Here is a 135,589-nt window from a genome sequence, read left to right on the forward strand (position 1 = left end):
AAACGTCTCGTAAAATGAATTATGGACCAATACACGAGTTTACACGTATTAATTCTCCGTGTGGCCTTTGCTTATCAATGTCTATGGCCTTTTTTCTAATGTTTGTCCAGATTTTGTGACGTTTCTTAAAAACGTCAAACTCACAAAAGTCCAGAGTCACACCCAGGAGTGTGCTGATTGGCGTCGCGTTTATATGTGTGCGTGTGAACCGTTTGACTTCCACCCAGAACAGTGCCAGCGACTAGCGGTGCGGAATACCGGATTGAATGAGTGCGAGCGAGAGGGTGCGAGTGAGTGAGTGGGTCGAAGAGGAGAAGAACCGCTATGCGATCGAGCGGTTCTTCCCTTCAGTTCTGTGTTGTCTGTCGAATCGGTCGTGTGTGTTGTCTCTCGTGCGTAGACTCGTTTCGCCTGCCAGTTCCCGTGGATTTCCTCTCAAAACCTCCATCCATAATTGCTGTTGCCCCACAGTATTATTATTATCCGCTTTCCAAATAGTGGATTGTAATCATTGCGCCACGAAACGAGGCGAATTCCGAATATTTTCGGGTGTGATTTGTGTAATCCGTGTAGTCTCGGGTACGGTGTTTTATTTTTCTTCCCCCTGAAACCCCTCCGGAATCATTCCAGAAAGTGACACATCTTTCCATTTTTTATTTGCGTTTGTGGGGAAGAAGACGTCGGGCGGTGACAGACAGAAGAAAATTTTCGGCCGTGCAAATAAAAATATTTACCAGGAGCGAATATCCGTGAATATTATTGTGTGTAAGAAATCGAAATCATCTTGTGGTTGTAACGCAGATTAACCGACGAAAGTGGAAGAAAAAGATAAGTGTTTGTCACACAAAACGGATCGCCACGGAGGAAGAGAAGACGGCCAGTTGTATAGGTAGCGATTGGCTCATCATGGTGTGCCGGGTGGAAGGAATTTGTTTCAAAAAATGTTCAGCTTCATTCTTGTGAATATTCGTTAAGTTATGAATTGCACAGATTTTTGGAAAGTATGTCTAAAAATAGCTGTGTTCAATGACTTTGATCGAACTTGCTCGGGGTTGGTTGTACTAGCTCGTATTTTTTGTCAACAAATAACTGTCAAAGCTACTTCGAGCAACTCCAAGCTGCTTTCTCAATGAACGCTCTTTTTACTCTGTTTACTAATTTACCGGAATTTTACGTGAAAAAAAATTCGCGCACTCAACAATCCGTATCGCTTCGGAATTTTGCTTTTTTTTCTCAATGTTTACGTTTTTGAACGTCAAAAACACGAGCTACTGCGAGCTGGTTGAACTAGCTCGGACTCTAGCTTCCAACCTGTTTCGAGCGACTCGGAGTTGGTTGGACTCGGCTCAATGAACACAAACCCGAGCGACTCGAAGTAGGTTGGAGTGGCTCAATGAACACCAAAAGCTGACTCGCAAGTGGTTGCAACCAAGTTCGAGCAGCTCGTTGAACACAGCTAATGAGTATAACCGTTTTAATCTAAAGTTTCTTTTTGTTACTTACACTCCTTTGCTGGGGCCTTCCTCAACCAAGTGGTTAGAGACCGTGGCTATAAAGCAAAGCCATGCTGAAAGTGCCTGGGTTCGATTTCAGATCGGTCGAGGATCTTTCGTAAAGAAAATTTCCTTGACTTCCCTGGGCATAGAGTATCATCGTCCTTGTCACACGATATACGAATGCAAAAATGGAAACTTTGTCAAAGAAAATTAAAAACTGGAAGTGCTCAAAAGAACACTAAGCTGAGAAGCAGGCTCTTCGAGTTGTTTAATAGAATACCTATAAGTAAACGAAAAAAGAATTTAGTACTATGCCATTACAGTTTGTATCCTTTGATCATTGGCGTAAAAACTGGGAGGCTTGGGGGTCTAAAAAATCTCGAGCCCCCCTACAAAATTATAATTAACAGGCACGACATACATTATGCTTGAGGAAATTATTGATGGTCAGGGTTCCAAGTCCCCTCTAGCATTGAGCCCAAGTTAAGCTAATGCCTTTGACAGATACGCGTATTTTGACCTCAACTGTAAGGCCGTCGCACACTGATGTCGTGTACTAGGCACGACACTAAAGACGACCCGACACTGAATATGGCCTTACGGTTGAGGTCGAAATACGCGTATCTGTTAAAAGATACAAACTCTACTGGAATTAAATGGTATAGTACTAAATTCAGTTTATCATCTACTTATAGGTACAGTACACAGCTCTAAGATTTAATATTACAAATCCGAGTTAAATTTAATTCCATATTGTTTAACAAAGTTTAATGTTTGCGTGATCCAATGCGTACATTGTCCCTCAAACGATTATTTTGCTATCTTCCTTGATAGCCTGACTGAACATGTTTGAACAAAATGCTACAAAAGGGCCGAATTGGACCAAAACCTGTTCCAACTCCGTAACGCCGTGATGTGCTCTAATTTCAGTCACCCTTATGACAGCACTTTATTCTGTTCACATGATTTGAAAAGTACGAAGTGAACGAAATTGGACGCTGTTAAAAGGTTAATTGGAATGGAAACACTCAATGGCGTTGCAGTTCTCACCTATCCTTAAAATAGTATAAGTCCAATTTGTTTCTTAAAAAAATCTTAATTGATGCATATGAAGAAATTCTCAATGGTTTAGACATTTCAGTTTATTCTTAGTCAAAAATCTTTTCATCGTTGCTCTCTTTGCATTATTACGGAAACCTGACTCACTTTTCGTAATATGTTTTCATTCAGAAAAATTGTTGAAGTTGAATCAAGTCAAGTTGAATTTGTGTTTTTTGGCTATTTGTTTCATTCAAAAAAATCTAACGAGAATTTGGAAAGACGAAAATCAAAATAAATACCTCTAGTTGAAGGCTTGAGGTGCGAACTGCATATCAACAAGCCAGGCTGCTGTCAAGCCTAAATTTTCATCAAAATGATCCGAGTATGCCTAAGAGTGAGTGGTCATTACTTCGTCACGCTTATAAAACTTATACATTTTATGTGACACAAAAACAACAAAAACTGTTAAAAGTGTTGAAGGAACGTTCTACTTGGTCATATTGAAGTGAATGTTTTTTTTTTTCAGATATTTATGAAATATATTTTAAACTAAAATACATTCAGAAAGTATCCGATTCAGCTGATTTATTAGACTTATTGCCTGCATCAAACTGTAAAAGCTTTGTTTGAAGCACCGATAGCATCGTCCATCCTCCCTCGTTAGCTTCCGAAGAGTTAACAACAACTGCTACGTCCGTGCATCACGCTATACCTCACATCATTCCGCCATCGTTCCCCGTTCCGCCATCGCCCACCGTCACGCCGTTCCCGAGAGCACCTATCGTTCCACTTACTATTTACTACCAAAACGTCGGCGGAATGCGTACGAAAACTAACGATTTTCACTTACTGACCGCTTCTTGTGATTATGACGTTATCGTGCTGACGGAAACGTGGCTTCGCAGCGATGTGAGGAACACTGAACTGTCGTCTGACTATAACATCTATCGATGCGACCGAAGCAGTATGACTAGTCGTTTCCAAAGAGGAGGGGGAACACTCATCGCTGTCAAGAAGTCTGTTGCTAGCATGGCTGTTCAGCTGGACAGATCTGACTCGTTGGAACAGGTTGCTGTAAAAGTATCCTCGTCGAACAAATCCGTCTATGTTTGTGGAATCTATTTGAGACCCAACAGCGATCCCGGTAAATATGCCGCACATTCCGACTGTGTTGAGCAAATTATCAACAAAACAAGTTTCGGCGATTCTGTAGTGATTGTTGGTGACTATAATCTGCCACATTTACTATGGTCATACGATGACGACGTGAACTCCTACATTCCGACGAATGCCTCGACTGAGCAGGAGCTTTCTTTTGCTGAAAACATGATCGCTACTGGACTACAGCAGATTTGTAACGTGCGTAATTCCAACGGCAGATTGCTCGACTTGGCTTTTGTAAACAGTAGTGAGGTTGAACTACTTGAAGCGCCATCAGCTATTTTACCAACTGACCGTCATCATAAACCGTTTGTGCTACGCCTAGTCACGCGCAGTGCCAGTGAGAATCCAGACGTTGCAGTAGGCCAAGATTTTGATTTTCGACGATGTAACTATGAAGCCGTTATTGATGATCTACATCTGTTGAACTGGGATGAAATCTTCAACGGAGCAAATATCAACGAAGCGGTCGATACTTTCTACACATTGGTATTCGGAATCATTAGCAGACACACTCCGCTCCGCAGAACTAATCCTCAGCGGTCGAACTATCAGCCATGGTGGAATTCGGATCTTCGACACCAAAGAAACGTTCTTCGCAAAGCTCGCCGTCGCTTCTTTCGCCATCGCACTGATGAAAACAAGAGTTTTCTCCGTAATCTTGAATCTGAGTACAACGAATGTGTGTCTTCTTCGTTCCGTGAGTATATTTTTCGTATTCAAGATGAGGTCAAGGCCGATCCTTCCTCTTTTTGGCGATTTTTCAAAAGCAGGAAAGATGCGCAGGCAATCCCATCCGAAATGTCGTACGGCGACTCATTAAGTTACGACATCGAAGGGTCTGTCGAACTTTTCGCCGACTACTTCAAATCCGTTTATAACGTTGAAACTCCACCGGATCCGCATGAGATGCTGAATTCCCTGCCGTCTTTCGACATACATTTACCGTTTCCAACGTTTGCCGTGGCAGAAGTCGTAAGTGCTCTCAACTCTGTCGACCCTTCCAAGGGTCCTGGACCTGATAAACTCCCTCCGGTCTTCATTCAACGTTGCGCTGAGGTACTTGGACCACCTGTTTGCCGGTTGTTCAACCTGTCGTTGTCGGAAGCTGTTTTTCCGGATGCTTGGAAAGTTGCTGCCATAACGCCCATTCACAAAGCCGAAAATATCCATGACGTGAAAAACTATAGACCCATCTCGATTCTCTGTTGTTTAGCTAAGACACTGGAACTCTTAGTTCACAGTAGAATGTACGCTGCGGCTATGCCAGTAATATCGCAATATCAGCACGGCTTCGTGAAGAATCGGTCAACAGCTACTAACCTCATGGTGTACGCTAGTGCTGTGAACTCTAGCTTGGAAAAACGCTGCCAAGTGGATGGTGTTTACGTAGATTTTTCCAAAGCTTTCGATAAGGTACCCCATGAGTTAGCAATGCGTAAACTTGAGCGGCTAGGATTTCCCGACTGGTTGGTCAAGTGGCTACGATCATATCTACGAGACAGAATCGCCTTTGTTAATCTACGATCCACTAAATCAACTAGTTTCGCTACTCCGTCTGGCGTGCCGCAAGGTAGCCACCTCGGTCCTTTGATTTTCATTTTGTTCATCAACGACTTGAGTCATCGACTGAATTCGAAGCACCTTATGTACGCAGACGATTTGAAATTGTACCGTATCATCAGTTCCATGGTCGATTGTGTTGCTCTTCAGGAAGATATCGACGCTGTAGCACGCTGGTGCGTAATGAACGGGATGGAAATGAATGCATTGAAGTGCAAAGTGATAAGCTTCACTAAATCACGATCGCAGTTGAGCTTCAACTACACTGCAAATGGTGTCAGCTTTGAACGTGTAACGTCGATTAAAGACCTGGGAGTGATAATGGACCGTAAGCTGAATTTCGCTGAACACATCTCAAAGACAACAACGAAAGCTTTCGCTATGTTGGGTTTCATTCGCCGTAATGCATCCGAGTTTCAAGATGTGTACGCCCTAAAGACCGTTTACTGCGCAATCGTTCGCAGCCTTCTCGAATATGCTGTTCAAATCTGGGCACCATATCAAGAAACGCATATTTCTCGCATAGAAAGGGTGCAACGTTGTTTTATGCGGTTTGCGTTACGGAGACTACCATGGAACGATCCGCTCAGACTGCCTCCTTACGAGAACCGCTGTGAACTAATTAAGCTTGAGCCTTTGCAAACACGTCGTGTATTTCTCCAAAGAATGTTTGCTTTCGATGTCTTGACGAATCGGATTGATTGCCCTGATCTTCTGCAAGAAGCGAACTTTTTCGTTCCGGCTCGGAGATCCCGCCCACGTTCGTTGTTCTGGACCGCGAGACATCGTACGGTATTTGGACAAAATCACCCGATTGAAAGATGTTTTAATTTGTTAAATGTTGATGTTTTTGACTTTGATGTGAGTAGAAATAAGTTTAAAGCTAGAATAAGAGTATTGCATTAGATTAAGACCAATACAGTCTGTACAGCAATGCTGAAGACGAAGAAATAAATATAAATATATATTTTAAGTGTGCACCGTGAAAATGGTTTCCTGCGAGACAAACAATCAAATAACGGTTAGTGTTCAAATTGAAAGACCAAGATGTTATTAAAGTACCTGTAAAACATACATTTATCTATAGTTTTTGTTCTACGAAAATCTTAAACTAATGCCTATTTATAAAAATTCAACCGTAGTATCATTCCTTTGCGTTTTCTGAACAAATGCCGTGAAATGAGGATTGTCGAATTTCCGACGATTTTTTACAATTTATCTGTGATTCGGATACAAAAATGATGTACTACAATAATGTTCAGAAAAAGTAAAAGAATGATACTACGGTTGAATTTTTATGATTAGACATGAGGTTAAGAATCTCGTAGAACAAAAACTATAGAGAAATGTATGTTTTACAGGTACATTAATGCACAGAAATCAATTTTATTAGGTCAAAATCATCTCCAATCGGCATACAATGTTCTCAAAAGTTGTTAAGTACTAATAATTCGTTCAACTAGAGGTATTTATTTGGATTTCGTCTTTCCAAATTTTCTTAAGAAGTTTTTAATTGTAAAAAATAGCCAAATATCACAAATTCGACTTGAGGCACCTCCTAAACTTCTCCAAATTGGATGAAAATTTGTCTGGTAGTTTGTTTTAGTATTGCAATTAGGAATAGGGGGTGACTGGTTGAATCCCAGACATTTCGATTATTGTGAAATGGTCTAATGTCTACGCTTACCTGTACTGAGGCAAAAAAAACTTAATCATTTCTTTAGGAATAATTATGATTTAGCGCTACAACGATTATTGTTGAAAATTTTAAGTTTTGCTTATGATTTTGGTGAAGAATTTCATTACTAAATTTCATAAGTCAATCGATGAAAATCGGTAATAAACGCATTGAAAATTGCTTAATTGAAATGATTAATCGTTAATAATGTTTGCCTTTGATTTCAGGCGTGTTCAAAAATTGACATGTTTTGATGACATGTGATCTGCTTTCGATTGACTTGTACCCAACATCGAAAGCGGAGCCGTTCTTCTAGTGAAAATTATTTCAAGTAATGATTCTGGAATAGTTCAAAGCTCTCACTTATGAAAGTTATGATCCCATATTCGAAATGGTTAAGCATTCAATGAAACCATAATTTGGCTGTCACGATTTATGGAAAACCCAAGTATATTTGTCTCAGTGTACAAAAAGCGAGGAGGGGGTCAATACCCAGGTTTTATTCACGATGTTCGGACAATCCTAAAAGAAGTGAATGAACTTAACATTAAACTAAATTTACTAAAGTATGGAACATCTAATGATTCGTTCTGAATGTTTGTCAAGAAAAACGCAACACAATCGAGATTTGATTGTAAAATAAAAACTCTTTAGGCTTCTATTCTTTTGCGTTTTAGTTTTTATTAAATTAGGGCATCCAGAATCCATATATGAACTCAGCAATGAATTAAGTTTCACATCAGTTATAAATTTGGAGCACTAAAATCATTAGTTATTGCAACAGGACTTAATCTCGGACTGAACTTGTTAAAATGAAATCACTGATGAATCTAAAAAAAAAACATTCATTTCTATTTCAAACTTAGTAACACGGCCTGAAATCATAAAACAATTTTAAATACTTTTAATATATTCAATTGAAAACATAAGAATCTTAGCTCCTTTATCTGATTTCTTTGTTAATGATATTAATGATATTAATGATATTAATGATATTAATAAATAAATATTATTCGATTTTAATACGGTATTAACGCTGTGTCTTGTGCCATGAAAAAAAGTTATCGAAGCAATCTGGAATCGAACCAAAAATCTTGCGATCAACAGGCCCTAGCTCTAATACCAGGTGTTGCTTAAATGATAGATGAAACTTTCGTGTCGCAATAAGGAAAAATGTATGAATTTAGATAGTCCAGTTTATTGCGTGTTGCTGCGAACTGCGCGTGTTGTAATAAAAAAAATCCGTTGTTTTTAGATAAATTAGAGAATCGAATCAATTAAAAAAATGGACTCAAAACATGCGATGAAATTTAAATGAATTTAAATGAAAATTGAATCTAGAATTGTAACATTTTTGCGTGTCTTAAGGATCAAATAATGTGTCTGTAGTAAATTTGGGATTGCTGAATCTAATGTTGCTCTCAAAAATGATCTCAGCACGTCAGCTACTGTATAATATGAATAATAATAAACGAAAACCCGAATTTAGTATTATAACATTTGATTCCGCTAGCCTAAGGAATTCGGCTGTTATTAGGTTTCGATTTTTACATGTACACGACGAAAGACGTGTCAAAAATTCAAATTGAAATTGAAACTGCGAAAAGAAACCAAGTGCTCCGGTGGGCCATCTAGCGAATAGGGAATCGTGGGTTCCATCTACATATTTTCTTTTCGCAGTTTCAATTTCAATTTGTACATTTGACACTTGTTTCGTCCTGTACATGCAAACTTCAAAACCTTATAATAATATTAACTTCAAAACTTGAAAACCTTATAACAGCTAATTTCCTTAGGCTTAAATTGCCTAGAGCTTGACAATTAATTAACTGTGCAAGTTGATCGATTATTTATTTACAAAAAAAATGCGTTTTCATGATAAGTGTTTTATAATAGTTACCCACGGTTAAATCCATACACAAATTTGTAATCAAACTAGAATTCAGAGCAAGCATTTCAAAAATAATCAAATGAAACTCATTAAATCGATGTTTCCAAAACTTTTTAACTCATTTGGATGCAAACTGAGACTGCACAAGCCCTTCAAACTTTGTATGGAACTTACTATGGAAAAAGCAAGCAATTCATTCAATCGGTAATGGCGTTTACCCATGTGCTTTGAGGGTTAGTGCAAATCTGAAACCGTTAGATACCTTCATCAGCTATAACTTTGCCAAAGACCGTTTTCAAATCAAACGCCTCAGTAATCAGTTGTTGTTTTTTGTATGAATTGAATTCAAAAGTTTATATAATATTTTAATGTGGTGTAAGTTTGGAATCAATAAAATTTGTAAAAGTGGTTGACAAATAATCTACATGGACAAACGTAGATGACATGATTAATAACTGAGTCGTTCGATTTGAAAACAATCTTCGGCATATTTGCAATTGATAAATATATCTAACAGTAAATATCATTCTTTCATTGTGATCCTCAAGAGCAGATTAGCAAATACTATATCATTCGCAATAATTACTTTTTGTTTTCTCATAGTAATTTCAATAAATCTTTGAAGGACATGTGCAAACTCTACTTCATCCGAATGAGCTCAAATTTAGGGTGGACACTCGGAATCTGAACTTGAATCAAATGAGCGATGTGGACTAAAAATGTTATTTTGAATCACCGTAGTGGACATATTGTCAACTCCCAAACGTCCAAGTGTCCCGAAAGTCAAATTCGCAGATCAAACTTTTGACTTGATAGATTTCAAAATGCATTGCTTTTCTATGGAACTCTTTTTGTGCAGAATAAGTGAGGTCTTAAACTATCGCAAAAGACGAATCTGAGATATCAGGGCTCATGAATAACTTGATTGATTGTTACAATTGCACACAATTTAGATAATTGATTTGATTATTTTGTTAGTCAAAGAACCATGTCCACGTGTACATTATATTTTCTTCCACTTCCTTTACTGGAAAGCCAAACTATTTGATCCAAACTTCAAACAACTCAATCTGAAAAAAAAAAACTTTTTCGAATTGTGAAAAACATTTTTCTTCCACCAGGGACACCGTGCGTGCAAATAGGCAGTGATTGTGAATCGAAACAAAAAGCCAAGCTCCTGTTTTTCGCGTGCTTTTCACCGCACTCGTCTCGCATCACGTTTAGTGTTGTGTGTACCGTCGTGCGAAAGCAAACATCGACTAACTAGTAGTATCGGGCCGTAATCCGTCCGTGTGGCTGGCTAGTGGCGATCGCGTGTCGTAAATCCGCGAGTAAAAGTTGAAAGCTTTTTCCAGATTATTTTCCGATATTTTGGAAGGCGAATCGCTGAGGTGAATCGCCAGTCGAACGTCCATCGAAGGAGAGGCACTTGCTTGCCACCGGAGCAGAGGAAGCAGCCAGCGCCAGCGGTGTAACAAATCCCGAATTGCCGTACCAGGCAGTCGGGCGTAGTGCTGGCAGTGGTGCATCGCCGGTTTCCACTTTTTATTTTCGGTAAGCAGCATTGAGATTGAGAAGACGAGTCTCCATCGATGGAGAAAGAGTAAAACGTAAAATAAAAATCCATTATGGATGGTTGAAATTGTGTGGAAAGTGGTGTGAAAGTATATTGTAGGTAGTGATTTTCGTTGTGTTTTTACCTTGCGGATTAAGCCGCGGGGTGTGTGGACGACGAGGAAGATCAGGGGGTGCCACCTAGACAGAAAAGCGACGAGAAGTGCTGTCCTCTCGCCCTGCAGTGTGAGTATTTGACGGAGGGGACAATCGTGCGAAGCGCAGAACATTCTTTGGCATTCCCGCTATAGTGCAGATACTGATCAATAGGGTGTCTCGAATAAATAAAAGTGTCAAAAAGTTACCCTGCCAAATCCTTAAAAGGTTGATTATATTGTCAAAATGCAAAGGCTTGATACATCGAAACGTAATCCAAAAATGTCTAGAGATTGCACGTATCGATTTTATAAAAAAAAATGAATGATTTTTGGTGATTCATCAATGATGTGCTTATGCGTTTGAAAAAGACTAAAATAAAATAAACAAGAACCGTACAACCGCCATAAACAAGAATCAGATTGATTGAAGCAAAAACCTTTCCTATTTCGAATCCTCATAGTATTCTGGACCAAATATAAATAAAGATAATATTTATCGTTCTGGAATCCCTCCCCTTGGTTATGCGACCTTTCCGCGATGGGAGGACACAATCCATTAGCCCTTTAGATGGACATTAAAGGCGTAACCTGTAGTGGTGGTATATCACATTTTGGCATTTTTGCTTAAAGCCGCGTCATAATGTATATGGCATAGACGCACTAATATCTCGGATGTGAGCCAACGGACGTTCCGTTCCGTTGATAGCATTGAAGCCCATTTCAAATAATTAGTCTATTCAAAGTGGACATTAATACTATTTGCGACGATCTGGTCGCCTTTTACTAACCAGAATGATCCATAGCCACTCTTACTATTAGCTAGCTAGATACATCGTTATCATATACGAAGTAGGGAATATTACTCTAAGGAGAATGACTAGTAGATTCACTGAGTAGAAATAAGTGGCGACAAGACAATCTTATTTTATTATGGTTTTACATTACCATAACAAAGAATACCTCTTTTGTACCAATGGTATAAACAATTAATAATTAATAATTCTTATAATTCCAGCTTCATTTTCATAAAATTTACAAGTAGGAAGTAAGCGTTGTGAAGCATTAAATTCCAGGTTTAATACTAGGTAAAATCTTTAAACCGACTATCGCCCGCATTCTTGTTTACGGCGGATTAATTTTGCTGGCGTAAGCGTGAAAAAAAACAATAGAAAGAGCATTAGACCGTAAACAAGAATAGGGGTGATAAAGAGAATCCATACAGAATTATAGTCGATATTCTAACTGAACATTTAATTGAAAGTATCACAATCTGTCAAGTAAATTTATGTTACATTGATTGTTTAAAGTTTTTGGGAAGGTTACTTGAATCAAAATTATAACTCATTCATGATTTTCCTGAAAATTTCATCGAAAACGATCGAACGATTGTGAAGTTACAGAAATTTGAATCCAGTACTGTAAAGATTAATTTTGAATTTCAATTGAAAGTTATTCATTGTTTGACTGTTTAAATGCAAATATAAATTCCATCAGTTTTGTGATATCTGCAATTCGGGACTGTGTCGCACAATACTGGTAACTTTCGAATATCTTGTAGTTGAATTTATGCAGATTACACTACGGAACACGTTTTTGTCTCAAGCACCAAAATTCCACTATTTACTTAATGAGAGGTTTCTGAATCCATCGCCTTTTTCAAAAATATTATAGCACGTCTAGTTTTTGAGATATTGACGGTTGAAAATGCAAAATTTGACTATTTTAGCCAACTTCCATGCACGTTTTCCAGCTTGTATGGCAATTTATTCGATTATTTTTCAATGGACTTCACACAATTATTATCAACAAAGTTCATAATACTTTCGATGCTCAAAAGTCAATTTTTGATGGTTTTGAAATGTATTGTATTTTGCCATATAAGAGAAACAAAAGATTTCGTATGAAGACTGCAAGCATGTTGGAAAAATCGATTTAAATTAATTGTGCAATTTCAACAAAATTATATCTGAAATGAAAATTGAAATCAAATTTTGCATGCTTGGTGGATTAGACCACAAAAAATTGATTATCTACTTCGAAAACCTGGAATTCTCAGGAAAATTACTTTTAGACAGTAATTAATGGTAGAATATGTTCATGTTTATCATGAACATATTCTACCATTAATGGATTTTCGCGTAAACATCCCCCAAAATATGTCGACTGCACCGCTATTAAAACACTCCTTGAGCAGTTCAGTGAGGAACTTTTCGAGTATGAAATTTTATCGACTTCCCAACACATGATTGAGCTTCATGAATAATATTTGATCAGTAATAGATTCACATATCTTCATGCACGATTTTCAAAATTGTTCGAAATTTGAAAAACTGGAAAACTGATCTTGGGAAACTAAACTGGAATTCAAACCACTTTCATTTTAAAATGTTGAAATAATCAATTTATCAATTTCAGGGCTGGAAGCAGGTCTCTTTTTAGAGACTTGGTCTCTATATTTATTCGAGTTTTTAAATAGTCTATATTTTTGATGAAAGGTCTCTGAAGTCTTTATTTTTTAACCAAAATGATCTCTAAAGTCTATTTAGAGTTATGTTTGATCCTTCTACCTTGACGCTTGCTCTTGCGGTGGCCGGCGATGAGGGCTGGATCAAACATGTCGCGCGTCGGTCGAGTGAAAGTGAAAAAGTGGCGTGATCCGTTAGTTATGTTTGATCCTTCTACCTTGACGCTTGCTCCTGCGGGGGCCGGCGATGAGGGCAGGATCAAACATGTCGCGCATCGGTCGAGTAAAGTGAAAAAGTGCCGCGTTCGATCAGTCCTTTTTGATCTTTCGACTTTGACGCTTGCTCCTGGGCAGTGTGTCAAGAAAGCCCGAGCAGTCGTCAGTTGTTTTCCCTGTCGGGTCACGCGCCTATTTTCTCTGAGTGCTTTTATATAACCGAGCAAACGAGTGAAGCTGAAAGTGGATTGTTGCTTCTCAAGGATGACGGATCAATTGGTGAGCTCGTTTCATGCTACTATTTCAAATCTATAAAATATGTATGACTGCACCTTTAATCGTTACAACGGTGAGACTTAAATATGATTTTTCAAAAAACTATGAATGGGTCGTCCCTGTGAGTATCGACATAAACTCTGATTCATAAATTATTTATGTCTAAATTTGTTTTTTTTTAAAACACCTTTTTCCTTTTACCTTTATTTTTGTAATTAAAAAAAACATTGAAAGGTTCGACACTACGAGTGTAGACTTGCGAAAGGTTCACTTTATTCAACAAACTTTGATAGGTGCGTCACCTCAAGTGTCGGCATAATTTTTCTCTACATAAATATTGTTCATATCAAATGAAAATATTATATTTACGCATGTTTATATTTCACAAATAATTATTTATCATGGTCTAATCACTTATCAAAGTGAATCCTTTGACCCAACGATCCTCCCCATTAACAAACATCCTTCCCAGTAACCTTTGTGGAGATGCAGAGGCAAACACGGTCTCCAAATAGCAAAGGTTACACACTAACATTCCTTCCCCCAATCCCACCTGACTGCAAGGACGTGGCCGGCGCCGTTATTGACCCTGTATAAATAGAGGCACTGAATTATGCACATTGAAGAAGATTATGGCCAATCCCAGCCAAACTTCTAGTTGATTCTTTGTGCATTTTCACTGACTTCGGTCAATCACGGAATAGCAACCATTGATATGTGTAGTCAGTCTAAGCTAAGCTAAGCTAAAATGATCTCTAAAGTCTATTTATTTCCATATCTTACTTGCAGTTAATTCTGATGCAAAGTTATGTAGGCTCCAGAAAAAACCTTCAGATACTGTTACGAGACTTTTCAAATAATTCTTTAAACATTTCATCTCAGATTTCTCGTGGAAAAGTTTCAGGTCTTATCCTAGTGGTTTCTCCAGAGATTTCATCTGGAATACTTTCAGGGTCTCCTTCAGGATTTTCTCTAGAAAATTTTCTAGAGTTTTCCCTACCGATTATTCCAGATATTCTGTCAGCGATTTTTCGTTTCTTGTGAAATTTCCCGAGAATTTGTTCCATGCAATTCTTGAGCACTTCAACGTTACTATCTGCAGTAATTTTCTCAGGGATTTCTTTGAAATGTTTGCCAAACACTATCTTAGGACTACCTCCAGATTTTTTTGTACCAATCCTTTAACACATTTTGTAGTTGTGACTCTAGCAGATCTTCTAAAGGTTCCATAAAAAAAAGTTAATTTCAGAGTTGAAAAAAATTGTGCAGGAATTCTAAAAAAAAAAAAAACGAATTTTTACGTCATTCTATCCATGGTAATTCCAAAGAATTTCTCCAAAAAATCCTCGAGGGGTTATTCGAGAAAATCTATTGAGAACTTTTCAAAAAATTCCTCAAATTCTACCCTGTATTTCATCATCGAATTCCTCCAAATTTTTTTTCTAAGAATTCCTCCTGATTTTTTTTGTTCTTTCAAACTTTCTTGAAAAAATCCCATGGAATCCACAAAAGTTTATTTGAGGTTCCATACCAATTCACACGGCAGATTTTTTCTAGAAAATCCTCCTTTTTAAAAGATTCTGCCTGATGTTTTTCAAGGAGTTACTTCAGAAAATGCTGCAGAATACTATTTATTGTTTGATCCGTTTTTTTAGAATCCTCACAATTTACCTAGAAACTCTTCCTCAAAATATCCTCAAGGGTCCATGAGTTTCTTCTAGTAACCCTTATCCATAAAGCGTGACTTAAAAAATACACAAGTTGTATAAGAGTTTACTTTAAAATTTGCTTTAGAAATACCTCGCATTTTTTAAATATTTTCTCAAATGTCTGAAAAATTTCATTCACATTTCTATGGAGAAATGTATGGGAAAATTCTTGGAAGAATACTTGGAAAAATATTGAAGATTCAATTTTTAAGAAATCTCTAGAGACATTTTTGAAGAAATTTCTGGTTGAATTTTCGAAGAAGTTCTTAAGATGAAGTCTTGGATGATATCCCAGAAAAATCGATGGAAGAATCGCCGAATAATATCCTGGAGGACTTAGGCCTTTTTAAAAAATATATGAAAGAATCTTTGAAGATGCATTAGAAAAAAAAGAAATATTCTCAGAGTAATCTCTGGTCTGATTTCATGAGGAACCAAATTCTTATATCCTGGTTCCTGTTAGCTTTCTTTTTTCATTACAGTTTGGTCTGTTTTTGGTTCTGGTATGGTCTCTCTTTTGTGTCTCTTTTAGCGAAAAGGTCTTTAAAGTTCTTGTTTCCAAGACACTCAGTCGCTACAAGCCCTGCAATTTAGAAAATTTGAAAGTGTTTGCGAATGGAATGCACAATTCATTATAAATCAAAAATACAACATTTAAATGTTATACATGTCGGTTGAGAGTTCCGTTCAGTTCATAATGCTGATCAGAGCGCTTACAAATGATATAAAAAATGATAAAGCCTTCTTATCAAATACTATACAGTTAAATAGAACTCATGCTTTGATATTGTCCCATTTCAAAAAAGTTTCAACATGCATTTAAAAAAAGCTGGAAGCTTAAAACATTATTGAATCAAATTTATTTTGTCATTATTTTTATCTATCTGAAATTAGAGTATTGTTTGAACCTGGAATTATTTTGTAAAACATTAGGGAGCTTCATTTCTTTAAACGAGTAGACACCCTGACATTACATTCGTATCAAACTTTGCTCATAGGATCTAGACCAATGTTTGCACGGTATTTGTTTATATAATGTCGGTATTTTTTCACTCATCTGAGCAACACATTGGTAAATACACCAAATATAATTCGTTTTCCAAAAAATCCGTGCAATCTATAGCCATTTTCTGATCGAATTTCCATTTGTAGCTTTTGCTCCTGACACTGTTATCTTTCCTTTAAAGGGTGAGCAATTTAACCTTTTGGGACACCCTACTGATATCAACATTGACAATGGGTGGACGGTAGTCTATCTCGCGTTGTCAACGTACTATCCGGCGGAATCTTCGTGGTCGTCGTCATCACACACATTATTTGCATCGTTGCTGAAATACCTACCAACAGCAAATTGAGAGGAATCCAGCGCGAAGTAGTGTTTACTCATCCAGTCCGTATGTATGCGATACTGTTTTTAATTGACGTTTATCTAAGCTTTTCGTGCGGATGTTTATGGCGAACTTGGCTTGGGAAAGTTTGTAGGTACCATAGCAACAGGGGACCGATGATAGCGTTTTCGGGGATAAAAAGTATGGGGTAAGAATAGAAAGTAATTCATTAAATCGGCAATAGTGTTTTCCTATATGCTCTTGAGTGTTAGCTATACTGTCAGATATTAACGTTCAACGCTCCGTCATCGTAATCATCGTCATCGTCAAAACTTCGAAAGCAGTTTTTCTGTTCAAAACTGAAAATTATTCGATGAAAATGTGTTCACTGTGTTTCGGTTTAGAACGAAAAAACTGCTTTTGAAAATTCAATGATGGTTTCTGCCCCCTTAACTGAGAGCTTTCTTTGCCTAAGCTGCCATTTTTACATTCGTACATCGTGTGGCAGGTACGATGATACTCTATGTCCAGGGAAGTAGAGGAGATTGCCATTACGAAAAGATCCTGGACCGACCGAGAATCGAACCCAGACACTTTCAGCACGGTTTTGCATGGTAGCCGCGGTCTTTACCACTAAACTAAAAAAGGCCCCAACAACTCCCCTATTTTTCCTATTTTGTTCTATAAACCATAGCAAAATATTTGTACAGAAGAGTGTTCCGCAATAGAAAAATGAACCGGAAAAAAACATTAGGACTCAAACAAAATAAACAGCTTTTGCAAAGTCAGCTATTATCAAGCATCATAAGCCGTCAAAACTAGATTAATGGACCAAACATGACTGTATTTTGTATGCGGCAGCGAACACACCCATCTACTGTGCCCACTTGTTCACCATAAAAGCCTTCGTAACCATCACCACTAGGTCAAGTCGGCTTTTTTTTTCAGGACGACCACGTCGACGTGAAGAAATTTTAGTTTTCTACTTCACTCTCTTTTTTACATGGGCCATCATCGCCGTCGTCAGCGTTTTTACCGGGCATATTTTGTGGGCTACCTACTGATTTAGTTGGGATATGACTATAATAGCATGGCTAACAAGCACGTACTAACAGCTACGACCACAACTGTTCTCACGGTGTTCACCAGACTGTTATTGTAAAAAAAAATCAAATTCTCCATCTAAATTACAGATTTAATCTGTACTTATCAGTCGATGTCTGTAACTAAACTGCATGTCTGGGTAAAATTTTAAAAAATCGCAGGCCCGTTCTAGAAATAACATTTAACAAAATCCTTTTAGTTGTAAATATATGCAAATCAACATCGAACCAACTTTCGATGGTTATTTCTTCTAATTTATCTACCGTTAGACTACAACGTGTAAATATCATTGTTTTTATGAATTTATGGAATTACATCATTCAAAACTGACCCCATGTTTTTTTTTTTTTAATTCTGCCCAGACATGTAGCTTAGTCATCTACATTGACTGGCGAGTACAGATTTGATGGAGTTGTTTTTTTTTCTGATAGTAAAAGTGTGGGGCTCACCGTGAAAATAGCTGAAAGAAGAACTCCTTCGTAGCGAAAAAGGATCTAGGGGCAGAGGAAGCGGAACAGTTATTGAGTAAACGTGACACGATATCGTGCAGCACAATTCTACTACCAAGGAGTCAATGCACGCTACCTTGGATCCTTCTTTCCAATCGAATCTGGGTCAATCGGCGGAGGTTTCCTTTCTAAACTCTCTCGTTAGCAGCAGCGCGTGACGGGAGGAGCGTTTAACGGTTTGGACGACCTAAACGCCAACAACGAAGCGTGACAATTTGTCGAACTCATTGCAAGCAATCCGCTCCGCTTCTGGGTGACAGTTTTAATAATACAGCTGTGGTGCTTTCGATTTCGGGGCGCTTGATTTTTGACCGAAAAAGGGAAAAGCTTCCTGCAGTAGCTCCGAAGTGGTGGACCATGTGTTAGGGCGCGGGGTGATCGATGAAGGCAACCGCGGCGGGTTGTGCATGAATGAAGACGAAAAATATAAGAAAGAAAGTGAATTGAGCGAGCCACATGCCGTCGTTCAAGTGATTGAACCACGCGTGCTCGCTGATGACTCATCATCGGTATCATCATCGCCGTCGTTGTCCACATCCACTGGAATACGCTATGGGTGAAGATGAACAATCGATCGCTAGCTGGCGAATGCAAATATACTGTATATTTTTGCACATACACGGGGTTACCAAATGGGCAAAACAATTGAACACTTAAAGGGGTTGAATTTGAATAATTCACATTTTTTTGCACGTGGGTTTGTCTAAACTTATGTAGAATACACATAAAGCACTTATGATGAAACCTGTTTGGTGGTAACAGATTTCTCTCACGCAGTCGTGTCACAACTGGTTGTCAAATTTGCGAATATATGCAACAGTTACACGGTAGATCATTCGTACTACATTTAGGGGTCTATTTCATAAATTGAGCAATCTCACGTGACTCGTCTGTAATCACTGTCGATCAAAGCAAGCATGCCTATTTCAGATGTCACCCGTCGACTACCGACGAAAAACTCCAGTGACTCCAGTCGAGTCATTGTGATCGACTCGACTTATAAAATAGGACCCTTAACATCACAATAATGAGGATAGCAATTCCCGGTATGCCGTGTAATCAAGGTCACGTTCAAAACGCCTTAATTCTGGTAACTCGATCTCCATCTATGTATTGTATGCAATATCACTTCACAGGGTTAGTAGCGAGTCACTTTTGAGTGATTTGGTCATTTTTTATCCTTTTTAGGAAATATTAAAATATTAGATCTCAAGAATTGCACGTTAAACGGCTAATGCATTTCAGCTTAGTGGTTATTAACTTAGAGCTTCCTTAGCCAGTTGACCTTTTTGCATTTGTATATCGTATGGCAAGCACGAAGATACTCATCCATGCCTCGGGAAGTCGAGAGAAATTCCAACCCGAAATGGTCCTCGACAGGTGGGATTCGTACACACGACCCTTATAATGGACTTGCTGAATGTCTGCGCGTATACCGCTACGGCCATATATGCCCCATATGAGCTGAAAATTATCTTGAAAATAACAATTCAATAGATCTGACTTTGGCGTGAAACTGATCGCCCGTTAGAGTGACGATTGTTTGTAGCTATTCAATAATTCGATTTTAAGAATACCATTTAAAACGCCAAATTATAGGCCTATGAAATTTCTAAATAAAAAAAAACTTATTTTTTATGACGTAATCTATTCTAAATAAGGGATCTTACGTATTCTCGGCAGCCTAAGCCGATGCCGTGCTTCTTTTGTAATTTTCTCGGACATCAGCAGACAAATTCCGTGTTTGTCTGTTTACATTTATGCGTCGCTCGATCCTCTAACGATTCACACCAACAGACTTGTCAAAATGCTTTTGGAAACGTTTTAACAACGCTGCGAACATCCCTTGTCAGTGTGACTATTGTCGGCAGACCCACTCTCTTCTGCAACTTTCCCATAAGAACTGCTGGTGAATCTCTTCGGCAGCTCCAAATCAGTCGTATTTTGAGGCGTGTTCATTTGAATTGTTGACATCTCTGGCGATATTGTTTATTCAGTCCCGGAAATCTCGTCAGCGGGAAGCGGACAGAACAAAGAATCATCTGAATGTTTCCATTGATGTGTTTTGATAGAAAAGTATTGTGTAGGGAAGGTGTACCGGTATTCGCCATGTACCAGTTATTCGCCACCCCAGATTTTATACCGTTTTACTTCATATATGGTTGCCAATTGTTTAGTGTTTGCTAAATTGCTTTGAGATGATACGGAAACATTCTTGGAAACCGCAAAATTTTCTCAGAAAATAATAGAAAAAAATCATTTTCCTTAAACTTTTTGCTCCTTTGCACCTATTTTTCGCCACCTGTTCCTGAATTCGCCACCCTCCATAAGAAATCAACGTAAGTGGCGAATTCAGGAACCGAAATTAAAATCGTGGCGAATACTGGTGCAAGTGGTCCAGTATTCGCCACCACCATTTTTAATACAAAAACAAAGTTTCTGATGAGTTTTTATATTTTCCCTGCTGAGCATGGATTGAAAGCTTTCGTTTAATGTCCAGACAGTAACCAAAGGTCTTTTGATTTATAAATAAACAATATTTTTCCTTAGGGTGGCCAAAACTGGTACACTTACCCTATTTAGCGTTTGAAATTTGGTTGCCGATAATAGTCGCATGGAGCTGAAGCCGTAAGTCTCCCTATCTGCTTAAACTTCCAGGCTGTTCCGCTACCATATTATGATGAAAATAAATAGAAGTAAACCTCAATTTTTTAAGAGCACAAATCTAGAGAACCAGACAGCGATTCAAGCTGATCAATTGGTCACCATCGCATCTGCACTTGTATTACGCTCTTGGCGTTTTCCCACTCTGCGCAGTCTGCCAGTGGGAAAACTGCCTTCGCTTTTCTGTCTCCTTCCGTCGTTCATCCTCTTCTTCTCTTCTTGCTTCCTTCTCCTCCTGACTTCCTCCGCACGTCGGAGGTAGTCCCGTAGTAGTAGGTACGGATTGGGGAGACGTCCGCACTGATGGTGCTCCGACTACCGGCTGCTATCGCAGGGGAGATTTTCGTTTCCTATCTTCGACAGGCTGACTCGAGTGCCGAGGCCGATCAAACGATTCCGCTTGGGAGTTGATTTCCGGTTCATTAGCGACCCGACGACTCAATGCCAGGTACTGCTCTCTGCCAGTTTGTCTGAAAAATAGACGTTATCTCCATATTGTTCGCCAGATACTAAAGATCATCACTTTGCTTACCATTCTGTCTGCATTGAAGTCCTGTCCAAAAGCAGCGGCCTCCGTGGTTTTTTCCATGTTGAACCTCGGGTAATCGAAGACAATATGTTCCGGCGTTCTCTCTCTCATTACGCACGAGACTGAACGGAGACAGCGCGTGGCTGAACCGGTGCAAGTACTGTTTGAAGCAAGTGTCAAGTGGAAGTTCACTTCGCCATGCTTCCTTGTTGTCCAGGTAGAAACCTGGAAACCTAGTGCCTCTCTGCTGATAACACTCGATGTCTTCTCCCAGGGTGATGCAAATCGGAATCATCCCGGTGATCACATATGCCTCCGATGATATTGTTCTGTATGCGCTTGCTACTCTCATGGCCATGAGCCGGAACGTGCTGTTGAGCTTGACCCGATTGCGCTTGATTTGCAGTGCTGCACCGCAGGTCGGAACTTCGTATCTCAGTATCGACGATGATACGCTAGCCAGAAAACGCCTCCCACTGATTCTCGGACCATGAGCGTTCGGCATTATCCTTGTAAGTGCGTTGGTCGCCTATGCCGCCTTCTCACACATATAGTCAACGTGGCTGTTGATGTTTAGCCGATCGTCTATCATCACGCCCAGGTGTTTGAGCGACCGCTGTGATGCTATAACATGTCCCCCGGCTGCAATCTCAGTGTGTTGAACCGCTTTGCGATTGCTGACTAGTAGCACCTCCGTTTTGTGGTGGACTATCTTCAGCATAACTCCATTCATCCAGTTCTCGACCGTGCCCATTGCCTCCGTAGCAAGCACTTCCACTTCCTCCAGCGTTTCGCCTATTACTGTTAGGACGACGTCATCAGCAAAGCCGACGATCTCGACACCCATGGGTAACTCCAGTGATAAGACCCCGTTGTATATCACATTTATAGCGTCAGACCCTGAATGGACCCTTGCGAAACTCTCGCGGTTACTTTTAACTCCTTTCGGCCGGCGTCGGTTGCATACTCCAACACCCGAAGTAGCTCTGGAGAATCGGGCACAGATAGTCAGGAACCCGCATTCTATGCAGCGACGTGGCAATGGCCTCTCAACTGGCGCAATTGAATGCGTTATTGACGTCTATCATAACTACGGCGCAGTGAAGATTTCATTTTCGTTTTTGCTTTGATGCCTTCTCTGTCCTCTCCAGGACCGTCCGAATTGAGTCTACCGTCGACTTTCCCTTCCGGAATCCGATTTGCCTTTCTGACAATCCGTGATCGTTCTCCATACATTCAGCCACCCTTTTTAGGATGACCCGTTCCAAGAGTTTGCCCAGTGTATCCACCATACATGCCTGTATGATGTTGGATCATCGGGTGGTGTTCCTGGCTTCGGTAGCAGCACCTGCTTCTGGATCTTCCATATGTCTTTGAAGTGACCTCCGTCTAGGCATTTCTGCATCACGTTTCGGAACATATCCGGGAACGCTAGGATCGCCACTTCAAGTGCCGCATTCGGTATTCCATCCGGTCCACGGCCCTTTTCACCTTCAGTGTTTTCGCCGCTGTTACAAGCTCGTCATTGGAGACCTGACGATCTTCAGCGTTTGCTTCTTCCTCGTCGACATACGGGTGGCCAAGGTGTCAGCTTGTGCGTTGGTAAGTAACCCTCGATAATCACCCTAAGTTTTTCAGCACACGTTTCCACCGGCATTGATGGACCCTTGATTTTCGCCATGAGTGGTCATGGCGTCTAATCAAGTCGGATAAACGTCTCCCCAGGGGTTGGCGTCAGCTGCTCGGCACAGCTCCTTGTAGCACACATACAAGCTCAGCGTTATCTCGCGTTTGAAAGCAGCTCTGGCTGTTTGCAATACGATTTTTTGACTTCTACGTTCCTTGCTCTCTGGTAACGCCTCCTGGCTTTAAGGAAAGCGGCGCGGAGGGCGTTGAGTGACTCATTCCACCAGTACGCGGGACGTCGACCGTTGCGGGGCTCCCGCTTTCGCGGCATCGTTGTATCACATACCCTTGCCATCGCTGTTGTCAGCCCTACCGCATCCCAGTTCAGGGCATCGCTGTCGGTGCGAAGTGCCTCAACGAAGAGATCTTTGATGAAAGCCTTTGTCTTCCACCCGGTCGCCAATTGTGTTCCTCTGCACTGCCGCAGTGTTCCGCTAGCCAATCCTGTAGCGAATCGCCTGGTGATCGCTATGGGTATGGGTGTAGCCTTCGCTTACCCTCCAGTTCATGTTGCCCGCCAGTGATGGGCTACAAAATGTTAGGTTGATAATCGACTCCCGTCCGTCTTTCCGAAATGTGCTGACGGTGCCTTCGTTGCACAATCGTACGTCTAGCTTTGCTCCTCCAGTGGGTTGTAGCCTCTGGTATTGGTTACCCTGCTACCTCACTCCACGGCCCATGCATTGAAGTCACCTCCAATCAGCACTAGTTTGCGACCAACTAGCTCGTCGGTCAACTCCTCCAACATCTGACTAAGTTCTTCGAGCGTCCATCTTGCAAATAAAGGTTCCGTTGATTTTGGCGATCACGAACCCCGCGTTTGAGCTGGCATATGAAACCTGCCCGTCACTCGTATCGCTGCTACGCCTGTGCTATCCGCCACCCAATTGGCGTTATTGAGTGGTACTCGATACGGTTCAGCTATTATCGTAACGTCGCACTTAGTTTCTGTTGTAGAGTGCCACAACAGTTGCTGTTCGGTATCGCAGTGATTCAGGTTGATCTGAATTACATCCGTTACTATTGGGCTGCAATCGCCTTTTGGTACGCACGGCAATTAGAGCTGCCCGTCGAATGGATATTTCCTTCCTCCGATGAGCAGAGCAAACAACCCAAAGTGACCTCTTTCTCCACATTTCCTGCACAGTTCGGTTCTGTCCGGACCTTTACAGCTCCCTGCTGGGTGTCCGAAGTCCATGCACTTGTCCATGCACTTGTCTCTCTCCACCAGTTTGTACACCGTGTCAACTGGTAGCCGAATCGTCGCTGACAGTGTGCCGTTGTACAACTTCCTCAGATGGATTGCCATGGCCTCCTCTCTAAGGCTACATTGCTTACGCAGCTCCTCACTCACCTCGTCCACAATGGTTATCGCGTTCATATATCTGCACTCATCAACTGCTTCCTGAGTAAGAGCTCTTACGTTCGCCTCGTTCGCCAAAGATTTTGTGGCTAGCTCCTGATAGGCCGAGCTCTTGATCGCTGGATCGTCCTTCAACTCAAACAGCATCTCCCCTTTTCTGAGTGCGTCGCATTCTAACCACGTTTTCTTCGAGGTCCCTTATGTTCGGATCGAAAGGGGGGTCAATTATCACGGTCTATACATTTTTTTTTGTATAGACAAGACCACGATAGAGGAGGGGGGGGGGTCTGAAAATACAAAAAAATGACCACGTGGTTTATGGACGATCCCAAACATAGTTTAGAAAAATCGAAAATTTTCACATATATAAACAAAATAGATGGTAAGGTTTCATTTACAAACTAAAAATCGATAACACTGCGTAACAAAAATGACATTTTTGCGTGTCTCAAGGATCAAATCATGTGTCTCGAGTAGATTTGAGGATGCTGAATCTGATGCCATTTTCAGAAATGTTTCAGCACGTCACAATTTTTAGCTACAGGTCGCCAAAGTTGTATAAAACATTGATTTTATTGATGTTTATATGAAATTCAAAGTATAATTTATCATAAATTTTTGTGATCAAATCCACTGAGCATGCTATTTTGCACTAAATCTTTCATTTTGGAATAAATTTGGTTGAAATTGCGCGATTAAATTTAAATTAAACCGATTTTTTCGACACGTTTTCTGTCTCCATATAAAATTCTTCGTTTCTCTTATATGGGAAAATACAACACTTTTTAAACCATCAAAAAATAATTTTTCCGCATCGAAAGTATTATAAAGTTTGCCGATAAGTATTGTTATAAAGATAAAGTTTGAATTCTATGGCAAATTAAGCAAATAAATTGCCATACAAGCTTGCATGCAAGTTGGCTAAAATAGTCATTTTTTGCATTTTCAACAGCCAATATCTCAAAAACTAGACGTGCTATGATATTTCTGGAAACGGCAATGGATTCAATAACCCTTAATTGAGTGAATAGCGGTGTTTTGGTGCTTGAGACAAAAACGTGTTCCGCAGTGTAACAGTACAGACAAACTACGCTCATTTAGCACAGGTTACATTGACATTGGTACTCCATTTATAAAAAAATGTGACACAATGATCAATTTTACCCGAGGATCAAAGGTACTGTGATCTGGAAATCGGAGTGTCAAATAGGTATATAGTTGGCAAACTTTCTGTAGATACTCATGTTAATATTGTGCTGGAGTTCCTGTAAGATTTTGCGATTATTCGTGGAGTAATACGAGAGCAGTTTAACTAACATATAACATGAAGTTTGAAGGTTGGATTTCGGCTTGTATGCTTTTAAATAATTGTAAATTTACAACCTTTGAACATTTCGCAAATCTGTTTTGTTAACTTTTCAAGCATTTTTAAGCAATATGTTCTTCTGCAGAATAGATATAGAAACAGAAACAGAAATAGAAACAATTTTGAGAGATACACAAGTTTGTCGAATAACATTATACAATTATTTTAAAAATTATAAATTAGTGATAATTTACGGTTTTTGTAAAGCTATTAGGGAAAATTAGGGAATGGAAGGCCCAAATTGCTTTTTTCAGAAACTTGGTCCTTTTTATGGATGGTTTCTAGTCTCTGTTTTAATCAATATAGTCTCTAAAATCATTTCATTCTTTTTTATCACCGCAGTACATCTGGTGCAAATTTTTAAAGGCTCCAGAGAAATCTTCAGAAACTGCTACACGATTATTCAACGGGTTCTACAGGAATCTTCTTAGATTCCTCGAGGAAAATTTTCTAGAATTTCGTCTACAATACTTTCTGGGACTTTTCCATTACTATTTTCAAAAGTTCATCTATAGAATCCTCATAAATTAGTCCAGAACTTCCTCGATAGTTGTCTGAAGAGATTCTTAGAGGAATTTATCCAAAAATTGCGCCAGGAAATCCTACGAATCTACCTCCAGTAATTTTCACACGAATTACTCTGTTTTTTTTTTTTTGAGACTATCCCAAGATTTTCTCCTAAATTTTTTCCACTAATTCATCCACCGAATTCTCCAGTAGGTATCTCAGCGAATTTCTACATGGGTTCTTCAAAGAAAGTCCATCAATGTTCTCAATAATTGCAAAAAAAAATCATGATTTGTATTGTGATCCATTGTAACCCCTAATGACAACATTTTTTTAATTTCCTTTTGCCGAAATCACAACATTTAAAACCAACATATTTTGTCCCGGTTTGATAACGGTTAAGGTGTACTTAAAATTTGCTATAGTTTATTGATAAACAGGATTTAAGTATTGTACCTTCTAATTCCGCCCAAATTGCTTAACTCTTTTAACAGATTCGCGTATTTCGACTACCACTTGCAGTCTTCTTCAGTGTCAGTTACTCTCATCCACAAAATAAAAAGGTACAATAGTAGAATCTCCTTTTTTGATTCTCTTCATTGAGTTTCTGCTCAAAAGGTTCGAATACCGTCGATGGGGGTGACAATGGGTCTAGGGGGTGAGATTGGGTCAAAACGGAAAAATATGATATATGAAATATTTCAGCCAATAACGCTGATATTATGAAAATTTGTAATTCATATGTTAGGGAACATATAATTACACGTAATTCATCACAATATACATTTTTAGAAATAGTAGTTTTTGTTTACTACATCGATAAACTTGTATGTTGAAATTAGATAAAATTTACAACATTAGATTTCTCCTGTGCAAAGTATCACGCATGTACTTTAACGTCTATAGTTATATTAGTAGAAAATTTAAAGTTTTTCCACTACACTTCACATGTATTTTCCGGAATCTATTTGATTTTTCCACAAAAATTTATTTCTTTTTCGGCACGGTGTCTAAAACATCAAAATGGGGGTGAGATTGGGTCAAGCAAGAACAATAGTAAATGAAATCACAAGTCCACTTTTTTGACATTTTACGGTGTCGGGTGTTCTCTTTTTTCATTAAGGTGTGTTTATTCTTTCTATATACAGCATCTCTGAAATATCAAACAAGTCTACTTGAGTATTCCGTGCATTGAATAACAATTCAACGCATCCTGACAACTTCTCAAACCAGCAACTGTTTTTCGTGCGCAGCAACATCGTAAAATTTTAGTAAATTAATTTTTTCTTCAATTCAAATTCAAATTCAATATTTCATTAGTGTTTTCATATTATAGAAACATCTCACGGAAGTACAAATGAGTTGGATCGCTGAAATACAGGGGATTATGACGTCAACATCTGCTGAAACGTATTGATCATGGAATGATGCACCGAAGTTTAACTATTTGCGAAGGTTTAAAATAATCACTGTTTCAGTACACCTTTAGGAAACCTTAATAGGCTTTATGGCAATGGGGATGAGACTTTGAAAACAATTTTATGGAAAAAACAAGAAAATTTATGTAAACTTAACGGTAAATGTTGGGTTTACATATTTATTCTCATAGCTCTTCAATTTTTTGGTATAAGCGTTCTTTTAAGTGGGTTTATCATACTTGTGAAACATCTTAGATATCTTTTCGTCTTGTTTGCATCGTATTTCATCAATATTTTTCAGCTGTGAATGGTTTTGAAATCATTTTTTCAAAAACAAGTTGTTTTAATTACAGTGACCCAATGTCACCCCCTCTATGGGGTGAGATTGGGTCATTTTTCATTCACTTGTGGTGCCGCTGTGAATAAATATTTTTCTTTAATTTTTTGAACAGTTGTTAATGTACCATCAAAGTACATACACACCAAATTTGAAGTATATTGGAGTTAAATTGCAATAGTTATTCAATAAATAAATCGTACATATCCCTTTTTGACCCATTGTCACCCCAAACGACGGTACGTAAAATAATGCTTTAGTTTTTCGAATTTTCAATTTGACATGGAGTAGTTTGGGTTACATCTATTGTCAACTGGTACTATTTTTTTGTGTATATGTATATTTTTTGGGTTATATATTTTATGTATTCGTTTGTATATTTGTAGTTTTTAAGTCACTGCTGTATAATACAAATTTTAACAGTCCCTTTTTGCGAAGACCATTTCGCTGATATCACTTTCTGGTGAAGCTAATCAAGTATTCATCCAAAATATGGGCAATTGCTATATTTTATGGATTTTTTTTGCAAATTTGAAAGAAGCTTTAAAATAACTTTATAAAATGAGATGAAAAAACCCGGGTACATACTGCATTTGGTCATTATTATGAGCATTGTAGTCTCTACTCTTTTGCTGCTAGACCGCTACGAGCCCTGACAGCAGGACGTTTGTCTCCATATAAAGTGCGCGAATAGCCGGCGCAAAGGAAACCGGTTTTCCGTGCGGATTTATTGTCTTTATATAGTTAGCCAAGTGCAAGCACAATCAGCCAACCAACCAACAACTTTTGGACAAACCCCAACAACGAAAACTGAACCGACAGTGGGAAATGCGCTATACAGAGTGGCTTCTATCATTCTCGTCTAGAATGGAAGACACGCGATCAAAAAGGGATTTTTGAGTGAAGCGAAATGCTTTTATTGCTACTGGAGCACATTTCAATAGATAAAACCATCGTAAAACTGAAGGATTCATATCGCTCGTCTCGCTTTGAAATGTGAAAACCCGAAAGACTTATTGTTTGCATAAACATTTCACTCCCAGTCGAGCGAGCTGCGAAAAAGATAATGATACTGCTTTCAAACTGGAACACGACCCAATGCTGCAAAGCGAATAGATGAGTGGAGATCGCACTACTGGCTCATTATTGTGCGCGCTGGAAAATGAAATTGAAAACCACGCGTCTGGAGGCCCTCAATCGGAGGCGGAAACGGTATCGAACCGAGCGGGGCACAGTGGGTCGAGGGTGGACAAAACTTCTGAAAGGAAAATGGTCTTGTCTAATCGGTAATTCTTTTTTCGGCGACGCTAACACTTTTGGGATTCAAAATAAAACTTCGAAACATGCTCATTGGATTATGAGTTTTATACAATTTTTGGAGTAAACTATCTTCGTTTTTCGAAGAAAATTGGTATTTGTGGTCCAAAAGTGCTTTTTATGAATTAAGAAAGATCTTAAACGTAATTATATCTTTAAAAAAGATACTCATAAAGTACATAAAGTACATTCAAAAGCTTCGAAATGATGTTTCACAAGTATTGTGTATTTGCAAACCTTTGTGATAGACCAATTTTATCCTGTTTGAATGTGTTAATTAAAAATAATGTATAATATAAGATTAAAAAGAAAATTGTAGGCATTTGTAGTCGTTTGTCTTTAACTTATGTGCAGAAGTCATAAGCTTTTTTATAGCATCGAATTACAATTCTAAATTTGGGATTGAGGATTTATATTCAAATTAACAATACTATATCTTAATTACAAGCCCAAAACAAGAAACATTCGAAAAAAAAAATTTAATATAAATAATATGAATATGGCAAAAAATATGAAATATATAAAAGTTCGAACCACTGTGTGGCGGTCGCATTCAAATCGTGGCAACGTTACCGAACATCACCGAGTTTATGGCGTAATAAGTCAGTGGGTCTCTCCGAGTTATCATAACACACTTTGTTTTAATGTATACTCCCTGGCTCGCGGCTGCATGCGTTGAGTGATCGCAATTCGAGCAATGTGAGAAATAAAACAAAATAAAAAAAAAACTATTGCAAGGTTGATTTCAAGTGATTTAAATGCAGTGCTGATGGATCATTGCGCTACGGTTGAATAAATAAGTGCCCGTCTATCACACTGTCCGTCAAGCGTCCTCGATTCAGGTGTCATGCTTCGGTAGAAGTGTTGCGTGCAGATTCAAAATCGCGTAATCCAGCACCTGAGCGATTACTAACAGCATTGAAATCTAATATCAGAACGTAAATTCAAACACATTTAAAAAATGTTTCAAAGTAATATTTCAAATACCTTGCCCAAGTCATGATGTCACCATCGTCTCATCATAGTCGAATGAAAAGAAAGTAGCAAAAACGTGTAAAGACTCGCTTCGGACCAATTGAAATGGCAAAAAATTCCATTTTTATCCTTACTCACGTTTTCTTTGCGTAGGAATGGTTAGAGGCATCCATCGTTGACGTCGTTTTGCCCATACCTACTTTTCAATACCGTCGTCGTAGGGGGATTAGGGGCATAATGAACACACGGTTCGAAACAGACGTCCCCTTATTCTCTGAAAAGCTGCATATTTCTTCAAAATTTGAAAAACTAATTGAAATCTGTATTGTATATGAATTTCTTAATGGTTTAAAAGATTTTTGTTTTGCTTCCATTGTCGTTTGCAATATGATTTTAACTTTTTCTCAGCTTAAACTGAAACATAAGCATAGCGCCTGAACAATCTAAGTTTTGAGCAAAGTGAAAAACCTACAGAATATTTTTTCGTAGCGTTATTGAAGAAAATCTTTTTTACATATCAGAAAAATTCACTTAATTCCACCATAGTGTACATTTTGACCCGATGCCTTTTTATCAGTCTTGTTTTCGACCTAATTTTTTTATCACACTAGTCTTTCTAATGTTTGATGTGATTTTTATTACCATTAATGAATCTAGAACGTCGTGTTTATATAAAGCTTGAAAACTAACTGAGGATAACTAAAAGTATTGTAATTCTCCAGTCTTACAATTAGAAGTTGCTTAATTTGCCCATTATACCCTTGATCCCCCTACTCATCTCAGTTTTTCTTCTCGTTGATCCACCTACTTGCCGCGTAGCGTCAACCAACCAAATACCAACGTTGTTGTCGTCGTCGTCGTCGCCTTTCAATGTCATTTCTGCGCGGAATATTTATAATAGGGTGGTACAAAAATTTAGTTTGCATGCTTCGTCACACATTCGGTCTACTATAGCCTAATAAGGTTTTTTTCATGAAAGCTTCAATGAGCTTAGATACAGTTTTACTTTTCAGCTAAATTAGTCCTTATTGTAGAAGAAGATTCAGCATCTAACGCTAAAACTATTTTAATCACTCTACTACAATAGGCGTTACAGAGTAATTGTAAATTATACATACAAACATGTTTTGAAAATAATGTTTATTTCACCTCAATGAAAGATCATTTGAACCAATTTTGTTGTACCGATAGTATTTAAACTCGCTGTGTTGCACTAGACATTGCTACCATACTGGTCGACGTTCGTGGTAAAGGCAGCTTGCCAAAAATATGTCGGCTATGCCAAGGATGTCCTGTTCCACGCAGAGCTATGAACGCAGCACATATGCGCATAATCCACATCATTAAGTTTAAATATGGACAAGCGACGGGTGCGGTGAGGATTGAACTTGATTTTTGCTAGCGCAAATAATAAATGTTTTTATCACTATCAAATTATTCAATTAATTTAACTTTTTTGTTTTTTTTTTTTACAGATTTGTTTACGTTATAAAAATTGTGTTCAAAATTAATCATATATAGGGTGTCCCAGAAAGTATGGACACGACTTTGATAACGAAAATTAAAACATTTTTTCAAACACATAAATATTTTTTTTTCTTTGAGGCGTTTCAAATGCTGTCTGTTTGAATTTTGTTTGATAAACAACCCTTTACATTGACATTTTTAATTTTCGAAAAACTATCCTTATCTAGCCAGCTCTGACCCACCTTTGGGGTTGGCTGGAACCTAACTAGAAATGAAAGTTTTTCTGGATCCTTAGATGAGGTGAGTTCAAGTACATTGTATCTAAGAAGTTCCACAAGAAATTTTGATTGAAATTTTATTTGGCTTTGCTACTAGTGCTGGGAATGGTAATAGTAGTAGGCTTGAATTTCGCGAAAATCACGTGGCTTTCCCAGTACAGTAGTTCAAAAACGTGAATCTCATCAAGTAGCCTATGTTGGGTGCATTAATTTTCTAAATCGTGAGTGTCATTGAAGGCTCTAAATGCGGGAAATGCAGCGGGAAATAGAACATTTTTCTACAGTAATTTTGGGTTGCCCTTAGCAACGGGTGTTTTGCAATTTTCAAGGCTCTTTGCCTACAGCAGCGATAGGCGTGAGTTTCACTGGCTTCGCTGACTGCGATTGGCTTTGTTTGGCTACTGTAGAATGAATTTCAAATTTTTTCCCAACCCTGTTTGCTAGGATACATCTGACAAAATGTTGGAATTAAAAAGAATCTATTTTTTCTCTCCACATAAATCATAGTTTTTCAGGTATTTCCAATATAATTCAATATCACTTCAGATTAACTTATGACAAATATATGTTTAGTTTTGAATTGGCAACATAAATTATAGATTTCTAAATGTTTTAACGTTCATATAAGGACTTGCTTTTGAACTTTTAATGAATCAACCACAACTGAAATCGAATTTTTAGTTTTTATTAAAATTTCATATGCATAAGTTTATAATTTCCGTTAAACTTAGTGATAGTCCGATTATTTATGGTATCGACAATGATGAACATATTTTATTCAGACTTTTATTGTACGTACTTTATGACCTATCACAAATTTCGTACAAGAAAGTTGCTTAGATATAACGCGATTTGTGCAAAACTGATAAGAGAAGCTTCTAGAAATGTAACACCATCAACAAACAGGTGCCTTTTCGTTTTCCATGATGAGAAGGAAAATAGTTTCAAAAAACAAATTAAATTACAATAAGTAATCCCTTACCAACTACCGAAATGCTAAACATTACATATAATTTGCAATTGGATTAGATGGACAAATTGATGTGAAGATTTGCGAAAAAGTTACACGTCTTCAAGATTTAGATCAGGCCTGCTCAACCTTTTTGATCCGCGGGCCACACATCAACAATAATATTGCTTGGCGGGCCAAAACATTCCCAGATTTATTTTTAAATCAAATTACAAGAAAAATACAAGATAATTGTTTTTGAGTATCATAGTATTGATTCAGTTAGAATTCTACTCAGTATTCTATAATGATCTTGCGAAGAAGTCGTGTTCAAGATTACTAATTCCTACTAATAATTTTGTAACAATTCCGCCCATTATTGTTTAAAAATCATGCCCAGGGATGTGTAAGAATAATACCTGACGTTTGGCAAAAATCTAACGCAGGTTATACCCTCAGAAACTCCATTCTTGAATCCTGGTATCGAAACTGCGAGATATTTGTCCAGGATTGTATATGAACCCTGTTAAAAATTCGGTCAGAAATCCACACAAGATTATGTGGAAACACTGCACAGAATTTTGTAAAAAATTGGTACAGAAGATTCTGAATAATTCTGCTAATGATATTGAACACATTCATGGCATAGTGTTGTTAAAATCTTAAATAAATTATTGTAGTTATTAAAACTATGCACTCTCATTATGAACCTCAAATTGATTCTCGCCGTTTTGATTGATGCGTAGAATAATTTTAACGCTTATCAACTTTGCTTCCAAATTTTCTATTATTAACAATAGTCCATTTTACGAAACGGCAACACTGATGATATTGCTGTTACTTTCACACGTTACGACACCGCGTTCTGTCATATTTTCATTCATAAAATGAGCGATCAGCTGTTCAAAAACGTCTCGTAAAATGGACTATAGCTCATTAATCACGAGTTGTGTTTGTCATGACAATTTTCCTGTATCCCAATCCGCAATAGTTGGGACAAACAATAGTTAACTAGTTTTGCTTTTGCTTCGATCACAATTTGATTCACTTATTTCAAATTCGGTTTTGGACCTATGTTGGAACTGGGGAAACCTGTTCAACAGTTTCAACACCAACCCGATTCAGGTTCGACTGAACCTCAATTTGCTTGACGTGTTAGCAAAATATGACAATACATTATTTGAATCATTAATGATATCAAGTAAATTTAGATAATTTGAAAACTAATTGAACCATCATAATAGTGTGAAACTCAATAGAAACTTTCAATGATGATCCTTGGAATGTTCTAATTTCAAAAAAGTAGAACAGTCTGCAGGCCAGATTTGAGAAGAGTCGTCAAACTCTTCGCGGGCCGCACAGAATGACGCCGTACGTTAGGCAGTCCTGATTTAGATGATTCAGATTCAGTGACACCAAATTTAATGAGTAGCATAGCGGTATTTTTGGAAACCTATCACAATAATTGATCAACATAACGTCGAAATCAAAAATTCCACATTTTGATTTCTTAAAAATAAAGTTGTTACTATGATACCATTTCGCAAAATTTCGTAAACATAATTCAAAAAACCTCCAATCCGTAAAGGTTTTAAAATTTTTGGATAATAATACATGAATGCTATCATATATTTTAGAACAGAATTACTCAAAAGTGATCAACAGCACCCCATTTTACGGTACCTAAAAGCAAAACACCTCTACTTTTTGAAACCAGGCTATTACTACCGTTTCTTGGTCAATCGTATATGAATGCACTCAATACTACTGAGTTACTGTGGTCGAGCCCCATAAAAAAAAGATTCACCTTCTCAATATATTTCAAGCATGCCAAAAAGGTGGCACTAGAGCACAGCACGCTGAAAATCAAGTACAGGTCAGACCCGATTATCCGGAGTATCGATTTTCTTTCACTCCGGATAATCGAATCACTAATAAAAAAAAAATCTTCGACAAAAGAATTTAAATATTATCTTTTTTCGTTATTTTATTTATATGATGCGGTGGCGTACCCAGAAATTTTTTCTAGGAACAGAAGGGGTCTTCACAAGAAAAAAAAATTGCTTGTCAAAAAAAAAACCCTTTTTCAAACCCCTACTTTTCTTAAATAAGTTCTAAACTGCAAAACCATTCATATTTTATATTGCAATACCTAATTATCTCAGATTTATGCATAGAAATTGAAAAACAAGAACATCAAAAAACAAGTTCCGGATAATCGAGTCTGAAATTCTGGATAATCGAATCCCGGATAATCAAGTCCCCGGATAATCGAGTCCGCCCTGTATTAGATAATGAAGCAAAGGCAGCGGAATTAGGAATCGGCCGTTCGTTCAGTTATGTATTTTCTACACAATTGGCCGTACCTAGTTTCACTAACAAATCAGTTTCGATAAGAAGGTAAAATGGTTACGCTTCCAATGCTTCGGTTAAGTTCATTGTGATGATAAATATAGAGATTTTCACAATTCAGTTAATTTAGTAGATTCATTTTTGTTGTCGTTTTTGTAACCGACGAATTGAAACGAGCGATAAGTTGAAATGTCCGTTTTTTAGGGTCCATCCTTAGCCTGCTATTAACATTCGCACATTCGCGGAAAAGCCTCACTGCAAGTGTGTGGGTTCAATCACCGAATAGTCTAGGATCATTACGTAATGTACATTTTCTTAATTTCCCTAGACATAATAAGGCCATATGCTATATCACGTCGTGTCTGGTAGAACAATATTATCACAAAAAAATAGGCATCGCTAAATCTTTCAGCATTCGAAAATATAGGTTTTTAGCTTTCATTTGACGGGTTCCCTAAAAAAATCCACCGAGGGATCCTGAACATTTTTTTTATTTTAAATTTTTGTTCCTTGAAGTACAATATTTTGAAATATAATCATGGTAAAAGACAGTTTTTTTTCTCTCAAGCTCGATGGTAGTCCAAATTTCAAATGAAAGTTGATATTACATAGATATATAAGATTACATATTGTAATAGACATAACTGTCCTATGTGATCTTGGGGATACGACACTTACTCGTACAGTGGAGGACACACTCAGTTGAGTTCAACTAATTTTTATTCTTTTACCAAGATCCGCACAGCTGAGCGGTAAGCAAATTAATTTTAACTGATATGTCAGCCTAACATCAAGTTTACTTAAAACAGCACCTTTGGGTGCCGTTGCCAAACGTCACTTTTACTAAGATGTCAACAAACGACCTTTTACCGAGATTTGCACAGCTGAGATCGGCATTCGGATTTAAGTGTGTATTTGATTCTAGTGTATAACTGTTTCTGTTCATAATTAGAAAAGATTAATTTTCTTTTCCTTTTTCTGAAATTATACCCCTATTGAGACAAAGCCAGGTTCTGAAATAAAGTTCTTCGGTTACTCATTAACTGAGAATTTGATTCGCCTATCATGATTATTTTTTTATATTGTGTGTAAGAAAAATATACTCGACCGATTAGATCTAATCAACCATCCTGAAAATTCCACAAACTACGTAACGCTCTAGGGGGATGGGGGAATAGCGTTTAATTTTTCCATACAAAAAACGTTACGGAGGGGGATGGGGTGAGGTGGTCAAAAATTTCCGATTTTAGCGTTACGTAATAAATGGACGCTGCCAAACGATTGATACGAAATAGAGCTCTTTTGAACCATTTTTACAAATCAATATCACTTGCTGCTGGATTAATATTGTCATATTTTCCACAATTAATCTATATAAATAAAAATGGAGTGGTGTTTGTATGTCACGAAATGGCTTGAGAAAGGCTCGACGGATTAGAATGATTCTTCCATAGTTATGTTCCTGAAGTGTTCCGACGTGTTTGTGTATATAAAAAGCAAAGGATATTTAACGGGAAAGTTGAAAAACCAGAAGTGAACGGAACTTCCATTTTGCACGGAGCGTTCCATGGCGTTTTTCAACAGCCTACTTAATTGATGGCAAGACGAAGTTTGCCGGGACCACTAGTATGATATAAAAAAACAACATGCCAAAATTGTGACTCTTTGAATTGAAAATAGTCTTGCAGTTGTGTTAACTCAACTGTTATATCCTTGAAAATATCGTGGTCAACAGGCAAAATCTGGCTTCATAAATAAGCAAAAATGCCACATTTGAGGAACTGAAAAGCTATTCAAGATTCAAGAAACGCCATTCCATGACCAAGTAAGTACTAACAGTTTGGACCAGACCAAAAGAATCATTGAGTCATTTTTTTTCCAAACAGTACGAAACAGTCGATAAATTCGATATCTTTGGAAGTTTTTTCATATGTCTCTGCAACGGAAATTCCATGGACATCTGACATAAAAAAGGACACATGATTTGAATTTGGAGATCCTAATTTGACTCCTCCTGACTTAAGTTTATGGAGCTACTGTAAAACAGAGGCAGAGCTCAAGGCAGACTCTTGAGTCGCTATCATCGCAAAACCCCCCAAAAAGCTCCAAAAGGTTATAAATGCAGCCACTCGATTGATATTGCTTTCATGAAAAAGCTCAAAAAATTGCAAAAGTTGCACCCGGTATTCGCTGATGTCCGCACGAATGGGAAGGTATCTTTTCGAGATATTGAAACCCTTAGAATAAAGTCATAAAAATCTACTGTAAATTGCAGTTACTCAACTCTACGGGGCTAGTGGGCACATGAAATTTAACTTTTTATTCTTCCTCATAATACTTACCGTTGCCAATAATCACATAAATCACCATAATTCATGTTGAAAACATATATTATATGAATATGATATCAATCTAAAAGGAGTATTAAATGGTAAAACTTTCTTGTTTGTAAGCTACTTACGTGTCTTAATTACTGCAGTAATTGTGAAAATTGTATTATTGTTGTTCGGCTTGTCAGAAAACCACTTTCACGGTGGAATTATTTTTATGATTTGATTTAACAGGAAATATCTTCCAGTATATTCTTATTAAAATTTGAAATTCCAAGCTAAAAACATCAAAATAACTTCAATACTATTAAAAAAGTCTGTGTAGTGCCACTTACTCCGGGTGCCTGGATAATATTCTTAATGAGGATTTTTTAAGCTTTTTGCTAAGGCTTGGATAACAGGGCGTTTAAGTATATTCCATTTACTTCCGTAGGCCGTTGTAATGTTGATCCATTCTACTTTTAATCTTTAACGGTTGATTAGCAAAGAAAATTCTCAATCAATAACTAAGTACTCAACGAACTCTAAGCTGGGAAGCAGGCTATGTCACAGCAGAGGTGTAATGCCAGGCAGAAGAAGAATAAATGTAATGTATTCTAACCATGAAAAGAAACAGTGCTCGGTTAGATATACTTCCACAGTATGAATTAGTGAACAATCAAACTTACAACATATCTAATCGAATAAGTGTCCTATAGCTCAATAAATCCTCAAAATCACATAGGACAGTTTTGTTTTTTACAAAATGAAACTCAATAGATATGTATATATATTTATTTTATGAGCTTTTATATGGAAATAAAACTTTTATCCAACGAAGCTGTCTTTTGCAATGATTACATTTAAAAATAATGTACTCTAAAGAACAAAAAATTTAAATAAAAAAAAATGTTCGGGATCCCTCGGTGGATTTTTTGAAGAACACGTCAAATGAAAGCTAAAAACCTATATTTTCGAATGGTGAAAGATTTAGCGATGCCTATTTTTTTTGTGATAAACCTTTCCCATATACACGCCGTGATATCAAAGCAAAAAAATAACTTTGGCAATGATTTCACGCTTTTCACGCCAAGGATCAGGGATCAAATGCCATTCCTGAGATTGTCACTTACGACGTAAAGGTCATAGTGACGACTTCCTTCCGAAGGGAAGGAAAGTTGTTGGTCCCGAGATGAACTAGCCCAGAATTAACCTTAAGGTAAGAAACAGATTCCGTCCCACTGGGGATGTAATGCCAAGAAAAAGAACAGGCCTTTCATCATGCATAATTGATGCTAATATTTCATTTGTGTTATAGTTATGAAGACAGTATGTTTATTTCCAAACTCAAACATAAACACAGGTCAGACAAACCATCGTCAATACGATAATAAAGAGCATTGATAAAAGGCAAAATATGACAAATCGAAGGTACACCTAACAAGCTCCAATATAAAGATGTCATGTGTAAATCAATGCCAACCATCTAGACACAACCTCTATCAGAAAGCTCCAACAATCTACTGCTATATGTGGCCAGCAACTATCCTATACGGTCATCGTGTTTGTTTGCTTACGTCGGCAATAGCTTAGAAAGAAAAATAAATCACACACCCTTCACTGATCGGTTGCACCAACCAACAACTCCTCGGCGATTGTGTCCGGCTCACACCACTAGATGCCCTGTCAAAAGTACGCAATTTTGACGTCGGACTCTTTTGCCTCCCGCACTCGAGTGGCCGCTCCGTCTACTGCTAAATATGCTAACATTATAGGGCTGGTAGTGAGTCTCTCTTTAGTGACTTGGTCACTATTTTAGACCTGATCACTAAAAAGTCACCACAGTCAACTCTCCATAACTCGATATTGAAGGGACCATTGAGTTAGGGAAGTATTGAGTTATTAGCGTTAGCGTTAGCGTTAGCGTAGTTACGGTATACTTCGTAGATTGGATACTAGCAACATTCATGTTTTTTTTTAATAATCTCATCCTGACTACTTTCAAGAACAAGGCAGGGGAGTATACCTTGTTCAAATCATAAACAAGAAAACTAAAAGCATGAATATCGCTATTCCCGGCCACGCCCATCTTTACCGTAACTTGGGATAGGGGAAGGAAATGGTGATGTAGCACTTACTTAATGAGAGGCCACCGACTCAGCGACACCCTCATAAGTGCTACGGAGTTGGAGGTTGGGGAAGGTATATTGTCAGGATTCGCCTAGAAAGCTGGCGATAGACCATAAATATTTGTTATTTAAGCGTTTTCCAGAAAACAATAGCTTATTTATAGTATAAATAGTATTTCGCGAAATGCTTGTCGATTGTGCAGTAATATTTTTGCTCAATAACCAGTAAAAAGCAAAACCGATCCCTCCAGGGTCATCGGATTGTATAAAATAACGATACGCGTATAAAAAAAAAAAAAAATCTCCGGCGACGAAAACACGCGCGAAACCGTGAGCAAAATCTATCTGACGACGCAAAACCGAACTGTCCTGCTTGGGCTTCACGAAGCACTACCCAGCAAGACGCTCCAAAACAGGAAAAAAAAAAACAAAAAACAAATCTCCAGCGACGAAAACACGCGCGAAACCGTTAGCTAAATCTATCGGACGACGCAAAACCGAACTGTCCTGCTTGGGCTTCACCAAGCACTACCCAGCAAGACGCTCCAAAACAGGAAAAAAAAATCTCCGGCGACGAAAACCTGCGCGAAACCGTGAACTAAATCTATCTGACGACGCAAAACCGAACTGTCCTGCTTGGGCTTCACGAAGCACTACCCAGCAAGACGCTCCAAAACAGGGAAAAAAAAATCTCCGGCGACGAAAACATGCGCGAAACCGTGAACCAAATCTATCTGACGACGCAAAACCGAACTGTCCTGCTTGGGCTTCACGAAGCACTCGACCATTGAGTTAGGGAAGTATTGAGTTATTGAACACAAAACTAGTGCAAACGCGATCCAAAGGAACATCGAGGTAGCAAAGAAAACCAGCTTGTACTATGGTTCTCTAACTCGAAATTAAGATACGAAATATCGATTAAAGGAGAATTGACTGCATTTACAGGAAAAAAAAACAATAAATTACCTTTTTTCAGAAAAAAATGTCACCTTTTTTATGGAAAAGAAATGATATCTGTAGTTGCTTCTGAAATCCAAAGTCTCAAGAAATGGAGGCACTTATTATTAATTTTCCGGAAAGATTTTTATGAATATTGTGCAGAAATTCCTGATCTGATGATTGTTTATCTGAGTTCTAGGAGAAATTGGTAAAGCAAATTATGGTGAAATTTAGGAAACAACTTTAAATTGATTTGAACAAATTTTGCCTGAACTTCGCCGCAATTTTCATTTCTTTTATTATTGAATGAGTTCATAAAACTTCATGAGGTATGTTCTGCATAAAATCAGAAAGGATCCAATAACAAATTTAGCTTCAAGGGAGAGTACAGGTTTACTATGAGCTGCAATAGCACTAACATTTCACTATTTACAATGCCCGCTACCAGCCCTGACTTTATCAAGCTGTTGGCCAAATCCATTACCTAATTTGTACCTGTAAAAGGCACGGCGGCGTTCAGTGCCGCGACAACTGCCACCGGCCGGCGCCAAAAGTTCTATGCCGGTGCTTGGTGGACCGGCTTCTTTTAATCTGTGGAGTGGACACCTCCTCGCCTTGCTTCGGCAGCGTGCAAATTAGCGGACGCGTGCATTTGAACAAGCCGATTATGCCAACGTCAAATTAGATCCACATTTGTTTCAAATCCGTGATGGAGTATAAATAGCATAGCAAACACAAAAGGGAAGGTACATACTCGGCAAAGCTCATAAACGTCACCGGAGTATCAACCTTGTTTGGTATTGGGTTGCACCGCTCATACCCACCTTTATGGTGAGAATTTTTGACACCTGATATTTTAAACGCACAACACGTCCTTCAATGTCAACTGTCCATCGAATTACTCGTTGAACATATTTGAGCGTGAACTTTATACTGATCATTTCACTGAACCAAAATATGATTTAAACACCGGTTGAATGTAACTTATCGTTCCATGTTATCACATTTAATTATAAATACATGTTGGGATCCCATGTGAATAACTCCAATCAAACATCTTTCAAGATTATAATACGCGAAAACACATTCTCTAACTCCGATAGATTTATTTCAACGATCAGATCATTGTATTCGATCTGTCGTACCGCTCAACTAAAACTGATATCCAATCCATTGTGCATTGTACAATTCAATTTGTAATAGGGTTTTCTACACATACATGTGATCACAGGTTGGTTGACCTATGCTTCTTTGACTAAGCATAATCTCATGAATATGAATATGGAATATGGAGAAATTAATTTGATATTTCAACACTGTGCCTTCACAGTTGCAAAACTGAACTAATCTAATTATACAAAGCCCTAATCGTGGAAATAGAAGATTGCAACGTTTTTTTCCCAGAATGAATGGTAGTTTTATTCGACATTTGCCCCACCCCAATGTTTGAACTTAGGATGTTCTATGTAATTATTAAAACTACACTGCCGTATATTGCAAAAGTCACTTCTATCTATAAAAGTAGACTTTGAGTAAATGGGCTGAGAAGTTCACAAACTCATTTTCCATATTAAAATTTGAAAACAAACCCAGAAAATTGAAACACATTTCAATTTTTATTAAATTTTAACTATTTGCTTTTCGAGAAAAATATAAAGTTTTGTTTTCTTTGGTTAATTGTTGTGTTACACGGTGTGGAAATCTGTAGTGAAACTGATATGCAATTACTATTCATTGTAGGACATTTTAGTGTTTAGTTCATATATATATATATATTTTTCCTGAACGAAGTGCATCACATCATCTACAAGCTTAGAAATGTTGTCAACGTGTTACAATCGACTAGCAATTAGCAGAGTTCAAAGTAATTACTAGACAGCTAATGCCAAGTGCCAAGGCTATAAAAGAAAAGTTGGTTCACGCTGTGACTCAGTTCATGTTTGGAGGATAGGTACATTCAATCTCGCGGATACCATTAAGCGACGCCAATCAGGTGGCAAATTGATTTTTCTCTTTTCGTTGCTACTTTGGACCCTTGTTATGTAGAGTTCCACGCCAACTGTGACATTGTTCATCGTTGAACAATGGGTTGAGTGAAGAAAAAATAAATGAAAACCACACTTAGCTTTGTGGTAACGATCGCGGAACCTCCCGGGTCATACAGTAACTTCTCGAAATTATCATTATTAAATAATTATGTCAAGAAGTTATCATTTCGAAATGTTTAAGGTGCCTGTTTTCCCAAAGGTTTGTCGGAATTCTACCAATAGTCCTCTGGAAGATCTTCTTATAGAGGCATTTTTTCCAGAAAAATCTCGATATATTTTTGAATAAATACCGAACATAACTCTTGAATAATCTCCTGAGACCTTACTGGAGATATGCCTTAGAAGGAATTCTCAGATGTAGGAATTCAGGCAAAACAATTCTCGATAAAGTTCATGGAGAAATTCCTAAACGAACTATTAGAGTATTCGTTTAGGACCGTAGGATTACGGTAATCGCCGACCACTGTGCGCCGTCACCTCTCATTGTCGGTGTTCGATTAAGCCATTGTCTGCGGAGCCATTATTTATTACCACTGATACGATTTCTCTCGCCCCTTTTGCCGGCGCGAACTGATCGCGGTTTACGCGATGCACCAAATGCATTAGGCCTTCACGTTGGTTGTTGGCATGATTTAACCCTCTCATGGTGAGAGTCTCTACTACAGCTGGGATAAAGGAAAAGTATTTCACGTCAGAGGGCACCAAACTCAAACCAATCCACACCGCACATAAAATTGATAGGAAGTGCAAGCACCTAGTGCAAGGTGGAACGAAATTATCGGAGAATGATGCGCGAGTCAAATGAATGGAGGAGTAATGACACTATAGCCTCTGCCGCAGCTAGTGGCTGTGCAGGTTAAGGTGGATGTCAACAAATTTAAATGGGGACAGTAAAGGCAGTAAATGATGGCTTTAACTACTGGTCTGGTTCGGCAGAGTACAGTACTGGACAGAATAAAGTACACATTTGCCGTTTAAAAAAAAAATCCAGTTTGAATGCTTGAATCTCGGCTTCTAGTGATAATTATGAATTAATTTATCACTATTTAACCTGAATTTCACTCCGCAAAAATATATATATATATATATATAAAACATAAACTTTTCAGTTATTACAAAATCCCAATTTCGTCGCAAACGGTATTATTTTCAAATTGTAATAATTGAAAAATAATAAATTTTACCAAAGCATGCTATTCTATTAGCTTGTTTGACCAAATTGATCATTTTTGTAGAAAGGTATGGACCAATGTACGAGTTCACGAGTTTGACGTTTGAGCGGTGTCAAATTCACTCGTTTCCATAGACCTATGCACGGGTTCACTATTTGACGTTTTAGCGGTGCCGTGTTATTTATGTGACCATGGAAACTAGTGAATTCGCTACCGCTCAAACGTCAAATTAGTGAATTCGTGCATCGGTCCATGGTCACATAAATAACACGGCACCTCTTGAACGTCAACAAGTGAACTCCTACATAGGTTCATATTCAGGGTGTCCATTCATCCGAGAAAGCAGACAAAATGGGGAAAACCCGGGAATTACAAAGGCCGGGAAAAATACGGGAAATACCCTGGAATTCGAACAACATACTGGGAAAATATATATTTCATACATAAGAATATCGGTTTGTTTTAATTTCAAGCCTAACTAGAAAACTGTCTGTCAACTCGTAACTAATTATTTGTTTTATAAAAATCCTGTAAAAAAATGTTGATGTCCTAGGGAATTGTTTGGTAGATTATTCCAACGAATTTTTCCGTGTTCTTGTGAAATGCTTCATAGATTTAATGCGGAAAGATATTGAACAAGGATATTTTATAGAACATCAACATTCTTAGGAGGGTACTTAAAGAATCATTGCCAGGATTCCTTAAGTACCCTCCTTAAGTTCTTGGTGAGATGCTTGATAGATTTCAATGTAGATTCATGGCAAATTTTTGATGAGATCTTTGCAGAAATCTCCACAGGAATCGAGGCAATAATAGGCTAATTTCTTGAACTTCTTTGAGAGATCACTAAAAATGCAATTGAGGGGCCCATCTGCGAAAAAAGAGTGAGTGACATTTTGGTCGGTTTTGAGTTGAGTATACTGAAATAATCTATTTTCCAAGATTTCTAACGGTGTTTTTAGATGAGACATACAATTTGTATGAAATGAAAAATTGTTGAAAAAACTTCAAAGTTGATTTTCTCGAAACGAGTATTTTGTCACTTTTTGCTTTTAGTGGATTCTAGAAAATTTCAATTCATTTAATGAACCTTAGCTGATTTTTCTTAATTCTTCGTAGAAATTCTTAGCGGTTGGCGATAAGCCGAGTTAAAAACAATGTCAAAGTTCTTGGGGGATCTATTGACATTTTGGGAAAATTTATTAGGAATTCCGTTTGATGGTTTCTGGAGTTACCAATAATACTGATTCTTGATGAAGTCTTGTCTGTACTACTAGTTTGAATAGTCCTTGATTTATTACAGAGTTGTTTTGTGACTCCTTAAAAGATTTTGTATGAATTCCTGCAGATTTACAGAGTGAATTCTTCAATCATTCTTGACAAATTCGGAAGATCTTTGACCTTCTTATTCCCTAACAAAAAGTTACAAATTGTGACTTAGGGTCGTTTTCGACCCGGAAATTCAAACAGCTCGCAAAAATCAATGTGTTTACCGAATTTAGTTCTGTTGGGCTTTAATTGAAGGCACACATGTCTAGTTTCAGATACCCTCCTGGAGACCAGCTACATCTGCAAAAAGTCCCTTTAGAGACCCTTACTTTGACAACTGACGTTGACGTTACTAAACGTGTAATTTGAACCGTCCTCATATTGTTAAATAGATATTCACGTGGACTGTAAATAAAGATTCTCAAATCACTTAGTTGTTCATACCCGGAACATCCGAAAAGTAAATTTTTATCGCAGTTTTGTGTATGTAATTCACATCGGTACTATTCCGTTGCTTGATATTTTGGCATTATTATTTTTTTCTATAATAAGGAACCAATTACCGGTGCACATCTCCTGAAAAAATCGGTCCAATATGGTTCTTGCGAAACCGGCTCCTGGAGTCCCGGAAGGTAGCCAATCTGGACAATTCGATGAATCTATTCAGATTTATGCCCCAAAACCAAACAAATTGTGCCCAATTCTTTACGATTTTTTATATCTGGATGTATTTTGCCAAAAGGATGAATGGATGGTTATTCTGGTCCTTTTGGAGCACCGGAATGGCCACCGGGAAACCCGTGATATGGGACCACGAAGTTTTAGCACCAAAAGTAGGCCTGCGACGGCTCAATCTTCATGATTTTGAATCCCTGTGGCTCTACTAGTTTAATTATAGATAAATGGTTACTTATGGACCACCAAAATAATGATTTTCATGAAGTATTTCTAAAAGGAGACCCTTAAACAATCAATAATCTACTTCCTAAAAAACCTTCGATATTATACCTGAATGAAAAGTTTAGCAAACATTAGTTTTTGATGAAATTCAAGAAAAAAGACACCGACACGTTAATGCTACTAGTGGGCATTTTGCCCTTCGAAGGAAGCACTACAACTAGACAACGGACTAGCATCCCAAGAAAAAGCAAAGTTCTGACAATCAGAACTTAGTGTTCTTATGAGCACTTCCACAGTTATTAACTGAGTGAGGCGGGAATCGAACCCACATTGCTAAGCACGATGCGCCTAAATGCCTGGTGCCACACGGCTACGAAGCCAACAATTTTGGAGAAAATCTTGAAAAATGCATACAATAATACTTAACATAATGTCACTAGTCAAATATCCAAAATCAAAATATAACAATTAGAAAAAGGCTTAGAGACATTTCTGCAGTTGGATGTTCCAAACAATATTTTCTGAAGACTCTTATCTTCTTATTCCTTTGTGGTTGATGTTTTAATTTTTATTTGGTTTTTTTTTCATGAGGTTCTAATTAGGCTTTAATGTGGCAGTTCATATGTAAATATTTCAAATTTAAAATTCTTGCTGATTCAAAATTTTGTTATTTTGTCAAACTGTAGATTTGTAGATTCATACACAAACCTTAAAGTTATCACAAATCTACAGTTTTGTCAAAATGACAAAATTTTGAATGAGCAATAATTTTTAATCTAAAATATTTTCATAAGAAATGCCACATTTAAACCTAATTGAATTTCTAGCTGACCAAATTTAAAATTATTTTAAACCATCACGCAAATTTCATATAATTCGAAGCACTGGAAGCCGAGACCCATTTGGAAACTTGACCATTTTGTATGGAAAACAGCCAATATGTACTTCGGTCTGTCCAGCACTGTACGTCAATAAAATTAATTTCAGCGACAATGGCCGAAGTTTATCTGCTCGATTAAAACAAAGTTTACGTTCCATTTTAAATTTATTGAATGCAGTCGTGTGATTTATGTCCTTATCGGTAATCTAAATGAGTTCGTTTTAAGAGCATCGTTTTATGAGCCTAGCTATTTTGCTCATGGCGATATTTTGACACGCTGTGATGATTGGCGTTTTAACATTTCATTTTTATACATTTCTTATTCGTTACTTGTATTGATATTTTTTGTCATGTTAAACAACCTCCCGTCAGCCATGAATCACTCCGTTTGTACATCTGTTTCAATCATTCTTTTTCTCTGATTAAAACAACCTAGGTGGATGACGCTAGACTCTTTTTCATGCATATATGTACTCCGAAATGTCTTTATTTATAGTCGAAAAAAAATTTTTGTCGCTCCAACCTTTTAGAAGGAAATAACAAATCCGTCTGGTTTGTTGGTGGCAGTGGAACGCTCGTGCACAGTTTAGAAGCTTCTTGAAATAGGATGACCTATAAACGTATAAACTTTTTTTTTACACAAAAAAAAGCTAAAAAAGACAAAGCTATAATCCTTAATCAAATACCACCGCCAATTATTTCGAAAAGTGAATTTTCAATCCATGCAGACCACTACAGTGATTTTGGCACTGTGCCGTGAAAACGTATTGTCAAGTGGAACTCAAAGGTTCAAAGACCCGACTGGTTTTGGCTTCAAAATGGCAAAAACAGAAATCGAGCGTCGGCTGTCGATTTGCGTGTCCGAAAATCTGTACCAAAGCGTCCACGCCCACCACCACTAACAGAGGAGGTGGAGATATGGGAGGACGAAGAAAAGCGATTCGGCAAATAGCCCAAACAAACATATCATAACGTGCACGGGGTGAGTCGCTGTGGGTATTGTTGGTCGGTCATTTCTTCCTACAACGGGGCCAAGTTTTAATTGCTCCATTTGAGTCCAGGATAGACTGGTCTTAAGCTGTATTTAATGATAATCTGTCATCAAATTACATCCCAATTCAGGCTTAAGTTCTTTTTCAGCTGAATGTTTTGTAAAGAATTCCACAGTTAAAAACTGTGAAAAGAAAGAAAGAAAAATCAATTCGAACATGTTTTCGACCGCATCTAGATTCGAACTCAAGCGCATTCAGCATTGCATGCTGCGCGTTTATCATCTGAGCTATAAAAGGTCACCTGCTAACACAGCTCTGCCGTTTCACGGATTTGTCTAAATATTCTACTCACTATTTTGGAAGCATAACATATTTGGAAACATGTAAGCATCATTCGGTACTTAGAATTCATATGTCCCACCTGTTTGCCTAAATAGAACTTCAGAACTCTGCCCAAAACACGCCAGCTTAATGGTATGTGGTGGCCTGCGAGAAGGAGCCTCAAGTATCATATGTTCACACATGTATGAAACTTATCGATCCGAGAGCGGTCAGAGAAGGCCTTTTATAGACATGACAAGGTAGCCCCGATGGTTCATTTCTTGATTTTTTGCCAAAATAACGAAAAGAGAGGCAAAGGCAGAAGGAATGGCCAATGGCAGTCGGCGTCAAAAGCTTGCCCGAAGGAAGTTTAGCCGTTTATGTGAAAGTGACAAGCAAGGATTCTTCCTTTTCGCAATCGCGCTGACGGCTGGTAACTATAATGTGTATATATGTGCGGTCACACCATGACAAGAAATTTATGTCAAGCTGTTGGTTGTTTCTGACAGTCTATTAGCCGAATCTTGGAGAGAATTTATTGCTTTTTGGCAACGACTTTCGTTTGATAAAGAGCAAAACGATAAATCTATGATAACACTTGACTTTCTGCGTGAAAGGGCACTATGGAACACGAGGAGCAATATCGAACTTTGTTATTTGAAGCACATGCTTCTCGGCAGATGTTCTCAATCTCGATAACTTGGAACAATCAAAATTAGTATTATATGATAATTATACTGACTAATGAGCAATTGCAAACTTTTCAAAAGGACCTAAGTAACAATGAGCGACTTTTCCCTCTCTCGCTCTATTTTGATCATAACAGTGCAATACTAATGTCGTTTTCGTTTCCAGGAACTGGGTCGGTGATCAACACATAAACAAACCAATGTCAAATAAATTGTAGTTCGGTCGAACCTGAATCGGGTTGGGGTTGAAACTGTGATTCAGAACGGGTTGCACCAGTTCCAACCTAGGTTCAAAAACGAATTCGACATAAAGCTTTTCGGAAGTTTTTTCATTATAGATCGAAAGACAAGTGGCAAGCGTTTCATACAAAAACGCAACAAGAAGAGTTTAATGTGGCTTAGTTATTGACTAAAAAAAAATGTCCAAACAAATTCTCATAAGTCATTGACTAAAGACTATCTAATAAGTTAACCCTCAATAATCTATGTTTTACTACTTTTTGATAATTTTCCATTTTTATACTAAAAGTTGAGATTTGAATTCGAAACTTGCAACCTTCTGAGCTATTGAGTCATCAAGTAGTGCTGTAGTTTAGTTCACAAAAGAGCACTTGTATACAAGAGTAGTGTGTTAGAATCCCACCTGAGCACATGCAGTTTTTCAATTTCACTCATAATTAGTCTATATTTTTACACACACAAGGAGTTGATGAGCCGAAATAAAGCGAATCACACAAATTGGAGAACCTCTGACTTAGAGCTCTCGTGTTGTCGTTACCTCTCCCTTCTATCACCAAGCTCGTTATGATTGAAGTTTACGCCCATCAAGCGGAGAGGAAATGTTGCCCGTGAGAGGCGCCGGCGAAAACTGAAATGTAAACAAAACTTTATCGCGTGATAATATCGTGAAGAGGCAAAAAAGTTATCCTTTATCTTGAAACGGATTTCGCCCAGTTTTATGGGCTCGTGTCAGCATGAGCAGTATTCTAGCCGCTCAATTAGTGCTTGGGTCATGGTTCGGATTGGTCTTAATGAACAGTGAAGTTCGCATGCTATCAACTTTTAATCGTTTGCCTTCAAAACTTTACTCCGTTGTTGTTAAAGCGGTAAAGGTCGTGCCACTAAAGCAATAAAAACGAAAGTTTGAAGCTACCACAACAACAAATGGGACTCCATTATAGCTCAGGCAAGGGAAAAAGTTAACGTCAGTCAAAGGTTTGATTAAAAAGGAGGTCTATTTATTTATTTTTAATGGAATTTTGAGTGTTATATATTTATAATTGGTCATCAGGGTCTCCTGTTTTCCCGACTGTCAAGAATTTGTTTTCCCGTAGATTAAGAGTTTCTATATCTATATTCATATATCTCCTAGTCTGTCCCTACATTTAAAACATGATTTTCAACATCGTAAAAAAGTTCATTAGACGAATGTTACCGTACACAATTATTTCGTACTGCTTTCAACATTTTTTTGCATATATAGAAGTACTATGCCTAGTAGAGAATCGGGCGAAAGAGGAAATCAATTGCGTTTCAAATATTTATGGATGAATAGAATGTATTAACTTTTCACACAACTTTTATAAATGAATGTTATTGATATCGAGTAAATAAACATAGACTTATGAAGATTTTTATTAATTGATAATTCTAACAAGTTTTTTATCAATGACATTATGTGTTGCACTCAAATGAACTAACTTTAATTAATGAAGTTCAAGTTAAACATCAAAACCGTCGTCTGTAACAATTACATTCTATTATACACAACAATTTTATTGAACAGTAAAAATTATGCTTATTGAATTGTGGTGTTCAATTGCTTAAAAATCACTAGACCACACGGCATACAAAATTTGAATCGATTAGATTGCTATAAGAAAGATTTTTGTCGTCTGAAGAATTTTGCCTGAAACACCGACATTCCAGCTTATAAGGATCTTGTGGTAAACATTTTCGTATAAAATACGGCAGCGCCACTTAGCATACACAATTTAGGCCAACATTATCCCTATCAGGTAGATCTAACAGGATGTCTACTTCCTGGAAAAACCTGGAAAACCTGGAATTATCAGGGAATTTTGGCTGCACTCAGGGAAATTATTTTGAAGCAGTACATGGTAGAATAGGGTAAGATATATCGGTTTTGTAACACAACATCTATCGTTATTATCGCTAGGATTTTTTCAGGGCAATCTCTGTGAAAATTAATTTTGATTTGATTGAAAATCAAAATTAATTTTCACAGAGATTGCCCTGAAAAAATCCTTGCGATAATCCCAGGATTTCCTCCAGATGTTTTTCCTTCACCGATTTCTCCAGTTGTTACTTCTAAAAGATTTCCAACAGATCATATATGACACAAACATTCGTTCCAGAGTTCTTGAAAAAAAAATGTTTCGACGTGTTTCAAAGAAACCATACAATGATTCGTACGCCGATTTCATTCATCAAGGCATACTAAGAACTCACACAAGTTTCATCAGAGGATCTAGGATTTTCTTTCCAATTTCTTCGCGGATTTTTTTTAACACTTTTCTCCAAAATAATCTGTAAAATTTCCCATGGGGGCACCCTGTTTGAATGACTAGAGAAATTCTTTGCAGACTTTCAAAAAAAAAAAAAAAGAAAAAGATATGTAGGAATTCCTGGAAGAATTTTGAATTATTGAGAAAGCTGCTTTAAACCGGTATGTTGAAAGAAGTGCTAGGGAAATCAATGGACTATTTTTTGTAAAACTTTGGGCTTTGTTGATGAAAAGGAGGGATTTATGATGGAAGCAATTTCTGTGGTTATTCCTAAAATAAAATCCATATTGAATTAATTATTATATAAAACGAATTTCCTGGAAGGATGACATAGACAGTTCGTGAAGAAAAGCCAAAACAAACTCCTGGAGAGATTTTTGGAGTCATATGTGAAAGAAATCTATTGTAAAACGAGCAGGAATATTTGTAATGTCACAATTTCCCAAAAAGCCTTTAAAATAATCTTATAAAAATGTCTGTTCAACTTAGAAATCCCACTCTCATGTTCCTGTTAGATTTCTTTTTGTATTCATAATTTATGTATGATCTCGTTTTGGTTCTTTTTTGTTTTGTTTTTTTTTTGTTCCAAGTAAGAGGTCTCTAAAGTTCTTATTTTTAAAACGAACAGTAGCTACCAGCTCTGATTTCCCCAAGATATCATTTATGTAAAAGTACAAAACGCTCTCCAGAGAAATATTCTGGATACATCGCTGATGTACATAGATCTGAAAGGCTATTTTTCCTGAAGATCGATAAGACTGTCTTTTCATATTTGACTTTGATGATTAAATACACTTTCAGATCATTTGATAAACATTCTTGTTTTTCGTGGAAATTAAAGAAAAATCACCAAACTGATATTCTTTTTTTTATTGAAGTGAAAAATATTTTGAAATTAGATGGTTAGATTTTTTTTCCAAAGTACCAATATCATCTAAAATTAACTATTTGCCAATTCTTTTTTAGGTATTTTGGAGAATTTCTTAAACCTGGAATTATTTTTTAAAACCCAATAAAACCTGGAAATATCAGGGAATTTTATTTCTGTTAAATGAGTAGACACCGTGTTTCAATTATTTGCCGTAAGTTTTAGCTTATTATGTTCTTGAAATAGAAAAGTTATCTGAAAATATCGCTAGTGACATCTAGGGAACGAAATTTGGATCAATTTTATCACTACCAAATAGATATTGAGACTCTGAATTGTTTGGTAAGAACATCAAACATTTAGCTGTTCACATTTTAGGTACAGAATATTAAATGAAAAACTTGGATTGGAGCACCATCTGGCGGATGAATGTTTGTTTAGTTTTCCACCTCAGATGGCCTTTGTTTTATTGAACAACGTTGCCGAAAATCTTGCACATAGGTCTCTGGATATGGAAAAGTTTACAAAACTGATTACTGTGCCGAAGACTAGCTTATTAGGATCTCGAGATAAAGAAGGTTGAAGAGAATTTGTTACTAGCGCACCCTTACAATTAAGTTGTTACTGCCAGATGGCTCTTGATCTGCTGAACAACTTTGTCGAAGACACCAACCTTCTAACTTATCAAGATCTAGATATCTATATAAATAAAAATGGAATGGTGTTTGTATGTCACGAAATGGCTTACGAACGGGTCAACGGATTTGAATGATTCTTTCTCAGAGTTGTTCGTCAAGGGTTCCGACGTGTTTGTGTGTATAAAAATTCCAGGATATTCACCGGGAAAGTTGAAAAAACGAACGCAAACGAAACTGTCATTTTATATGGGACGATCAAAAGCGTTTTTCAACAGCCTACTTGATGGCAAGACAAAGTTTGCCGGGACCACTAGTTTAAAATAAAAAAAAAATGTTACTAGCGTCACCTAGCGAATGAATTCTCAATCATATTTGTTACTGTCAAATAGTCATTGATCTGCTGAACTACTTTGCTGAAAACACCAACGTTCTAGCTCGTCAGGGTCCTACGATATAGAAGATTGAAGGGAATTTTATACTAGCGCCATCTAGCGATAACGAATTAATTTTAAATCTGGTTTGTAACATCCAGATAGCCCTTGATTTGCTGAACAACTTTACCGAAGACACCAAACTCATAAAATATAGAAAATTGGTGGAAATTTGTTACTAACGCCACCTAGCGGATGAATTCCAAATCAGGGTAGATTTTTTCCGAAGACAAAAACCTTGTAGTTTATCAAGATCTCGAGATTTGTTACTGCCAGATATCCCTTGATCTACTGAACAAGTTTATTGAAGATATCAACCTTGTAGCTCATTAGGGCTTTTAAATATAGTACCGTCAAACGGGGTAACTTGCAACAGGGGTGAAACTTGCAACACTTCCACATGTAACCGAATTGTCGAACTGTCAAGACTTATGATATGCTAGAATGTCCCTATTTGCAATACCAAGGATGTTTTTAATCAAATTGGTTTAATACTCATAATTCAATCAATAATAATTAGTTTTCTTAGCGTACAGTAGCTGTTTTTCATTATTGTCATACTTTTACTGTAGAAAATTAATAATAAAATTTATCGTGCTAAGTTTTTTATAGTGTACTTCAAGTAGTACTGTGTGGTGCATGTTACCCCACATCAGGGGTAGCATTAAAAATGTATATTTTTCGTCTCTCCTGATCTCAGAAAACCAAATACTGATAAAATTTGAACCGCGTGGCATTCTTTACGTGGCGATTAGGGTACCAAATAAATGGTTTTTGTCCCATCTAAATCCTTAAATTTTTCATCCATATAGCTTTAAAGTACTTTGCTGAAAACACCAACGTTCTAGCTCGTCAGGGTCCTACGATATAGAAGATTGAAGGGAATTTTATACTAGCGCCATCTAGCGATAACGAATTAATTTTAAGTCTGGTTTGTAACATCCAGATAGCCCTTGATTTGCTGAACAACTTTACCGAAGACACCAAACTCATAAAATATAGAAAATTGGTGGAAATTTGTTACTAACGCCACCTAGCGGATGAATTCCAAATCAGGGTAGATTTTTTCCGAAGACAAAAACCTTGTAGTTTATCAAGATCTCGAGATTTGTTACTGCCAGATATCCCTTGATCTACTGAACAAGTTTATTGAAGATATCAACCTTGTAGCTCATTAGGGCTTTTAAATATAGTACCGTCAAACGGGGTAACTTGCAACAGGGGTGAAACTTGCAACACTTCCACATGTAACCGAATTGTCGAACTGTCAAGACTTATGATATGCTAGAATGTCCCTATTTGCAATACCAAGGATGTTTTTAATCAAATTGGTTTAATACTCATAATTCAATCAATAATAATTAGTTTTCTTAGCGTACAGTAGCTGTTTTTCATTATTGTCATACTTTTACTGTAGAAAATTAATAATAAAATTTATCGTGCTAAGTTTTTTATAGTGTACTTCAAGTAGTACTGTGTGGTGCATGTTACCCCACATCAGGGGTAGCATTAAAAATGTATATTTTTCGTCTCTCCTGATCTCAGAAAACCAAATACTGATAAAATTTGAACCGCGTGGCATTCTTTACGTGGCGATTAGGGTACCAAATAAATGGTTTTTGTCCCATCTAAATCCTTAAATTTTTCATCCATATAGCTTTAAAGTTGATAATTGTTGCAAGTAACCCCGTTTGACGGTATTAGTATTTAAATTTAAATTTATTACTAGCGCCGCCTAGCGGATAAATTATATTTGTAACTGTCTGGTAGCACTTGGTTTGCTTAACAACTTTGCCGAAGACACCATCCTTCTAGCTCATCAGGGTCCTAACATATAAAAGATTGAAGAAAATTTGTTACTAGCACCACCTAGTGGATAAATTCCCAATTAGGTTTATTACTGCCAGATAGTACTGGGTCTATGGGGCCTTCCTTAGCCGAGTGGTTAGAGTCCGCGGCTACAAAGCAAAGCCATGCTGAAGGTGTCTGGGTTCGATTCCCTGTCGGTTCAGGATCTGTTCGTAATGGAAATTTCCTTGACTTCCCTGGGCATAGAGTATCATCGTAGCTGCCACACTAGATACGAATGCGAAAATGGCAACTTTGGCATAGAAAGCTCTCAGTTAATAACTGTGCAAGTGCTCATAAGAACACTAAGCTGAGAAGCTGGCTCTGTCCCAGTGGGGACGTAATGCCAAGAAGAAGAAGCACTACTCAATAGTCTCATCAACTTAAAGCCATTTAAACTGTTCAGTTATAGGCAATTTCCTAATGCAATACAACGCATGAAAATTTCTTTTCCAGTACACATTAAATCACCTCCTGTCTTTGTGAAAGAAAAATGTTCGGTCATACCCGCTGCTCACCACGACAACTTCAAGGAAGCTACTCAAAAGAAAATGCACAACAAAAAAATCTCGACAAGAAATTGCACATCATTGCTGTGCCTGCCCAGCCCATACCACTGACTCTAACCCAACATGAATGTGTGAAAACCAGGGATTGAATCCTGAGAAAATTGAGAGAATCGCTCACGTATCGCTCTCTGTAACTATCATAACATGCTGCACATTATGAGAGACTGTTTATCGTATACTGCTACAACTTTGATCAGATTGGGGGGATAGTAGTGTATGATAAAACCCCTCTAAACAAGCTCCAAGCCTGGGGGACACTATTGCTACTGGAAGTTCGTGGATTGTTTATCGTGCCAGTAAAGAAAAACACCTATCCCCAACGGTAAATAAGCGAGTAAAATGGGTTTTATCATCGCTCTCTCTTTGGGGCTCTCGCTCGCTGCTTCCATTTATCAGACTTGTTACACCTTGCGATACAATGACAATCGTGGACCGCAACAGATGGGATGTTTTTCTTTGCTTGCTTTGATCGTGCTTCATACTCAAGTGAGAGCGAATTCTGCAAAGCCTGGTGAAAACAAATCAGTGCAATCATTATACAGCCTTCGCCATTGGCCTATTCTGGGGAGAAAACCCCCGTGGTCCCCCTCTAGGCTTTTGTCGAGACCCACCACATGGGCAATAACATCTCTTGGCCTTTCCGATGCTCATTACTATTGTGTAACTTTAACCACATTTATACACATTATAGTTTTCGCTTCAACTAGCAAACCCGATTCGCAAACCGACCATGTTATGTGAGCGGTAATTTTCGTTAGTTCTGGTAGACATTATCTTTCGCTTTGCTGTGGAGTAAAATCTTTAATTATTAATCACAGAAACGGGCTTTCGAAAGCACTGTTTCACCTATTTCAAACAGGTGTATAACGGTAAACGTCATTTTTCGGACATTTACGGCAATGAATCTGCTACCGTGATAAAATTCGTTTTGGTCCACAGGTCCACGCACAAATGTGACCGTATGCAGAAACTTTTTGAAACAGAAACAGCAAAAACAGGCAAACTCATTAGCACGTTGTATGATTCAGTATAGAACTGCCCCAACTGTTCTTCTTGACGCCTGGTTTTGAAATTAACCCCGAGTGTTCATAGATGTTATGCGAGTTGTTTACATTGAAGTAGGTTTTTTTCTCACTCTCCCACTGCATGCTTTAGATAGAAAGTGAAAGATTTTACAACGAATCCAGCAACGTCATGATTAATGGGCTAAGTGGATTGTATGAGACTGGGAAAGATACGTACTCAAAACATGTTGACTCCTCCTTTTTGCCGCGTGTTATGCTTTGAGAGAAAAAAAGAGCGGAAGCTTCAGAAAAGATAATTAAAGTCGGCAATGTGGGTCACTAGTTTTACATCATTATTCAAATGGTGCACTCGGGGGTTTGTTACTCGGGAAGGAGCGTGACAAGAATTTTCTTCATATGTATTACAGGTGTCTTTCTTTTGGTCGCCACGGTGTGCAGTGATTATTTATGCAAATTGCTGCATGCATTGCAAAATCGTTGTTTATTTTATTTCGTTGTTAAAAAGGTCACTGACAGTTGATTTTTTTTTTCGATTTTGTTTTGACAAGTCCCGTTTTGTTTCATATTTTACTAATGACTCACATTCGTATATATTTAGTTACTTTTAATACTGCATCCGTTTGCTTCTACTTGTGCGAGCGATGAAACTAGAATAACATTTTATTCGGCGTACTCTGAAGAAATATAGAAATATCGTGAATTAGGTTAGACGTGAATATTACATGGAATATTACGTCATCAGATGAAGGAGACTTCTAGATCCATACCTTATACCACTAACCAAAAACTGTGGAGATGCAGAGTTATACTCGGTACCAATGGTTGTCTAACTAACATTTCTTCCCTTCCCCGATGACCGTAAGAACGTGGCCGATGCCGTTATTGATATTGCAATTTTAAGCACTCGATATGTGCACATTGAGATTGGGGTTTTTCTTCTTGGAATTAACGTCCTCACTGGGCCAGAGCCTGCTTTTCAGCTTAGTGTTCTTATGAGCATTTCCACAGTTATTAGCTGAGAGCTTTCTTTGCCAAAGTTGCCATTTTCTCAATCGTATATCGTATGGCGATTATACTCTATGCTCAGAGAAATCAAGGAAATTTCCATTACGAACAGATCCTGGACCGATCGGGAATTTAACCCAGATACCTTCAGCATAGCTTTGCTTAGTAGCTGCGGACTCTAACCACTCAGCTAAGGAAGGCCCCTTTGAGATTGGGATTTTGGGAGCAAATTTCGAAAGACAAAACTTCGAAAGTCAAAATCGTCGAATGCCAAACATCGAAAGGACAAAAGTTCGAATTATTTATTCTTTCGTAAGAGCTAATTCTTTTAAGAAATTTGCGTTTCCATCCAATTCTTTCCTTTCGACATTTTGTCCCTTTCGATGTTTTTTTTTCCTTTCAAAATTTTGGCATTTGGCGTTTTGGAATGAAAACAACTATAACAAACGTTTATTAGGTACCACGTCAATTTTTTGACAGTTTCACCGCTGTTGCAAGATTACCCGTTTCCAAGTAGTTTTTAAGATAAAGATGCGTTTCGTAGGATGTCAACGTTACCCCTTGGCGAATCCCATGTGAAATCGATCAGTCACAGAAATCGATCATCTTATATTTGCAGTAAATTTTGCACATGTTGTCGGTATGGTAGAATAAGTTTTTTTCATACATAAATCAGTCACTTTGACTCAAGAATAACTTTTGAAAATGGCTTATAAGTTTTTCCCGAAACTATTGATTTTAGGGACGATTTCTTAGCAGTGAAGAAATTGGCCCATAGAGAAAAATGTTCTATGGATGAGTTGTAGTGAATCGTTTAGATATCATGAAAACAAGTATACACTGACAAACATTTTATGTTTTATAATGAAAAATTCAAAAATAAAACCTAAATTGTAAATGACACAAAAACCCCATTTTATATATTTTTCACCATAGAATCTTGATAGAAACAGATGTTTCTCAAAGGGTTTTTTTCCTTTTCCATTTTTTTGTTAAAAAAAATAATTAAATAAATAAAGAAACAGATGTTTCATGATAAAAACATTTTTAATAAAAAAGGTTCTCTGAGAACAACTTTTGACCGATTTTCAGTTTTTTTTTTGTCAAAATAAATACGTTTTAGCAGCAACTGTTTCTTGATAAGAATGAGAGTTGTTCAGCGAATGTTACAAGTGTTGACACGCAGTGATCGGCGCCAAACAGTGGGTGGTGCGTGTCTGTCTTGTTTGCGTTTATGGCTCATTATCTTCCACGAACGATAAGTATCATGCGTGTGGTATGAATGTAGGCGGATAAATGGGCTGAAATTATGGTTCGTGTGTCAATGATCGTTAAATTTTCCAAAGCCTGGGTAGGAGTTTTAAAATATACGTCAACATCCATAATGTTTAAAACATCCATAATAACCATTCAAAAGATGTTTTTGGTAACGTTAAAGAGAGAAAATATATGTATATAGTCATTATATAAAACAGGCATAATGCCGACACTTGTAGTGACGAATCATACAAAGTTTGTTTGAATATTACATAAAATTAACGCTGTCATGAAAAAATGTGTCATTATAAGCATGAAACGAGCTCACCAGTTGGTAATCCATCCTCGACTGAACACGTATATCTTTTCGCACTCACACAACGCGAACCGTAAAACTACTAGGCGTCCCGAAAACGTACCGTCTTGCTTGGGCTCTTCGAAGCACTGCCCAGCAAAACGCGCGAAAACAAAAACAATCTCCCTGCGTCCCGTAAACAAACTGTCTTGCCTGAGCTCTCTGAAGCACTGCCCAGCAAAACGAAACACAAACTCGTCCCGAAAACAAATCGTCTTGTTTGGGCTCTCCAAAGCACTTCCCAGCAAAACGCGCGAAAAAAAAAACTGGGCAAACGAACGAAGCCTGTGGGCAACACTCCGAGCGCGCGAAATTGAATCGGACTGCTTGGGTCTTCGCAAAGCACTCAGTTCGGAATAAAAATCCAATAATGAACCAAAACTTCGAAGGCACGAATCTCGCTTAAGAAGAATCAAACTACAGTGCAATTTCTATTTTAGCTTTGTACGCTAGCAGAAAGTTTAAAATAAGAAGATTGAATTTGTACATCTATTATTTCAGCAGATTAGTGCCTTTGAAATCGTGAGTAGGGACACAAGCCGGCCATTGTGCCAGATATTTGTTCCTGTTTAAATTCTTGAAAATTTTCGATATGGCTTGCTTTGGTATAATTGAAGGCGTGTTTTAAAGCAAAAAGTGGAGATATTTCAAGGCATTGGTACATACATTGGTACCGAACATACATCATTAACAAATTAGATGTAGCTGAAAGTTTAGAAATTTATAAACAACAGTCAGCTTTGTTAGTTTTTGGTTCCTGCTTGGTCTATTTGCTGTTTTGTTCCTTTTTGTCGTCTTTGTGTTTTCCAAGCACGAGGTCTCTAAAATTACTGTTGTTTCAGATACTCAATTGCCACCAGCTCTGATAATGTGATTCATACAATAATTTCAAGGTTTTACGTATAACTTTATTTGTATACAGATAGACTAAATTTATTGCAGTTTAAATTTGTAGTGCAGCGCCTTTCTAACAAATGAATACAAGTGTGAAAATTTTACGTTTTAGTATGAAAATTGATTAGATTCTTTATGTCTGTACTGTATGAGAATGACAGATTCTTATCTAATAGGGGTACTTTAAGACCACACAAACAATTTCAAAGTCTTAGGTGTACTGTAAATGAACAAAAATAATAGCATATTGTATGATAGGTTTTCTCTATCAAGCTTGTTGTAACAAATTTAAGGACATGAGATAGTAGAGGGAGATCCCCCAGTACCGGACACTTAAGCCACTAAATTCATAATTCGAAAAATATTGGTTACATGTGCTCGTGTTACCCATTTATGATACATATTGTCATTTTTATAGTGTAAAAAAATAAATTTGGTGATATAAATATGAATTTTGACATTGCATTTTGATGATGTATTTTAGTACCAAATTGATCGATCTTGAAAGGTGGCACCCAATACCGGACACGATCTGGAAATGCCTCAAATTATGTGAATTTGAACATCATTGAATGTGTTTACTTTAGGAATAGTACATAATTGACAATTCAATGCATTTGCAACATTTACAAGAACAATTTGAGTTTTCTTAGTTTGCAAGATGTCCATCAAAAACCTCTTTCATATATGATGAAAAATAGCCCATTTCACGATTTTGTTCTGAATGTTCATTCTTCTTAATTTTATTGCATGTTTGATACCATGTTCGATGGAATCCACGAAAAATGAATATATTTTGAGACACTGGTGCAATAATTACAAAGACATCATATAACAAATCAAGCTGTCCGAAACTGGGGGACAGGAAGCGCTAAACCAAAATTGTAATTTGTCCATATTTAGTTCAATTTTGGTACAAAATACATTCATACTATCAAATGAGGATCATGTTCGAACATGCTTGCGTGATCCAAATTATTTTTTCATATCTGAAATAATTACTAAATAGGCTCAAAATTAAGGCAAAACGTCAATTTTTTTAAAATTTTCAAACTTTTGTGCTTTTTTAAAAAGGCATGCATATATCAAGGATGGGTTATTCTAAGCAAACATTAGTCTCCATAATAGCTTCCTTTTCTACTAATACACAATCTTAATTGGACCATGATTTCTCAATTTTTCGACTTTGTCCGAACAGGGATCCATTTGAAATGTGGACAGAAATCCAAATCCATCCAAATGGATGAGCCAACTCATGAATAATGTTTTGGATGTTGAGTTGTGTGAACTACTACTCAAGCGTGAAAAGTCTCAAGCATGAGAAATGAGAATTTTAGATTTTCTCAACGCTGGGTCCAGGATCTTTTTGTTCTAGAAATTTCAAAATTATGACCTAAACAATTTTCAATATATTATTTAGTTGAAGAAGTGAAGAGAAGTGTACCTATTTTGTCATATTTCCAAATTATGTGTAAGTATGTGAATAATCTTGTGAATCAGTATATAATTAACTATATATAGTTGAAATATTATTACAGTCAACGCTCCAGGTTAAGTCGGTTTTCATAGCTACCTTGATGGTCCCTTGGATCGCATTTTCACTGGTTTTGATACCTCCCTAACTCGAAGATCTCTTCAAGTTATGGTGTTATGGAATCCCTTTGAGTTATGGAGATTAGGCTGTAATATGTTGGAATGGCCAAGTTGTCAGAAATCCGAGCTTTTGAAATACTATACTTTTCAATACTATGTCGGGTTGATTAATTTACCATTAGATATGTCATCTCCTCTTTGCCCATCCGTTTGAACTCACCTCGAAGCAGTTTATGATGTTTACCAATCATAATGCGCAGACTCTCCATAATCCACATTAAGCAATTACCATATAACACTCATAAATCTAAACGATATTTATTGATCGCAATTGCAGACGCGGTAATCGACACTTATTCGAAACTGGAACAGACGCATTTGCAATATTGCACGTAAAATGCATTATTATGGCCCATCATCATCACCGTTTATGTACTACACTCTACCTTCGTCCTTCGTTGCTCATCAATCATTACTATTGCAATATATGTACGCTATTTGCTCGGTCGTTATACCATTGCACATAAAAGGGCGACATATCGTCATGTCATTGCACATACATACCATATTATTGGAATCAGGTTCGTTCGCTCATCATTGCTATTACTTTTACTTTCGCTCCAAATAAAACTCTTTTGCTCTTCCTTACGAAGAAGGTGTGAGGAAGTAAGCCCCGGCTCTATCTCTACTAAGCCACCCGGTAAGCAGTTGGCTAAGTCACGCCAGCGCAGTTATGCGCGAATTAACTCAAGAAAGTATGAAATTATAGTTTCAGACACATCAAGTGAAAGGTTGTAACGTTTTTTTTCGGAGGAATGCAGCAAAGGCAAACGATTCGCTTGCTTGCACCATTGAAGCACCCTAAATGAGTTAAACGGAACTATTCAAAGCGCATTCCGACTGTTACCTAATGTTTAACAGTACGATTGTGGTAATTATGCCTTATCAGTGTAATTAATGATAAAAATTGGTTCACTGGATAAGAGATATTAAACTTCTTATTATTCCAAACACCCACAAAGTGCGATTGCCAAGTTTGGTAAAGCTCAGGGCTGGTAGCAGTTCTTTTCAATACAAAAACGAAAGAATCTCTACAAAGTTTCTATCTTTAATGGCCTCTAAAGTTTTTTTTGTTAAATGATCCCAAAAGCCTCTTTTTAAAATTTTCGTCTTACAGTGAATCCTGGTGTGAGAGCTTCCTTTGAGACTATTTCACAGTTTCTCCAGAAATGCCTTCATAGATTTCTCGAGAAAAACATCAGGAGTTTCTGTAATAATTTCTGAAGCTAAGCTTGAATAATCCTAATTTCTTGTAAGTATTCTGAACGTAAAGCTTGGAGGGATTCCTTGTGAAGCCCGTGAAAAAAATCACTGGACCAACTTTTAAGAAAACCTTCGGAGTCATACCTGAGTTTAAAAAATTGCCTGAATTTTGAAACATTCTGATGAAATTTCTATTAAAGTCATGTATAACACATAAAGTACTACTTGGCGTAATGTCACAATGATCCCCAATAAAATTCTTAGAAATAACATCCGAGAGAATTCTGAATGGAATCTCTGAGAAACTCTTATTATAACATAGGAGTTTTGTGTGGTCCCTATTTGGGCTTTTTTGATTCCTGTTTGGTCTCTGTTTTGAGCTATAAGATATCTATAAAGTTATTATGTTTTAGACAGTTAGTCGCTACAAGCCCTGGCAAAGCTCTTCTAAATCCCATAAAACCTCGTTTGGTGGTAGATATGGCTATTATGCGATCTAAACCCCGGTAGTCAACCAATCGTCAAGTGCAGCACGCTCAAACACGCGAGAGGAAGTACCGTCGAGTGAACTTTCATAGCTGTTTGCTTTATCATTGAACACAATATTTGCTCCCATCATCAGCGCCAGCGGGGCGTTTCAGTTCCTCTCTGCCCGCCTCCCAGGCTGTTCATTCAACGAAGATTAAATCGTTGGAAAACTTGTAAACATCGTTTACTTTCTTTGAATCGAAGGATGGGTTCTCGGTTCATGCCTCTAGGCAGAGTAGTAACAAAAGGAAACACAGTGTAAACGTTACCGGCGCTAGAATGATTGATACAAGTGTGCAGTTAGAATGCAAGTTCGAAGTTAATGCCAGTTGTTAGGGAAAGGGCGCTGGGCAAAGAACTGTATCAGAAAGTTAGTTTATCGCGGTCAATTGAACGATAAAAATTGCAGCCTGGTTTCACGCTTGTTAGCATGGCAACTCCGTATCCGTTATCCGAGTTAGTTCAGATTATTTCCGCCAAGTATGGACGGCAAACGCAGTTCGAAAGTAGGATAGGTGCACTGGTTTGGACCAATATAAGAAACAAAATTTATATATGGAAAGATCTATGTACGTTACAAACATTTTTTGCCGAAATTTGCCGAGCGAAAGCACAATGATACACCGTATATGGAAGTCAATCAAATTCATTTACGAAAAGATGCTGGACGTATTGGAAATCGAACAGCATGGCTAGGCTTTGAAGCCGTGGATACAGGAGCCGTCCTGTGCATACTAATATAAATACGTCAAAAATTGATTTCAATTTATATTTTGTTAGAAAAGTATTTGACTGATTAGAATTTTCTGTTCGCTTTGAAAATAATGATCATTGTTTTTTTGTGAGAGTGGCAAAATTAGACATACCCTAGTAAAATTAGATGCAATGGTGCTAAAATCCTCACAGTAAACGAAAGCTTTCCCAACGAGCTCATTTGATATTGCAGGGTAACGGATTGAAAGGAAAAACTTGTTACGAAATTTTTCCCAGAAAAATCAAGTGGGTCTGGCGGCACACTAAACAAAACTATTGATGATTCGTAAATTAATGCATTAATGCGTAATGCAGGTCTCTTCAAAAGACTATCACAATAGCAATTCAAGCCTCTAAAAATTATATTTTATTTTTAATGGAATATTTCTAGAGCCTCTGTTAAATTCCAAGAAGAAGTACTGGTAAACAAATGTTATTTCATAGAAATAAGAAAAAATAATGCGTGAAATATTGTAGAAATTGAACAAAAAAAAATCCATGATAAATTAAAGGAGCCAATGGAATTACCATAAGACTCTACAGGTTTCTACACGATGTCTCCACAGGTTTTTGAGGAATCGCTTCACAGATTCTTCGTAATGCGGGAATTCTTCTAGTAATTTTTCCAAAGATTTTTCCAGGAATACATTGTGATACTCTCGCAATTTTTTTTTTTCTATAGATTCCTCCAGTATTTTTTAACCATTCGGTCGGCAATTACTCGAATGTTTTCTCAATGTTTGAAGGAGATCCTTTAGAAGTTATTCAGCAGGCCAACGCTAATATCTCCAGGAGTTCTTACAAGAGTAGCTATGAAACTTATCCCAGAGATTCTCCCAGAATTTCCTCCAGTGAATATTTTAAACGAATTACTCAGAATTTCTTACAAATTACCTTCAGAGATTCTTCTAGTTATATTTCCACCATTTTACTGTGTTTTTACTCCAAAAGATCTTTCAATGTTTCCTACAGACATTCTTCTAAAAAAAACATAGCATAGCATACTCTGACTGTACATATCAATGATTGCTACTCCATGATTGATAGGAACTGGAAAGAATTTCGATTTCGATCCAAATGAATAAGGGTTCGCTTACTCACGAAGTGTACATTTTAGCAGTTTTCATATCCTTACAGTGACTTGGGATAGGAAAGGAATGCCAGTCTGCAATGATCGTTGCTTCTAGAGACCGAGAATGTCTCTGCTCTCTCACAATCACCACGGGAAGGGTGTTGATTAATGAGGTAGGAAAAGGATCTGGGAATCACCTTTGGTCGGTGATATGATCCATGTGCACATAGCGAACCAGGGTGTTTACGAAGCACTACCCACTAAAACCCGCGAAACGAAACGAAATGAAACCCCCTACAGACACTCTTCTGAAAAAAAAACAATAAAAGTTTTTCCAGAGTTTAAAGAAATTTGTGGGAAAGTTTTCCCACGAAATCCTGCAAGAATTCCTCCAGAAGTTATTACGCAATTTTTTCAAGTTTTTTTTTCCCAGCCATTTAAACAGGGATTTATTTAATATTGCCTCCTCAGCTTTTCCCAGAAACTACTCCGGAAATTCTACCAGGAATTCCTTCAGAGAGTTCATTCAAATCTATTCCAGGATTTGTCTAGAATTCCCCAATAAATTTGTCAAAGGGATTTTTCATGAAGTTTCTCCATAATGTTTTTAAGAAATTTCTTCAGTATTCTGATACAGAATTTCTACAGGAGTTCTACTAGAAAAATTTACAGAAGGTTATTCGAATATTTTGAAGAATTTCGTTTTTCAATAACTTCTATACAAGCATATTTTGAGGAGTTCCTAAGCCGATTTTCCTGTAATTATTGTCAACCATTTTTTCGAATATTCCTGCATGAATTGCTACATTAATTCTCCCTGGAACTCTGTAATTATCTATTTCAAGATTTTTTTCGTCAATCAATTTCTCATACCGTTTTTTTAAAGGAATTTCGTTCACAGAATTTTCTCCTTCAATGCAATGTTCTCTCGACTTATTTTTAAAGTAAATTCACCAGAGGTTTTTAGAAAGATCACTTGGGGTTTCCACCACGCTTAAACAATTATTCCAGTAACACAAATTTCTCCTAGGAGCAATTCTCGCTGAAACCAGGCCGCCATCGGCACCCATCGTTAGAATTCCAATTTTATGTCACTGATCGCTAGTCCTCGATAAAACTTAAGGGTGGTCCTTTCTGTTTTCTCAAATTGGTGGACCCCTACGCCAGCTAGCTGAACAGTTTGCGAAAAAGCCCATTTTTCGAAAACTCGCTTTCATTTGAACTCGAAAAAATTTTGGCGGCCATTTTGAATTTGGCCGCCATCTTGAATTTTGTTAGAAAAATCGTTTTTTCGCCATTAGCGCACCGCTAGTTTAGAATTCTGAGATCACCATCAGAAAACTGAGGAAAAATTGCGTAAGATAGGCTACAGAAACTAGGTGAGCAATTGTATTTACCCTGTCAAATGAACGATTTTCTAAATCATGTTATACGATTTTGACGTATATGGCGAGTGCAATCAATACAAAAATCTTTTTTGTACTACAAAGAAACAAGTTTTCAACCTTTGGTGTTTTATTCGCGTCGAGTGAAGAATAAGAATATTATTTTGAGTGAAAAAATCTGGCGGCCATCTTGGATTTTGACGCCATCTTGATTTTAGGTAGAGGAATGAATTTTTCACCTTGATAGCACTCAGCATGTTAAAATTAGAGGTTATCAATAAAAAAAGGTTACGTATACTCTTCTTCTTTTTATTCTTGATTTTCCTGACGTTACGTCCCTACTGAAACCGAGCCAGATACTCAGCTCTATTGGTCATAAATCCAGGTTATTAAATAGGAATTTTCTTTTATAATGCGATTTCTGACAACAGAATAATTCTTCGACATATCTTTGAATTCATTAATAATGAATAAATAAATTCAATAAATGAAAACCGTCCAAAAACATTGATTGTATTAAACAAACATTTTTTTACCATATGCATTGTTGTTCATTGAATGAAGTTTATAGATTGCGCGTCGGGACATTAGTAAGTCTTGTGGTAATATCTGTAGTTTTAACGTAAAACATTGACAAAAGTGCATTAGAAGGGAAATTTAAATTTTGATGCAAAAAAACATCCTTGATTTTCTGAGCCATAAAATATCGTTTTAAGTACCGCCCAACATGCATGTGAAAAATAGCGAGATTGAAAGATGAGAAGCAGGTTTTGTGTTAATGTGGACGTAATGCCGAAACGCAGGTGTATTATTTCGAGGTTGTAAAATCTGGCGGTCATCTTGGATTTCGACGCCAGAAAACCATTTTAGCAATTGAATGATTTCTTACCATCTCAGTGCTCATCATGTTAAATGATGAGGCCTCCTTAAAAAAAAAACAATCAGATTCTATTTTTCTTATCTTATCTCAGCTGTTCAACTGATTGTTCATTTCTATCAATGGTTTTAGACCAAATAAATGAAAGAAATAATGCTATTTTCAACTCGAAGATATGCAGAAGAATCATTCAGGTAGCAAATAAGCGTTAAAATATCATATTTGATAATTTGTTTTCAAAGCTGAGGGGCTGGCTCTGTTCCAGTAGGGATGTAACGTCAGGAAAAAGAAGAACAAGAAGAAGAATAAGTGTAACGGTAGCATTAAAATTCAACATGTGAGTGCTATCAAGGTGAAAACTCATTCTACTACTTAAAAACAAGATGGCGTCAAAATCCAAGATGGCCGCCACTCAAAATAATACTCCTATTCATCATCTGTCTCAAATAATTCACCAACGATTGAAAACTTGTTTCTTTGTAGTACAAAAAAATGATGTTTGCATTGATTGCACTCGCCATATACGTCAAAATAGTAGAACATGATTTAGAAAATCGTTCATATCATAGGGTAAATACCATTGCTCACCTAGTTTTTGTAGCCTATCTTACGCAATTTTTCCTCAGCTTTCTGATGGTAATCTCAGAATAGCGGTGCGCTAATGGTGAAAAAACGATTTTTCTAACAAAATTCAAGATGGCGGCCAAATTTAAAATGGCCGCCAAAATTTTTTCGAGTTTAAATGAAAGCTATACCCTTTCTCTATACGATGCCACTAAGTTTGCTATGTGTTCCAAGCGAAATATGAGACATATCCCGTGAAGAAATACCCAATATTTATCGAAAAAATGGGCTTTTTCGCAAACTGTTCAGCTAGCTGGCGTAGGGGTCCACCAATTTGAGAAAACAGAAAGGACCACCCTTAAGTTTTATCGAGAACTAGCGATCAGTGACCAGTGATGGCGGCCTGGTTTCAGCGAGAATTGCTCCTAGGACTCTTCACGGGGGGTTTCTTCGAAAATCGAGCAGAAAATTGTCACGAGTTTCATTAGGCACTTATTCCAATAATTGTTTTTGCAATGTATCCAGATAATCTTTCTAGACTTCAATGTTCAGAAGATCATGCAGAACATTTTTATAGAAATTCATTACGCATTTCTCATTTATCGCCATCAGGGATGAGAATAGATCAAAAACGCATATGTCCATGTTCATTGTTGTTCAGCTCTCGTTATTTGACTTTAAATATAATTTTTCACTGAGTTATAAATGAATGGAAAATTGACCTAGTCTCACCCCAAATAGGTGGTCACACTGAGTCAAAGAAACTGTAATTGGTCCGCACTAGGAAAAAAGCGGAATAATCGTCCTATCAATACTTCAAATATGTTCTGAGATATTTTAAATTTTGCTTTGACCCATTCTCACCCGTCTGACCCATTGTCATCCCCATCAACGGTATTTTTAAAAAGTTCCTTCAGGGTTGAGATTGTTTGGGATTTGTTTGTTGGAATACAAATTCTTTGAAGATGTTATTAAGAGGAAGAATCTCTAAGAAATTTTCCGAGACAATTTCCAAATTAAGCTGTCCTTTATTCTCTGTTGCTCATATTAATGACTACAATTTCTCCGAAACAGACTTTTAAATTGCATTCAGTTTTTTTTTAAGTTATGCTTTTGGAAGTATTTTCAAAAACACAAGATGCAATAATCACTCTATAGTAAAAAAAAGCCTACTAATTGAACTTTAACACTTCACTTCACTTTTTCAAAAAAAAAAAAACTTAAATCACTAGTAAGGCGAGCAAATACGTTCAAACTCTAATATGTTTCTTATCTTGACAGATAGGCCTATTTCGTCTGCGACTTACAGACTTCTTCAGTGTCGCGCACTCGACATCAACATTTTGAAGATGCTGCTCTCGGATGTACTCTTATAACCAGAAGATAGAATATTTCATGTGCTCCAAGGATAATTTAAAAAACGCTTCATAAGGAGAACTTTTTTTTTCTAAGAGAATTCCTGACTAACCTTTTTTTCCCCTGGTATCTCTAGAGTTAAGTTACTAGAATACACTAAGGGTTTTTTTTACGTCGGTCTATGTCCCGCGTTAAAAACGCATTATTTCAAAAACCGCCATGTTTCAAAAAAGCCATGTTTTTCGACGTACCACGACCATACTTCTATAATTTCATACTCATCAGGTTCATCGAATACTTAACCAACTGTTTCAATAGTAAAATTATTGATACACAATCAATTAACTATGGAAAAATAAATGAACAAATGAAATGAAAATTTAGCTGCTTTGCAACATTGCACTATGGTCCAGGAATCAGTTTTACGCGGAAAGATGCATTTTAAGCTTAAGAATGAAACATTAGACAAAAACAGTCTTCTACAAAGTTGTTTGTATTAGTTGAGCCTTTTGTTTGGCTTTATTGAAAATTAGGGTGGACCACATTTTCATAGAAATTGTGTAACTAACTTTCTTATTTGTAGAAATTATACTACACATGCTTCAGCAAAGTTGTAGACCATTCAATTTTAAGCAACTTTGCCATAAAAAGTTTTTTTGTATCTCTTAAATTGACCGATTTAGAGCTTTTTTCCTACGGTGACATAGTTTTCAATTCAAATTTCTCATCAAAGTAGTCTATGAAACACTTTTAGAGCTTTGAAAAATGCGTAATTTGGTGCGTGAAGAAACTCGCTATCTCCTTCCGTTTAGGAGTTATTGTTGTTTTTCTCTCAAAAACATGCCTACTTTGATAATAAATATCTCTGATTGGGGCAAACATAAAAAATATCTTTTGACGGCGTTCAAAAGACAAAATAAAATTGTATATTATATCAAAAAATTACAGATGTGTTATTTTTGTAACTCTAATAAAACGTCTTGAAAGTCAAATATTTTTTATCACAAAAACTTTAATAACTTTTGAACTAAAATAGATATCATCAATATTTTTGCATGAAAATTTGCGTTTTGTTAAGTTCTAAAAGTCGTTCATAGACGACTTTGATGAGAAAATAATATTAAAAAACTAGAGTTGAAAAACTTATTTTTGTTGGACCACCCTGCGATGATTAGGCAAAAATGCTCTAGATTGGTCAAATTTTGAGCTACAGAAAAACTTTTTTTGGCAAAGTTGATCAAAATTTCATGTTCTACCGCTTTGCCAAAGCGCATATACCAGTATTTTTGCAAATAAAAAAGTTGGTTATATAATATGTGTGATAATGTGGACCACCCTAGTTTCAAATGACACAGTATGTAAGCTTACATTTTAAGAAACAATTTTGTAGAAGATCATTTTTATCTAAAATTTCATTTTCATGCTCAAAATGCAAAATAATAAAGAAATACATACTATGAAAATCTTCAAAATAGTTTTAGAGCCCTATCTTTCTTATTTCGGATTTCTCGTCAAAGCGGTCTATGAACGACTTTAAGAACTTAACAAAACGCAAATTTTCATGCAAAAATATTGATGATATCTATTTTAGTTCAAAAGTTATGAAAGTTTTTCTGCTTAAAATCCTTTGTTTTTCAAGGCATTTTATTAGAGTTACAAAAATAACACACCTGTATTTTTTTGATATAATATACAATTTTGTTTTGTCTTTTGAATGCCGTCAAAAGATATTTTTTATGTTTGCCCCAATCAGAGATATTCACAATCAAAATATGCATGTCTTTGAGAGAAAAACAACAATAACTCCTAAACGGAAGGAGATAGCGAGTTTCTTCACTCACCAAATTACGCATTTTTCAAAGCTCTAAAAGTGTTTCATAGACTACTTTGATGAGAAATTTGAATTGAAAACTCTAGAGCCAGAAAACCAGTTTTGTTCGGACCACCCTATGTCACCGTAGGAAAAAAGCTCTAAATCGGTCAATTTAAGAGGTACAAAAAAACTTTTTATGGCAAAGTTGCTTAAAATTGAATGGTCTACAACTTTGCTGAAGCATGTATAATATAATTTCTACAAATAAGAAAGTTAGTTACACAATTTCTATGAAAATGTGGTCCACCCTAATTTTCAATAACACCAAACAAAGGGCTTAACTAATACAAACAACTTTGTAGAAGACCGTTTTTGTCTAATATTTCATTCTAAAGCTCAAAATGCATCTTTCCGCGTAAAACTGATTCCTGGACCACTGTGCATTGTTTGTTCAAGCACTTTTCATAGACGGCTTGTTTCGTCCTAAACGAAATTATTGGAGGAAGTTCTGAAACAAAAAGTCATTAAAGTTTAACTGATATATTGGCTTTTCAGTCTTGAAAAAATTAAAAACTGTTATTTTATTTTGTCCAACGTTTCGGTCCGTTTGGGACCTTCAATTGAGTCCCTGAGGAAGGTCCCAAACGGGCCGAAACGTTGGACAAAATAAAATAACAGTTTTTAATTTTTTTAATTTTGTCAAGACTGAAAAGCCAATATATCACCAACAACGAACTACAGTCGAACTACCAACGATTAAAGTTTAACTGGACAATTTCATGCACGAGGGAGAACTTCCTTCAGAAACTTCTGGGAGAATCTTTGGAAGAATTTGTGGAGTTATCCTTAGAAAAATTATAGTTGAATATTTAAATGTTTCTTGCACAAAAACGTTGTGAAATCCTCTGTGAACCAATCATTGAATGAATTCCTAGAAAACTTTAGAGTAATATCAAGAATAAACTTTGGATAAACACCTTTTTTATCTGACTGTATTTTCCTATGAATCAGTAAGTAAACCTTATCATTACATCATTTGAGCTGATTGAAGGAAACTTTTTCAACAATCTTCAATGATTTCAGTTTATGTGTACATTGCAGGGTGTCGACTACCTCTGAAAACCTGGAAAGTCAATCAATTTTTGACCTGGAAAGTCAGGGAATTTCACTAGAGGTCAAGGATATCTATCAATAGTATACTGCCCATAACTGCATATTTGTAACATTCGACAAAAATAGGCATTAAGTAAATGGAATACAAAGTGTGCATTTTATGGCAGTTTGGGAGACAATTGAAATTTCTAAAAATTGCCAAGAACTCAAAAGTGCTTATTTGAGGATGAAATTTTGTCCAACTTATATCACATACTGGGTGAATGGTCAGAAAATAATTTCATTGCTACTACATTATGAGGTTCATGTATAATCTTAATGTGACTGTTATGCGGTTACAATTACCAATGTGACAAAACAACTTGGTATTTTTTCGAAATTTCTAGAACAATCTAAAAAATTTGAGTATGTTGATCGAAAGTATTTATCATTTGATGACTCTTCCCGTTATTAACTCGAAATTGTCAAAAATGTCAAATGTGACAGACATGCAGTTATGGGCAGTATACTACAACCTCAAACGTGTTGATTGTCTGCAAAATTATCGATAAGACCGAATTCTTCTAAAGATTCATCATAAATATCCTCTAATAATTCCCTGAAGTATTTATTCCGCAATTGCTTCAGAACGGATATTACTTCAAGAATTCCTGCAAGATTTTTCGAATAATTCCTTGGCAGAAATTTCTTTGGTAATCCAGAATAACCCTTGACTGTTTTCAAGGAATTTGGTTTGAAGGAATGTCTTCGACAATCCGTTGAAATTTTGTGAGATTTCTTTAAGATACTCATAGAAGAATTTGAATAATTCTGCGATGAGTTCCTCAGTGCATTGCTGGAGGCACGACAAAATAAAGAGAGACACGAGAAAACTTTTTATAAGCGCATCATTAAATCCTTGACTTAAGTTCTTTAAGAATCTAGGTGAATTCCTTCGACAAGAAAACAAAGGCAAATCATACCGGAAATCTAAAATATTTAATAAAACGTAATAGTACCTGTAACGATAACCGCAAATAATTATTTATTTATTTATTTATTTATTTATTTGACGTCAAACATTTTGTAGACCATTCTAAATTAAAAGTATTCAAAAAAATAAATGAATTTTAAATAAGAAAGCTTTTGAGATTCCTAAAAAACTGTTAACAAAATATTCTTGAAATATTTCCAGAAAATCGAAATGTTATTCATACGATTACATACGATTATTCGTGATCAAACGTCAACATCCCACCGCAAAATCGCTAGTGTTTGGAGGGCATTTTAACCTCCAAATTTCCAAATAACCTCCAAATCATCACCTCAAAGTTAGTTCTAATAACCTCCGTTATATGAAATATGGTGGCGCGTCGATCGTCGCAAGTTTATCGTTAAACAGTCAATTACGGTTCAAATTAATCAATTCGGTGGTCTGGATTTTTTTTTCTGAAAACGACTGGACGGTCAGGGAAAGTCAAGGAATTATTTTTTTCAAATTTTTGGTCTACACCCTGATATTGCTAAATAGGTGCATTTACTCTACTATATAAATTTTCAAGGGCAAATTAAGATATTTTTTGTAAATAATATGCAGGCTTCTGTTAATTTACTATTTTTTATCGATGCTTTACTTGTTTACTCTAAGGAATATTGTATAGTTTTTTAATGTCGATTCACGTTTTCCACACATTTTCCACCTACCTACTTTGCATTTCTACAGAGATATCTCACTATTGAACTAACAGTTCTATTATTTTTCTCCTTTTTGCAGCTGACTGAACCGTGGCTCCACGGTCTTCCGTGGTTTGACGACGACGGAGTCAACCGAAGGAGCCAAACCATCATCACCAACAGCAGTTACCCAACCAAGCAGCAGCGGTGCGGCAGCACAACGCGGCACCAACAACACAGCAGACACGGACAACACGGAGCCAACAGACGACGATGGAGGTAAGCAATCACACAACTTCGACCCTCAGTCGGAGCAATAGCCGAACAAGTTCAAATTCCGAACTGGAGAAGGAGCTGATCGACCTGGAAATCAGCGGCACCATCAACAAATCCAGTACACTCAAAAAACGGATCTCAAGCAGCCGGACGCCGGCGAAAAAAGCCAAGCGAATACGGTTTTATCGGAATGGTGATAAGTTCTATTCCGGTAGCATCATACCAGTATCGGGGGAGAGATATAGGTGAGGGAACGCTAATCAAGCGCTAATGAGTTTGGGCTGGATCGATTGATGAGCTAATTTGCTTTACTTTTATCTGTGTGACTCGGTATAGGTCATTTGATAGTCTAACAGAGGACCTAACGAGACTGTTAGAAGATAGTGTCACGCTGACGGGCGCCATTCGGACAATTTACACCCTCGAAGGCAGAAAGATTGAAAAACTCGAAGACCTCGAGGACGGTAAAAGCTACGTATGTTCCTGTAATAATGAAGGTTTCAAAAAGATAGATTACAACACTACCAATAATAGTAATTCAACGGCAAAGAATGCAAATAGACTGTCTAGGTTGGTATTTTTGAATATGCTCTTAAATCGTATAACTTAATCAGAACATCTTTATGAATTTTAGGCTAATACGTCCATTATCGCCAATCAAAAATGGCTCCAACGGAACAACACCTCTCAAAGAAATTAGTTCCGTTGTGCATCCTAGGCTTGTAACTCTAATTAGGAACGGCGTGAAGCCTCGTAAGGTACGTCGGCTATTTGCAATCACTCCTAATTCCATTATGCGAAAATAGACTTTGCACAACTATGTAGAAGCATTGGTCACATCATCTCGTACATCTATATATGCCATTCCATATTGCAGATTCTTCGGTTGCTACTGAACAAACGTAACAGTCCAACGTACGACCACGTGCTGCAGGCGATCACGCAATGCGTCAAATTGGACACCGGCTGTGTGCGGAAGGTGTTCACCCTAACGGGGGCGCCGGTGCTCAAGCTTGCCGATTTCTTCGGCGAAGAGGATGTCTTCTTCGCCTACGGGAACGAACGGGTTGGGAACGACGACTTCGAGCTGGAGCCGGAGGAGCGAAAGACAATCCAATCGAACAAGAAAACCCTGCGGAGCAACACGACACGGACGGGACCCAAACCGAAGATGCCCATCAAGAGCCACAACGATACGTTCGTGTGCGTGGATGAAACGCTACTCAATGGGGTCGTTTCGCCGGACTCGTTACCGCTGGAACTACAGAGCAAATATACGCTGGGATCGATAATAGGTGAGTTTTATGTGGGGTGATTTTTTTTGAGTAACCAGTTAGGAAACTGGGAGAGAGAGATCGACATTAATGTGACCTTAAGGCAAAATTAGAGGCACTTACTTTCTCTGGCTACATCAGTCATTTTAATTCAATAGAAGATTCAATAACATTTTAAGAGCAACAGTTTCGTCAAGTATTCATTTTCGATTTGCAGTCTTTTTCAAACGCTTGACACAACCTATCGATGCGAATCTTAAATTATGATATATCTCTAAACAGTCTTGCCACATCTCTCTAAAATTATCGAAAGTTAATCGTTTAAGTCTGGTTTTATCCGCTGGTGTAGACAGATCTTGCAGAATTACTTTAAAAAAAAAACGCGTATGAATCTCCTTAGTTTTTTCCGAGCATTTTACCAGAAAAACTATAGTTTCTAGATAGACAATTTAATTTTTGATTACTAGTAGGTATACCTACTAGTAATCAAAAATTAAATTGTCTATCTAGAAATACCTCCTGGTATTATTCGAAGTATCTCACGAATGTTTGGTATTATTCGAAGTATTCTCACGAATGACGATTTCTTGATTTCTATAAACGTCCTATCTAACATAGAGACACTCTTTTTGTTTATTTTCTATTTCATCATCAACCGTATTGACATTTTCCGATGCGCTTTTTGTACGAATCCATAACCATGGGTTTTGCTTTTGATCTATAGTGAAAAACTATCCAAAGGTTTCAGTATTGTAATGTAATAAACAAAAAAGAGCTAGAGTGAAGAGAATCTCTTATTGTTACTTAGGTCGTTAAGAAAAGTTCAACAAGATGTATTAACGAGTTTCACCGGGTAATCTCCAGTGATTCCTCCATATATTTTTTTCTTCAAATGTTTCAAGAAAAATACTCCAAATTCTTCAAGGTTGTGTTTTCGGAATACTACCAAGGATTTTCCGGAATAACTTTCATTGATTATTCCAGAGTTCTTACCAAATATTCCATAGATACCACTGAAAACACCTGAGTGATTCTCGCTGAGACTGGCCCACTATTTACACTTGGTCTTCCAAAATGTTCAAATTTATGTTCATTCGAAAGCTCGTGTCGTGTAAGTTGAGAAACTGCATTCGGTTTGTCAAATTGATGGTAGTTATGATTCAAACAGTTTTTGAGGATCCCTCGATTTTTGACAATGGTAGTTGGAATTCAACACTAAATATCACTAAAAATGTCTTGAAGAATATCTAGCTTATTATTATTATGTATCTATGTATCGTCTTTATGAAATAAGCGTTCAGCTGCCGGTTGAATCATCTCAAACCAATATCATGAGAAATTCATGAAGGTGTGAAATTATTGGACGAATACTTCGATGCATTTAACAAAAATCCTGAAGAATCCCTAGAAGTAGTTTATGAAGGAATCTGTAGATACAAATCTTGGACAGTTCAAAACAGTTACTTTTGTGTTTGGAGTTGGAACTGATGATTGAATCCCTGTAGTTTTTCTTGGAGGAATCTTTCAAATTAATGCTTGGGGTTTGTTCTAGAAGTTCTGTAAATGTCGCACGTTATTTATCAGGGATTTCTTAGAGAAGTTGTATCATATACATAGGAGACCTTACGTATACGTCGCTTTCATCCACTTTCAAAGTGTCCAATCAAAATCAAATTTTTCAATTCTCGATTTTTCCCGGTTGCCCGAAACATTTAAAATAAATAATTATTTTGAAATGAACTTTTAAAATACTGTTTGCTAAAACGGTTTAAATTTCGAAAAAGAAAAAAGATAAAAAATCATCAATCCACTAGAAATCATAGGAAGTTCAGAGAGATGATGGGATTGTATAAACTAAATTTTGATCTGTGTGTTTAAATTCAGACTATATTTTTATAGAAGGGCCAATCTATTACTTTCTAAAATTGCCTTCGAAACTATGCATTAGACAGATGAGGCATGGTCCATGGCTGGTTTCTTGAGTAATTCTTGATCTTGTGGAACTCATGTTGAATCCAAGAAGAGATTTTTTTAACAAAACAATATCTCCAAATATATTATTTTACTTTCGGCTGAAGCTGACAACACTTTTGACAAAAATCCAAAATTTCATCTTCCAAGCATTCTATCGAAGATTTGGTCAACAATCTCGTCAAGTACTCAACAATAATCTGACCAAGAATACCAAAAGGATCTCGCTATTTATTAATCCAACAAAGATCTTGCATGAGTTCATGAAAAATCTTACAAGAAATTTGTGGGGGAAGATTGGAAAAAATCGCTGTAAATATGCATCCATACAATATCTCGTTAGAACTTTGCCATAAAAAAGGACTAGTCCAACTAGCTATCTAGACAAGGCTTCACCAAAAATCAGTATTATTAATAACCCCAGAAACCTTCCAAACAAAATTATCAATAAATCCGTCTAAGATATTAGTACATCTCCCAATACAGAACTTTCAAGAAACTGGTCAAATATCAATTCGATTTCTTTTAAGATTCCAGCAAAGATCTTATTAAAAATTTGTAAATAATTTAAATGGTGCTAGATTTCCATTTGGATTCATGGCAAAGGGCATGTGGAAGGCGGGGCAGTATGGCCATACGGGGTAAAATAGGCCACCTTTCATTTGAGCTTAAAAACAGATTTTGATCTCGATAACCTTAGGACCTCATAAAGTATGCTTCAATTAGCCACCACCGTGAAAACCACGCAAAAATCTGATTTTGTACTTCATATATCGATACAAATCTGAAACGTTGATGCAACTAATCCCTTATTTTTACATCCAAAATCTTTTAAGATGTAAAAATAAGCTTTGCATAAAGTTTTGTTTATTGTTTTCAATTTTTTTCACAGCAGTTCGTTCTTCCATTATGTATAGGCATTATATGCACGAAATTGTATAGATTCTAAAATAAATTTTCAATAACACATAATTTATACGAAACATCTAGGAACGGGGCAATATGGTCATAGCCGGTCAAAGCTATCTTATCACAAAAACAGATAATAAAAAATGGCAAGTCATTTTTGCAGTGTCATTGTAATATTGTCGTCGCACTTGATTTCAATTAAAACTAGAATTTTTAACTGGTTAAACTTATTTGAACGACAATGTTTGAAAACTGAAGCTCTTAGAACCATGATTTATTGAACTGTCAGAAAAACATACCTTTTCATGATTCAAATCAGTCTTCAACCCAGTTTTTGTACAAAACTTTATCACACATATTGTCTTTTTCTAAACTAAGCCTTGCAATCGGTTTTCCAATAAAAATAATATGATTTAGTATGGTGGCTCATATTGCCCCGTAGGGGTGGGCATTTCGCCCCGTATAGTGTAGAGTCATACACAAAATAGTGTTTTTCAAAAACGTTCCCAACAAAATTCTAAGTAATCTTTTTACCAAAATACAACTGTGGTATGAGAGCAGATACTTCAAACTACAAATTAAGCTTATGGATCGATTAAATTGTATTTTGTTTCTACGCTTTTTCAAGAACTTGCTTAGGTTGCTGGCCCTATCGACCCTACCCTTCTAGAAATATTTCGAAGATCTTAATAAGGCATTGCAGAATTCGTCCTGAATTGACTTCGAAGTATGATCAAAGCAAGCGAAGAAAAACATCGCATCTGTATCATTATCTTTCCATGATCGGCAATGTTTCGCAAGTTGTAACAAGCCTGATAAACAACAACAGCGAATGAGAGACCCAAAGAGAGAGAGAGAGAGGACGATGATAAAACTTTTTTTCGCTTATTTACCACTGGAAGTAAGTGTTTTACTTCACTTGTATAATACACAATCCCAGAAACAATAGTGACCCCAGGTTTGGAGCTTGTTAAGATGGGTTTAACATGCACTGTTATCCCTCCGATATAATCAAAGCTATAGCAGTAGACGATAAACAGACTCTCATGGTGTGTAGACAAAAATGATAGTTATGTAGAGCGATTAGTGAGAGATACTCTATTTGTTTTCAGAATTCATCCCCTGATCTTAATCGTTAACTATCTGTCTACCAGCTCACCAAAAGTTAGTCATGATGCAAAGTTCAAGTGACAGGCAGTCGTACACTTTCTGAAAAAAATCCATATTGTTTGAAATTGAAAAAAAGAACGATAGTTTCTTAGGGCTCATCTAAAAATGACGTCCATATTTGGGGGGTGGGGGGGGGTTCTGAGAAAGTATGACAGTGCGTGTATTAGGTATAGTCCATTTTACGAAACGGCAACACTGATGATATTGCTGTTACTTTCACACGTTACGACACCGCCTACTGTCAAAATTTCATTCATAAAATAAACAATCAGCTGTTCAAAAACGTCTCGTAAAATGGACTATTGGAAAAAGCGTGACAGAGGGGGGAGGGGAGTTTTAGAAATCCCGAAAAACGATGGACGTAATATTTGAATCGTCCCTTATTTGAAATGCATATTTTCCTCGGTGTTTTCCGTGTTTTTTCCGGTCATTTACAATTCCTAAGTTTTCCAGAATGGATGGACACCCTGCACTTTACGCCCACATATTTTTTTCAGGCAGCTTTAAATAAGAGACCTGTCTGTACAGTGCACCAGATTCCGCTCATTTAAGGGAAGTCATGTTTGAATACTATTATCTATTTTTATGTCACGATGTAGCTCAAACTATAGTTAATCGATAACAAAATAAAATCAATTTGAAAAACTTTAATTTCAAATAATTTAATTGCGTTTGTTACTTGATATTAGCGTTAATATTTCCGCTAATGGTTAAAAGATTTCACTGCGAACATACTAACATATGTATTATTTCGAATTTCGTTATTTACCCTGACATTCTTTTCTGGTTAAGAATCCATGTCTATGAACACCAAGTCACCAAAATGAAATTTATGATTCCAGGTGATGGTAATTTTGCAGTGGTACTGAAACTCAAGGATAGGTCAACAAACGTTGAACATGCACTGAAAATTATCGACAAATCAAAGTGCTCAGGCAAGGTAAGTCTCCCATAAGAAGTTTCTTTATAAAGTCGATGAAAGTATATTTCAAATCTTATTACTTTTAGGGCCACTATCTCGCGGCGGAGATTCGTGTGATGAAGAAGTTGAATCACCCGTATATCATCCAGCTGATACAGGATATCGAAACGATGAACAACATGTACCTGGTGCTGGAGCTTGTTCGAGGTGGCGATCTGTTCGATGCCATAACGAGGGTAACGCGGTTTTCGGAAAATCAGTCCAAGATCATGATGAAGCATCTGGCTTCTGCCATGTCGTACATGCACGCCCTCAGTATCGTGCATCGGGACATCAAACCGGAGAACCTACTGGTTGGTTATAGCCGTTTCTGATGTTTCTTGTCGAGTACTACTTATAGTTTCTTTCATTTCAAAGGTTGAACTAGACAAAGATGGCAATGTAGTACTGCTGAAATTGGGTGATTTTGGACTGGCCTGCGAAGTTACCGAACCATTGCTATCGGTATGCGGAACTCCAACCTATGTAGCACCAGAGATCCTGATGGAAACTGGCTACGGAGTGAAGGTCCGAATACGTTTCTACAAATCCAATGTAGATAGTCAGCTAACTTTCCCACCATTTGTAGATTGACGTCTGGGCAGCCGGTATTATACTGTACATTCTGCTGTGTGGCTTCCCACCATTTGTGTCACCGGACAATCAACAGGAGCAACTGTTCGATGCTATCCTGAACGGATTCTTTGACTTCCCGGCACCGTACTGGAACAATATCGGAGACAGTGTACGTGACCTCATTATCAACATGCTGCAATCCGACCCGGAGCTGCGGTTTTCCAGCGAAGACATTCTTGACCACCCATGGCTCACCAGCAACGTGGTGGACGACACACGCGATCCCAACGGGTATCGAATTATTTCCAATTTGGTCTTCTAGAAAGATTCCGCTATCAGACCATTTTCCCCTACCGTTTTGTGTGTATGTGCTGTTTATGTTATGAACGAGTCAAAAGCGTAATTGGACATTTTGGAATGAGCATTGCCGCATGACAACAACTAATGGAAGAAAAAAACCTATCCTTATCACCATTAGCGAATCTACCTATCACAAGTGTAAATCACAATCTGCAAATTTTATGTTTGTTTTAGATAGTCACCAAAATTTCTGTGATCATTAAGTTGCATTAGTTTGCACTAAAACAGAATGCCTTTTTTCACCAATATTTCACAACATCCATATTGCAAGTATTTCCTTATTAGTTAGCAGCACCTACTTGTGTGAAGAATCTACACGAAAGCCGTAGCACTATTTATCGAAAGAAAACATTGTACATAGCATGATTAAAATAGTCATTTCTTTTTTACCTCTCGTTTTCTTCCATCCTCTATTTCATATCAGTACCGCATGAGGTAGCAGGCGAAAAGGCAGTGATGTTTATGGATGAAGATACTCTTTAAGACGATACATAAAATTAATTGAAATCAAGAAAACGCCAAAAAACTGAGTTATTGGGTACTTGAACTGCATGTTTCATGTGAAATCAGAAATCGCAGTCCGCGAGCGAGCGAGTGTGTTGTGAACTGCTATTGCGTTGGCATCGGATAAGCGCTTATCTATCGAATCATCCTGTACATATGTATTTTTAGGTATTTATATGAAGTGAACACAATGAACCACTAGCCTGGCATCAAAGAATTACTACTGCACAGTAGTATACAGAGAAATGCCACTATCGAAATGTACTATCTTGTCCCATTGCTTCTTTTAGAATGGTGGTGAATTATCATCACGACCACAGCCCAGAAACAGAAAGTATATTTTTGTTTGTTCGTTGTAATTATTGCTGTTAGGCAATTGCAGAATTTTATTCATTTGAATAATTTAGGCTTGCTTATTTATTAGGTTCTAGGTTGATGTTAGCTCAATTTATGTGTTGACCTTGGCGAGGTGATGCCAGAATAATAAGAAAACCGAGAAATTGCAATCCGTTCAAGTCTAGTTGTTTTAGTTAAGTAATGCAAATGTCTATTGTGTACATTAAGTTTATTTATGTTAGCTATCTCGTTTCTATTCGGTACTAATTTATTTCCAGCTTTATTTTTCAGAACTATTTGTAACACACCCTAAATTCATTATACTCGTTTTGTTTGTGAAAGTCATTTTCATTTGGAGCACGTGTTGATAGTTTTTCTTTCTATTATATTTCATTTTCGATTAAGTTTGTTTTGTTAGCAGCAGACGAGATAGAGACCAACAATCACAATCAAATATGAAAGCATTCATGTGTGTAGAAATAAAATGGTATGAAATTTCGTGATTCAGACTTGTAGAAAGGATAAGAGATTTCTCTCGATTGAAATACATGAATATAACCGGTATAAAGAACATCGGTCAACAACTTTATTTGCTGTTTTTGTTTCGAAAACCCTTATAACTGAAGACAATCTTTTCATTTTCTCAATAATAATAGGTATCCAGCGACCATTTCTATTACATAATTCATGGATTCGATTACATTGATTTCGAGATTCAGTTTTTTTCTTTTTTAGTATCATTTCAAACATTACATTCATTTCTTATGTCTAGGTGTTCTGAGTTAGAAAATACTATCATCCTAATTTGGTAAAACTAAATTAAGGTCGTATTACCATTTTGTCAACAACATATTACCTACATTTCATTTGCTGAAGCTGTTCAGAATTTTTACAGGTGAGATGATTTCACATGTTTATAAGGGAAAAAAAAACTTTCAATTAAGGTGCAGATGAATCGAAGCCAAACCTCAAATTTTCAAGAGCACAAATCTGGAGAACCAAACATTTGTTCGAGCTGAAAACATAATCGATTGCTCACTAGCTGGTGGTGACCAATCGATTAAATTTTCAGCTCAAATGGGTATTCGGTTCTCCAGATTTGTGCTCTTGAAAATTTGAGGTTTGGCTTATATTCATCTTCACCTTAACTCAACCTAAATATTAGAGATGGTCGGGTCTCGGGTTTTCAAACCCAAAACCCGACCCGAACCCGAAGTTTTTTTCGGGTTCGGGTCGGGTTTGGAGGTTACAGAATTATCGGGTACGGGTCGGGTTCAGGTTTCAAAAAAGGAAGGTTTAGTCGGGTTTGGTGAGAATTATGAATAGAGTAACTACAAGGAAAGTTTCCCTACGCATCAGGTTTAATATAAGTAAGCCATGACTTTGGTTTAAATCAAATTTTCACTTTCTGTTCACACGTTAAATGAACAAGTCGTTTTTCATTCTTGTCTCAAGATACAATAGGTTATGAGCCTATCGTTTTCAAGCCGAAGCTCTGAAAATTCAAGATGAATTCCGGAAGTCAAGCAGGATCAAGCGGCAGTTCCGTGCAAGGAATTTCAAGTCTGCCAGGAATCGAGAGAACTGGGCTACGTGGAAGTTTGCCGTTCAAACGTACCTCGAGCTGGAAGATCTATGGGAAGCCGTCAAGCCTGCGCTGAGAAAGGACGGAACGAACGAAGTCGTGGAACCGGCGAAGGACCGGAAAGCAAGAGCCAAGGTAATTCTTCTCCTCGAACCGGTGAATTATGTTCACGTCAAGAAGGCGAAAACGGCACAGGAAGTGTGGGGAAACCTGGAGCGGGCGTTCGAAGATTCAGGCCTAACCAGGCGGATCGGTCTCCTTCACAAGCTGGTGAAAACCGATCTAATGAGCTGTTCGTCGATGTCCGAATACGTGAATCGGAGAATTTCGACGGCCCATCAACTCAACGGAATCGGATTCAACATTTCGGAGGAGTGGATTGGTGCCCTGCTGCTTTGCGGTCTGCCGGAGGAATACAGGCCAATGATCATGGCCCTGGAAAATTCTGGCATCAGAATCACTGGCGACGCGATAAAGACGAAGCTGCTTCAAGAGGTGCAAATTCCATCGGCGGATGCGGCGTTGTTGTCGAAGGGTAAACGTGAACATGGTAACCCCAGCCACGGCAACGATAGCAACCACAACCGTGCAAATCATTTGAAGCAATCCACATCATCGAAGGGACCGAAATGTAGGAAGTGTCACAACTACGGGCACATTGCGAAGGACTGCAGAAGCACGAAAAAAGGAGACGCTTTCTGCACCGTCCTGTCTACGTTCGAAGCCGCCAGTGATGCTGACTGGTACTTCGATTCTGGATCCACGACTCACATGCAGTGTTGATAGACTCACTCTCAAAATCTCAATCAATACGCTCTCCCGTGAGAGCAAACTCATTAGAGATCTGCTTCGCAAATCTCACGCTTGAGATTTTGATGCAAAATCAACTCAATCAACTCAAACCGTAAAAAATGATTCAGTCGCAAAACCCGGCAAAAACTCGTGAAACCCGAATGTTGTTATTTACGTTAGAAAGGATTACTATAATTTTACCAGACTAACAAGAAATTATTGCCGTGTGTGAGTAAACTGTGGAAATACGAGACAATGATCCAAAAAGGTGAGCCAACTCATCCATGATTTTTTGACAGCTGAGTTGCATGATTGACAACTCACGCATGAAAAATCTCAAGCGTGAGTTGTGAGAAATTGAGTTTTTCACAACACTGCTCACATGACACGAAGCAAGGCTCTGTTGCAGAACGTGAAGCCGTCCAGTGGAACTGTGGTGGCCGCGAACATGGCCGCTATGAAGATCGAGGGAACAGGAACCGCTGCTCTCAAGCCCGTCTGCAATGTTGAAAGGCTAGTCCGCTAAGACCACGCAGATCCTAGCGAGGCTAGCCCGTCCACATCCGATTGCAAATCATAAAGAAATACAATACAGTAGATGTCTCCTTCAACTGGGCAGCTAACTGACTGATACCTCAATCAGCAGCTGCAACTCTCTTTATTCAAACCAGGTATCTATTTTTACAATTCAACATCCTACACAAATATTATACCTCACAACAAATCTTCCACACTTTTACCTACGACGACGCATGCTTCTCAACCGACGAATCTTCTACCTGAGGTGCGACACTATCTCTATTCCAACACTCCTCCTTAGGGTCGCAACCTCAACTCCCGATCGTCTCCTCCTGTCTCGAAACTCCTCCTCGTTCCGAACTTCGTACATGCTTCGTCCTCCATCCGAGCTCCTCCTGACTTCGATCCTGTCCACGAGCTCGTTTGACCAGCCAGCTGCCATCCAGTGTCCTGTATCGCCTACGTTCCCGATAGATCCCGTCCTCCTTTGCGGCCAATCCATCCTTCCTGAGGATCCCGTCCTGCGCCACGCGGCTTATGCGGCCAATCCTCCTCCAGAACGATACATGCTGTAAGAACACGTTCCTGGGCCCATAACCTGTTGAAAGGCTAGTCCGCTAAGACCACGCAGATCCTAGCGAGGCTAGCCCGTCCACATCCGATTGCAAATCATAAAGAAATACAATACAGTAGATGTCTCCTTCAACTGGGCAGCTAACTGACTGATACCTCAATCAGCAGCTGCAACTCTCTTTATTCAAACCAGGTATCTATTTTTACAATTCAACATCCTACACAAATATTATACCTCACAACAAATCTTCCACACTTTTACCTACGACGACGCATGCTTCTCAACCGACGATTCTTCTACCTGAGGTGCGACACTACCTCTATTCCAACATGCAAGGACCAAGCAAGTGAATTATCCGTGAGCGATGTCCACTACATTCCGCAGCTGTCGGTGAATCTCCTCTCCGTCAACAAAATCGTAAGTAAAGGGTACTCGATGATGTTCGACAACACTGGCTGCAAGGTGATGAATTCGACCGGCGACCTGGTGGCTACTGGATGCCACGAAAATGGACTATTCAAGCTGGAGCAGCACGAGCGCAGCGGAGCCGGCAAGGCGTTGGCTTGTCCGTTGGATGATTCCATGGACGTCTGGCATCGGCGCATGGGCCACCTCAGCGAGGCGAACCTAAAAAAGCTAGCGAGCGGTCTGGTGAGTGGCATGAATTTCAATTCAAATAACAAACAGTCCCGATTACCATATGGCAAAAAGGGTTCCCGAGCAAAGGAATTGCTGGAGGTCGTTCACTCGGATATTTGCGGTCCGATGGAAGTACCGTCGCTAGGGGGTAGCAGGTACTATATCCTGTTTGTGGACGATTTGGACGCCGCATGTTCGTATACTTTCTACGAAAGAAATGCGAATGTGAAGTTTTGAGGGCGTTTCAAGCTTTCCACGTGATGGCTAAGCGGCAGACCGGTTCGAAAATCAAAACCATCCGAACCGACAACGGGCTGGAGTATACCAACAGGAAATTCCAGAGCTATTTGGAAAAGTTTGGTATCCGGCATCAGCAAACGAATGACTACACCCCGCAGCAGAACGGTATGGCTGAGAGCGCAAACCGGACAATCGTCGAGCGTGCTAGGTACATGCTACTTGAAGCAAACCTGCAAAAATCTTTTTGGGCAGAAGCGGTTTCGACGGCGGTGTACCTCATCAATCGATCACCGACTCGCGGTCATGGGATGACACCCGAAGAATGCTGGAGCGGAAAGAAGCCGAATTTGTCCAACATTCGGATCTTTGGAGCAAAGGTGATGGTTCATGTCCCGAAACCGAAGCGGCGTAAGTGGGATGCGAAGGCCCATGAATGTCGTCTAGTTGGATTCGATGAAGACACAAAAGGCTATCGTGTATACGACCCGGCAACGAAGACTATATCAAGAAGTCGAGATGTAACGTTCATCAATGAGAGCGACGCCGGTACACCGGCGGCAACAATCAAAAGCAGCAAACCACTGATCATCAAGCAAAAGCCAGCCGCTGCTCAAGAACGGCCCGTTCAGTTCACAATTTAGGTTGGAGCTCTTACGTGAGAAATGAATGAATTGATCGTCTTAAATTTTCAAGAACAGAAAAATCATACTGCTCTTGCTGTTTTAAATTTCTAAACATAACTTTGACATAGATTTTTGCCGTGTATCAGTCAAAGTCAATTGGGTTCGTTTTTTGGCTCGCACGGGTTCATATTTTTGAACTGCTCAATGTTCAAGCCTACTTGATCGCTGCGTTCAAAAAATTGAACTGGAACGCGAACTGAACGCGTTCAAATAATAGAAATATTAGTAGTAGAACGCTAGTGGCGATGTTACCACAAAACTGATTTTAATTATATTTACCTTCAGTTATGAGTATTCGCTGTTTTTTAAATGCCAATGATTTGTTTTGGTCTTTAAAATTGATTTGACACTTTGAGGCCCGGTACTCAGGCTGTCAGCGCGTGGCAAACTGGATGTTGGTAACACGAACAGTAGCGACATTAGCATTCTTAGGTTAATGCTTCTACTGTTCAAATGGATTCAATTTGGAGGTTCAACAGATGGATGCTGTCACCGCTTTTCTCCAAGGTGAACTGACGGAAGAAATCTTCATGGAGCAGCCTCCGCTGTTCGTCGATCGGCGGAATCCATCCCTGGTGTGTCGCCTCAACAAGGCGCTATACGGGCTGAAGCAGTCCAGTCGAGTCTGGAACCAGAAGCTTGACCACATGCTGAAGCAGTTCGGGCTAAATCAAGCCAAGTACGATCCCTGCGTGTACTACCGCATCGATGGTAGCAGCATGATATTCGTGGCAGTCTACGTGGATGACGTCATGATATTCTCCAATGACAGCGGATGGATTGAGCAAACGAAGGCTTTCCTGAGTGGTCATTTCCGGATGAAGGATCTTGGTGCGGCAAAGAACTGTCTTGGAATCCGAATCACACGGACGGATAAAACCATAGCGCTTGATCAGGAAGCGTATGTAGAAGCGATGCTGGCAAAGCTCAACATGGCGAACTGTAAACCAGCGAAGCTGCCGATGACCGACATGCTCACGAAGGACATGTCTCCCAAGACGGATCAAGAAGCGAAGCAGATGACCAACATTCCGTACCAGGAAGCAGTTGGAAGCCTGATGTACCTCGCTCAGTGTACTCGGCCAGACATTCTGTATGCCGTGAATCAGTTGAGTCGGTACAATTCCAATCCCGGAATGCAACACTGGGGTGCTGTGAAAACCCTGTTTCGCTACTTGCGCGGAACAGCATCGATGAAGTTGGTGTACCGCAAGGATGGCGACAACAACATCAACGGTTAAGTGATGCAGACTGGGCGGCCGACGTGGACGACAGAAAATCCACCACTGGCTACATTTTCACGCTGCAGGGGGCAGCTATCTCATGGTGCTGCAAGCGCCAACCGACGATTGCCTTATCGACCTGCGAAGCAGAGTACATGGCGCTGTCTGCTACTGTTCAAGAAGCATCGTGGTGGCAAGGACTCACTGCACAATTCGGAGCGACGGGTTCAATATCCATCAACTGCGACAACCAGAGCACCATTGCGATTGCTAAGAACGGTGGCTAAAACCCTCGGACCAAGCACATCGACATCCGTCACCATTACATACGGGATGCGCTGGAACGAAGAATAAGAAATATCAAATATATTGAATCGGACAATCAACTCGCCGATGGCCTCACGAAACCATTACCACGCATGAAGCTTGAGAAGAATCGTGAAGCCATAGGAGTCTTAGCTTAAGGAGGAGTGTTAGATTCACCGATTTAATCGAATCCTTTGAATCTATGTTTTTGAATCGATTCGAACCGAACTCGAATTGTTTTTTTTTTTTAAGTTTGAAATGATACTAAATTTGCATTTGCATTTGATTTGTACATCCATAAATTAAATCAGTTTTGAATTTCAATTGAACAGTTTTACTACTTCAAGATAGATCAAAATTTGGCTTCATTTCCATCAATTCGTTGAGAAACATTCATCAAGTTCAACAAAATAAATCGAATCAAAAAATCGAATGAAGAAAATCGATTCGCCCGATTTCAGATACCCCAAACATCGATTCAAAAAATCGATTACTCGACATGAAAACATCGATTCAAAATCGTCCAACGCTAACAGTGATACCTCCAAGAAAATAGCTACATGAATTATTGTAAGGATTTTTTCAGGCAATCCTTCTCGAATTCCCCTTGAAATTTATCCAGAGATTCGTTCTAGGCCTCCAAAACTCCTCCGGAGATTTCTCCGAGAATTCCTCCAGAAATTCCTACAGAGGTTCGCTCATGAATTCATCCAGGGATTTCATCAAAATTCATGAGAATGCTTTTAGGATTTTCCTCCGATTTTTTTAGGGATTCCTCGAAGAACTTCTTTCCTGAGGTTTTTTTTTACAAATCACTGGATGAATTCCGGATAAGTTCCTGAAGGGATACCTGGAGCAATCCCTGGAGGATTCTCTTGAAAATAATCTAGAGTAATCCCTAGAGGTATCCCCGGTTGAAGTCTTGCAGGCGCCTATGAAGAAATTCCCGAGGAAATCTCTGGAGGAATTCCTGAAGAAATCCCTGAAACATCAAATATACTTTTCAGCTACGTATTTTTTTTCCAACGGCTTTCTTATAATAGAGATTGCGAAGATGAAAAACATATTTCATTAAAATATTCAGGCGATTATCTACCAGTTCATCCCTGGATCCATTTCTAGAGGTAAACATACAGAGATTTTTCTGAAGCAATCCTTTGAGAAATTCCTGAATAAAAAGCAGAAGAAATCTCTGCAGCAATCGCCAGAGGGATGACGTCCTATTTTTTCACTATGTAATTTGACAGCTTGAGCTGTGCCTCCTTATCGGGAGCATAATTCTGGACAAACATTTGAAAAGGGCCCAAGAGGTCTTGAGCCTTATTTTAGAAAAATTGCTGTTGAGTCCTGTTTAACCCGCCCACGCAAACTAACACCACTATCAGAAAGATTGGTGTTAGCTCTTCCTGATAGTGGTATTGGTGAGCGTGATCGAGTTTAATTAGGCTCAAGAGCGTCTTGCAAAGCCAATGTTTACCAATGTCGATGTGCCCTTTTGAAATGTTTGTCCTGAATTTATACTCCAGAGTCAAATTCCACTCACACACCTATATGTTTCGAATGTTTACCTTTTCCAATGAGAGAAAACAGTACAAAACGCATGAAGCGCAACGAAATCTGCTAAACCTGATGATGGTGATGAGCTGCAGAAAAGCAAATGTTTCTTCGGAAAATCAAACCATAGTTAACAGACAAAAAAAGGAAGTGTGAATTAGTTTCTTCAGAATGAAACCCAAATAATGCGTTGAATTTGTGTGCCGTGGTTCATTTCCCCACATTTGCACCAGCTATTTATTTATACCTAAATATTTGAGATAAATCTCTTGATGAGTCACTGGAAAAACTTCTGGAAGAATTCCTGGAGAATCATTGGAGGTATCCCAGGAAGAATCACTTATATATTTTGCTGGTGGAATATGTAGAGAAATTCCTGGAAAAACCCCTGCAGAGATTTTTCTGGAGGAACTTCTGAAATATTCCTTACACAAAATCCCAGGAGAAATCGCTAGAAATATCCATGAAGCGATTTTCCAAAAGGAATTTATGTAAAGCTTTTACTGGAGAAATGTTTATACAGATTTCCCTAATGTAATACCTGAAGTCAGGGGCCCAGATAGCCGTAGCGGTAAACGCGCAGCTATTCATCTAGACCAAGCTGAGGGTCGTGGGTTCGAATCCCACCGGTCGAGGATCTTTTCGGGTTGGAAATTTTCTCGACTTCCCAGGGCATAAAAGTATCATCGTACCTGCCACACGATATACGCATGCAAAAATGGTCATTGGCATAGTAAGCTCTCAGTTAATAACTGTGGAAGTGCTCACAAGAACACTAAGCTGAGAAGCAGGCTCTGTCCCAGTGGGGATGTAACGCCAGAAAGAAGAAGAAGAATACCTGAAGTAATTCTTAGGATAATTTCTGATGATATTCCTGCAGAAATTCATGGGATAATCTCTGAAGAAATTTAAAAATGAACTCTTGGAGGAATTTCCGGATGAAAACCGAATTTAGTACTTTATCATTTAGATGGAGGATTTTGTGAGGCTCATAACAAATCCCTGAAGGAATTCCTGAATAATCGCTGAAGGAATATCTGGAGAAATCCTTAGAATAAGTCTGGAAGGATTTTCCTCGTGGTAATTCTGGGAGAATTCCTGTAAGAAATCCATATGGAATTTGTGAGTTGAAGAACACCTGGAGGAATTTCTTCTACAGATAGGTCTATTTGAAATGGCGTTTCTTTTCAACTGCATACTGCGATCAAAGAAAACTGATTTTCTCACACTTTCTCACACATCGTGATAGGCGATTACTATTCTTTTCAACAGCAAACCATCCCTAATAGATTATTAAAAAAATAAATTTTGAGTTATGATGGCAAACTTTGATAATAGGTTGTTCAAATGCATTACAGTGGACTCTCCATATAATTATTTTTTTGAATATTTTCAAGGATAACAAACCGATAAAACTTACCCCTTTGCGTTTGGGCTACTCATTCCTCTCGAATATACTTGTGTTCTGCGTGGCGTGTTAGTCGAGACGCGAGAATATTAGTTCTCGTTAATCAAATGGGAGCGAGTCGACCATTGTCACCTCATTCGACTCGTCTCACCTCACACGATCCGCAGAATAAGCACAACTATCCCAAATATAAAAAAAAACTTGAGTTTAAAATGCGCTTCCTTAGACCCTGAAGTTTTGGTAGAAAAAGTGTTATTAAGAATATAACCTACCTATACAGGGGTTTTCTTCTCTCTGGTGTTACGTCCATAGTGAAGCAGAGATTGCTTCACAGCTTATGCACAGCTATGAGCGCTTCGATAGTTATTGATCGAGAGCTTTCTTTGTCAATTGACCATTTTGGATTCGTTAATCTTGTGGCAAGCACAAACATACTCTATGTCTTGGAAAGCTGAGGATATATCTAACTCAAAAAGATCGTCGACTGGTAAGTTTGAAGCCACGACCAACAGCTTGGTCTTACTGAATAGCTTCGTGTTTATCGCTACAGCTGTTCGAAAGGTTGTAACTATTTCTTTGCTGTTTCTATAAACGGCATTACTTCTCTTCTGAGGAAAGTCGTCTCTCTAACCTCAACGTTTTGATGGACTAATTACGCAACACTACACCTTTTTTATCTTTGTTATTTTTTATGTTATGTTATTTTGTAATATTTTTTTTTCTTCGATTGCAATTTTCTTGAAAATATCACTTACACCATATCGTCCGAAAAATTCAGTCCAGAATTAGTTGTGGATTCTATAAATTTGATAAATTTGTTATGAATGGGCAAATGTTGTTCGCTCTAAACTATTCCAAAAACTAAATAATAAACTACTATTTAGGTGCACATATTTTCTTTGAATTCACTGAAATTGGGGAAAGATGACAGACACACAGTGCTACATTATAAAACAGAATAAAACTGAGCAGCATATGATTAATAACGTGGTTTGTACCAATGAGACGCATCTAAATACAGCGATATCGTAAGCAATTTGATACAATGTATAGTGTTGGAGACAAAACATTCAAACACGAACTTTTTGGCTTATTGGCTTTTAGAAGTTTGAAAAGAAACAATCAATCAGCGAAGTATAACTATGTCATACCAGAAGCAAAAATAAATATAGAGATAACCGAAGAAAATAAAGAAAAAATGTGTGTCAATTATCGCACCGAAAAAGCTACAGCTTTAAATATTATTTCAAAATGAATGCCACTGATTTGCATGACGAGTTTTGGTACGGCTTTGTTGAGATCGAACCGGTGTAAATCTAGGATCAGACGAAATCATGAGAGACGATGATGGACAATAAAACTTATCACTCCGATAGATTTTCGTGTCGGCTGTACTCCGTCTGAATGACACTGCATTTTCCGACCGTTTGAATATGACACATGCTGCTTGTAGAAAGGTACATAAACGTTTGACTTGCTTACTTTCATCGCCAGCTTCTCGAGATATATGGAAAACTAATCATTTATCCACTAATGAAACAATAAACAGGACAAGTCAAAGCATGATAGATGAATACATTGAATGAACACACCATTGAGCATATTCAAATTCCATATATAGGGTTCAACGAAGTTTTATAATACAACAGAACAGCAAATAAAAGTGCAAGAGCTCATGGAGAGCATAATATACATGTATCATGCTGCTGAAATAAAAGTATTACAATGACAACAGTAGAACATACAAATAGTTTGTACAAATAAATACTATACACAAGATGATGAAATAAATGTGGATTGGTATTGTTTCTGAATCCGAAAACTCCTTCGATGATATGTATTGTTATTCCTGCATGTGTTCTATGAGCACTTTGCATAAGGCAGCCCACAGACGCTCAGACGGTTTGACCAACATTGACTCCGCCCCCAGGTTGATGCTCATGTTGGTGCTATGTTTGACCGCGTGTGATGCTGCTTGACGAACCAATTTGACAATTTGTGAAACCGATTTGACGGTTGGCGAATCGGTCGGCCAAAATCAAGCGAGTTTGATTTTTCTCAAACCACCGGTGGACGGAGCCAAATGTTTAACGAACTGATCGTTCCGTCTGTAGGGATGTTGCACGAACATCGACGGCCGCATGTCAAATTTCAGCTTCGACGTCCCATGAACTGCTGACGCACACTCAGAAACACGAGTAGTCACAGAATTACTAAATTTTAGTAATTTATGGCTAGGTACTTTCTGTCTGTTTCTCCTTCATTCTGCAGGGAGTTTTATTCGCCTTGGTTGAAGCATCGCTAGCAGAATGAAAGAGAAGCAGATAGAAAATAGTCATTGATTCATAAACTTTAGTAATTCTGTGAGCAGTGCGCATCGTACCTTCGTGCTGTGCGTACACGAATTCTCTCTGCTCTTGGAAGTTTTCTTAAAAACTACCTAAAGCAATAAAACAGTACTTTTCAGTGCTACAAAAACAGTACTTTTCAGTGCTAAAATTAAAAACGGTACTTTTCAGTGCTACTAAAACAGTACTTTTCAGTACTATTTTTTCTACTATTGATCCCTTTACGTTCCTTGTTTGGACCCGTGCCTTCGATTTTTCGTTGGACCCGTTGGCGAAAGCTAGCGGTGGTAATCCTTCTTGGACACCGTCTAGGGAAAAAACCTCTCGAAGGTCACGTCTTTCTCGTTTATTAACTAAACATGGTATCAACAACTAACAAAAGGAAGGGTGAATCTCTGAATTCACTACTTCCTTCCAAAAAAGTGGGTTTTAAAACTGTCACTACACGTGGCAAGAATGGAAGAAAGGACGTTTCCCCGGAATGCGAAGTTTCTTCCAAGGGTGAAATGAATAATTGTATCGAAATGAGCAATCAGTTCGATGCTCTAGACAAATTTTCCGAACACCAAATCGAAGCAGCCTCTAGCCCAGGCTCTTTGATTCAAGTGAGGAAGCAAAGAGTGCCGCCTATCGTGGTCAGTTGTTCCGAATTTGGGGGATTTAGGCAGGAGATCTTGAACTCCATTAGGGGAATCAAGGTTTCCTTCCAAATCGCAAAGAAAGGAGACTGTCGCGTTTTGCCGGAAACTCTTAAAGATCGTGAACTTCTTCTCAAACATCTTGAAGAGAAGAAGCACAAGTTTTTTACTTATGACGACAAAACTGAACGTTTGTTCAAAGTTGTCTTGAAAGGTCTCTCAAGTGACTATAAGTCTCCTGAAGAGATCAAAAATGGAATAAATGATTTACTTGGATTTTCCCCAGTCCAAGTAATCATTATGAAAAAGAGAACCCAATCTGGCATTGTTCGGAAAGGGCTTTCTCAAGAATTTTATTTAGTTCACTTTAACAAAAAAGAACTAAATAATATTAAAGCTTTAGAAAAAGCAAAACTTTTGTTCGATGTCCGTGTGACATGGGAACATTTCCAGAAACCTGGAGGAAATTACCAGAACCCCACTCAGTGCCGTCGGTGCCAAAAGTGGGGTCATGGTACAAAAAATTGTCGCATGGATGCTAAATGCATGATTTGCGGAGGTTCTTCTCACGCTAAGGACGTCTGTCCAGTGAAGGAAGATACCACCAAACTCATATGCTGTAATTGCGGGGCTAACCATAAGTCCAATTTTTGGAATTGTACTTCACGCAAAAGGGTCATTGAGGCTCGGGCCAGGCAGATGAAAGATAATATCCGTTACGATAACGGTCGTTTCCGGAATTTGCCTGGTAGAGTATCGAACAATGCTCATTTTTCAGTTAACGATCGTTTGATCATGAATCATACCCATCAGGAAGATCATAATCATGCTCATTCACAAACTAATTTTAATCCGTCGGGTAGCCGTTCGAATCTTTCAATTTCGAATGTATCTACCCACGGTAAATCCTTTGCCGATATCGTAGCAGAAAATTCGAACTCCTCCCCTGTTCGATCCATGGGTACCCATTCTACTTGTTTCAAATCAAATGGAAAAAACCCTACCGCCACAGGTAATTCCGCTTCTTCGTCTACCGAAAATTCTAATGGGAAATCACATGACATGTCAGCCTCTGATTTTAATTTTCTAACTGAACAATTGAATCTAATGATTGATGCAATGTTCAAAGCCACCACTATGACTGAAGCAGTCCAAGTAGGTGTAAAATTTACAAATCAAATTGTTATTGGATTACGTTTTTCTAATGGATCCAAATAATAATTTAAATATTTTAAATTGGAATGCTCGTTCTCTGAATGGTAAAGAGGACGAGCTGTTTAATTTTCTTACAGCTAATAACGTGCATATAGCAGTTATTACCGAAACGTATTTAAAACCTGGATCTAAACTCAAAAGAGATCCTAACTTTTTTGTTTATCGTAACGATCGACTTGATGGGGCATGTGGGGGAATTGCAATCATCATTCATAGGCGTATAAAACATCAACTGTTTTCATCATTTGAAACTAAAGTTTTTGAATCTTTAGGTGTTTCTGTTGAAACACAGTTTGGTAAATATACTTTCATAGCTGCCTATTTGCCTTTTCAATGCTCTGGGCAGCAAGTTAATTTGCTCCAAACTGACTTGCGTAAATTGACTCGCAATAAGTCAAAATATTTTGTCATTGGTGACTTTAATGCCAAACATCGGTCATGGAATAATTCTCAAAGTAATTCCAACGGTAGAATTTTATTTGATGAGTGCTCTTCAGGATATTTCTCAATTCAATACCCTGATAGCCCCACATGTTTTTCCTCTTCTAGAAATCCATCTACGATTGATTTGGTCTTAACCGACTCTAGTCATCTTTGTAGCCAACTGATTACTCATGCTGATTTTGATTCTGATCATGTCCCTGTTACATTTCAAATATCCCATGAAGCGATTCTCAATCCTAGCAGCTCCACTTTCAACTATTTACGAGCCGACTGGAATATATATGAAACGTATGTTGACTCTAATCTTGATGTTAACATTTCTTTGGAAACTAAACTTGATATTGACAATGCTCTTGAAACTTTAACAAATTCCATTGTTGAAGCCCGGAGCATTGCAATTCCAAAATGTGAAGTAAAATTTGAATCCGTGATTATAGACGATGATCTTAAACTCTTGATCCGTCTTAAAAACGTGAGGAGAAGGCAATTTCAACGCACTCGCGATCCTGCTATGAAAATTATATGGCAGGATTTGCAGAAAGAAATCAAGAAACGTTTTGCTCAATTAAGAAACAAAAATTTTGAAAATAAAATTTCTCAATTGAACCCTGGCTCTAAGCCCTTTTGGAAATTATCTAAAATCTTGAAAAAACCTCAGAAGCCAATACCGGCATTTAAAGAGGAAAACAAATTATTACTAACTAATTGCGAAAAAGCTCAAAAACTTGCTATGCAGTTTGAAAGTGCGCACAATTTTAATTTAGGACTTACTAGTCCAATTGAAAATGAAGTTACTCAGGAGTTCGAAAATATTCTCAATCAAGAGAACGTTTTCGAAAATGCCTGGGAGACTGATTTGGAAGAAGTGAGAACTATTATTAAAAAATTCAAAAACATGAAAGCTCCTGGCGATGATGGAATTTTCTACATCCTCATCAAGAAACTTCCAGAAAGTAGCTTATCATTTTTAGTTGATATATTTAACAAATGTTTTCAATTAACATATTTTCCTGACAAATGGAAAAATGCTAAGGTTGTTCCAATTTTAAAACCAGACAAAAATCCTGCAGAAGCTTCTAGCTATCGTCCAATCAGTTTGCTTTCCTCCATCAGTAAACTTTTTGAAAAGGTTATTTTGAACAGAATGATGGCACACATCAACGAAAATTCAATTTTTGCCAATGAACAGTTCGGATTCCGCCATGGACATTCGACCACTCATCAACTTTTACGTGTAACAAATTTAATCCGTTCCAACAAATCTGAAGGCTACTCTATTGGTCTTGCTCTTCTAGACATAGAAAAAGCATTCGACAGTGTTTGGCATGAAGGTTTGATTGTAAAATTGAAAAACTTTAATTTTCCAACATACATTGTTAGAATAATTCAAAGTTATCTGTCAAATCGTACACTTCAGGTTAATTATCAGAACTCCAGATCTGAAAGACTTCCTGTAAGAGCTGGTGTTCCTCAAGGCAGCATTTTGGGACCAATATTATACAATATTTTCACATCTGACTTACCTGAGCTACCTCAGGGATGTCAAAAATCTTTGTTTGCGGATGACACAGGCCTCTCCGCCAAAGGGCGAAGCCTGCGTGTCATCTGTAGTCGATTGCAAAAAAGTTTGGATATTTTTTCCTCATACTTGCAAAAATGGAAGATTTCTGCCTATGCTTCCAAAACTCAACTAATAATATTCCCACATAAACCAAAAGCTTTTTATTTGAAACCTTCAAGTAGACATGTTGTCACGATGAGAGGGGTTCCAATAAATTGGTCAGATGAAGTTAAGTATCTAGGGCTCTGCTAGATAAGAATTTAACTTTCAAAAATCACATTGAGGGCATTCAAGCCAAATGTAATAAATATGTAAAATGTCTCTATCCCCTTATTAATAGAAAATCAAAACTTTGTCTTAAGAACAAGCTTTTGATATTCAAACAAATTTTCAGGTCAGCCATGTTGTATGCTGTACCAATATGGACTAGCTGTTGCAATACCAGGAAGAAAGCTCTGCAGAGAATTCAAAATAAAATTTTGAAAATGATTCTGAGGCTTCCTCCCTGGTATAGTACCAATGAGTTACATAGAATATCCAATGTTGAAACATTGGAACAAATGTCAAATAAAATAATCAATAATTTCAGGCAAAAATCGTTACAATCTTCTATTGCCACGATCAATGCGTTATATGTTTAGGTTAAGTTAGGTTAAGTAAATTAAAAACGTTTTTTTTTTCTCTTATAAGCAGGTGAAATCAACTCACCTGTAAAAAAACTAAACTGCTACGGCAAATGAAATGTAATATGTTGTTAACAAAATGTTAATTAAATCTTAAATTTGTTTTACCAAATTAGGATGATAGTGTTGTCTAATAACACAGAACACCTAGATATAAGAAATGAATGTAATGTTTGGAATAATACTAAAAAAAAAAAAAAAAAAAAAAAAAAAAAAGGAATTTTGTGAGCAAGTCAAAATGCTTGATTTTACACAGCGTCGACGGCATGGTGATCTAGCAAATATGCGCTTTTAAGTTATTTCTATCAATATATTCCACTGGCGCTTTCACGCAATCTTTAACATTTTTGTTTAGCAAATACACCAACAGTTCTATCGGTGATTCCATAATACGAAATTCCTTCCAATGATTTTACCAGGAATTCATACAGGAGGAGATTCCTTTCAAAGTTCTTCCAGAGATTTCATCAGGAGAGTTTCTATCAGAAGTTGTTGTAAGGATTACAAAAGGAATTCCATCAGAGTTTCCATCAAGAACTGCATCAACATTTCTCCCAGGAATTTCACCAGGAGTATTGCTATAGTTTCAATCATGAGTTCTACGAAGGATTACATCAGGAGTTCCATCACGGTTTCCATTAGGAGTTTCTCTAGGGATTTCATCGGAAGTACCTCTAGGGATTCCATCGGAAGTTTCTCTAGGGATTCCATAATGGGGATTTTATTCAGATGTTCTTGTAAAATCGTTTAACACTGTACTTCAAATGCAGTGTAATACCATTAATTAATAACCACTTTTAATAATTACCTGGATACTGGAAACTCGAGATCTTCCCATCGTCAGCGGTATACCTTGCCATCTGTGCCAGCCTTGAATTCATATATCAGTCTTTCAGTGCTCAATATAAACCTCTTGTAGCTGAATATTGATCATGCTTGAGCTTCTATTCAACAATGTCTAATCAACACGTGCTATGCTGATCAACAACTGAACAAGCGCATTACTTCTGCTGCTGTTCAATACTGATGCAAGCTGAATTCAGTCGGCTATTTATAGCGCACAGTGAGAAAATTTATGACAATGCTGGCCAAACATAAAGTTTATTCACGAAGTAAAAACAGTGAAATGATTAATTGAATTTCATAATAAGTTTTAACTTGTTAAAACTTTAATTTAATTGATCATCTAAGTATACTAAAATTCGTTAATTTCATATATTATATTTTTCATTAGGTTAATATTTTAATCATTTGTCGTATTTTTTTCTATATATCAAACATTATAGAAATATAAAATATATTTCAATCATTTGTATGTTAAACGTGCTCTTTTTAGGTAGATGAAAAAAACCGAATTTAGTACTATACCATTTAATTCCACTAGAGTTTGTATCCTTTGACAGATACGCGTATTTCGACCTCAACTGTAAGGCCTTAAGTCGAGTCTAGTACACGACACTGAAGACGGCCTTACAGTTGAGGTCGAAATACGCGTATCTGTCAAAGGATACAAACTCTAGTGGAATTAAATGGTATAGTACTAAATTCGGTTTTTTCATCTACTTATAGGTATTCTACTAAACAGCTCGAAGATTTATTATCATCGCGCTCTTTTTGTTTTTCAAAATCCTACATCAGAATACTGATTCAACATATTTTCTAAACATAATTCATTATTGAAAAATTATTGTATCCAATATGTTTTTATATATAAGTAAGTTAGTGGCAAATTCGCCAAGGGCGAAAAGCCACTCAAATAGAGATAAATAATCATAATATTAGTAAATTGAACATTGCAATACATTATGAACACAACGCAATTTTTAGATATTTTGTCCACTTTCCGTAAATTTGGCTATGGTGTGCCCTCTTTTGTAAGGCTTATTTGTTGCTGAACAATGTGTTTAGTAATCGTTATTTTGGCCTTCTTTGGATTAACTGCTCAGATGACATATCTTTGTTGAATTATGATTTTATAAAATACCTATTCAGCTTTTAATCATGTTCATGTTAAGCATGGATACAGCTGAAGTGCTAAGCAACCAAAACGTTAGTTCGTCTCCTGTACATCTGTTTACACAAATATATTTGTTTGGTGAAATATTGTCTCTTTAATAGAATGAAAAATGACTTGTTCAACTCATTAGTAAAACAATCTTGACAAGTCGACAGAGAAGCTTTGGAAAAGTTTAAAAGTTGAATCTACTATTATTCATTCCAATGAAAAATGTTGAACATTGACTTAAATCTGGTTCTAAACAGCATCTTCTCAGCTCTTTCTAGGGCATTTTTTCAGCTGTCACCATTATTCAACAATAATCAAATATGTATGTTTATTTGTGACTCTTGAACTGTTAGTTGGGTAACACTTTCATGTAATTATTGTTGAATTATTATCTATACTGCGATTATCATTGAAAATGTTATGATTAGTGACTATTTCCGATATCAATAACGTCGCAGATGATGATCACTACATTTGGAAAATTTAAATTATGATCTTTTTTATCCAATGTGATTCGAACTTTACCCTCGTTGATCAACATGTCGCCTACATGTCTGAGATTTGATTTAGAAAAACATTTGAAACATTTGAAAATAACATAAAAAAGACATAATATGTTTTGCTTGAATAAAAGCATACTCATATAGTGTTATTCACATTGTTTATAAGTTTTACTAATCATGCTGGTCAACATTTTAAGTATAAGACACTGAAACTTTTGTACGATTTGTTGTTAATCAAATGTTCAATATTCTACCTTAATTATGGCTACAAACTATAGAAGCTTTTAATCAGTCAATTGTTAAACTTCTTATGTGTTGTAGAATAAAAGCTACTATATTTGCATTTTCGGAGGTTTATTCAGCTCTTACTCAAAACACAAGCTCAAAGTGGAATAACAACTTTTTTTATAAGCGGAAATTAATTTTATTCAGTTAATGATTCAACTAAAAATTTGTTCAGCAATGGTTGCTACAATGCGGCTTGTATTAAACACGTAAGTATTTTAAAAGCTACAAATTGTTCCTTGGGTACTGTTATTCACATTGTTTATAAGTTTTACTAATCATGCTGGTCAACATTTTAAGTATTAGACACTGAAACTTTTTTACGATTTGTTGTTAATCAAATGTTCAATATGCTAATAAAATGATGCCTACAACCTATAGAAGCTTTTAATCAGTCAATTGTTAAACTTCTTATGTGTTGTAGAACAAAAGCTACTATATTTGCATTTTCGGAGGTTTATTCAGCTCTTATTCAAAACACAAACTGCAAGTGGAATAACAGCTTTTTTATAAGCGGAAATTAATTTTATTCAATTAATGATTCAACTAAAAATTTGTTCAGCAATGGTTGCTGCTATGCAGCCTGTATTAAACACGTAAGTATCTTTAAAGCTACCAATTGTTCCTTGGGTAGAGAGTTTCAATTGGACGCGTAATCCCAGAGATATAGACTGAACACTTTTATATGTTTTTTTAGGGGGTGAACCCAAAACTATTTTGTACTTAATATATTCCGTATCATTGTATCTTCAACTTTCTGGAAGAATACCCCCTTGAAAACTTTTCCTTTATGAACTATAACGGAAGGTCCCACTTACCCCGGATTCTCATAGAAAAAGTATTATATTAGTACGTGAAGAAAAACCTGACCAGTAGGTGCCCAATCTTTTGGTAAGAAATGTACTTTATACACAAATTTATCGAAACTTATTACTAAGAAAACATTACATACATTTTATTTTGTTCTTACTTTCAGAAGCAAACGACAATCGATTTACACCTTCAAATTCAGAATCAGAATTCGAAAAAAATATATTCTATGCAAGTCGATTTATGTTTCTAAAAATCTATACGAAATGAGAGTATGATTTATTAGCATTGTATATCTATGACACGTGCCACTGTTATTTATTACACGACTTACAAAAATTACAGAGCGAATGACAATAATAAAAACAAATCTATGAAACATATTCGAAGTGACCTCCGGGCGGTAACTTCGATTTTGCTACAAAAACACTTCCACGAAGCAGCCCTTATCACTCTCCATTCCGTCTCCCTCCCATTAAGGCGTCATCGAAGCATTGAAAAAGTAAACAAACTGCGCTGATCAGTCTCACACACTGGTATGCAAACGAGCTACCGCCCGAGGAGTAGCTTATCAAGTTTTATTCAAGAACAGAAAATAAACACTACGTAGTACACTATACTAACAGCTAAATCGAGCCAGAAGTACGTCTACAAGCGTTTCTAAGTCCTGCCAGCAACGGTTCGGCTCAACAGTCATGATATGTTGTTATAAATGTATATGCGGTGTAACCATTACACAGGGTCGATTAATGTGTTGAGCAAGAATTTCGTTTTCACTTCTGTGTGGTTCACCGATATGGCTTCTTTCTTCTTCGATCGCTGAACGAGTCTCGTTTATTAAATTAAACCCGGTTATGATCGTCGTAATAGCGTCCTTAATGGCACTACTGAATTTCACTTCCTTGTCCCGTCCAGCCGACGCGTTGTCATCATCAGAGCCACGAGAGTTAATGGCTTATAAATTATTTATGGTCTAGAGGTGTAGCGCTTGCCGTAGGGTACTCAAATCCAGCGTGGGAAGCTGTGAGCAAGGCACCGGAGGGTTGTCGACCGATGGCAAGCGGAAAATGTTTTGCTGCACTTGCAACACCTGCGCCGTATCGCACAGGAAACGAGCTGCCGAATAGTTGGCCAAAATAGGGTCCAACTGAGATTGATGTTCACTGAATGAGTGAGAAATCTGGTCCCGGATGATGCATGACAGAGTATTGCCAACAAGTGCACCGGGGATGGTCGGTATCTCTGCTATGGCTCCAACGATCAAATCAACATCTTGTACCGCAGAGTAGGCTTTTTTGAGTTTGTCCAGATCGGAAGGGTTCATGACTGTGGATAGATCTTCCCAAGTAGCGATGGTAGTTCCGGTGCAGTGTTTGTAGTAATTTGTGAAGCTACTCAAGCCATGATCACGACCTCGTTGAATATCCAGTGCAAGAACGTCCGTACCTACATTGTTAGTTTTGAACAGGAGATGGGCCATGTCGTCTACATAGCTGGTATCCAACGACATTGCATTCTGCAGTAATACAGAGCTGACCAAATGGTTGAAATATTCTTTTTTACGGAGGTCTTTGGGTTTGTAGAAGATGTCTTCCAAATCAACTGATGAAAATTTTCCTTTTGGAGATTGACTAGAAATTTCTCCGGGCATCATTGAGTTGTAGAAACGAATGGCGGCAGTTGCAAACTCGTTACTCACTCGGAGTTCTTTGGCATTGGATGGGCTGATCTGAACTGCACTTCCCAAAACTGTAGAAGCCCACTCGTGCACAATTTTTTGATAGATTTTTATGTTGATTTTTCTTGACACCTGAAACAAGACTTCGTTGTCCCAATCGGGGTTGATAAAGGCCAAGTGCTTAGCAATTCGGTTGTGTGATCGCAGAAAGAGTGTGTGAAGCAGAGTTATGAACGGATTGATATTTACTCGAGAATCTCCTGAAGTATAGCAAACGGTGTCAACTGTGGCGTTGGCTACACAAAGCTTCTTGTCTTGGCTTTCCGGTAGATATTCGGTGGAATCGAAGGATTGTGATTTAAGTTTGCCTCCACGGTGGCTTCGTAAAGGGAAGGTTTCACTCTCATGGTTTCCGTAGACTTGCGACAAATCGAAACGGTTTGTTGCCTGGTTCAATTGATTGGCGGGGCCAAAATTACACGTATCCCCCACGGACAGTGCACTGCGTACATAATTTAGACAGGTTACGTGATTTTTCTGGTAGTAAGAATCATTCGATGCGATGCGCAAAGGTTTGCAGGCAGGATGAAGATATCGCGGCATAACATCGTTGTAATCAGTCGTACAACATTCAATATCGGTTCCGTCATGCATAGTTTGGACGGTGGTCTTGGCCAAGTCGTGTTCGATGAACTGAGTCCACTGTACTAATGCTACACTGTGTTTACTGTCTTCATTTGTCTGAGCAAACATGCCATGGAACTTACTAGAAATTGATCTAGGATCAGGAAGTTCTCCACCTGCCACACTTTTCCTAAAGCTATAAATTCCGTCATGGTAACTTGCAGGCAATAATCTTCTATATTCGTCATTGAATGTTTTAACATTCACTATTTCCTCGCATTTTTTCAGCAACTTGCTTCCTGGAACTAATTTGTGACTCATATACAATCCACACTCGTACGATGAAATCCTCTGTGGCTTACAGTAAGTATTCAAAATGAAAGATGTTGCCTTAAGTATGGTTCTGGCGACATAGTCTTGCTTCTGTGTACTAAGTGTTGAGTAGCCATCGATTGATTGAGCATACGAAATGCTGCCTTTGACCACCTTCACTCGAGCACCCGCAATCGCCGATTCCATGCGTTTGGATTTCTCGATGATATCTTCTCCAAACTTCACAGCATCCAGCAAATTAGTTTCCGTTGCAAGTGTGTTCATTTTTTTCTGAACTAGAGGATCGACTCCACTGATGGGCGCATACCGATTCGCAACCAAGGCAAAGCACCCAAAGAAAAACGCTACAAAAATCATTCTTCTAGTTAAGGACTCCATTGATTTTTTGTTTTAATCACTTCAAAGTCTACAACTTTATGGCTTTCGTTAGTCCATTCACCCCTTTGTGTTATCTCCTTTTCTGCAAACTGCAAATTAAAAAGGATCACGCGCGCGACGCATCACAAGCGACTTCGCCGTTTACTCGTTTGACTTCTCAACCACTGGACGACCGTTTTGAGACTAAATGTGAGTATTGCGAGTTTGCTAGCGCGCCGGTAGGGATTCAAACCCAGCCATCGTGGTGTGATTCACACAGATCATCTCAACATCGGACGCGCGCCTTCGCGTCACCTATGCCTCATATGAAGTTTCCCGATAGGAATGGCCAGTGGTTCTCAAATTTCTACTGGCATTTTCCGAATGTGTGCATCACACTGCGAAATGATACCGTAGCACGGGGTATGTTTGACAATGCGGGTAACTCTGATACTGATAGTTCATTTAGCATGCAGTGAATATGCATTAACCCGTATCTGACCAGCAAAGTGAAAAAAGTTCAAATTGCTGCCATTTTGACAATTCTTGACGGATTTCCTACGTTTTAGTTGGAATGAAATCGTATGGGTGTCTAGTTTTTCAACCATCATATCAATTTTTGGAAATGTCCACCGGCTTCTTTTCAATCAACTTTTACCCGGTTTATTAGTATTAATCTGACTCCAAATTAACTTATTTTTGTAGTTTCGACTACGATCGTCATGTGAGAACTAAATTAGTCACAAGACCAGATATGGCGTTGAGTAATTTAGTTCTCACGTGACGTCCGTAGTCGAAACTATGAAAAAAAAATTGAAATGGGGTCAGATTTATATCAATTAGCTAGGTTAAAGTTGATTGAAAATGAAGTTCTCGCGTTCAGTATCATAAGGGCGTAACAGCAGTGATCGATTTATCTTCATCTTTTTTCTGATTGGCTAATTACTTGGCTGGGAGAATGTTTTCGGTCAATATTGTTGGTTTAATAGAAATTGCTTTTCGTCCTTCGTCATACTGCATCATAAAATGTTGATTGAATTTCCACTACTAATCGAAAGAGAAAGTCGATTAAGAAAAATCGATCACTGCAGATACGCCTGTATGATACTTAGCGCAATAGTTGAGGTCATTTTTACCCGACTTGATCCAGGGACCCACCGGAACAACTCCGAACCGGTGGACAATTGCAATGATTATTTGTAACTAGACATCCGGATAATTCCATTCGAATTAAAACGAAAGCAATTAGTCAAGACTTGCCAAAATGGCGGCATTTGAACATTTTTCCATTTTCTGGGCGGATAAACAATATGTATTACCGAAAATTTTTGTCACCTGCACCCCTTTGCTTTTAATCCCCTTAATTTATCAAGAGTTCATTTCGGGATTCCTGCTGAGATTTTTCCAGACTTCTTCAGATATTTCTCCTGGAACTTGAAAATTTCCTAGGAAAAAAAAACTTTCAGGTATTGGTTTAAATAGCTCCTGAAATTTATATAGGATTTATTTTCAGCAATAAACTTAACCCTGTAATACCCAACCCCGACTTTCAACGAGATACTTTTTGAAATTTCCTTTTTTTTGTAGCATGGAAACCAAAATGGTTTTATTTTTGCTAAAAACATTGGACCTTAGGACGCGTATCAGGAAAGTTCTTATGACTTCCTAGACAGATTTATTTAAGATGGATATTTAAGGTATTTATGAAAAAATATGATTGTGTTAATTGTTTATTATAGAGGTTTTAACTAAGGCCATTGGCCTCTGAATTTGTGAAAAATGTTTCAAAAAAAAATATTTTATAATCTATAAATGTCTGGAAAATAACTCTAAACCTGTTTTTCCGTTAGCTATCAAGTGTATCCCAGAAAATATTGAAATTTTTATATTTTCAAAAATACCGTTAACATGTGTGTTTTTAACATTTTTATCATTGTCAAGAGTCGATAAGCAGAAGGTACTTCAAGAAAACATGAAAAAATAAGGATGTTGAACAATAAAAATTATTAAAATCAAAAACAAAATTCATAAATATTTGAAAAAAATAATGAATTGTTGTCCCAAACGTGCTTAGATCTATTTTAGATATCGAAAACTGATATTAGATCGAAAACAGATATTTGGGTAAAACAGGACTAAGTTTCTGAGAATTAATTTTCAAATCCTTGAAGAAAACGAAATATTCACACCAAGCTCATTTTACCAGAATCTTTGAATTTTCTCAACAACTGAGGGATCGTTCAAATATTACGTAACACAACAGGGGGAAGAAGGGGGTTTTACATAATGTTACGGTCCATACACTAATTTAAAATGTTCCATACATGTGTATTGCGAGGGGAGGTAGGGAGCCTTATAAGGCAAATTTTGCGTTTTGTTATATTTGAATGATCCCTGAATAAATCGATGAAATTTTATTAACTTCGTTTATTTGTTCTACCGAGCTGTTCTTCAGCTGTCGAGATTTCAAAGGAATCCGTAAAATAATTTGAATGTAAGCCGAAAATCCCAGCCAATAAAACGTAGAAAGAGTCCAACAGATCTTCCAGAAATATCTCTGAAAACACTTCAAAATTTTTGTTTTCTTTTAGAATTATCACTCTAGTAATCTGGGAGCTACTCCCTGATTACTAAAATTCCTCCAAACATTATTTAGCTATCCTTTAAAAACTCCTCCAAAATACTAACAGTAATTTCCTTAAAAGCTCCTGTTGGAATTTCTTTAACGCTTTTTTTCCCATGGTAACTCCAGAGCTTTAATGATGTTTGACGACCGCTAGATAAATCGATTTAGATGAAGAATAAGCCAAAGTTATCATAATAAGATACTATGTCCATTAGATCTTGTCCTTAGAAATCTTCGGAAAGAGAGGGTTTAGCATACCTTAAGAAATTCCATCAGAAAATCATTCATTTTCATATCAATTGTCCCAAGAACTCATCATGTTTTTTCCAATTTCATGCGGCAACTGCTGAAGTAACTTTCAAAGGAATCTTCTTCGCATTACCTCCCTACTGGATCATAGTCTCTTCTACGAGCACTTATTAACTGAGAGCTTTCTTTGCCGAAGTTGTGCTGTGGCTGTGACGCTTAGTTTGAGAAATGCTTACGATAGACTTTACACGAAGCCAGACGTGCTTAGTTTTGTTTATTTAAAAAATGAATATTTCCACTTTGCCTCTCAGGTGGTTCTCTACAACCAAACACACTTCTATTTTGCGCGTACATAAATATATCGCCACTCTGGTTGGATTGGATACCTTACCGGTTATTGACGATTCGTGACTTTTGCCCATACGATGTGAGACGATGCGAAACTTGGCAATTTGAATATTGGTTCGGCCAGATAGCCAGATGAACGTGATTGGAAAAGGAATCTTTTGGTAAATATATGAATGCTTTGGTGCATCTTTTAACCAGATTGAAACGAACTGCTCACAAAGCCGGCAACAAACGGCAGAGCAATTATCCCCATTAGAGCATTATTGATGTGCATTTGTATAGACATTGAATTGCGGAATTACAATCCGCTTATTGAATCACATGTTGATCATTACAATATCATGTGCCGCCCCCGCCATTGTTCTTATTGCGCTTTGAAATGGTTTGCTTGCAATGATCTCAGTTTTAAGGGAATCCGAATGCATACTTGTCTAGGTCGGGTTTTGTATGGGTGTCCAATTTCACATGATATTGATAAAATTCTCACTGCGATGTGAAAAGATGTGATTATGATAAAGATTCGATGGCAATCTGAGTACTTTTTAGACTTCATGTATGTAGCAACGGAACATGATCGAAGTAATCAATAACACTGCGAAACACGGTTTTGTCTCAAGCACCAAAATACGGCTATTAACTTAATTAAGGATTGCTGAATCCATTGCCATTTTCAGAAATACAGTATCGGACATATAAAATGCACCAAAGCCGTTTTCCCATACAAAATGGTCAACTTCAGAGATCTATATCTCCGCCATTTCTCAACCACATTTTTTATGTCAAAATTCAACATATCTGTAACTTTTGAATCAATAGTTTTCACACAATTTTTTCAATAGTTATCAAAAATTTAGGTAATTTGTAGTTCGTCACAGAAAAAATGAGAAAAATCGGTTGAGAGACGGTGGAGATATAGCTCTCTGAATTTGACCATTTTGTATGGGAAAACGACTTTGGTGCATTTTATATGTCCGATACTGTATCATAGCACGTCTAGTTTTTGAGATATTAGCTGTTGAAAATGCTATATTTGACTATTTCAGCCAACTTGCATGCAAGTTTGCCAGCTTGTATGGCATTTTTTTTTGCTTAATTTGCATCAGAACTCAAACTTCATATGTACAACAATATTTATAAACAAAGTTCATAATACTTCCGATGCTTAAGAGTTATTTTTTGTTGGTTTAGAAAAGTATTGTATTTTGCCATATAAGAGAAACGAAGAATTTTGAATGGAGACTGTAAGCATATTGAAAAAATCGATTTAATCTAAATTTAACCGTGCAATTTCAACCAAATTATATCTGAAATGAAAGTTAAAGTCCTATTTTGCATGCTTGGTGGAAAAGATCCCAAAAATTTTGGATAAATCACTGTTTAATTTTTATGTAAACATCAATAAAACCAGTGTTTTATGCAACTTTGACGACCTGTGGCTAAAAATGGTGACGTGCTGAAAAATTTCTGAGAACGGCATCAGATTCAGCAGCCCCAAATCTACTAGAGACACATACTTTGATCTTTGAGACACGCAAAAATGTCATTTTTGTTACGCTGTGTAAGCTAAATCAGCATGCATTAGATAGACTGCTAAAATGTACTGCTTTATAATACTCTTAAAAATTAAGTTCAACTTAAAATTAGCTTCACTACTGATGAATTTTAGCAAAATATACAATCCATATGGGCTATGGGCTCACTCCATTTCATACCAAGTGGCCACAAAAAAGTACAAACGTGTAATTGATCATACCAGGTATCCATCAAATGTTGGTCACTTGATGCATGAAGTTCGATTTTTATACCGAACAGATGATTTTTTTCAACTTTTGAAAGAACCCTCTCTGTTTATTTCCTGAAAATATCTTTATCGGACCCGTCAATGGGACGGAAAGCCTACATTCCATTTTTTTTACCAAACGGATGATTTCTTTTAATTTTTGTAAGAAACCCTCCTGTTTGGATCTTTAAAATATCTCTATGAAATTATTTGAGAATTCTCTTTTAGGGGGCCCAAATACGTCTTGCAAATTTTGTAACAAATTTGTTAAATAAGGACGTCACTCAAAAATCCTTAACTTAATATAAAATTTAAAACAAAAATACTGAATTGCCTACAACAAGTTTAAAATAACTATTAAAAACTTGATAGTTTGAACTAATAAAAAATCTATTATTATGCATTGCGCAAAATTAAATCTAGCGCCGGCGATCTTAAAACGCTTGTAGATTACCGCAGCTACTTCAAATCGTTTTGCTGTCTTCTGTGCGATCATTCCTCGGATAATCAGGAACAATCACGCAGAAAACGTCATAACAATTTGAAGTAACTACGACGAGCTTCAATATGTTTTGAAGTTTTCAGATTGTGATCGTGATCAATGAATGCGCAATGCACAGTAAGCTCAAACGAAAACTATTACGTAACAGAAGAATTTGTCAAACTCAATCTTACTCAACTACCGACTAAGCATTAATTCTACACAATAAAAAAGGCTCTATTTATAAAGTTCTGAACAGGAATTTAATAAAAATTGGGCATAAGTCTCTCAAATCCATAGGCCAAATTTTTGCATAATTTAGAGTAGGATTTTTGGATAGGGTACTCATATATATCTTTACAGGATTTACAGAGAGAACTAGACAGAATTTTCACAGGAATTCCTGGCCTTTAACATAATTCAACGTTGGTTTTGAGTAGATTTCTTTCAAGAACTGATCAAAATATTTCACATTGATCAAATATTTTTTTATTTTACGAAAATGTTCAGTATAGTAGATCTTACTGGATACTAAATTATTTTAGACTACCTTACAATATCGTTTCTGAGTTTAAACTAACATTTCGAGAGGTAAGGCAAGCCTAAAATAGAATCTACTATTTGATTCGCTGCAAGTTGGGAAATTTTGAGTAGTAGAATACCGTTTTGATTCATATTACGGACAGCTTCAAATTCCGGACACTCTACTTTGTATGGGAAACATTTCACACGAAATGTTTCAATTTTTGCCGTGCAAAAGTGCTCACTTTCAAGGCTCGTTTTATCAAGCATTTTCCTTAGATATCTATGAAAATTTAAAATGCCCAACTTCTTTAGGCGTCTCTCTAGTGGTTTAACGATTTCATTTGATGGTTTGACTTTTCTATTTATGATTTGTTTGACCTGTCCGGAATTCGAATCGAAGTGTCCGGAATATGAGGCAAAAGTAAGGAAGCGTCCGGAATAAGAATCATGTAAAGTCCACACATTTCTTTTTATTTAAGATTATTCATGTTTCGTAATCGAAATCTTCACCCACTATTCGAAAGTTAAGGAGTTTGAAGGTTCGATAACGTGAAGGAATCATACGGAGTGATTTATTTTACATGCTTTTTTGTGAGTTATACTTCACTGAGGCCTTAAGTGTCCGTAATATGAATCAAAACGGTAGCTTGTCTAGTATTTTCTAAGAAAACTTTTATTACATACAAACTTGTATAAAAACAAAATTATTCGTTGACTAAGGGGCGCTCAAATGGAGGTTTGCTAATGGCGCCATGAGGCCACGCTACGGCTCTGATCACGAGTTCTAGAACTAACAGAACGCTGTGCTTCAATAACAATGATGATGACCAAGCTGTGGACCCACACGCTAAGATCAGTTTACCCATAAATAGGTACTTGTTTTACCCATATTTGGGTTTTTGATACAAAACCTATATTATGAGTAAATTATACTGAGAAAAATTGGTAGAATTCACTCATATTAGAAATAACGTAAGTTTACCTAATTATGAGTATTTAGTTTACCCATATTTGGATGAAAAACAACAATTTATTTCCCAGTCACCAAAACAACTTACACTTTGTAATCGGTTATATTCCCTATCAGCTGGTATGGCAACTTTTATTACCATTTCCAGATTCCAGCATTCTTCGTTTTGTTTTGTAAATATTCTAGGAATAAATTATTCTTGCTGATTATTATTATTCATGTGTTTTATAATTGTTGTACCGTTAACAGTGTCATGCAGAAGGAACTACAAATCGAGCTGAAAATTGTGGAATCTTTATGGTGAGTCTGACTGTTTTTTTTATTGGCTAAATTGTTTAAGAAATCGCGAATAATTCTCTAATTATTTATTCACAGTTTAATCACTGATTGACATGTTCTCGTTCGATGATCTAAATTAAAGGCCCAAACGCAATGATAGCGGAACGGCAACGGAATGCGGAACCGGTTCGCCAGCAAGAATCACACCATCTCGACTGAGCTGTCAATGGATGAAAGTGAGCCAACACTGAATCGACAAGCAAATTATAGTTCATGCTGGCGAACCGGTTCCGCTTTCCGTTGCCGTTCCGCTACCATTGCGTTTGGGCCTTAAGAATTTTGGAGAGGAACCCGGAGGAAGTCCGTCCTGCCGTCAAGTCTGTGGTTCCTGGAGACATCTGTTGCTGATAAATAAAACTGCATATGTTTATATGCAGTTATTTGTAAAATCATGTACATAAATGTAATAAATGGATTATTTCATTATAAAAACTATTATTTTTTAATGATCTATCGTTTATTTAGAAATAATTTAAACCGAAATAAATTACAAAACAATACTCATTTATGAGTAAAACGCATTACTCATTTTTAGAAAAAGAAGCTAAACTCATAAATGAGTAAATGCTACTTTACCCATAAAATGAGTGTGTGTACTTTTTGACGATTATGAGTAAACTTTACCCATATTTGGGTAGACTGATCTTAGCGTGCACTAGCCATAGGAAAAATCAGAGGGGGTTGTGTTCAAGACACGACCGCATGACAAGTGATTTTCTGCATTTGAATTTTAGTCGATTGTCATAGTTGCAGCCTTCCAATTGGTGGGAAAATATTGAAAATCTACTGATAAATGGCTGAGTTAATAGTATTCAAAATCTTACATATTTTCGTGACGGTCGCAACATTTTAGATTATCAATTGACACCCAGTAGGGGGTCTGGGGGCAAGAAGGACACCTTAAGATATATAGCCCAAGAAACATTTGCCTATTTTATAATCATTTATTAGGCAATTTTTCACAACTACATACTTAATAGTTGCTTTATTATATTACTTTGCAGCTGCTACGCACACATTGTTCAAGCAAATCTGGCGAAATTATTAAGCTTCTTATCATTTAGTGAATGTAATCATATGTTTATTCAAGTTTCACTTAGCTTAATAAGGATTGATGATTTAACAACGCTAGTTTATCAAACTACATTATTGCAGATTAATTCAGCATCATGTTTAACAACATTTTAATTATTTCCAAGTGAAGCCTTTGTTCAGGCGTTGTTCACACAAATTTGGAGAAGTTATAAAGCGTGTCGTTGTATATTGACTTTATTCTACAACTTCAAAATCGCTTTATAAGCATTCATCTCAGCTTTTATTCAACTGCTGACTAAAAAAATGACTAAAAATAGCTAACACTGTATCATCAAATGCAGTGTATACCTTTACCATGAAATAATAACCACACTTTTAATAATTACCTGATTACTGGATTCAACCTCGAGACATTCCCATCGTCAGCGGTATACCTTGCCATCTGCGCCATCCTTGAATTCATATATCAGCCTTCCAGTGCCCAATATAAACCTCTTGTAGCTGATTATTGATCATGCTTGAGCTTCTATTCAACAATAACTAATCAACACGTGCTATGCTGATCAACAACTGAATAAGTGCATTACTTCTGCTGCTGTTCAGTACTGATGCGAGCTGAACTCAGAGGGCTATTTATAGCGCACAGTGAGAAAATTTATTTCAATGCTGGTCAAAAATAAAGTTTATTCACAAAGTAAAAACAGTCTGAAATGATTAATCGAATTTCATAATAAGTTCTAACTTGTTAAAACTTTAATTGAATTGTCCATCTAACTATACTAAAATTCATTTATTAAATGTATAATATTTCTACTAGGTTAATATTTTAATTAATTGTCGCACTTTTTCCATCTATTAAACATTATACAAATATAAAATATATTTCTATCAATAATCCTATGTCAGAAGACTGATTCAAAAAATTTTCTAAACATATTTGAATATTGTATTGAGAAAGCATCAGTTATTATTGTATCCAACATGTTTTTATATATTAGTAAGTTAGTGATAAATTCGCCAAGGGCGAAAAGCCACTCAAATAATAAAGATAAATAATAATAATATTAGTAAGTTGAACATTGCAATACATTAGGAATACAACGCAATTTTTAGATATTTTGTCCATTTTTCAAAAATTTGGCTGTGGTGTGACCTATTTTGTAAGGCTTCTTTGTTGCTGAACAATGTGTTTAGTAATCGTTATTTTGGACTTCTTTGGATGACCTGCTCGGATGATATATCTATGTTGTATTAGGATTTTATAAAATACCTATTCAGCTTTTAATCATGTTCATGTTAAACATGGAAACAGCTGAAGTGCGAAGCAACCAAAACGTTAGTTCGTCTCCTGTACATCTGTTTACACAATTATATTTGTTTGGTGGAATATTGGCTCTTTAATAGAAGGAAAAATGACTTCTTCAACTCATTAGTAAAACAATCTTGACAAGTCGGCAGAGATTCCTTGGAGAAGTTTAATAAGTGTTGATTCTACTATTATTCATTCCAATGGAAAACGTTGAACATTGACTTAAATTTGGACCTAAATACCATCTTCTCAGCTCTTTGTAGAGCATTTTTTCAGCTGTCACCATTATTCAACAATAATTAACAATGTATATGTTTATTTGTGACACTGGACTGTAAGTTGGGTAACCACTTTCATGTAACTATTGTTAAATTATTATTTATACTTCGATTATCATTAAAAATGTTATGATTAGTAACTTTTTCCGATATCAATAACGTTGCAGATGATGATCACTACATTTGGAAAAAATAAATTTTGATATTTTTAATCCAATGTGATTCGAACTTTACCCTCGTTGATCCATTACGTCGCCATTACGTTAATCCATCCATCGCATACACGTCTTGGATTTGATTTGAAAAACATTTGAAACATTTGAAAATAACATAAAAAGACATAATACGTTTTGCTTGAATAAGAGCATACTCATATACTGTTATTCACATTGTTTATAAGTTTTACTAATCATGCTGGTCAACATTTTAAGTATTAGACACTGAAACTTTTGTACGATTTGTTGTTAATAAAATGTTCAATATTCTACTAAAATGATGGCTACAACCTATAGAAGCTTTTAATCAGTCAATTGTTAAACTTCTTATGTGTTGTAGAACAAAAGCTACTATATTTGCATTTTCGGAGGTTTATTCAGCTCTTATTCAAAACACAAACTGCAAGTGGAATAACAGCTTTTTTATAAGCGGAAATTAATATTATTCAATTAATGATTCAACTAAAAATTTGTTCAGCAATGGTTGCTGCTATGCAGCTTGTATTAAGCACGTAAGTATCTTAAAAGCTACCAATTGTTTCTTGGGAGGTTCAAATCATGGTTGATTAGCACAATTTTTGAAGATTATTCCAGTGTAGGGGCAAGCTCATTTCTTGTTCTAAATGATGTTATCGATTGATTTCAAAAATATAATAAACACATGATGATTTGAGAGTTTTGAAAATGTCCCTTCTTATGAGGTTTTTAAACGAGGCACGGGGCAAGAGTGCCACTCGTATGGGGCAAGAAGACCACCAGAGAAAAATGCCACAAATTTTGTATATTATTATTTCCCCGCCTAAACTATAAATTGTAGAGTAAGTAAAGATGAAAACTGATGGATAAAAGTTGACTTATAGTTAAAAAGTAATTTTACGAAATTAATTTAGTTTTAATCTTATTTGACTGTAACAATAATAGTAAACATTTTCAGAAACCATTTTGAATGTCCAAGATGGTTTATTTTGATTTTAATTAGTAGAAAACATTGATTTAATGCAATATTAAACAAGAAAAATAAAAGTTCATTTGATTTTATATGAGAAAATTGCGGTGTCCCTCTTGCCCCATAAGACATACTGTTACTATATATGTAAAAATTAATGTCAAAAGGACTTTTTCTAAAAAAATTCCTCACAGCTATATTAACCAATTGAAAATCATCAATACTGTGCGGAAAAATCAATATGTTTTGTATTTATTGGGAGTCAAACCTTGTTTTCCAGTCTTACATTCTTATAATATTTCGCATATTTTGCGTTGGTGAGTTAAAGACATTTTTCTATTTTTTTTGTACTAAACATTTTTAACTGTAATATTTACACAACCCTTAATTAGTATTCAATTTATACTTGTCCTGCGTTAAACATAAAAAAATTGATTTGAACTACGTGAAATTAGAGGTGGCACTTTTGCCCCGGGTGTCCTTCTTACCCCATGTCCCCCTATATTGCCGCAAGACGTAGTTAACATCAAAAGAAGAATGCGCAAAGAAGCAGAAATCGGTCTGCTTTTATAGTGCACTTGCCAACCCAAAAGAGTCGTGTGTTTGGCTACGTAAGAAAGGGGTCGACATTTTCCCAATTTTCGACAGTCTATCGTCAAAAATCAAAAGCTTTGGTCGATTTTCTTCAACCATCTCGAACAAATTAAGGAATATAACACAATCAACTCTTTAAAACACATTTGTTGGCTCTGAAAAGGGCCGATTGAATTGTTGAATTTGCGTAACACGGACACATTTTGACGGCGCACTGGTTGCAATCCTCTACGCCTGATGAGATTTGCAGTGCTGATGACGATGTGCGCTTCAATAAGCGGCTTTGGTCGATTTTCTTCAGCCATCTCGTACAAACTTGCCGCCGCTTGTTGATCAACAGCTTGCCTCTGGTAGCGAGGAGCTGAGCAGGTTTGGAGGAGCTCTTACCAGCTCGAAAGCGAAAACAGAATGAAACCGAATTCAACGAAAGAGGGATGCTTTATATCCTTAGAATAGCAGATGATGCTCCTCCTTTCAAATTCTTCGTTTTCTTATCTGGGAAATACGCTATATGAAACTGCCCAGTAAACACACCATCGTATATGATAGGGTACAAGAGTACAAATGTGGAGGCGATATGCATGCAGTGTAATGGCGCATGTACGTATATCGCCTCCACTTTTGTACTCTTATGCGCCATCCTATACGAGTTTGTGTTTACTGGGTGATGTCTTGGTAAGGGATGTACAAGATGAGCATTATGCTGTTATTGCATCCCGACGGCACTGCAGCAGCGTCCTCGGAAACATCATCAAATTGCCGTATTGTCAATTATTCGTAATAAATCAATTATTGTATGATGCTATGAGATTAATTAAGAGATTATAGCAAGTATGTGGTAAACACATTAGGGAATATTACACAAATAACTCTTTAAAACACATTTGTTGGCTCTGAAAAGGGTCGAATGAATTGTTGAATTTGCGTAACACGGACACATTTTGACGGCGCACTGGTTGCGTCCTCCTCGCCCGATGAGATTTGCGGTGCGGATGACGATGTGTGCTTCAACAAGCGGCTTTGGTCGATTTTCTTCAGCCATCTCGTACAAACTTGCCGCCGCTTGGTGATCAACAGCTTGCCTCTGGTAGCGAGGAGCTGACGGCGCACTGGTAGAAATCCTCCTCGCCCGATGAGGTTTGCGGTGGCGATGACGATGGGCGCTTCAACAAGCGGCTTCAGTCGCGGCGGCTTGTTGTTGTTCCATTCGCGTTCCATTGAAAACTGAGCTGAGAATGCGAAAGGCACTCGAGACTTGCTCGCCGACCATGTTCACAGTCTGGCGGCAAAAAGAAGAATGAGCGAAGAAGCAGGAATCGGTCTGCTTTTATAGTGCGAAGCGGAACGCAAAAGAAGCGTGGAAAACTGCTTGCACGTAATTGGTTGCGTAAGAAAGGGGTCGAAATTTTCCCAATTTTCAATAGTTTATTGTAAATAATCAATAGTTTTCTCCATTCGAGGAAATTGTTGTATGCATTTCCGACCGATTGGTGGGAAAATATTGAAAATCTATCGATAAATGACTGAGTTATTAGCGTTCAAAATCTTGCATAATTTCTTGACGGTCGCAAAATTTTAGATTTCCAATTAACACCCAGTATATTGCCGTAAGACGTAGTTAACGTCAAAAGGCTATCAGCGTACTGAAGAACTGTAAGGCTGCTGGGAAGCACGAGATCCCGGTCGAGCTTCTCAATCACGTGTGAGTACCTTTACCAGCCGATCCACCGAGTACTTATGAAGGAACGGGAGGACGAATAAATGTCCACCGGCTGGTTGGATGGCCTCATACACCCAATCTACAAAAAAAGTGCACAGACTGGAGTGTGTCAATTACAGAGGAATAACTGCTAAATTCGGCGAACAAAATACTTTCGCGCATCCTGTTTAATAGACTGAGACCGCTCGAGGAGTCCCTCGTCGGCGAATACCAAGCTGGTTTTTTTTTTTATTTAAAGGCACTGGCGACTTGCTGCTGTGCTGGAATCAGTTCATCTGTACCTTCTTTACCGATACAGATCTATTTTTAACATCTATATTTACATGTTGCTTCTCTTCTACTCTTTTTGCTCTCACACCGAGCAGGTAGGAGAGTGCTCTGCTGTTAGTCCAATCAATTTCCATTAGCCATAGTCCATTGCTCTTGCGCTGGTTCGTTTTTTCGTGTTCCTGAGTCGTTTGAGGCTAGCTGCCTGCGAAGTGGGTCAGTTTGTCTCAGTCACCATCTGATACTGACGGAGGATGGATGTACTCCCCAAAGCACGGTTTTCCGTGCGGCGTCTTCTGGTGGCTGGTTTTTTTTTGTGGAGGGGCTGGAATTGAACCCATGACCTTCCGCTTATGAAGCGAAAGCGTAACCTCCAGGCTAAGTGCTATGCTTGTTTCTTCGAAATCGTCTTCGGACTGCAGAATAGGTTTCCACCTAAGATGCACTCGAGGGTGCTGTAAAAACATCTGGTGTGCAGAGAAACGCTATCAACACACGGTCGCACATGATCCTTGAAATTGCGGACGATATCTACCTTATTGGAATCGATCGCAGGTCAATGTAGGAGACCTTCGTGCATCTGAAGAAGGAGACAGCGAGGATACATGACCATAAATTGTACCAAAACGAAGTACATGGTTGCAGGTAGAGATAGAGGTAAGCGTGGTGGTGTAGGTGCCGAGGTAGTGTTTGAAGTAGTTGAAGAATTTTACCTTGGAACACTTGTGACATGTGACAATGACGTTTCCTGCGAAGTGTTGCGGCTGCGAATAGGGCCTTTTATGGATTACGTAAGCAGCTTAGCTTCCGGTAATTCTCCACGGGCACGAATCGTGGACATGGAAAGAGGCAGACCGGAAAGCCTTTGATGTTTTCGAGCGTAAATTGTTGCGGACAATACTCGATGGGAAACTAGAAAAAAGTGTGTGGAGCAGACACATGAAACACGAGGTACAGTCACCCCACAGTTATGGATCAACTAAGGGTCATTTTTCAGAACAAAGTATGATTAAAAATCATGGTGACACTGTACAAATAAAAATTACCTTCCTGACACTGCAGAATATAATTGTTTTTGAGAATACATATCAAAATTCGCGGTTTTTAATCAAAAAGTGTCGATTTCAATAGAAATTCCAAACCATGTCCATTATGGATCAAATCGACTCATATTATGGATCAAAACACTATAACAGCAGTTTATATGCGAGGTAAACGAATGGTTTGTTAGTGAAAGCATACGTTTTGGCGTTTCTTTCGGAATCGTCTTATCTTCGATTCATAACTGTGGTTTCAATGCCCCACAGTTATGAATCAACGCTTCTGGGAATTTGGTTGACATTTTATTTCTTATGGACGGAAAAACAATACTTAAGTATATTATGATTGATTTTGATGCTGTACAGATTTATGGTTCACGTAGGTAAAATGTGTTCTGCGCAATTGCACTCGTATTTGATGAGATATTCCCGTTTTAATCCCACTGTGATCCATATCTGTGTGCTATCCATAACTGTGGGGTGACTGTACAGGGGATAGGCAAAATGATTGAGATAGGCAAAATTTTGCCTAAATTCAAATGCTTATAACTTTACGAAAAATTGATGAAATTGGATGCATTCAGAAGCACGGCAAATTTGGTGTAGTTTCAGGAAGGTACTTGGCCATGCATATTGGCCACCGGACACCGGAGATATTCCGGATTTTGCGAGGTCATATCCAAATGGCATTTTTTCTGTCGCTTGTATTTTTATGCGGTGTGAAGTTGTTTAGATGTTCACAATTTTCCTAGAAACTAGATCTAATAGGAAGTTGAATGCCGGCGGACGCATTAAGATTCGTTGAAAATCTTCAGAAATATGACCATTTCCGTGAAACTGGTTCCGGAAAATATGGACAGTCATGTTTGTATTATCAATCATGTAAATATTATTCCGAGATATATCCAAGTGGCATCAGTCTTCAAAATTATATTTCCAGCAGCATATACAGATCCATTAGATGCGTTGACCACTCTATAATAGGTTCCAGGTGCCCTGAGGGAAGTGGCCAATTAGAAACATATCTGGAACCATATCAATATGGGCATCAAACTTCAATATTTTCAAAGGTGATGCTTCTGGAAGCATTGGCTGCCATGGCTACTCTATAGTAGGTTCTAGGTACCCCGAGAAATGTGGCCAATTCAAAACATGTCCGGAATTACATCAATATGGGTATAAATTATCAAGATTTTAATAGGTGATGCTTCCGAATTGGCCACATGCTCCCGGAAGCATCACGTTCGAAAATCTTGTAGTTTGATACCCATGTTGATATGGTTCCAGACATGTTCCTAATCGGCCATTTCCCCCAGGGCACCTGGAAATTACTATACAATGGTCATAGAAAAAAGTTGTTCTGTAAATGCTTCCAGAAACATCACCGTTAAAAATCTTGATGTTTTATACCCATATTGATGTGTTTCCGGTTAAGTTTTGAATTGGCCACATCCCCGGAGCACATGTAACCTACTAGCCATGGCAGCCGATGGCGCTTATAAATGCTTCCAGAAGAATCACCTTTGAAAATATTGAAGTTTGATTCCCATATTGATATGGTTCCGGATATGTTCCTAATTGGCCACTTCCCCCAGGGCACCTGGAACCTACTGAAGAGTGGTCAGTGCATCAAATGGTTCTGAATATGTTGCTGGAAGCATAATTTTGAAGACTGATGTCACTTGGATATAGCTCCGAATAATATTGCCATGACTGGTAATACAAACATGACTGACCATATTTCTGTAGATTTTCAACGAATCTTAATGCGTCCACCGGCATTCAACTTTTTATTAGTTCTAGTTTCTAAGAAAATTGCAAACATCTATACAACTTCACACAAAATACAGCGACAGAAAAAAAGGCATTTGGACATGACCTCGGAAAATCTGGAACATCTCCTGTGTCCGGTGGCCAATATGCATGGCCAAGCAAATTTCTAAAACTAAACCAAATTTGTCGTCGACAATTCTTCATGAAGTTATAAGCATTTGAATTTCGGTAAAATTTTGCCTGTCCCCTGTATATCAAGTGTATGAATATGCGAATATTATAAAAGGTTTAAATACGGCAGACTTCAGTGGGCTGGTCACTTAATGCGAAGAAGTGAAAGTCTTAATTCTTCTCCTTGCTTCCTATTATTTTAAACAAAACAGATCGATATGCCGGTAAACAAATTATCACAGTCGATACCTTTGTATGCCTTATCAAATTGGTCTCAGTCAGGCCCCGGAAAACGAACATCAGTTCAGCATCTCTCTAAATCATGAATCAGTAAGCGGTACCTTCTTCTTCTTCTTCTTTCTGGCGTTACGTCCCCCTGGGACAGAGCCTGCTTCTCAGCTTAGTGTTCTTATGAGCACTTCCACAGTTATTAACTGAGAGCTTACTATGCCAATGACCATTTTTGCATTCGTATTTCGTGTGGCAGGTACGAAGATACTCTATGCCCTGGGAAGTCGAGAAAATTTCCAACCCGAAAAGATCCTCGACCGGTGGGATTCGAACCCACGACCCTCAGCTTGGTCTTGCTGAAAAGCTGCGCGTTTACCGCTACGGCTATCTGGGCCCCTAAGCGGTACCTAAAGTTCTGAATTCAATTGTTGGCTGCCTATCGAAGTAATCACTAGCACGCCTATATGACATTATAGGGCTATTAGGGTGATGTGCTAGAATCCATCGTACTAAGCATTGATCAGTGAGAACTGCAATTTTCCCAGTATTGCAGTGAATGATGCTGATACAAACCGATGCCAAACAATTCTTTCTCAAAACGGCTTTAGCATTGTACAATAACATTTTGATAAATCTTGATCTCTTTTTGGAAATAATGCAAAGAAAATGCATCTTACCGTATTCTCAATTCGTCGTATCGTTTTCAACTCCGTCGCAATCAGTTTCCAGATCCGTCCCACAACTTACGGCTCTTTGTGATATATTGAGTGGTCAAAACACAACATATTAACGCTATAATAAAACGTTTCACTAGAATATATAGATCTACGGGCATCTCCCTCCATTCCTTCAGCATGATGGAATATATTAATTTCCTTTAAAATTAATTGTTCGTCATCAAAATTCAGCACAAACTTTTGAACACAATTCCTTTTAACCGTACAATTATGGCTTTTGCTCATAGTACAGCGAAAACAACACAATCAAAGGAAACGTATTTTTACGTCGAGCGTCGCGCACACATTGATGCGCACAAGCTTTTTTTTCTCAGTAGGACGGATTGAGCTTTGTTTACATTCTCAATTATACGCGGCGGTTGAGGAAATTTCGTAAAGTTTGGTGATTTATTTAAGTTTTACGGCGTGTGATTGGAATGAAATCCTTCAGTGAAGAAGTACGAAGGTTTTCCATAGTGAAAATAAGTTCCCGGCGAAGTAAGTCACCCACGGGGGCGGGAAGAAACTTGTGTTGGAAAGTGGTGTGGCTCAATCGATCGCTAAGCATTTCTCTCAAATCGTGTTCGTCCATTCGATTTTGGTGAAAAAGTGCAAAGTGGAGAATAGAACTGAATTTATTTACCGAAATACAGTACTTTTATTGCATTTTTGGTGTACAATTGTACGAACCATAACAACTTTCACCAAATTACACTTGGATAATGAATCTATGTTGCAGGTAAGTTAGAATATCCGTCGTAGTGGAACATTCAAACTTTGATACGACGAATAATAGCGCTCACGACGAAGTAGAACAAAACCCTATACGATTATTATTGGGTTGTCAGCTGTATACTCCACTGCACTGTGACGTCACGCATCAATTTTGACAGGTACTGGTCCTGTTGTTTACAGTTTGGACTTAGTACTATTTTCGAATCATTCTTAATTTCGTGAAAGTTTGCTGCGAGGAGAGGTCAAATCCACTGCAGGTACCCACGGATCGTATTATTCTATCTTCCTACCGTGGAAAATCGTCACCATCAGCATGCTGGTGATAGAAATGCGAAGATGAAAAAATGATGGAAAAAACGACTAAGTCAGAAACGTAAACAACAGTACCAGCAGCTGTCAAATAAGTGAGGTTAGGCTCGTCGTATGCAGCGCTCTATTATAGCACTGTATTAGCACGCAGGGCGAATTAGACTGCTATTTGGTTACGTGGGTAAATTTGGTGTGATCTTTAGAGATGTATCGAATAGGGGAAAAGCACTAATTTTCGACCCACAAGAATTGTGTGCCAATTTTCGGATTTTCATATAAAGTAGGTCAAAATCGTATGAATGGGTGCTTTTCCCCTACCACTGCACAGTGAGAAAATCGGGCTCCAAAACGCGACTAAATGCAATATCTCAGCTGGGTAATGGTTTCAGGAAATGATTCAGACCATTCTAGATCGGAAAAAGGCTGCTGAATCGATTGGTGGCGGTCCCATTGACCGGAGACTTCGCCCTGGCCACCTAGAGCCATGGCCACCATCCTGAGTTCCTTACGGCAAGTAGAATTATTGGAACTGATATAAACTGTCATGATTTCGTTTTGCTGCGGAACAGCACACGACAATATTCTTGCATGGCGGATTTAGTGATATGAATTATTGACCATAATGGCCATTTCATGGTTCCGGAACTAACCCAGAACATCCGTAAAATTGGCAATAATGAAAAAAAATGTTCTGATGGTTCCTTTGTCTCTTGTTGATTAGAAAGAAGTACTCTTACAATTCATATTTAGAAATCTGAATGTTTGGCCATTACGGCCATTTTATGGTTCCGGAACTAACCCGGAACATCCGTAAAATTGGAAATATTGAAAAGAAAACAAATGTTCAGATAGTTCCTTTATGTCTTGTTGATAAGAGTGAAGTATTCTTACAAGTCGAATTTAGTAATCTGAATGTTTGACCATTATGGCCATTTTACGGTTCCGGAACTAACCCGGAACATCCGTAAAATTGTAAATATTAAAAAAATATGTTCTGATAGTTCCTTTGTCTCTTGTTGGTTAGAAAGAAGTATTCTTACATTCCGTATTTAGTAATCTGAATGTTTGACCATTACGGTTATTTTATGGTTCCGGAACTAACCCGGAACATCCGTAAAATTGGAAATACTGAAAAAAACTGTTCTGATAGTTCCTTTGTCTCTTGTTTGTTAGAAAGAAGTATTTTTACAATTCTTATTTAGTAATCTGAATGTTTTACCATTACGGCCATTTATGGTTCCGGAACTAACCCGGAACATCCGTAAAATTGGAAATATTGAAAAGAAAACATATGTTCTGATAGTTCTTTTATGTCTTGTTGATTAGAGATAAGTATTCTTACAAGTCGGATTTAGTAATCTGAATGTTTCACCATTATGACCATTTTATGGTTCCTGAACTAACCCGGAACATCCGTAAAATTTTCCATATTGAAAAAAAAAAAAACCTGATAACTCATATGTTCTTTGTTTAAAACTAAGTATTGTTACATATTGGAACCTGGAACATCTGTAAAATTTTCCATATTGCAAAAAAAAACCTGAATGTTTAATCACTTTGATTATCTTATAATCCCGGAACATCCGTAAAATTAGCAATATTGAAAAAAAAATGATCAGCTTTGGTAAGCTAGATCTCAGTTATTTATGGACCTTTTTGAATGAAATTTTCACAGAACATCAAACATATCGTTATTCCAACATGCAATTTTGAATAAGTTTAACAATCACGAGTTCGAAAGTAATAGCAATTTTCCTAAAGACGAAAATTCAAAACTGTTACACAATAACTGCATAAAGCAAAATCTACTTTGCTGCAGGTACCATAAAACTAATCCTTAAATTTATTTAGTTATGTCAACTATAAACAAAATGTCAAAAGTCTCTTCAGTTAAACGGTTATTGATATTTAACTCGTAATGGGAAAAACCACTGAAAAATATATGTAAATGCAAGAACTGTAAAAATTTCATTCAAATCGGTCCATAAATGACTCAGATCTAACCCCCTAAAGTTGACCATTTTGTATGGAAAATCGGAAATGTATGGAAATTTTGTATGGAAAGTTGCAAATGTTTTGTCCAAAACTGCATGTAAATGCACCTTTAAGCCCGATTTGCTGTTGAAAAGGAATCGCTCAAGGGATTTCTTGTCAATTCCTTGCAGAAATTTTCTACAGCGACTCCCGTTTTAACTGACACTTCTTTTCAACTGTAAAATGATGCTTTCTTGATCGATTCCTTCCAGGAATTTCCCATGCATCAAGATAGGCCAAGAAATTACTTGTCAGCAGCGAATCAGGCTTTATGTATCTTCCTTCTCATTGGAGATTTATCTGGCTTATAAGCGGTTTCTTCACCACCGCTTAAGCCTTAAACCTGGTTCAATCGTATGGGTAAACGTGGTTTACAGCTTAAGCAAAGGTGAAGAAATCGGCCCTTAGCCAGATAGATCGTTTATAACACAATCAGTAGTAAAATTAAATAAGCATTGATCAGACATGGGAAAAAGCATGTCAACATGTCATTCTTTCTGCAGAACTTTTTTCATTTTACTAAAAGTCTTCATTTCTTTCTTTAGTGAATCTATATTAGTTTTTAATTGTATTTTTTCTGCTTAATGGGAAGTATGCACTTCAACAGAAAAGTAAACGCCTATCTCGATGCGTGGGAAATTTCTTGCAAGGAATGCTCAAGAAAATCATTTTTCTTTGATCGCAGTACGCAGTTGAAAAGAAATGTTAATTCAAATGGAGCTCACTGCAGAAAAATTATTGACCATTTCTTCCGCAGAAATTTTTACTTTTTTTGAGCGGAACAGCATACCTAGCTTAACATGTAAAAAAAATTGTGGTGTGCTTTTACCAGTTTCTGGTAAAGTTTTGATCTAAGCAAGAGATTTCATTAGCTTTTCGTGAATACTGGACTGTTCCGAAACCGTAAAATGGCCATAATGGTCAAACATTCAGATTACTAAATCCAACTTGCAAGAATACTTCCATCTTATCAACAAGACATAAAGGAACTATCAGAACATTTGTTTTCTTTTCAATACAGTAGTGACCCGATTTTGTCAGCTTTTTGACCCGATTTTGTTAGCCTATTTTAAATTTTCTGCTGAGAGTTCGACTGTATTTTCAATGATTGATGTCAAGTGTAATAATTTTTGGTACATGACTCTGATAAAAGAATTCTGCAGATAAAGCGCGCAAATTGTTTCGAAAAATAGCTTGAAATATCCTAAAGTTCATTTCAATTGAGTCATGTACCAAAAAATATTACACTTGACAGTTAAAGTTAGCCATAACCCTAGACACAAAACGAACGTATCATTTTTCCCCTGAAGAAGACGCCATACCAGCGTCGAAACGTCGGGTTAAATAATAAAACTCGTTTTTAACAGAAAAGACTGCGTTGCCGATATTTCATCAACCTATTTTAAATTTGTCAAAAAATTGTTATCGTCATGATTTACCACGTTTACATTAAAATTGATGATGATGTTTGATGTCATGCATGCATGAGCGTAGCCAGAGGGGGCAATGGCAATGCCTTTTATTAAGTGTTAAAATCGATATTACCAAAATAAGGGAGGAGGGAGCCCCTGATAATAAAAAACTGGCTACGCCCATGTCCATCGCCCTCTTCAAGGTCCATGTAACCATGTAACACGTCAAAATTTGAAAAACAGGTGCAAAATGAAATGACCCGATTTTGTCAGGTTCCGAATTTTGTCAGCCTAAAATTCATCGAGGGGCTGACAAAATCGGATCCTTACTGTATTTCCAATTTTACGGATGCTCAGGATTAGTTCCGGAACCATAAAATGGCCGTAATGGTCAAACATTCAGATTACTAAAGAGTACCGTAAAACGGGGTAACTTTGATAGTTTTTTCGAAGAAAACTTGAATATTTTTGCATGTTGTTTCAAAGATTTACAATTTATGTTTTTAAAACAAGTACTGGCATCCTAGCTATCGATTACAGTCGATAAATTGGCAAAAGATTCATTTTTAATGGATATATAATTTTTCATATAATCGAAAGTTGGTTTTCTGTTTTGGGGTAACTTTGATAATGGAGTATGATTCGAACAAAATTGAATGAATAACGAACATTTGTAGGGCATTGCATACCTCTAGGCGTTTAACGTTATATGGAAATTTCTGACTTAGATTACAAAAATGGTCCCAGTTTGTGAATATACTTTTCGCTAAGAGATTTGAGACCGTATTCAAGTTCTATGATAACTAGGCTATCAAAGATAAGTGGCCAACTATTCAAAACTACACCAAATAGTGATCGTAGAACAGATTGTTTGTAAACGTTTTGAAAATGCTAAAATTGTGTAAATTTTTTTGTAAAAAAGCCTAAAATGTTCTTGATTTAAATGAAAATCGCTCTTACATGAAGTGTGATACTAATATTTTTTAGTTTCGCATTCGTTTTGCTTAACTGATTAACAGAAATTAAGATATTTCATTTAGTATGCGGTGAGTTACGCACTATCAAAGTTACCCGCATTATCAAAGTTACCCCGTTTTACGATACTTCTTTCTAACAAACTATCAGAACTTATTTTTTTACAATTTTACGGATGTTCCGGGTTTTTTCCGGAACTATAAAATGGTCATAATGGTCAAACATTCAGATTACTAAATACGAATTGTAAGAGTACTTCTTTCTAACCAACAAGAGACAAAGGAACTATCAGAACATTCTTTTTTCAATATTGCCAATTTTACGGATGTTCCGGGTTAGTTCCGGAACCATAAAACGGTTATAATGGTCAAACATACATATTACTAAATACAAATTGTAATACTTCTTTCTAACCAACAAGAGACAAAGGAACTATCAGAACATATTTTTTTAATATTTACAATTTTACGGATGTTCCGGGTTAGTTCCGGAACCGTTAAATGGCCATAATGGTTAAACATTCAGATTACTAAATTCGACTTGTAAGAATACTTCTCTCTTATCAACAAGACATAAAGGAATTATCAGAACATTTGTTTTCTTTTCAATATTTCCAATTTTACGGATGTTCCGGGTTAGTTCCGGAACCATAAAATGGCCGTAATGGTCAAACATTCAGATTACTAAATACGAATTGTAAGAGTACTTCTTTCTAATCAACAAGAGACAAAGGAACCATCAGAACATTTTTTTTTTCATTATTGCCAATTTTACGGATGTTCCGGGTTAGTTCCGGAACCATGAAATGGCCATTATGGTCAATAATTCATATCACTAAATCCGCCATGCAAGAATATTGTCGTGTGCTGTTCCGCAGCAAAACGAAATCATGACAGTTTATATCAGTTCCAATAATTCTACTTGCCGTAAGGAACTCAGGATGGTGGCCATGGCTCTAGGTGGCCAGGGCGAAGTCTCCGGTCAATGGGACCGCCACCAATCGATTCAGCAGCTTTTTTCCGATCTAGAATGGTCTAAATCATTTCCTGAAACCATTACCCAGCTGAGATATTGCATTTAGTCGCGTTTCGGAGCCCGATTTTCTCACTGTGCACTGTTTGACCGATTTGAAAAATTATTATTCGGCATAACAAATATTAGGTCGAGCATTCGGCGTCGGTCTAAATAGTAGGTCGGCGACTAGTCTAAATAGTAGGTCGTAAAAAACCTCAATATTTGGTTGAACAACACACATATCAAGTGTTTACTTCAGGACGCATCACGGTGTCTTTTTCATGTAACTTTATAACAAAACATACGGCATGTCTCAAATTTTAACCAATGAAAGACAAGACCTTCCTCTTTCATTTGCTGCTAAAATGAAAATAATCCATCGGGGGGTCTAGTGCATTTTTTTTTTTTTTGAGATTTTGTTATTTGTGATATTATTTTAAATGCACCGTGAATTAATAAATTTTGGTGAGGTGAACTGTTGAAACGGATTTAGATGAAAATGTTGCAAAAATCTAGTGTCAATATCTTGTAGATTATATTCTAGACAGCTCTAGACCTAAAAATTTACAGACCGAGGCCAAAATTTAAATTTTTGAGTTGCCTCTCTTTTGCTTTCATCCATTGTTGAAATTTGCATTGCTTTTAAAACTAAGGGGGAAATCATGGCTTTCTTGTGTCAAAATTTCAGACATGCCGAATTTTTTGTTTTGAAATTGCTCTACGAAACACACCGTGGCGCATGTGTAGCGATGCAATTTTCAACCTGTTTTCAATTTTTTTTTGTAACTTAAGAGCAAAATTCATCTTTCGAGGTCGAAAGGACAATAAGTCGAAAGATAAAAGGAAGACAAGACAAATGGTCGAAAATGCAAAAGGTAAGGACCAAAGGTTGAAAGTGATTTGCATTAGGGGAAATTAAATAATTTTTGAAAGAAGATTTTTGACCTTTTATCCCCTTTTTATTCATCCTCGAACTTTTGCCCTTTCGATCTTATGTCATAGATTATAGAAAATTAAAAAGTCCACCTTCTTCTTTCTGGCATTACGTCCCCACTGGAACAGAGCCTGCTTCTCAGCTTAGTGTTCTTATGAGCACTTCCACAGTTATTAACTGAGAGCTTACTGTGCCAATGACCATTTTTGCATGCGTATATCGTAGGGCAGGTACGAAGATACTCTATGCCCTGAGAAGTCGAAAAAATTTCCAACCCGAAAAGATCCTCGAACGGTGGGATTCTAACCCACGACCCTCAGCTTGACAAGTTCATATTTGTGCCAATGACAGACGCAATATAATATTTCATAAATCCAATATTCTAACCCAATTGCAAGGGATGTGCACCGTTAATAGGTTCCTTATTACAGAGAAATTTTATGTCAAAATATCCATCAACCGAATAGTACCAATGTGAATTACATACACAAAACTACGATGGAAACTTACTTTTCGGATGTTCCGGGTTTCCGGAACCGGGTATGAATAACTAAATGATTTGAGAATCTCTATTTACAGTCCACGTAAATACCTATTCAACAATATGAGGACGGTTCAGATTACTTGTTTAGTTACGAAACTACAGGTTGTCAAAGTAAGGGTATCTAAGGGACTTTTTTTCAGATGTGGCAGGTTTCCGGTGGACACAGTGACGCAATTCCGGATCTCCGGTTGGTTTTCCGAAAATCAACATGTGTACCTTTCATTTCAGCCCAACAGAAATAAATTCGGTCAACACACTGATTTTTCGAGCAATCAAAGAATCAAGTCTGGACATGTTTTTCAACCGGAAATAAGTGGTCCCTGGTCACATTTTCTAGATCTTTAGCAACGAAACCAGTGTTTAACGATAGATTTTAGCCATTATTAGACTTTAAGTAACGGAACAAGGCAAGAATACAACATTTGGTTTATGTTCTTGCATGGGACGAAAGCCTTAACCGGGCTCCGGAAGTACTTTTCGGGTAAGAGTCGAGGCCAAGGAACACATGTAAGTTTAGCGGAATTTGGGGAAAAAGGGCCATAGGGGCAAGTGTACCACCCTTGATGTTTATATAAACTACCAAATATATTTTTTCTTTGAGCTTAACAATATGTTCCAAAATATGACTAAAATTGCTCTATTTTTCACGTACCGTAAAACGGGGTAAATTTGATAATGCGGGTAACTTTGATAGTGCGAGACCCACAACATATAAAACGAAATAACGAAGTTTCTGTCAATCAGTTAAGAAAAACGAATGCAAAAGTAAAGAGTATTAGTATGACACTTCATGTCAAAGCTGTTTTAGTTGGAATCAAGTGCATTTGAGGATTTATATGCAAATATTAAAAAAAAACAAGATTTTAGCATTTTTGCAACGCTTACAAACAATCTGTTCTACGATCAATATTTGATAAAGTCATAATGAGTTCGTCATTTATACATGACAGCCTAGTTATAGTAGAACATGAATTTGGTCTCAAATCTCTTAGCGAAAACAATTTTTACAAACTGGGACCATTTTTGTAATCTAAGTCAAAAATTTCCATATAGCGTTAAATGCCTAGAGGTATGCAACGCCTTATAAATGTTCTGTAATTCATTCAATATTGTTTGATTTATACTCCATTATCAAAGTTACCCCACAACAGAAAACCGACTTTCGATTATATGAAAAATAATATAATCATTCAGAATAAATCTTTTGGCAATCTATCAAGTCCAATTGATAGCTAGCACGACAGTACTTGTTTTAAAAATATAAGGTACGTGGGGCAAGTGGGTAATGGATTTCGCATAGTTGGGATTCTTCAAATTCTAGAGATATTGAAATAAGGCAAATGAGGTCGTGTATATTTTTTAGCTTGACTCCCACCAAATATAAGCAGTATACTGAAATTGATTTTTATGTAAAATTGAAGAAAAAAGTAAAGAAAAAGTATTTGGAAAACGTATCGTTTTGAACAATATATTCAAAAACTAACAGTTACATTCACGATTTCTATTACCTTTAACATTTGTTAAGGCGTCCCAATGAACAATAACATAAGTAACATGTAAACACAGAAAATTTTATTCTTGTTCCTTGAATTTACTTCTCTTCAGTTATGTTTGTTGAAATGATTCGAAAACATTATAACTGAACATTTCCAATATTAGTTCTTACATCACGGGACAGCAATTGCATTTCTGCTCTGTAGAATTTTCATCGCTCGTTATTTGTTAAGAAAATCGGGTATGACGTCGGATAACTATTCGAGAGAAATCAAACGGAATCCTTCAATAAAGTATTTAGAAACTTTTCTATGTGGATACACCTATACCCCATTTTTTATGTTTTGAACTAGCTTTACATAGACATTCCACAAGATTTCCGTGCGTTCTCTTATGTTGGAACTTTTCAATCAACGTCTTCCTTTTAATCGGCTGTCCGAAGTAAACATATTAATATCGTAATATTTGGTAACCTTATTTTGAGAGAAGTTCCATAATTTGGCCATGATAATAGCATTTAACGCTAGGAGTATAGTGTTTCTTGAATGATCAGCACGTTATGTTGTTCTTTGTTAATTTCGAACCTTTTTCACTTATAGCTACCTAAAGAGAAAATACAAATTCAATCTCTAATAAGAAACTTTTCACTTGCCCCACGTGATTAGAAAATTGACAGTGTTTCAATTTAGTTATTTCTAGGTCTATGTCAAATTATTTCTAAAACTTTTTGTATTGCAGTTTAAAACTGTCAGAGGGGACAACTTAGAAGTGGTACAAAATTTTTTTTTCGCAACTTTTTTCTACTGAAAATATTAAATTAAGATTGCACGCCGCCAACTTGTTACGGAGTGATAGTTGACAGGTTAACAATATTTCGCTCTATTATGCAATAATGGCTGAAAAATCTCAGAAATCTTTTACCTATCGTAATGTTCTCAATGGCCTCAAAGGTTTACGCATGAGATTAACCCGTATTTGTATTTGGCCTGAGTGAAAGCAAAAATTCTAAAACCATCACCGCTCATCGAATTCTTAATGGATTCAAATGATATTTTGTCAGTATACTGGCACACATATCAAGTTTCTAGAAGTGGACAGAGGAACGCGGAAATATTTCTGTGGCCGGAGTTATTCCGGTGGATCACTGGGTCAGGTCGTATGAGAAGGGTATTGTGCGTTTTTTGCCCCTGGATGTAGGCTAATTTCAAGTCACAGATAATTTCCGGAATCGGTTATAATGTGGCCACTACATGACGGAATTTTAATAAAATTGCTTCAGTGTAAACCTTTTGAGAAACGATTGAATTGGATAACTATGAGTTTTGCATTTGATATTTTCTACAAATTACCATTTTTGGGTCACGGGACGCCTCAAACTTACGATAAAGTGGCCAATTTGTATCTGAACATCTGTGCCAAGCTTATGAGAACGCTTTTTAGAGTACAATTATGTTTGATTCCAACTTTTCGAGAACTGAAACGGTTTAGTATCCAACAAATCTATAGCCGGTTCTTCCGGGCATTACGTCCGAATAGCCACATCTGGTATATTTTAAACGGTGCAAAACTCTTAATTTATAATGTTAAATATCAGATCTCAATGATTTATACATATTAAAATGATTGCCATTGAAAATAAATAAAGGTATTTTGGCATGTCCCAAAAAATAGCCCTTTTTCACCCGACTTGACCCAGTGACCCACCAGAATAACTCCGGCCACAGGAATATGTGGGCCAGTGAACTGACAAAAAATCATTTGAATCCGTTAAGAATTCGCTGAGCGGTGAGGGTTTCAGTATTTTTGCTTTCACTAAGGCCTATACGGGTTAAAACGTTAATTCACATATTCAGTAAAATATACCAATTATTTTCACTTACCCCATTTACCCACTTGCCCCGCGGTACCTTAAATTAAAGATCTTTGAAACAGCATGCATAAATATTGAAGTTTTCTTTTCTTACCCCATTTTACAGTATTTACATCGACATTTGTAGAAACTTCAGAGAATTTCTATAAGATTTCGTTGTTTCTAAGTAGCATGGTGAGAGGTAAATTAATAACAGATTTTTAAAACGTACTGTACATCGTGAAACTATATAAATGTGTAAGCTATAGTGGCATTTGAACGAAAAAAAATATATTTAGGTAGATTCACATACGAAATCCGTTTTGGTTGAAATCTATACTTTTAAGGGCAAGTATGCCACTAATTTGGTAAACAAAAATGGTTGGAGTGAAATTGTAAACAAAGGAAACATCATCAACAAAATCATAATAATGAACCAAAATAAGGCACCGCCGTCTTTTGGTAAGGGTTTGTGAATGTGGGACAAAGTCAATTAAATCAATTAAATTGTAATTGCTCAATCCACACCCTGGCAGACAATTATCCGCCCATCTAGACACGGGCTGGGTGAGGACCTACCAAGCCTCCCCCGTTAACATGTCCTATACCGTTTAGCACACCGGGATCTTCCACAAGCAGGCGCCGGAATTAAAGCGGTCCCACAAGCTTCAGATACATTAAATAGATTTAGTCCCTCTGGCACTAAACCGAATGGCGCCCTCCGCTTCACCACTAGTACTGCTTCCCCACACGCCAAGCACAATATCGAAAGTAGTGCGTTGTATAGCAAATACAGTACACCACCTCCGACACTATGCCAAATGTACAGGAAAAACAGCACCAGTAAGAAAGCGGAAGGCGCACCACTCGGTTCAGTGCCAGAAGGACTATAAGTATAACGAAGAAGAAACGAAAAGATAGTAGAGTTGGTTCGGTTATT

At 37.2% G+C, this 135,589-nt stretch overlaps 2 protein-coding genes across 7 annotated transcripts; one reads left to right on the plus strand and one right to left on the minus strand.

The window, feature by feature from the left end:
• Positions 1-339: 339 nt before the first annotated feature.
• Positions 340-83,313, plus strand: LOC5577427 (serine/threonine-protein kinase GL21140). 6 transcript variants are annotated; one of them, XM_021846973.1, is made up of 11 exons: positions 340-579; positions 738-889; positions 9,952-10,384; positions 74,493-74,913; positions 75,005-75,238; positions 75,303-75,426; positions 75,546-75,963; positions 80,835-80,932; positions 81,001-81,267; positions 81,332-81,481; positions 81,543-83,265. In XM_021846973.1, the coding sequence occupies exons 4-11, from the start codon at positions 74,666-74,668 to the stop codon at positions 81,849-81,851; spliced, it is 1,848 nt and encodes a 615-aa protein (XP_021702665.1). In that variant the 5' UTR covers positions 340-579; positions 738-889; positions 9,952-10,384; positions 74,493-74,665; the 3' UTR covers positions 81,852-83,265. The 6 variants fall into 6 exon arrangements, with proteins under 6 accessions (XP_021702665.1, XP_021702666.1, XP_021702668.1 ...); XM_021846977.1 differs by having other exon boundaries at positions 350-889; positions 10,186-10,630; positions 81,543-81,820; positions 82,314-83,300; XM_021846974.1 differs by having other exon boundaries at positions 340-765; positions 10,186-10,384.
• A 19,948-nt stretch (positions 83,314-103,261) lies between these two features.
• Positions 103,262-105,953, minus strand: LOC5577425 (peroxidase). The gene has a single exon (XM_001663304.3). It carries the CDS (start codon positions 105,755-105,757, stop codon positions 103,718-103,720), a length of 2,040 nt encoding a protein of 679 aa, XP_001663354.1. The 5' UTR covers positions 105,758-105,953; the 3' UTR covers positions 103,262-103,717.
• Positions 105,954-135,589: the final 29,636 nt, after the last annotated feature.

This window comes from Aedes aegypti, chromosome 2 (genome assembly GCF_002204515.2).
Source record: "Aedes aegypti strain LVP_AGWG chromosome 2, AaegL5.0 Primary Assembly, whole genome shotgun sequence".
NCBI classification, from domain to species: domain Eukaryota; kingdom Metazoa; phylum Arthropoda; class Insecta; order Diptera; family Culicidae; genus Aedes; species Aedes aegypti.

Coding starts and splice junctions, on each gene's coding strand:
- LOC5577427 (XM_021846974.1), top strand. CDS start 74,666: ATGGAGGTAAGCAATCACACAACTTCGACCCTCAGTCGGAGCAATAGC. Junction 74,914..75,004: donor GTATCGGGGGAGAGATATAG/GTGAGGGAACGC, acceptor GACTCGGTATAG/GTCATTTGATAGTCTAACAG. Junction 80,933..81,000: donor AATCAAAGTGCTCAGGCAAG/GTAAGTCTCCCA, acceptor TATTACTTTTAG/GGCCACTATCTCGCGGCGGA.
- LOC5577425 (XM_001663304.3), bottom strand. CDS start 105,757: ATGGAGTCCTTAACTAGAAGAATGATTTTTGTAGCGTTTTTCTTTGGG.